The sequence below is a fragment of the Ammospiza caudacuta genome, chromosome 2, assembly GCF_027887145.1.
Source record: "Ammospiza caudacuta isolate bAmmCau1 chromosome 2, bAmmCau1.pri, whole genome shotgun sequence".
In the NCBI taxonomy this organism is placed as follows: Eukaryota; Metazoa; Chordata; class Aves; order Passeriformes; family Passerellidae; genus Ammospiza; species Ammospiza caudacuta.
The window spans coordinates 93,744,737-93,887,436 of NC_080594.1; the positions used below are offsets into that span (position 1 = coordinate 93,744,737).

Here is a 142,700-nt window from a genome sequence, read left to right on the forward strand (position 1 = left end):
AGGGTTTGGTGTGTTTATTTTCTTGCCAACCATTTTTCTTAGATCATGCTTATTACACAAATACGTGGTCAGAGAGGGGATCATAAGCCGTGAAAAGAAGACATAATAAACGGATCTAAGGGTCAAAAAAGAGAGCCTGATACCTGCAGTCAGCTTCTAACAGCTTTCACATAAGTTTATATATGCTATGGGGAAGGGAAATAATAATCTGACCACTTTTTAAATGAATTTGATTAAAATTTATCATATGGTTCTGAAAGGATGAGAAGATGCATCTTAGATTCAGGAACATCTTTCCTTTGCTTCCTGTCCTGTGTTTCTCAGGCTCATTCTGAAGATTCAGGCTGGATTGAATAGTGAAGATTGAGAATAGTAAAACAAGTATGGAAATGATCAGTTACTGCTCCAACAAATCAGCGTGCCTTGGTATTGGCAATTTTTTTTTTTTTTAATGCTGTCAGCCTAAAGGCTTCTTAAGAATCCAAGGTAAATGTAATTAGTGTCAAAAACAGTGTGCTCTTTTGGGTATGGGCACAGTCCCAGTCCTCCCAGAGCAGCCTTTGAAAGTGTTTTAAATTGATAGACACTGGATAGCAGCTCTGTACAAGCAGAGGATTTAAGTGGGGTTTATAGTTTCAGTGCCTGAAAATTGAAGCTTGTTCTGAGAACACTCAGGCTGTTTCCGGAGGGGAGGTACATATTAGCTCTTGGCTCTCTTGCCCTTTGCAGCATGCAGAGCATCTCAAAAATAAAAAGCACAGAAACCATTACAGAGCTTCAGAAAAAGGCTTCTACCCAAATGCTGGTTTACTGTTATTACTCCCCTTTGCGGAGTTAAGTTGCTGATGCTCAGCATTACTCTTGCCAAGGGAGAAGGCCAATCGCATCATTTTGGCTTTAGCATACACATATTTATACAGACTAGTTAATGTTCCTCTCACATCCAGTCACAGCATTGGCTTAAACCTGCAGCTGTAGCAATCCAGGTGAAGCTGCCCACCTTTGCAAGGGACCAGGTAGGTGCTCCCTCTGCTCCAGGGGCAGAGGGCTGCAGCCTCTGCAACAGGGGGAAAAGCAGATGGTGGTGATAAAACCCTAAACAGTTCCTGTTGCTGACGTGGCAGCTCTCTGTCCCTGCCCTGACTACCCACCAGCCTTTCTCTTGGAAACTGGTTAAACCAGTTGATTGCAGTGGTGGGGAGTAGTGGAAATCTTGCAGGAAGAGGATTTTCAGAAAATGCAGAAAAGCTAAGGATAGGTTTATAACATTCTGGGAAAGATGGGAATTGGAGTGACAAAATCTTGAAATAGAAAAATTACACACTTTTACTATAAAAAATGTGAGAGTAATACCATGATCTCCAAGAGTCATTATTTCTTAAAGTACCTGTTTTGTGGTGCTGCTGTAAGTTTCTACGTTGGCCATTTGTGTCTGCACAAGTACTGATCTTGTCATGAAGCAGAAATTTATGCTGCTAAATATGGAATTTTATTGATCATTTTTCCAGAAGTTTGAGATTGATCAATAAAATTTATATCCTTGGTTTTGCAGTCTCCTTCCGTCTTCCAAGAAAAAGTGATGCCAAATATACTAGGTGTGTCTAAAAAGCATGAAGCAGAAATCTGACTTCTTTCATATGGATGTCAGAATGATCACTAAAATGTCTTCTGGTGTTCTGAGCAAACTACTTTTTTTTTTAATAATAGCAATGTTTTTTAGTGATATCAAATAGTGGTCAAAACTTATTTATTCAATTGATTAGTGGAGTTAATAATGAACAAAAATGTGAAACCTAAATAATTTTTCGCCCATTAATTCATTAACAGCTTTGCTAAGAATATTTAGCTAGACACACCATGTTTAAAAATTATTCCTACTTACATGGTCAAAGTTTCCATCCCTGTTGCTTTAGCTTCATAGCTTTGGAGGTGTGACATGCACACTGACACAGTTTACAATTAAATTCCATTGATTATATTAAGGTAAACAATCGTGGGGCTGCTCTGCTAACAGTCTCTCAGAGTCAGAATAGGCTTAGATTGGATATTAGAAATAAATTCTTTACTGTGAGGGTGGTGAGGCCCTGGAACAGTTGCCCAGAAAAGCTGTGGATGTCCCATCCCTTCAAGTATTCAAAGCCAGGTTGGATGGGGCTCTCAGTAACCTGGTCTAGTACAGGACATCCCTGCCTGTGGCAGGGGGGTTGGAACTACATGATTTTTAAGGTCCCTTACCACACAAACCATTTTATGAATCTACCATCTGCAGTTGCGTGAAGTTGGAAGAAAGCAAAAGCTCGAGCAAATACCACAGTCAGAAGTTACTTACAAAATACTTTTTCATTTCCAGAAAAAGAACTTGATGTAAAGATGCTGATATTTGTGATTGGAGACAGGCAGTCAAATTCTTTGACCAAGCAGCTGCCTCATCATCTGTCCTCAATAACCCTTCCTTTCTCACTTCTTCCCCAGGCCTACAATAATGGCCAATAATGCTTGTTCAATGTCAGCAAAGCTGATCATGCATTTAGCTCTGAATAGGTAAAGGCTCTGTGCTGTCACTTTAGAGTGACAGAATCATTTAGGTTGAAGAAGACCTCAAAGATCAAAGCATCCAGTTGTTAACCTGGCACTGCTGAGTCCATGTCACTGAAGTGTCACTGCCAACTGCAGTACAGTAAGTTTGTACTGCATCATTTCAACAGTGATGGAAAATGTAAAGTAGTCTGGAAACAGAATATCAAAAGCATATGCCTACTTAAAACTGGTCTTTTAAGTAGGCATATGCATTTTACTCTGGTCTCAAAGGGAGAGATGAGAGTAAAAAAAACCAGCATTAATTTTGTGATTAATATGCTGGTCTGGAGACATGGAGTCCAAATTCCCTGCTTTGCCACATGCTTCCTTTGTGAATTTAATTTCAGCGTCTCTGTCTCTATTTCCTGACTTGCCTGCTGGGGATAATAGCACTTCTGTACCTGATGCCAAGTGCATTAGCAGCAGAATGTTAAACTTTGTGATGGGTTTGTAAGCTGAAATAAGTAGGCAGAATACCATATTTTCTTGAAACTGCATAGGAAGAAAATCGTCATTGGCTGCATTACACTGGAATGGAAGGAATGATCTCCTTACGAGTCTGTGGTGTGTGTTTTGTGAATCCTATTAAATTACTTGCTTGAGTATTCTGGACTGAATTTTACAAGTTAATTAGAATGCCAGCATGGTCTAATACTATGTAATGGATAATTAATAACAATTAAGAATTGTTATTTCTGTTGTAAAGAAAGACAAAACGAAAATTTAAATCAGCCCCGAGGCGCAAATTTGCTGCAAAGTGCAGACAGCCTGGGGAGGGAAACTGTGAAACTGAATTCCTGGCTTTTCTTGGTACTTAGTGTTTCCAAAAGCTGCTAGTACTTAGTGTTTGGCATTTGAACATGTTTGGGGAAGGCTCTCCCACTCTCTATGAGAATGCCTTTGCTACTTTGAGATTATATTGCTAGCAGACCAGGCTTTAGGGATTTCATATTTAAAAGCCCTGGAAAACTGTACATGATGCAATTCACTCGCTGTTAAATCCATTAAAGTGCCCTCCAAAGGAAGCGCCACACCGGCTGCGCTTGTTGGCTGGCACTGCCTGTTAATAATTTCCAGAATTTACTGGTTTGCAGTTTGCGGCCCTGCTAGTTGCACACCTGCCCAGCCACCTCCCTGCCCTGTCAGGCTGGGCTGGTCAGAGGTGCTGACCAGGGACAGCCACCTCACACAGCTCCCCAGCAGGATCAGCAATGAGAGAGACCCTAAAATCCTTGCACACAAGCTGAGGTTAATTAAAGACATTCATGAAGCTGCCTACAAGTAATGGCAGACTGCCCAAAGCAGATTAGAAAAAAACAAAAGGGTTGTATTACCTTCAGCTGGCACAGAATGAGTACTTACTTCTTTAGGTGATATAAGGAAGCTTTGCTGATAGACTCATGAAAATGGGTGGGTGTTTTGGGGTTGGGTTTGGTTATTTTGTGGGTTTTGTTTTGTTTTTTTTTAATTGAGGAGGGGTGGTGTGATTGGTTTTTCAACATAATCACGCCATGGTTGAGGTTGGCAGGTAGCTCTGGGGGTCACTTGTCCAACCTCTCTGTTCAAGCATGGCTACCTACAACCAGGTTCCCAGGATCACATCTGGATGTCTGTGGAGTACCTTCAAGGGTGGAGAATCCACAGCCTCCACAGACAACCTCTGCCAGTGTTCACTCACTCTCACAGCAAAAATTTCCCTGATGTTCAGAGGGAACCTCCTATATTTCAGTCTGTTCCCCCTGCCTCTGTTCCTGTTGCTGGATTCCACTGAAAAGATAATGGCTTTGTCCTCCTTTCACCCTCTCTTTTCAGATATTTTTATGAATTGGTAAGATGTCTCTGAGCCTTCTCTTCTTTGGGCTGAGCAGTCCTAGCTCTCTGTCTCTCCTCACAGGAGAGGTACTCTAGTCTCTAAAAAATATTAGTGACCATTTGATGGGCTTTTTCCATGTCTCTCTTGTACTGGGAAGCCCAAAACTGGGCTCAGCCCCCCAGGTGTGGCTTGAGCAGTGCAGAGTAAAGGAGAAGGATCACATCCCCCTCTTCTGGCATATCATCCCTTCCCTTTTCAGCCATATACACTATTTTCCTCTTTATTGCAGAAATGTATTCTCTGTGATGCTAAAGTCTTGCTGTGTTTGATTCCTCATCTTGGCAAGCAAAAATGAACCCTGCCAAGGAAAAAAATAACAAACAAACAAAAGTACTACAGACAGTCTGTGTTTCTACAGCTGTGGTCCTCTCTAGAACCATGCTTCTGGCACTGCCATCAAATACCTTTTGTGCATCATAATCCCCAAAAATTACATTCTTTTCCTGGTTCTGATGGATACCAAAGTGGAGGTGCTCCATGTTTGAATTGTTCTTTCTGATCTGTGCTCACTCATCCCTGTCTATGCTGATTTTCACTGGCTTAACACATTCCTTTGGGCTGTCTTCTTGGAGCCATATAGATAGTTCCTTAATCCTGGCAGGCAAATATTTGCATTTTTCATTCCAACCCGCCACTTCCTTGTTCTGATATTAAGGACAGCAATAGGTGGTGATACAGACAGCTCAATAATATCACCTTTTCTGTTATACTCCTTTCATTTATCCACAGTCTGCCTTTGAACTTCCCCTGATTTGGAATGAGGTCGCTTCTCTCCGAGTGAAGTGGAAGGTTTGGCACTGTTGGAGGTAACTTTCTTACATTTACTTTATACATTTCTGAGCCTTAGCGAGGTGCTAGCCTTTCCCCACACCGTTGCTTATTAACGCTGTTGCATTCTTAAATAATGTTGATCTAAACCGGACTCTGGCTCCAGCAAAACTCACCTAAGTATATTTGGCACTCCAAGGTGTGGCAAGAGCTTTCTTGCTACAAATTATCCTGCACTACCCAACCACGTGTAGGAAACAGTGAAAATACTTGGAATTGTTTTGACAGCAATTTTCGGTTCTGGGAAAAAAAAAAAAAAAAAAAAAAAAAAAAAGAAAAAACAAAGAAAAAAAGCCGAAAAACACGAAACCAGCACCAGCCGCTCCGAGGAGGCACCTATTTCACATAACTGCGGGGCGCTCCGGCCCCAGCATCTCCCGCAGGGCGGACAGAGGAGGCGAACGATGCCTCCCGCGGGTCCAACGGGAAACACATGGGAGGGACAGGGGGATCCCAGCTCTGGGCAGTGACTCCGGTCCGCTTCTCGGGGAGGGCAGGGAGATCCCATGTCCCGGCGGTGCCTGCCCTCTCTCCCGGCCGGGAGCGGTGTGATCCCATGTCCCGGCGGTGCCTGCCCTCTTTCCCGGCCAGGAGCGGTGGGACCCAATTTCCCGGCGGTGCCTGCCCTCTCTCCCGGCCGGGAGCGGTGGGATCCCATGTCCCGGCGGTGCCTGCCCTCTTTCCCGGCCGGGAGCGGTGGGATCCCATGTCCCGGCGGTGCCTGCCCTCTCTCCCGGCCGGGAGCAGTGGGATCCCATGTCCCGGCGGTGCCTGCCCTCTTTCCCGGCCGGGAGCGGTGGGATCCCATGTCCCGGCGGTGGGACCCCATGTCCCGGCGGTGCCTGCCCTCTCTCCCGGCCGGGAGCAGTGGGACCCCATGTCCCGGCGGTGCCTGCCCTCTTTCCCGGCCGGGAGCGGTGGGACCCCATGTCCCGGCGGTGCCTGCCCTCTCTCCCGGCCGGGAGCAGTGGGATCCCATGTCCCGGCGGTGCCTGCCCTCTTTCCCGGCCGGGAGCAGTGGGACCCCATTTCCCGGCGGTGCCTGCCCTCTCTCCCGGCCGGGAGCAGTGGGATCCCATGTCCCGGCGGTGCCTGCCCTCTTTCCCGGCCGGGAGCAGTGGGACCCCATGTCCCGGCGGTGCCTGCCCTCTTTCCCGGCCGGGAGCAGTGGGACCCCATGTCCCGGCGGTGCCTGCCCTCTTCCCCGGCCGGGGCAGCGCGATCCCACCTCCCGCCGGTGCCCTTCCCTCTCTCCCCGCGCGGGGGCGCAGCGGGCGGGGCGCGGCGCGGGCGGAGCGCGCCCCCTGGCGGCGGGCGGGGCCGGCGGGGCCCCCAGCGCCATTACCGCGGCCGGCGAGGCCCCGCCCGCCGCCGGTGGGGAGCGCTTGGCGGGAGCGGCGGCAGCGGCGGCCGCCGGGATGCTGGGGGTGGCGGCGGCGGCGGCGGGGATCAACTGTAACAGGTAGGAGAGGCGCAGGGGCCGCCCGCGCCGTCCCGTCCCGCCTCCCGCGGCTGGCGGCTGCCGAGGGCGGCGCTTTGTCTCGACCGGGCCGCTGTCACCGGCTGCTGCCCGGGAAAGGCGCGTTCCCGCTGCTGCCCGGGCGCCGGCGGGGTCGGGCTGAGGTCCCGCCCAGGGGACGGGGGGCCCGCAGCCGTGCAGGGTGTCCCTGCCGCTCCCTCTGTGAAGTGTGCGTTCCACGGGCAAACTTTGCCCGTCCCGGCAGCCGCAGCGAGGGGCAGTGCAGGAATTCCCTTCTCTCCGCAATCCCTCCTCGGCGTTCGGCGCTCGCTCGGAGCGCTGGGGCGGGCCCTGTGCCCTCGTTGCACGATCGGGAAAAACACCCAGACCTGCGGCTCGCACGTCCCAGCAGCGGCGTGAGCGCCTCTGATGCCCAGTGCGTTAAAAGGCGCCCTGCCCGGGTGGTGGCTCTGTTAAAAGCATCACACTAAATAACCTCGGGTGTGGATGTGGTGAGATTCGTGATGTTTTGTGCATATCACACAATTAGCGAGTAGTCTGTCTTGGGGACGGGTTAATGGGGTGGACTACGGAAAGCAAAGGCTGTTCTGCTCATTGCTCAGCGTTTCAAAGCCTCGTCCTGTGCAGTTATTTCTTGGGAAGATATGGCCCTAATTAAAGCACTTGGCAAAGTGTTGTGCTAATAGGTCAAAACCTAGAGCTGAGGGAAGGACAAAGACTGATTTTGTGACTGCCTTGGACTGCAGGTATAGGACGGCTGCTGGCACACAAACTTTAGCCTGTCTAAGGACTGCCTTATCTTTCCCGCGCCCGACTTCTCCTGCAGGCTCCTCCAGCTCTCTGCCATACCTTTGGAGAAAAACCGTGTCAGTTGCAAAGTCAGGCTGAGTTTGGGCTACACAGGTGCCATCCTGAGCGAGGTGAGCCAGCTCTGCTCCCAGGGTCAGTGCTCTGATGTCCTGGGCAGGATCTCACCAGCCTTGACCAGCTCTCGCTCCAGCTGCAGTGCAGCCACATGCTTAGAAAAACATGATAATGTGATTCAGGTGTCCATATGTACTGTGGGTGACTGTTTTTTCTTCAGATGTTCCAACAGCCACTTGCTTTTCATAGTGGGTGGTAGAATCCAGGCCAGGATTCTTTCTGCATTCCTGAAAGTGGCCAGTTGTCAGTATTTGTGCTGCCAGCGTCAGTCTGTGCTGTGTCTTTCGGCCCCACACAGGTGCTGGGGCTGAGCCGCCTCTCTGGCCAGGTAAACAGAGCAATTGCATATTTGGCATCTGTTCTGCTGAAGTTGTCAGGGAGCGGGCCAGCTGCCCTGCTGGTACACGCTTCCGAGGATATGAGCTAAGCTACACCCCTGGCACGGTGTGAGATTTTGGGACAAAGTCAGACTAGAGCCCTCGCCTGCAGAAACTTGCAGAGGTGGAGTAGCAGGGAGGTTACCTGCAGCAGCATGAGCCTGGCCAGCACTCCCTGGGAAACACTGGTGGCAGCAGAGCCATCCATGGTACAGCTGGTGGCTCAAGCATCCTTTCACAGCAGCAGGAGCAATCATGCTGCCTCCTGGCCAAGCAAATGCTCCCGTGGCTGAGAGTCAGCCTGGAGTGCTGCTGCTGCTGGTGTGCCCTACATAAAAACTGTTTGCCCAGTAAAGGCTGGACGTGGGGCCCCTTGGCTAAACTGGCTGGCTTCCTCTGTTCCTCTCACTGTTCGTTTGGGGTGAATGGGTGTATGGAGGACAAGGGGCTGTGCTGTGGTCAGGGAAGTGGAGGTGCTGTGTGCTTCACTGTCACAGAGGCTTGGCTCGAGGGAGCAGAGGGAGGTGCTGGCCTGGACAGCAGGGCTGCTCATCTGGCAGGGTGGCACAGTGTCAAGAGGCTGTGGAGTCAGCTCCTTCAGAGGGGGCTTTCTATAGACAATTCCAGTCCACTGAAATCAAAACAAAGGGATGGGGCTCTTGGAAAATGTATTTAGATTTTGTAAAATACAAGGAGGGAAAATTAAAAATGAGTGTGTTTTCTTGTTCTGATTCTTTGGATTTAGAAAACCCACTAAAAATGTGAATATTTCATTCAAACCTACTTTTTGACAAAATGTAAAGTGATCTGAAAGGCCTCCACAAGCTGAAATTCCCAAAGGGTTTTGTATCTTGACGTTTGGGTCTGATTTAGAGAGTTTAAGTGATCTGAGTTTTGGTGAAGAAAACAAAAAAGGAAACATTGATCTGAGGTCTCTCTAGATTTAGTGCACGGAAAAGCAGCAGACATCTGGTCAGCAGGTATGTGCAAAGAGATACTCTTCTTTTTAATTTTTTTTTCCCTCTCCCTTTGTTTTATGGAGGCATTTTGAACTTGAGCCACTCCTGTGGCTTTTGTTTTGCAACTAGAGGAACTTGGAGGCTGGTGCTGTCACTTGCACAGTGCTTACTGAGGCACAGCTTTCTCACTCAGAATCACGCTGGGAGACCAGACTCTGTCCTGGAAGAGAGGGATTTGGGTAAGGAGGGATGTGCAGAGGGTCGATGCTGGGTGGGCTGCTCAGCATTGCTTGGTGTGCTGCCTGGGGCTGATAGCTCCTTGTGGCAATGCCTGCTTGCTTTATAAATGTCCTCTGAGCTTTGTGGGCTGCTTTTCCAGCTGGTTGTGCTGAACTCATCTTGATGTGTTATCATTGGAATAAGTTTCATATGTGGTTCAGAGGAAAACATTGGCTTCTCCATTCAGAGCCATTATTATCTTAAGCTTTTGTAGTTTCCTAGAACAAACAGAGTTTTTCTTTGTAGCAAGAAATACAGGCCAGTATGCAGCAAAATACTGGAAAAAGCCAGGTCCTCTTTACTCCAAGCATAACTCCACTTGAAAAACTAGTACAGACTCATTGGATTTACAGTTCTTATTCCACTGTAGATTGTGAAGCTGAAAAACGGGGGCACTTCATGGTGTTACTGGCTCTGATAGGGGATTCTAAATAAGAAGCTAAATGTGGTGCTGTAGTTTAGTCTCAGTTGTAGTGTGCAGGTCTTTTTCTTAGAACTTGTTTCATACAATTACTGCAGGGGAACCATTAATGGTCTGCAATATACAGAGGGTGGTTTGCACAGTTAACAAATTCTTTTTCAAGTTGCAGTGAAATATTTATTATTGGAGCACTTAAGGCAATGTTTTCAGCTCCTGCAATTGTGGCTTCATGCTGTGTGTCAGGTTACACATCCTGATTTGTCTGTGCTTTGTTCTCCTCCAAAGCCCAGTTCAAAAGTTTTTCACTCTGTAGCATAATGCAATCTCTTATTACTTTTCAATACAGGGAAGCTTTAATTATTAGCTGTGCTAAAAGCAGCTTGATAGTCAGTGGGGAAATTACTCGTGTCAGGTTTTCCCATGATGGCAAGTGCTGATGACAAGGAAAATGAAACTGACAGTCACATTTTGATAGCCAAAGCCTCCCCTTGTCTAAGCTATGCCTGGTGAGAAGCAAGCAGCCGTGTACGTGGTCTGCTGTGCTTGTTGTGTTGGGATGTGCTACAGAGCACGTCACCCCTAACAGCCTGTGCACAAGTGCTGCTCTTGGGGCAGAAAGGGTGAAAGGCCCTCATTCAGTCTGGCAATTAGGGAAAATGTAGCAGGGGACTGTGCCCTGGGGTTAATATTTTTCTTCCAATTAGGATGCTTCTTTGCAATCATTTCAGCATTTTCCTTCCTGTGGTGTGTAAGTCTTTATGAAAATGCTGACTTCTGTTTTTTAAGCAGATAGAAGCAGGGGGGAAAAAATCAGAATACTGTAATTTCCTTGTAATTACTATGGTTTTGTGTACCATAGCAGCTCTTTATGTCAAACAGTTTGCTGAATTTGTCTCAGCATCTGGAGGCTGTCAGCAATATGCAGGATGCCAGAAGCTGATAGTGTGGCCAGTGACAAAATATGGACAAAGTGGACCTCCTCTACAGCCTGAAACCATGTTCCTCTGCCAAAATGGCATAGTCTGGAGCACCCTATAGTGCATGAAAAATAGCATTACAACATGGTTGGCACCCAGGAGGAGGTTTTATGCTCTGCATTTTTCATATTGATTGCTTTTTTTTATATGTTAAATAAGAAGTTCTTGAATTCCAGCTTGGATGTCCTTTCTTTCATCGCTTTTTGATTTATTAAAAACCTCACCAGCCACTTCTGTAGAATTCAGTGAGAAGGTGGGTCCTTAATCATGTGGATTTAGGCAAACCCTAGTCGTATTAAATAGTTTGAAGAACTGAGAACACACTGGTGGGTGTTGTCTGAGTGAAACATAAACTGGTGTGAAGAGTAGAGTTAAAACCAGGGGAGGGATATTTCTTGCATCATGGGTGGGGAATTGATGTGGATCATCTGGGGAGCTAAGGCATTGTAATGACTTTAAGGACATTTCCTGGGTGGCCAGAACAGCATGGAGTAGCTGCTGTGCTCAAAATTAAAAGGGTTTTCTGTATTAATATGTTGTTTCATTATAGTTGGGGGCACTGGGGAAGACCACAGCAAAGCAGTGCAGTAATGCCTGGAAATATTTGGGAGGCAGCGACATGGCAAACTGGCTTTAGTCCAGAGCCCACACTGACATTCAGCAGCTGTGGGATTGATGTGGGGAGAGGGAACCGCGCAGAGAATTAGTTTCAAATCCACCCTGGGAGGGAAAAAAGGGACCTTGATACTTTGCAAGGACTCTCTTATGGAGGCATGGCCATCCCCACTGGGGCTGGGTGCTGCCTGGCCAGGGCAAGGAACTGGCTGCCAGCCTCCTGCCTCGCAGAACAGAGCATCCCCGAGCCCTCCTTTGGTGTCTCCTGGCACACTGCACCTCTCATTTGGGAATGCAGAACCCTCTTGGCAGGCAGGGGAGCAGGGCGCCACCAGCACTGCTGGGGAAGGCCCCTGCGGAGTCAAGGCTGAATTGGCACAGCAGCCTCTGCTTGCAGAACCCTCTGGCTTTCCTGAGGAAATGCTTGCACATAGGCACATATTGCTGAGCTTTGCATGTGTGCTCTTCTGAACTGTGTTAGTAGCAGGACAGACTTGTGTTTCATGGCAGAGAAACGGACATGTGTGCTGTATTAAGTAACTTATTTTTGCTGGGGTCTGCTGTAAGTGGGCTGAGATTCACTTGGCAATGGCTGAATCCCAGACCCATCTCTGGCCAGTGTTATGCTTCAGGACAGATCATCTATGGGCCATGCCAGGGCAGCTGCTCTTCCCATGGGCAGTGATGGTTACAGAGATGTTTAATTAAGCATGTGCTTGTGCTACAGCCGCCTGGGGTGACCCACACATTCCTGTCCCCCAACATTTCTAGTGCCAGCACCATGGACCTGAGCCAGCTGAAAACCTGTGGTGAGGGAGATTGGTAGATACATAGATTTAAAACTGAGTTTGTCTCAGTCTGTATCAATCCTTGATCTTGTGGGTGGTAGTGATGTCCATAGGAAAGAACTTGGGAAAGGTGGCAATACCCATTTTGGCAGAGAGCAGTGTGAAAAGTGGAGTTCTGTGACAAGGTGTTGGGGATTTGAAGAAGGAGGGAGCAGTGTTTGGTGGTGGGCTGGGTCTGGGGACTGCTTGTGGCTGCCCTGGGTGCGGTGTCAGGGTTGGGACTCCATGGACTCCATGCTCTCTTGCACTGGAAGAAGGATCACCCACCTGCCTGCAGGTGTTGTGGAAGGATTGTCTGGGCAATTTTGCTTTCTGCTGTGGGAAGTACACTTGGGTTTGTTCTCTCTGCAGCTCGCTGTCCCCTCCTACTGCTCTGTCTGAAGGGAAACCACCCCAGCAGTGGTTTTGTCACAGTTCTCACTGAATTGGTTTGCGGAAATTCACCTTCAAAGGACTCAGAGGAAGGAAATCTCGTGTCCTACCCTCCTGACATGTAGTTTATGGTTAGAAAGGGTACAGAGAACAGTGACACATCTTGATGCCTGTTTAAATCTTCCTGATGTTTGTTGCTATGATGAGACTTCATGATCTGGAGATGCCCATGGGCTTTCTTCACCCATTGCTTTCAGGTCCCAGAGGAACTGGAAGCTGTTTGTACCCGCTTGTACTGTCAGAAAAAAAATGGAACAAGATCTGCTGTGAGCTCTGGCAGGCTGAGCTCTCCATGCAGACACAGAGAGCTGCTGGCTTTTTCTCAGCCCCTGTGTCCCAGGCTGGGGGAGAGGGGCTTGTTGGGAGGTGTCGATCAGCTTCACTGGAACTGAAAAAAGGACAGGCACTTCTCTAATGAGACATTTCTGTAGTACTTTAAACAACCCAGAAAACATTTTTTTTCTCCTTTCTGTGCTTCCTTTTGTGAGTCTATGCAGTTGCAAGAGAGAGGCAATATTCTGATTATATGAAAAAAGATTTGAAATGGAGCATTTTAAAGCTGCTGCTGTTAAGAAAAAGCTGACTTTTGAGTCTTTGTTCCTTCATTCACATTTTTTTTCCTTTTTGTTGGCCAATCTCAGGAAATGAGAACATTCTTTTGGCTTTCTGTGCCTGAGTCACATCTTATATATATATATCTATCTATATATAAAAATACGTTAAAACATCTGGAGATGTTTGTTTCAGAGAGGTACTTGTTTTGTATTAGAGTGTCTGAACTCTTAAGTGTTTATACACAGTTGGATGTTTCCAGAATTTCCCATACTTCTCTGGTTACAAGGACATGTATATTGCTCTCAGAAAAGCAAAGGGAAATGTGCTGATAACCTAGGGAATATACAAATAAGTAAAAGTAAAGCCTTTCAAGAAAGTGAGAATTTCCTTTTTTTCTTTCCAAAATTAAACTATCAAAGCTATTGTTTAGCTTGAGTTGCATCCAAATATGTAGTTGTTTAATGTTTGCTAAGTATGTATTTAAAAAAGAAGGGTGTGAGGAGGAAATCAGAACATATCAGTATCTTTTTCCTTATTCTTTTTTCCTTAAAGAAAGGGGGAAAGGAAGTATTTAAAAGTTTACTACACCCATCTCTGCTACTGAGTGGGCTGACACTCCCTGGGCTCTGGCAGTGCTCTGAGTGCACGGTGGGGTCTCCCTGCCTCCCTCTGTCCTCCCACCGGGGTCACACGGAGATCGTGAGACCGCTCTGAAAGGAAAAACAAAAATGCATTTAGTTTAAACCAAAGGCCAAATATTTAACTTTAGCGGGGGAGGTGGTGGGATTTAGGAGAACAAGTACAATTTCCACCCTTGGTTGTTTAATATAGCTGCACTGAAAATGATGGGAAGCTGGGATGGTGGGTGCTGCTGGTGTCCTGTGCAGGGAGGGATGCAGGGATGGCAGTGGGGTGTGAGGATTCCCCTAAGGGGCTCCATCTGCCATGACCACATAATCTCCAGGTGCTCACAGCAGCTTCTCCTCCCACAGCTTCCACTGAAATGCCCTTGAGTTTATGGCTTGGATACAAAACGGCTCACTGATCAAATATTTTGATTGCATCCCGGCCTTCCTATTAGTTTCTTTGATCTTTTCTTATTAATGGATTATAGCAGACTTTCAAAGGTCTTGTTTGTTGAAATAGTTGTATAAATATGATCCTCAGGGTAGGTGTTGCTTAGGAAAGTGCTTATCTCCCAGAAAAAAATCTACCTCCTTTTGCCCTATTAGTGGGCTCATTTGCTATTGTGCATCAAAGTGTGATTTCTGTAATCATATCCGAAAATGAATTGTATCAAACAATTAACAATAAACTACTATTCTAAGGCCAGTAGGTCTTATTCTTTTTGCTGATTCCCTGCTCATTCTAACACTGAAGAACTGTTTCAGGTTCACATTAAAAAAAAAATAAATACAAGAAACTCACAGAGGCAGGACAGTCTGGGGTGGGGTGGAACTAAAGGGTTCGCAGCCCTGGGATGAATCCCCCTGTGCTGAATTCTCTCACAGTTAAAACTTCTCTCTTTTCAAAGTGAGAAGGCTCCCTTCTCCATGGGCATCCTGGTCAAGCGATGCCCCTTCTGAAATGGTTCATACAGCCTCCCTTAATGCCATGCTGGAAGCTAGATGTCTTCAGGCACTGGCACAGGGCAGTCTGGTCACCATATGGGGTTTAGCTTTGGGTGGTGGAGAGATGAGTTGTGCCACAGCTTTGCAGTGAGATGAAGTGAGGGAGGAGGGCTGGGATATTGCTGGTGGCTACTCATGGTGTAAGCCTGAAGGTCAAAATTTCCAAACTTTGTCTAAGACTGAAAGCCACATTTTCCTTATTGTCACATGCAGGATGGGAATTATCGAACTTCACTCCAGCAGGACCTGGAGAGGATCTGAGGGTTTCCAAAGGTGGTGGGGTGTTCCATTTGTCAGGATTCTCAAGGAAAGGTGGGATTCTCCTTGGTGTCAGCTCATACCCGAGGCAAATCTCACCCTGCAGCTGCTGCTCTTCAGACCCATCCTGTCGAGGTGAAGATGTCCCTGCCCAAGGCAGACCTGTCTTCCAAACCATTCTCTTATCCCCTCCACAACTTGCATTAAAATCTGCTGCTGGACCAGGCCTTCATTTTGAAAAGTACAGGGCAAATGAAGCATTGTTTCCAGTGTCATGTATTAATGAAGCTGCTTCATTTTGATGTGCGTGAAGCTCTCTGTGCTTGTGATTGCTGATGCGCTGCAAGGGGGAAATAATTTGGACTTCTTGTGTCAAATTGCATCTGAGTCACAAATGTGAAAATCAATATTTTTATCATTACCATGCAGAGGTGGGCAAACAGTACAGTTAAGAGGATCCTTGACATTACCCTTGGGAGAATTACTAGCGGATGATAAAATGGCAAAGGATCCAGGAACAGTAATATTGCATTACTGCTCAGGTTTCATGAGAAATCTTTCTGCTCACCTTGGGCTATTTACTAATTTATGAATAGCTTTGTCAGCTTGTACTTGAAAGAGACATTGAAGAAGTTTAATGTCATTGTGTGATACTGGTGTCTTTTCAGGGTGGTTTCAGGCAGGACAGATTCCCAAGGAAGGCAGGATTACATAATGAGTATTTTGTGTCATCTGAGATAAAAGTGGTCTAATAAGTTTTACCTGATGGATTTTGGTAATGTTTAGCTGTGTAGCGGCTTGATTTCAAGAATGGATTTTCTGCTAAGTCCAATAGCACACAGTTAAAAACATGCAGCAGTGTTATGTCCATACATGTGCAAAAACAAGCACCAGAGTTCAGGGATGGGATATGGGGTGGGATGGGGCAGATGCTGGGATCTCAGTCGCTCTGTGCCCAGCAGAGCAGCTGTAGCCATCCCAGCCATCACTAGGGTGGCTGAGGTGGTGTAATGTGGCCTGGGAGGTTTTCTGTGGGAAGAAGGGCTCTGTTCTCCCAGAGGAGGAACTGCACCACTGAAAGCTGTCTTCTAGTGTCCAACCTGTGTAGGCAAGAAGGGTGTTGATGGTACAAATGTCAAGCAGAGGATTTTTCTCTTATATATGGAGTGATGTTCCTTCCTTGGTTTGCATTGCCAGGTATTTGCCAGGCTGGTTGTCCCTGCCACAGAGGGAGGGGAATATAGTGAAAAGCTGCTGAGTCCAGATTTTTTAACCTGTCATTAATCCTTTGTCATGAAAGCAAATGCAAAATGAGCAGAGCCTCAGTTCCAAGTCAAAAGGTTTTTTAAACTTGGAAAAAATCATAGAACAGGTCTGTGTTCGTGGTTTAAATAGTAACGTTCTTGGAGTTGATCTTGGAGATGCAAGGAAGGCAGGGTCTACCTGAATTAATTGTGAAGAAATCCATAGTTAAAAAAATGCTTTTTTTAATAACACAGAGGTCTTGTGGTATCAAGTTCATGTTGATTTAAAGTTTAATAAGGCAAAAACATCGGTGCTGTCAGTTTCATCTTTTAGTGCTGAATTGGTGGTCAAGTGGAGGTGTTGCAAGGGCATTAACAGAATTTCATTAACTGAAAATTTTTTGCTGTGCTATTTTCCTAATGGTATTAAGAGAAGTCAGGGAGGACAAGGAGATCATATTTGTTTCATGTATTCTTATCTTAAATTGAACAATAAAAATGTTTAGAAAGGACATTTGCTTTTCAGAAATTAATAGACAGTGAAATGTATTTAAGTAAAAATAGTCAATTTATTTAGTCTGAAGACAATACAGTCCTCTTGCTCATGCAGAGCCCTTAAGTTAAATTCCTATGTTAGCTCAGGTCAAGTTATGAGTTTAAATTTTAATTTCCTTGAAGCCAAGAACTCAAGTGCAAAACACATGTCCTCAGTTAGCAGGACCTGGGTTCACCCTCACAGTTAGTGGCTTATGTGAGGGTTGAGTGCATGTGTGTTCTGTATTCTCTTTATAAGCTTTTTTTGTAACATACATCTATCTGGCACATAAAATATTTAAACCAACAACACAGGTAAGAAGAGTAGCAGGAGAAAATACAGATTTTTTTTTTAAGTGATTCTGTCATAAATTTTACCTTAACTATGTTCATTGTGTACAAGCAGGTGTTGCAATAGGGTGTTGTTTCCAAATTACTATTAGCAGTTGCCTGGTCAGGCATATAAACAAATACAGAGTGTCACTTCTGAAGTCTTTCTTTCCAAAGGCAAGAAATGCACCATCAGGAATTAAGATTTTAAAACCTTGGCAGATGATGGTGTGGCACCAAAAACACTTTGGCAAGGGGTGCTTTGGTGCCTGTCACCTCCACAAATGGTGTTTTGACATTTTTGTCCTGGATGCTGGGAAGTTGCAGCTGGCCCTCGATAGGATGCTGCGTACCGGAGCTGATGGTGTGGCGTGGCACAGCTCAGCCAGGGAGGAGTCCCAAATGGTTGCTCAATGGGTGGTAAAGGTTACTGACTTGCCTGCCATGTCCATCCTCATGGGCTTCCTGTGCCAGCATGCAAAGTTTGCTCCATGTAAGTAACAAAGGACTTGAGGAAAGCAAGTAGCAGCATCGGGAAGCATCCAAACACAAGGCAGTAGTTGGCAGCCTGCATAGTAACATGGGTGTGGGAGCATTCCTGGCCAACTATCTTTTCTCAGCACCAGAAAAGTCTTTTTTCTTATGTATCTTATAATTTTTTATTGCCCTATATTACCTTATGTTGCCCTGGTTTTTTGAGATTTTCTAAGCCTTCTGATGTTGACATTCTTGTAGTGAACTTTCTCACACACTTTCTGTAAATAACTCATTGTTTTTCATTCCTTTATGGAGGAGGAGAGAGTTGATGGACTGTTGGTTTAACCTGTGTCATTGCAGAGGTGTTACTGTCACCTTCCAATCCACTGTCACTTTTGTAAAACTATAAATATTGGAGTCAGAGAATAAAACTTCCCTTTTTTCCTTCACCTTGAGAGAGGTGGTGTGCTTGTGTTCTTTCGTGTCCGTCAGCGACAACCTTATACCTACACTATCTTATATTTTTATTACCTTATACCTACATACTATAATGTTTGATTTCCTAATAGCTCAGCTGTATCCTGTTTCTTTGCTTCTGTAAATAACACATTTGCTGTGCTAAAAAATGTGTGCTTTTAGAGAGGACACACATCTTCAGTGCTTCATCAACCCACACTGCAGCAGTGGCTTTCTCTTCATCACAGAGGCATACTGCTGTGCTGTGAACCAGTTGCACTCATAACTTATGTGCAGGGGGAGAAGAGAGGAAACTGCTGAAGTCACAGATTGTTGGCTTATTCAGTAGTTATGAAGAGCCAAGCTGAGCTCAGTTCTAGCTAGCTGGCCAGGGTGCTACTGCTTGCTTCACTAGAGCTCTGCATAGTTACTGCCTGCATGACCCCTTACAATCCAGTTCCTTTCAAATCTGCAGGGGTCTGTTATTAACTGCAACAGAAATAGATTAATGAAGCTTTGTAACAATTCCTCAAGACTGTATGCATATAAATGGAGAATTCTATACCAGTTTGATTACCTTCAGCACATAGTTAGGGATGAAGAAATGACTGTATGTGTGACCTCTCACTGTTGAATGTTTCTGATAACGTGCAAATTCTAGAGGTTAGAGTGTTAAACTAATACAGTTAGACAGCAAGTCTTAACCAGTTTTCCTCAAAGCCATTTGAAATTCCACTGCCCTGTTTATTGGAGCTTGATTTAGTCTTAAGGGTCCATAAGTTGAACATCAATGGCCAAATAAGACAAAGTACCTGCTAATTCTTGGAAACTGGTTCTGTCAGCTTTGAAACCTTGCTGCTTTGTCTGAGGTATAGTGACAAAACCATCACTGCTCTGAATTCGCTCTGTATTGATGGTGCAGTAAGGTCAGCCTTGTAAGAGGAGGATATCTTCCTAATCTCTGACTTCTCATATTTAAAGAAGAGCAGCTGGTTATTACACAGATGGGTCCAGCATCTTATGTGACACCACCGTGCCTGGCCAGTGTCACATCCCTGTGCCTACGGATAAATGTCTTCAGCTGAAGTTGTCATACGCTGGATTTGATACCTATTTTGTATACTTTATACTTGTTTTTATAAATACTAACTAAGGCTGTTTCAGCTTTTTTAAATACAAATGACCTGAATTTAATTTAAAAATTATCATTGTAACATATATATATATAAACGATGTAGTTTTACTTACAGCATTTTTCAACAGATCTCTGTGATGCCTTTTTTCCACTGCAGTTGGGTTTGCATGGTTTGGCAACTGGCCATGCAAATGTAAATGTGTGAAAGAAAGCAAAAATTCACCAAGCAGAGCGAGCCACTGTCACCACAGGTCTGCTTGCTCACAGGGTCAGAGCCCAGATGAATTTGGTTTCTGTCTTATGCAGTGGAGTGTTACAAAGTTGTGTATTAACCCAGTGTACTGCTAACTGGTATCATTTAATTTACATTTTTAGCCCAGTAGTCACTTGGTAGTGGCCTGCATGTTGTTCTTTGGTGCACACAACGTGGTTATGGATGGGGAAGCAAGGAGGAGGTTCCTGTTCACTGGGGCTTTTGTGTCCTCAGTCACACTCCTCTGAGGTGTGAATTTTACAGCGAGTTGTGTTCATGAAAGGGAGCTGAGCTCTGGGTTGGCAGTGGAGTTGCAAGTGGGTAGGGGTTGGAGTGGGGTTGGTGGCCATGGAACTGTGGACTGTGGGACACCTGGTGACCTGCCTGAGAGCCAGGCTCTGCTGAGGTGAGGTCAGGGCATCTCTTGGTCCACTCCCATGGTGTGGTGGTGTTCTGCACTAGTTAAATTTTGACAAAGTGAGAACACCATTCAAGAAAGAGAGAGCAGGGGAGAAGTGCTGTGCCTTGTAACAGTGGTTAGTGAATGATACATGTGAATAAAAGAGCAGCAGGGAAGTTGACATTTATGCACCAGCTTGTTAGGAGGATTTTAATAACTTATGATGCATCCCACGAGCTCTGAATCACCTGCAGGCAGTTCAGTACTGAAGAGGTTAAAAAAGGAAAGTGAATATAACACAGTGTCTAAGTCACTGTGGTTTCTAAGGTGTTTTCTGAGAATTTATACTGCTTGCTCAATGTTTCTTGCCTTAGTTGGCATTGTGCAAGTGTTTTTCAGTGACATTAAGAATAGCACATTGGGGTTTAATGGTAAAACAGTATTTCTGTTAATTTAGTATCACCCCCTTCTTCCCTATGAACTAGATTTGATTTTGGACAACTCTAATGATTTATCCATGAAGTTGCTGAAATAATAGTCTGTGTGAGTGTTGTTTTTTGGTTTTTTTTTTTTGCATTTCTAATTAATTTATGCTGGTGATTTCTGCTGAGTGCTGAGCGCCTGGTTGGATTGCTCAGAGCTGCCTTTTATTATCTCCTTTATAAACACTTGTGGAAAAGCCAATTTCTGAAGAGGATAGTTGCAGGGCAATGTTAGAGCAGATTTGCTGCCCTTGCAGTAGCAAGTAAATGTGATATTAGACAGATGATTGGACTACTTTTGCTTTCACACCGCAGCATTCCCATTGTAGCATCCCAAAAGTCAAGGGGGTGGGAGAGGATAGGGAGTGCTTTAAGTGCAGTGATTGCTAAAAGCCGTTAAAAAGAGAAGAATAACTCTGCTACAATGGGATTTTTAGAAGGGGCTAGCATTTTTAGATATGTTTTATTCCATTTAACAGTACTGGCAGATTTCATTTGGGCTATAAAGAACTCTGGTTCCTATCCCACTTTCTGAAAGATAAAAATCTTGGTAGTTTTCAGGAAGCCTGATACAGTGAAGTGCAGCTTAGGATTGGGCTTACACTTCTGTAGGATGGCACTTGGTGGGACAGCCATGCTCAGACACAGGCACAAATGATGTCTGTGTTTAACTGGGCAGAGCACTCAGCACAGAATTTATGCCAGCTGTTGGAAGAGCAAAGGTAACTTCATGGTGGTATGTTTTACAGCAGGACAGGTTACCTGCCACAATTGTTTTTTAAAACATCTCGTCAGGGTAAGAAAGTTTCTGTGGACTGGTACTCAGCATCATCCTGCTGCAGCTGTGAAACAGGCTCTCTTTAAACTGTCTCTGAACTTTGATTTCAAGGAGATGGCAACTTGCTGAAGGTCAGAGAGCAAGCCAGGAATGGTATACAGATTTTGTTGTTGTTTGTTTGTTTGTTTGGGAGAAAGAAAGCTTAAAAACAAACACACACAACCAGCAAACAAAACAAAACAAAGGAAGCCTTTGCTTTCCCAAACGTTTTGCTCTTAAGAGCATCAGCAATGAGGTACTCTTGAACTGGCATTTCATCTCCTACCTTAGAGGGTAAAACAGCCCCTTTTGTTCCTTAGTATCTGGTTTATGAATCTTTTGTTTTTATACTCTCACTTCCAGCTTGATTGGACTGATTGTTCTGTATTTAGGAAGATTCCTTTGAGCAGTCAAAGCATACATTAATGATTGGCTTGAAGATAAAGCAGCCTCCTCCCTGGGTAGAGGGTAATGCTCTGAGCCCAGAAGCAGGGAGTTGTCCTCCAGCTCCTGTCTGGAAGGTGATGGCAGCACAGCACAGTCCCCTCAGTAGCATTCATCCCTCCCTTTGGGTAGGTATGGGCCATTGGCAGGGTTAGCCTATCTTAATTCCTTAAAATTTAATAAAACCATGCATTTCTATTGTACTTTATCCACATACAAATAACATTTTATTAAGATTTCCCTAGCTGAAAGGAATTCAGTGAGAAATCCTGTGGCTGTTCTGACAACAAGAAAACTTTATCTTCATTTCTCTTTCTTCTTTTTTGCCTCTTCCACTATATAATTGCTGTTCCATGGTTCCTGGCACTGGTGATTAAAACTGAGGGCTGATTTAAATTTTAAATTTACATTTAATAGCTTTTGACATTTATAGGTTGCAAGTCACGGACACAGGAGAAACAAAATTTAAAGGAATTTCGGACCACTTCGAGCTTTTTTTTTTGAGAAAATCTGATTTAATTTCAAGTCTGAGGTACAGAATAGTTCAGGATTATTTAAATCTGGGTAATTAAAAAGCTGTTTTTCTGTAATGAACCCAGGAAGAGAAGCCTGGGTTACAAGTCCTATTTTGGGAACACTGAGCATCTGAAGCTGTTCTCATTCATGTCAGCAGAAGTTCAGAAACATTTCTCCAACCATTTTTTTGAAGGTGCTCCCCTGAGTCTCACTTTCATTTCACATATTGTATTTCATATAATACTGGTGTGTGTCATCTTCTCTGGCTTTATTACTGTCTTGAATTAATTTACTGGAATTCCTGTGCTTTCCTCTAAGCATCTACTCTTAACCACTAATAAATCTGGAACATATTCAGACTTGGTGGGACGTTGGATTTTACAGGATGAAACTTCGTTGTTTCCCTTTATAGGCTGTGGCTTCCAGAATACCAATTATGGTAATTGCCTTCCCCTCCCTCCCGCCGTCCATCATCTGCAGTCCTCTCTTACTGCATCAGCTTTTTCTACCCAAACTGTCTCTGCCTGTTGCTGCCTTTGTCTCCACTTCCTGCTGTGGGAAGAAGATTCCCTGCAAATCCCATCTGAACTGCTTCATCTGCAATGACTGCAAGAAGTTTTAAGTGACTTGAAATGGCACAGAAGAACAGCCAGAGGCCAAGTCTGAAAGATAAGATTTGAAATTAGAATACATGCCTGACATCACATATTTTACTGAATTCTTGTTTTCACCCTTTTTTTTTTTTTTTGGGTTTTCTCTTTTTGTCTCATTTTAAGTAGTTAGCATGGGTAATGTCTTCACATTTTTGTAACTGCCCCCCCTCCTTCTTTAAAGCTCAAAAATCAGTAATAAATGTGTCCCATAAATCCCAGAATCATGGAATTCTTAAGGTTGGAACGGGATCTCTGGAGATCATTTTGTCCAACCCCCCCTACCAAGGCAGGGTCAGCAAGAGCAGTGACACAGGAATGTGCCCAGGTGGGTTTTGAATGTCTCCTGAGAGGGAGATCCCACAGCCTCCTTGGGCAGCCTGTTCCAGTGCTCTGCCACCCTGAGTGTAAAGAGATTCTTCCTCATGTCGAGGTGGGAATTCTTGTGTTTTAAATCTCTAGCTGTTGCAGGCACCAGCATTAGCTGGTGGGTTTCTTTGGCCCCAGTCTGGCCCACTGTGTCTTCCTGGGCTGCATGTTCACAGTCATGGAGGAACTAAAAATGACAGAAAACTTCTGCTTTGCTCCTGGTTGTCCCTGCTCGCATTTCACAGCATGGCAGGGATGGGGTTGTCTCTGGCGTGGGGCAGGGAGCAGGGCACACGGGAGATGCTGTGGGGATCTGAGGAGCTGGACTCCTATGGCTGATCTCCTGGCTGCTCACTGTGGTTGTCTTTGGCTGTTTTGTTTTCTTTTGTTTTTAATTAAAACTTCCTCTACATATCCCCCTCCCCCCCGAGTCTGAAGGAACCCAGATTGTTTTTCCATATGTGCATTCAGATGAAAATGCTTTTCTTCCTCTTTTTCTTTCTGTCAAAAGAACTGTTGGATTTTTTTGGAGTAAAGATTTTTTTCCCCTCAGGCTTATTCTTTATGTTGGACCAATGCCTCATTTTTCAGTAGCAGATCAGAGCTACCAAAAAAGGAGTTTGATAGACAAGCAAACTTCTTAAAATTTAATTTGGTACTTTCTTGATACACCAACATTAGTAATTGTTTGTTACTGGCCTTACCATTATCTAAAAGTGGTAGTAAAATAAAGATGGTTTAAGCTGGCATTTTTTGCTGTCCTGAATGAATTCTGTTATGGGCTGTGTTCAGAATAGCTTGGCATCCTTGCAGATCTGTAGTACTTAGAAAGCAGAAAAGTCAATTTTGCAAGTAACTTCTTTCTTTTCAAATATCTAGTGCACAGCATTCACTTCTACTTTTTGTCAGACACAACATCTGGGGATTTCCATTTCTTCTGTTAAGTATATGCTCAAATTAGGGTGGTGAGGGTTATTCTGAAAGATGTGCATCAGGCTTTTTTGAGCTCTATGGCAGCACTATTTTCAAATAATTTCATAAGTTTTGAGTGCCTGTGGAAGTTCCTGGTTAAAGCAATGTCTGTATAGTACTTATATTTTCCTTATCTATTGCTATCATTGATATTAGCATGTAACTTACCATAAGGGAATTAATTAAGGGAAAAAATAAACATATAATTGTAATACTGGTTCTGTTACTGCTCTTGTTCTTCTAAGCTTGCTGTATTTTCCACACAAATAAAAATGACCTTTACCTTACCACACACCTGATGTTGTTTATCTTTTTACTTATTTATATGCTGAGTATTTGATGTGCTTCATTACTTGATGACTTGCTATTTTTATAGCAGTTAGAAATAAATAGAAATTGAAATGGGAATGTCAGAGTGCCAAAAACCTGCTGCAGGTTAGTACTGACTTCAGACCTGGTTTTTTTTCTGGTTGTTAAGGGTAACCCATGAGAGTAATTATTTATCTGAATATGATTGTTTATATGCTTAACACATATGTGACCCATATTTAGATTGCCTTTAGAATCTCTGTGAATGCTCCTTCCTTGCATTCTTTCATGAAGGGTGTGTGTCCACAGAGGCTTTGAAAATTACTTTTAAGGGAAAACAGTTCTTGAGAAATGGCACACACTCTTGCTTGCAAGAAGCCTTGTGCTGTTTTTCTTTTGGTTATGTTTCCTTTTGTTTTCTTTTTCCTTCCTGAGACTGATGCTACCTGAAAGTTGCCCTGGAGTATCTGATGGTGGTACTGGCATAAGAGCCTGTGTGATGGGCCAATAGCAGTGAGCAGATGATAGTTGCTGAGACCAGCTCTAACCCCTGCAGTCTGTTTGTCTGATGTTGGAACTGTATGCACATAATTTATAAATAAATAAAGGTACCTGTACTGGGGATACGAGCTATTTTTTTTTTTTCTGATAGAAGTACACAATCAAAATAATTTGGAGACCATAGCTCTAGCAGACTGAAAATAAGTTTTCTTTTTTTCCCCTTATTTGCCACCAGATTATGGCCCTGCTAAATTCAGCCCTCTGCAAATACAGCCTCCTCCCAGCTTTCAGACACTGATGAGATGAATCCCCCACGTAATTTGGCAGAATACATCACCACCTCCCCAAGAGAAGACATAAATTAAGGGGTCTGACTGAAAGGGAAGCCTGTTTGCAGCCTGCCTCACCAGTGCAGTTAATTGAAATGCATCCACGTGATCCCTTCCCTTTGATTTGAATGGGAGCTGGCTGGTTTCCCAGTGCAGGCAAAAGAGCTGTTTTCTTCTCCTGAAGTGAAATGCCTCTTTTTGATGCCCCATTTACCAAGGACAGTTAAGTGAAGTAAAGGAGAAGGGGCACAGGCAGCCTGTGGGGTGACTGAGGCCAAGGGCAGCAAGTGTGGTGCCATAATTGTCAGGGCTGGCAGGGTGCAGCAAATGTGCAGATGAGGTGATCAGAGCGGTGTTCCCACTGATCCACCCCACTGTGCCTCCGGGCCTGGATTCCTTCCGTCCTGCCACTCCTTTTCTCTTAGAGAAATGCTTCCCTGCCCTTGCCAAAAATGAAAACACAGGCGCCTGCCAAGGTGCTTTGGAGAATGGCCTCTGGTGGACTGCAGGAGCATGATCTTGCTCCCCATGACAGATGAACAATCTTCAGGTGAATCTTCAGTATCACCCTGTGAATGTGAATTCATCCTAATGGCCACCACAGGAGCACCCAAGTTGGCCACTGGTGGGAGGGAAGCGATTCCCTCTCTTCAGACTGCCTAGTGTAAAAAACTCAGGAAAAGGAGTGGGACAGACAGACAGATGGACATCCCCTGTCTTGCTGTGTCCCCAGACAGCACTTTCATATCTGGCTCTTAAATGCCAGAGACCCTCAGCCCAGCCAGCAAACAGGCTGCAAACCCAAAGCTGAGATGGCATTCTGCTGCTAGTGAGGGTTTTGCTTGAGAGCCTTGAAATGCTTCCCTTTTGTTCAAGTTAAACTGCTCCATTTATTTTCATTTTTAACTAAGCATCCTTTCTGCTAGAGTGTCTCTCCAGACTTCATGTGATCTGAGGCATGGATGCAAGTCCAGAGCAGGATTTGGTCCCCTGTGCTGCACCATCTCCTGCTCCCGACTCTTTGATAAATGGTGTTGCCTCTGCCCCAGCTCCAGAGCTGCCAGCTGAGTTCAACACCACCTTGTCTTACAGGAGTGCTTGAGGATAAATAGTGTAAGGACCCTGAGATGTTTAAACACTACAGAGTCAGGCCTGTACATAGCAGAGGGAAGTAGGCAATGGAGGACTTATAGGTAAAGCAGTTAGTCATCTGGGGAATGGCAGACTGCCTTGACACCCCCTTCTCCTTCCTAAAAAAAGCAAAATCAGGTAAAGCTGCAAGAGGAATACAGTTCTGAAATTAACAGAATGTCTAATATTCCATGGGTGGAATTGCAAGCAAAAGAGGTGTTGATGTTAAAAAAATTATTTATAATTTATTATATTTATTTTATTTATTTATTTATTATATTTATTATATTTATTTATAATTTATTATTTATTCAGTACTAAGCAGTAGGGTGATTGAATGTGATTTATAATAAAAGTATTCTTGTTTCCCCTTTATGATTGGTTTTGTTACAGCAAGCAGAATGGAGTAGTACCTTACTTTATCTTGCAGATAAGACTTCTCTGCTTTGCTGTAAAGTGCCCCTATTTTTTAGGGAAAAAAAAAAAGATTCTGGTGTCAGCTTGGAAGGTTATTGCATAGCTACTGTGACATAAAGCAGAATTTATAGTAAGAGCTTTAAAATATGTACAATATGTGCATTGACTTCCTACAAACTGGCATTCTTCACAGTTCCTGGTAGAAGTTACGCCCAAGCTTATGTTTGTATGGTCAAAACCAAGATGTTTATGGTGAATAATTACAGATCAGTTGTTTTGGTTTTATCTTCTGAATGATATCTTTTTGCTCTTTACAACAGGGAGCACACACTTGTGCCTCTGTGTTGCTGCACATTTCTGCTGTGCTGCTGGAAAAGCACCCATATGGAAAGTCCCTGGATGAGCCATTTGTGAGGGAAGAGGAGAGTGCTGGGGAAGGAGGGGAGGGTGTGCAGGGACTGGCAATCCCTCTGGGTGACAGAAGGGGAACTGGATGATAAACAAGGGTGATTTCTGGAGATCCATGACCTCACTACTCTTGACCTGAAGGGGTGGAGTAGTTCTTGAGGTTTACTGCAGTGATACACAAGACAGACATGTGGACTAGGAAGGGCTGTCTGAATAAAAATACTTCAGGCTTTTATGACTTCAGAAATAAATGCTGCATACATTTCTAGTTGCTTATAGCATTCTTCTGTAATAAAAAACTTGAAGGCAGTTTCATGTTGGAACACAAATTTCTTCAAACTGGGATCCAGCTAATTATGCAATGGAAGTCCAATAATCCAAACACGTATTCATAGGTGGGGTTTTTGAGCTGGAGAGCCTGCAGACTCTTTCTGAGTCTATAAAGTACTTTGGAGTCTTGTGAGAGATTGTGCTGAGAACACTTGAAATTCTTAAAGATGACTCACTGTATTCCCCTCCAAACAATTAAGTTGTTTCAGTGAGCTCATCTTCACTGGTCTGGTATGTAACAACTTGTTTTTCCTTCTGCTGATGCCTACATTTATTCCTCCAATAGCGTTCTTAAATGTGCAGCTTCATGATGAACTTTTTCTGGTGCTACAGTTGATCAGTAATCCAGAAGTTCATAACTGCATGGAGGATTGCCACAGATCACATAATTCTGTGCAGCTTCTTGGTCTGAGCATTGAACAAACCACACCTGAATGAAATCCAGTCTTTGCAGTGCATTTTTCCTCAGGTTAGGGCAGGCATTTATGCCCCAACTCTCTGCTCTGCCCTGTGGTCCAGCCCTGGCCAGGTGGGCAAGTCCAGACAGACATCACCTCGGCTGATCCTTCATCCAGAGAATCCTGAGTTGGCCATGAGATTCAAGGACAAAGCTAATGTCTGTGGGTGCTGTGGATGCAGGGCTTCCTTTAAAGCCAAGCCACCGCCTGCATTTTGTGAAGGTTGGGGAGTGGGGCAAGCCCTTGCAGTGCCCTGGTGAGACAATGCCGAGCACAAGTCACTTGGTATCGCTGGGAGGAGAGGGGGAAAGGAGTCCTTTGTACTCCCGACTTCCGATGGGTGCAGCAGTGAGTAGCAGAAGGGAGGTGCGACAGAGGGAAGCAGGGTGGCCGGCAGCGGCCAGCTGGCCCCGGGTTGGTGGCAGCGCGCCTGGGAGGGGAGATCCCTGGGCCCCTGCCAGCGGTGTGGGAGGAAAGCAGCTACCGATGGTGTTAGTCAGTGTGACTGCTGAGTGCTGTTCAAAGGGCTGGAGGCTCTAACAAGGACCGACTGGGCGTTATCTCATTTCCTCTTTCGCATAACCCCAGGGAAAAGGGAGAGCGTTAATGAAACCCTGGAGGTGAATGGAGCCAGATCAGGCTGAAATGTGTAAAGAATTTCTCACAAGAGATTTGTCTCTTTGGTCCTTTCATACCATTCCATAGGCATAACCTTCATGGTTGCAAGTTGTTTATTTTCCCTTGGCTGCCACTGTTCCTGTTTAATCCTTAAAGATAATAATATGCATTAGTAATGGTGAGGAAGAATGCTTTTCGTGACATTAATGTCAAACATAGTGTGATACAATTTCTCTAATATTTTGGCTTAATACTGTGCACATTGTGCCAGCAGTAGTACTGGATGATTCAGAGACTGCTGTCAGGCCTATTAGGGATGCTTTTTCAGAGCTCATGTAAGAGGCCCCAGAAGATTGCCCACAGTTTTTATATTTGAAAATGATGACAAAAACAGGCTGCTGGAGAACTAAAGCTCAGTCAGTCTAACTTTGAACCCTAGCAAGTCATGAGTGCAACTAACAGTCAATATATAAGCACTTACTGAATAATAGAGCATTAAAAGAGCCACATGGATTTCTAAGAACAGATTGTTTCAAAGCAGCCAATTTTCCAGGTCTGGCAGATGAGCATGCCTTAAAAACAGAAAAGAGGAAATAGATGTATCTGCTGATGCTGTCTCACACAAAATTTCATAAGCAAACTTGAGAAAGAGGCTTTAGAATTCAAGTGATGGTGATTGACTTTGTTGGAGCTTAAGCCTTGCAAATTCTCTTCTGTGTATCCACTTGTCTTTTCTTGCCTCTCTTGTTGTGGACCATTCACGTGAGTGCTGCTGATATCTCCTCCTGTTTCTTCATCATGCCCTTTTAAGGTATATTAGTGTGGACTCAGGGCTTGGTTTCAAGAAAGCATATTTAGAAATAACAGTCTAGGTGAAATTGCTGGAAGGGAGGTGTGCAAGTGTATGAAAAGAAGCATTTGGACAGGAATTGATGTTTTGACAGAGCCACCAACAGGATCCCCCAAACAGAACCTGCCTGATTGCACCTTTCAGTAATTCTCTCTTTTATCACTTGCATTTAGTACTTGATCAGTGACTTGGATGCTGCAGCTGAAAGCTGGCTTATGAAGTTTGTGAATGTCCTTGACTTGGATAAACCTTTAGGGATACAGGAGATGAATTAAAAATGATCTTGGCAGTCAGAAAAGAGGCTCCACAATCAAGAATTGAAATTTCATGAAAATAAATGAAAAGAGTGGTGATCACGAAAGAGAATTCAAATGACCATGGGCTGGGCCATTTGAAGGATTATTTAAAAGCCTTATCATGTTTTATGATGTGCCTGCAGAGAAAAACATCTTATTTTGGAAATGCTATGCATTAAATAGAAAGGAAGGTTGACCTAGATTATTTTGAAGAGACTCTGTATTTAATACTGAAAAAGCCTGAGAGTTGTTGTCCTGCCAGAGGAGGATAACAGAGAGGCCTTGTTAAAGCAACAAAGCACTTGAAGAAGATTGGAAATGTGCTGACTAGTGAGTGCATGCTTCTTTACTGAAGCCTAGGAACAGGGTTGTATCCATGGATAGCAAATCCTTTTTGATTTTTTAGTGCATCTGTAGTCTCTGTAAGTGAAATAGAAGAGATATGATAGCCCTACCCTGAATTAAAATCACTTTTTTCTCTGAAGCAGTATTCCCTCCTCCAGTGTGCTGTTGTGTCAGAAAGGAGACAGGCACAGTGACGTAGGTAGTTGAAATCAGGGATCCTGAAATGGGGCTCATGCCCTGATGTACCCTTGATGACTGTGTCAGTTTGGCCCATGGCTGTGCTGTCCATGCAACAGGGTGTGTGCATCTCCCTGCACATCAGGACGCAGCTGCAAGGAACCATCCAGTTGTGCTGGGCATTATGGAGCCATCCTGTTTGTCTTGCCCTGCCATGGGCACTGTGGAGGAGGAGGCTGGGCAGAATGGCAGGGATGTTATCTTACTTCTAACAGCAGTACTCTTGTGGAAAGGCCAAACCTTTCTCCTGTTATTCATAAGCATTTTAGAGGAGGGGAAGCTTTTAACAGCTCCTGGCATCAAATACTTCCTCTGATCAGCTGCTGCAACCCCATTCCTGTAGTGCCAGGCGAGCCATCTGCTCATGGCCAGCACTTGGGTCCCTGCAGCCTGCCCCTGCTCCAGTCAGCTCTGCCACTGTCATGGCCCCAGGAGAGGACACTTGGTGAGGAGAGTGAGTGTAGTGGAGGAGCTGGTGTTTCCCATCCCTTCCTAGCTGAGCAATGTAGTTCATCCTAGGGCATTGCTCCAGGCCTGGCTCAGGTGTAGCAGTAACCCTTTTGAAAAAGTTGTCTTCAAGTACTCAGTGAGTTCAGGAGAAGACAAATGGCTGTCTGTCCTCTCATTGTTTGAGAGCAGACTGTATTAATTGGTGCCATTTCATAGTATCATAAAATTTAGGGGGGAGGGACATTAGAGGCCATCTAGTCCAGTGTCCCTGCAATGAGCAGGGACATCTAATCTATCACGTTGCTCAGAGCCCCATCCAGTCTGACCTCGAATCTTTCCAGGGTCGGGGCAGCTACCAGCTCTATGGGCAGCCTGTTCCAGCATTTCACCACCATCATAGTGAAAAATGTCTTATTTGAACGGCTGAAATTGTGACTTTTTACCTGAGCTTGAGTCAGTCTGGCTGGGAGGTCTGGCTCTGATGGACGTAGATTTGCTGTTAGCTTTTGGTGGCCTGGGCTCTGCTTTGAACGGCAGCTGTGATGGCACTGACAGGAAGGACTGCAAGGGGAACCCCAGGGGCGTTTGGGGCTTTTTTCCTCAGTTTTTTTGAACAGGCCTCCCCCGGTGTGGGGAGAGAAGGGCGCTGCGGGCAGGGGACCCTTCGCGGGCCGGGGACGTGCGGAGAGGCCCGGGCGGCTGGGCCCGAGCGCGGCTCTCGGGCTCCGCCTGCCGGTGCGAGCGCGGCCGGGCTGGGCCGCCCCACGGCGGGTCCCGGGCACGGCCCGAGGGGAGGGAGGGGGCGGCTGCAGCCGGGGGCTCGGGGATCATGATGAGGGAACATCTCACTTCTGCTGAGCTGGAGGGATTCTTCCTGCATCTTGTGCTGTGTATGGCACGCGCTGGTCCTTTGCCTTACAGCAGCTGCATTCACTAACCCACCCCCCGCCAAACCCGGTCTTTTCCCGTTTTCGTGGCTGGGAGAGAGCTCTTGAGAGAGGAAGACATGGGCTGCTCCTTGCAGCTGGGGTGAAGGTGAGGGAGGAAGGAGTGTATGGGGAAGGGGAAGGAAGAGCGTCGTAAGTTGAAAAAAGGAACTTGGTGGTGAGCTCCAAGGTCAGTTCAGCCGTCTCTTTTATACACCCTCGGCAAACTGGAACAGCTGAGGCATGAGTACATATTTCCTTCTGCTTGTTTTGCCCCGGAGATGGTGATTTCAGGGGGTGGTGAGACAGACAGCTGCAGGGTGTGACTGTCTGGCTTCTCTACCAGCTCCTGGCACCTCAGAGGTCTCCTTGCAGAGGGTGGTTCTTGTTGCCTGGAGCAGAGAGAACGCTGACTTGTCCAGAAGCTGCAGTATTGAGCATCCCAGAGCAGCTCTGGGGATTTGGCACTACCTGTGCTCTGCAGTTCTAGTTCATGTTGGCCTGCTAGAGGGGCAAAGAAAAATACTCTGAATCTGTGGAAATGTGGATATGAACCAGTGGTTCCCTTCCCTAGTTAACTTTTGCTTGTAGACTAACTTTTTGGTCGAACTCTATGCTTAGTGCAGGTCCAGCCCCCTCTCTGTTACCTCAGGAGCTCATGATCACTGCAGAGCCACATCTGCTGACCTGTTTTGCAGGAAGCCCTGGTGCCAGCAGCAGCTGATGGGCTTGGCTGAACCGTGTGACTTTGTCCAGAGCTGTTTGTGTGACTCTGCCCTGCACTTCCCATCAGGCCTGGTCTGGGCAAGCACCAGCCTGCAGTGATGTGTCAGTGCCTATGAGCATAGTCTCTCTGGGGCTGGTCTTGTTCTGATCTCATTGGTCATAATTTTGTTCACAAGTTTTCTTTTAGCATGGCTCTTCTGGAAAACAAGTTGGTGATAAAAGAGAGCCAAATATTGTGATGTGAACAAAACTGAAAAACATGGCTTAGCCAGGCCAGCTGGTTAATGAATTGCTCAAACATGCTTTAAAACGTTAATTGAAGAGTTAATGCTTATTTTCCTAGTTCCCTTTTAGTGGATGCTTATTCACATTAACCATGAAATGTTGTAGCTTGTGCAGTTATGGTGAATCAACAAACTGGCCTTGCTTTATATAAAAGCGGAACTGCTGGCATATGATCAATATATTCAATAATATGAATTGCAGTGGCAACCAAGGCCTCTCATTCTGTATAACTTTTTTTTTGTGATTTATTTCATGCTCAAGAGTAAATGTGTTACCTTAACGTTTGCCACATTATTTTGAGAGGCAAAGCTGTAGTGCATTCTTTCGCCTGGGAGGGTAACTGTCCAGTGATAAGTTTATTGAAATTTTACTGCTGCTTTTGTACTTGAAAGGTCTTTGCAGGAAGAGATAAGAAGTTCAAATGAGGAAGCACTATGTGACAGTATGGGAAACAGCAGCTTGGAAAGATAACTTACATTGTTAATTTGTTCACAGAAAAGGGTTAGCGATAATGTTAAGTGGCCTAAAGACAGAAATAGGAGCAAGAAACAGGATGTAGAGACATGATGAAGGGAAAGCAAAATTGGCTCTTCTGGTATGGCATAGCATTATTTTGTGTGTATGGTGAAAACAGGTGGTAAGGAAACTTTCCTGCCTGACCATTTGGGAGGGTGCACTGGCAATCAGGGGGACCAAAGCCTGAAGCCCTACTGCTGTACTGAGATGGGGACACTACACTGCTGCCTGCAGACATCAGGTGTGGCCTAATTTCTTTGTCACTGATGGTGAGCAAGGTTTCAGGCTTTTTTTACAGATCTTCGTAGCAGCTGATGGGGTAACATTGTTGATTTTAAAGGTATTCCTGCCTGAGGCCTTGAGGTGTCCCAGGGATTCAGATTGCTTTAGAAAAACTGAGTTTGAGTCTCTGTCCACACAAGAGAGACACATCTCAACTCTTGTTTTTCTGGGCAGGTTCACCACCCTAACCTGCTCTGTGAGATGGTGGTTTTGTCCCCAGTTAGTCCTTGTCTTGTGCTGAGGTTGTCAGAGGTGGCAGTAGCCTTACAGTGTGTGACACTGTCTGCTTTCATCTCAGAAAAGAAGAAAATCAGTGAGTATTCCTCTTTCTTAGCAGGTGGGAAGGTGGGGAGATGGAGATGTGATCTTCCCACTCCACATGGCACTGACAGATGCTTGTGATAGGTTGAAGTGGCCCTGCTTGACTCTTTGCTGCTCATCAGTGATTCCAAGGATTGCTGTTCCCATAAAAGGACCTGGAATGCTGTCCTGCTGTTCTTATGGTTTTGTACTTCTGTACCATACACTGATGGTATAATGAAAGCTTTAGCCTTTCCTATGAGGTGGAAGGTTTGCTTCCTTCTCTGTCCTTAGTGGTTATGAGATGGAGAATTGGCATGACACAATTTGTGGAGCTGAACTGTGAATTTTAGTAGATTTAGTCTCTCTTCTTTACAGCATCAAGTTTTTACAGGGCCAAAGAAGGAAGTGGTTTACTGAGTCACTTAAATTATTCTTCTTTTAAATTTTATCACAACTACCAGTAATAACCACAGGGAAAGCATGCAAACAGTGGGCATTTGATGTGCAGCTTTATATGGGAAAGGCTGCTCATTGTGAACGTGCTGCCAGCGAGGCGACAGGCTGACAGTAAGTGTGCACCTGGTCAGTGGGGCTGAGGGTCTGGCTGAGGCATCTGCTGGAGTGCACATTGTGCTGCCTTCTGAGCCAACAGCCTGGCTAGGAGCTGTGTGGGCTTTTAGTCACTCACAGGGAAATTACTGGGAGCAGGAGCCATGCATGGGAATGGTGATAAATAGAGTTAGGAAGAGGACAAATAATAGTTCTGCTTGCTGGGTTTTATTACTACTTAAACCAAGCAGCATGGTAACATAGCTTTTAGCAAAGTCCTTTGTTGTTCTGGAAATGCTGAGATATTCTGGTATTTCCAGTAGTTTTTTATCGTTTGCTCAGTGGGAGTGTTTTTAGGGATGCTGTTTTGTCCCCACCCAGAGCAGAGGATTCACGGTCAGTTTGAAGATACACCACTGCTGACAAGTCTTCTGCTGGCTGAGGAAGAGGACACTGTGACAGAGTAATTGAGCCCAAAACCATAATTCCAGTGGAAAGAAAAGATTTGTGCCACCTGTTACAGAAATTGTGTCGCTTCTGGTGTGGTTGTTTCAGAAGTCAGTAACTTTGCCAGCGAAACAGAGCTTTTGCGGTAGGGCAGCTGTGCATTATTGGTTTAAGGCTTTTGCTCTGATTTAAGACTCTTAAGTATGTTTTTCATGTGCTTTAAAATATTATGAAAAGTCCATATGAGATCATATTTTTAGGTTTTATCTGAATCTCAAAGCAATTTTTACAGCATTAAGGGAAGGGGGGGGATGGCTTTTCCATTTTACATCATCATACTGAATGTCCAGGTTGAATTACTTTCATTTCTTTTGCACTGTTTTTGTTTGTTTGTTTGTTTTTGTTTCATTTTGGTTTTGGTTTTTGTTTTATTTTTTCCAGTATGGATTTTTCTGCTTGGATATGAATTACAAGTTTTAATAATTTAGAAACCAAAATGTAAATACTTAAAACTTAGAAATTTTTTGAGTTGCTAAAAATTGCACCTTGCCTGTGATTTTTAAGTGTTTTTACATGTGTTCAGCTTCATTCTTTGTAGACACCTGATCTACTTTCTGTATTTTGCTTTAGAGAATATATTAGTTCTTATATACAAGAAACCATCATACTACAGGTTTCTGAGCATTTGAAGATGATACTCTCTAGGCACCCACCATTTTCTACCTTTCTTGGAAAAGCTGGTCAGAGTATAGAACCACTTGTCAGTATGTCTGACCTGTGTTGTCTCAAGTGTTTTCTGAGTGTCCTCACTGCCTCCTCCCCTTTCCTCTGTAATGTGTTTTCCATGCCTTGGTTTTTTGGGCAATAGAGATTGTGTGAGGTGACTGAGGGATTTTTTTACAGGTGTAGAGTCAGGATTATTGCTGCTTCTGGGCTGCTAAATTCACCAACCCTCACCATACAAGCAGCAGCATTCAAAGGCTCTGGTGCTCACTTGGGAGCTCAGGGTTGAATTGTCCTCCTAAAACAGAAACCCTTGGAGCTGTAAAGTAGTGTCACCTGCTGCTTTCATTGTATTTGTTGTGTTTGTTTGTGTGCCAGGAGGTGCTGGTACCTTCAAGCATGTAGTCAGGGTTACCAGCTTTCCAGCCTTCTCAAGGGAATTGTACTGTACTCTCTTTGGCATTTCATTTCAGTAAAAGGAGACAAAACCTTGATGAGAAGCTTTTCTTTCTCTATGTTTAATGGAGCATTAGTAATTTGAAAAGTATTTGTAAGATGGATCCAGGAGAGTAATTGCTGATAGTCAACTGAGTTTATAGGCTGCTGTAGTTTTGTTTGCATTTATTTAACCCCGATGAGTGATGTTTGGAGAAAAATTAGGATTTCCTAATAGTCCCATTCCTTCTCTGAAAGGGCAAAGTCAGTTTGGGACCTGTTTTGAGATGTCCCAGTAGCTCTCCACCCAAACCAGGGCTCAGCAATTGCCCATCTGATATGTCTCAGTCAGCTTTTCTGCACCCTGGAAGGGCTTGCTGGCTTTCAGAACACAACCTGACTGCCAGAGCTGGTAATTCCTTGGGGTATCAGGACAGCTGCTCTCTGGGCAATTTCCTGTTTCCTTCATTTGCCACCTGTTTTCTAGGTCTCTTCTTTCTTTTAATTTTTTTTTTTTTTAAACATGGAGAAATCTTCAGTCTTTTGAAGCATCTACTGGGAAACTTTTAACTACCCAATAAGCCAGCTGGCACCTGGGGCCTTTTGCCCTCATTTCCAGAGGCAATTTATCTTATCATGATAGAATAAAGTAAACCTTCTGGACATATATCTACAGTAGCAGAGTGCAATCAGAAATAAACTTTTTCAAAGATAAGACTTTTCAGCTTAGGATCTTCATGCATCATAACCAAGGTGCTTAAATGTAAAAGGTAGGTTTCTGACTGGCTTTGAAAATCTCTGTTGGGAAGGGGTTTTCAATTCCAAGACAGTAACAATTACTCAGAAGGCTAGGTCCTGGATCTAGAAATGCAGGGTGGGAGTTGCTTGTGGTTTTTTGCTCTACGTGCTCTGGACTGTGAAAATAAATCTAAACTGTGATTTTATTGGCTTTAAACTATCTCTCCCCTCATCATTTTGGTGTAGGTTTTTTTTCCCCTTTCTCTTTTACGATGTTACCCTGTCATATACCGGGTCCATATGAGTAATTTTACCCATCTTAGGGCATCACCTGTTTGCCAGCTTGTTTGTCACTCTTTTTTTTTAAGAGGCCTATGTACAAATGGCAGGACAAAACTGATTCATGCCGTGTCACGCTTTCTTCTTTGCACACCTACTCATGCATGGATCATCTGCTGATTAACAACATAAATTTCTGGCTATGATGCTAACCTGCATCTTCACCCGCTGGTCTCTCATTCATCTCTGCTCTCAGCTTGGCCCCGGTCTGAATTACTAAAGTAAATGTGGGTTGATCCGTACCTCCCTCTGGCTGTACAAAGAAATACTGGCACGAGAAACGAGGCAGTATTTTCCCAGTAGAGGGAGGTATTGTAAAACTCAGCCAAAGTAGGTTTCTGCTTGCTGGAGAAGGGTTTTTGCAGGGTTTTTTTTTCCTGCTTAATTTAAGAGTTCATGGAGCAGCATGTGCAGAGAGCTTGGAGAAGGAAAGTAAAATACCTTGCTCCATGTTCAGGCAGACAGAAGATTTTCCCATGTTTGCTTTTTTAAAATTATTATCAGAATAGAATATGTGGAATGAGAACAGGGATCTCTGCCACGCTTCACCAAAACCTTGTGGGCTGCCAGCCATGGAGGTGGAGATGCCTTTGGTACTGCCAGGATCAGACAGGACCCCTTTTCTCACCACAGTAACCCTGCCTTCACTTTGCCCCATCAAATCCCAGAGGACTCCAGTGGGTGGAGTGCATCACTGCTCTGAGCACACCATAGAATCGTTGAATGGTTTGGGTTTGGGTTGGAAGGGACCTTAAAGAGCATCTACTTTGAACCTCCCCATCTTGCAATGGGCCAGTACACCTTGCACTAGACCAGGCTGCAACCATCATGTGGGCTTTTACTTTACATTGTATGGCAGGGACATGCGGTAGTAGATGAGGTTTAACAAAAACCAGTAACTACTGTTAAATTGCAGCAATCTCACTTGGTCAGCTGGAGCATGGACATAAATCCAAAACTCTGCTTTGTAGTGTGGACATACATTGATCGAGTGCCTCAGTGCTTAGCCTAATCCACAGATTAAATTTGCATGCTTCAGGATTGATTTATCACTAAGTGGAACATGGGAAGAAACATCAAAACGGATGTTGGAGTGACATCAGACCAGAAGGAAGGAAACATGTAATTAATTTAGCTCCTTGAATCAACAGTTTAGGCTCCTGTGAAGCTTTGAAATTCTAGTTTCAAGGTGTGTGTCCTTAGCATTTGTGCTTGGTATTCTCTCTGTGCATTTCCTTTTATCACTGCCTGTCCCAGCAGGGACTCACAGTGTGGTACACTATTCCTTGGCACCCAAACCCATCTGTGGGGACTCATTCTGCAGGTCCAGAAAGCTGTGAAGCTTTGTTGGCATCAGCGCATCATTTGGGTGCTTTGGAGATTCTTGCAAAACTGCCAGAAGGGTTATTGCCACCTTCCTTCATTTTCTGCAGCAAGTCCTTCGCTGATGTATAAGCCTTTTCCTTCACTTCAATATGTGCTTTCTTCCAGATCTTGTGAGAAACAGTAGAAAACAGTCATTCCTGTACACATTCCTCTGGAAACTGATTCCAGTGATAAACAGGATGGAGGAATGTGCTTATTTGAACACACAGCCACCTTGTAACTGTGAGCACACTACAGGCATTCCTGTGGTATTAGAATACTCTTCTGATTATTGTTTTGACTGACTGTGCTGCCATGAAAACAATTTTTTCTATCGATTTGAAAATCTTCAACTAAATTTAATTGAGATTTGGTAGGTTTTTCAAAGGTTGAAAAAAAAAAACCAAAAAAAGAACATGCCACTGGAGGGAATAACAGATGACACACATTGACTTTTCTGTGTGGAATAAGAGACCTAAAACTTCATCTTTTTTGGTTTCTATAGCTAGTGTATATTCTCTGTAAATATAGGCTTATGAAGAAATGTCCTGAATTTGCAGCACTTGACATTTATTGTTATTTCTGAATTCAATTACATGTTTTACAGCATCATGAATTGATGTTCATATCCCTTTGAATGTAGTATAAAGTAGCCAGGCATAACCTGTCTATCTTAAAAGATTTTTAAACTGGAAAATTCTGCTGAATACCTAGAGTCACCAGAACAGCAGTACTTCTACAGAAATTTAAGGGAGAGCACTGGAGGCCTGGAGTATCAAGATAGTACTCTGTAGGACTGCTGTGAAAACTCAGCCATGAGCCTTGTCCCACATAATAAAAAGTTATTTACTGCTTGTGATGAATGAAGGACTGCATACTTTGTGCTGGTTAGACATGGGGGAATATTTTCCTCTGCTGAAAGACAGGTACCACAATGGTTATCTGTCACATCACATCATTCACAGTAGCAATGTTGGCTTTCTCTGGGGGCAGGAGGATGGTCAATAGCATCAGAGAAGAATCACCCACTGGAAAATGAAGAGAAAACCTTCAAAGTACAGGATATACAAGAAGGCTGTGCATTACTGGTAATGAGAAAAGCTGTGGTAACTTGGCTGGTCCTCAAAAATTCTGATGGAATGTGAAAGGTCCAAGTGGCCCCATCCCATGTGAGAAGAATGTAATCTCTCAAAAAAGGAATTATAAACAGCAGATAGGGGCTAGAAGGTAAAAAGGGGTGTGGGGAACAGGAGGCACTCTCTGGGAAAGCTCTTCTTGGAGAGCCACGTCTGTCCAAGTTCCTTTGTGGAAGCATTTAAGTTAGTCAAGAAATAACATTTGTGTTCTGCAATGTCTCTGCAAAAAACACCCTTATAACTTGTATTTGATACTCAGAACCTAAAGTTTGACTGCTTGGGTAAATTCAGATTTGAAACCTCGTTTCTTGTGAGGATTCATGGGCAATCCCACAGTGCTACTAGTCCAGTTTGTGTTTCTTCTTGTAGAAAGCTTTTAGCTTGTTCAGAAGCTCTCCAAGGAAGTTTTTTCTTTATCAGCATAGATTCATGTTGGAGTTTGCTGAAGAGGCCTGTGAAATGAGCTATGGAGCTGAGTCACTAGTTTTACTTTAAAAACCTAACTATCTTGCCCTCCTTTATATTTAGTTGGATTTGATCTTTCTAACAACTGATTTTTGTGTCTGGACTTGCTATATTCCTTTAATTTGCATGCTCTGTCTTGATGCAGCTCTGGTTTCCAAGGACATTTGAGTAAAAGTTGTTGCCCTAGCCCAGCAGCTTCTCGTGCAGATAAATAAAAGTTTAATGAAGTGATGTGTTTCAGATTAATGCAATGTACAGCAAAGTGGGTGAAGAATTGTCCTTTTGGTTTTTATTGGCTTGAGTCATGTTTAATACAAAAGCATTAAGTATATGCTGAACAGAGGCTAATGTAGTGAATAAGAATCTGTGAACAAATTTATAGGTGGAAGTTTAATTTCAGTAGTTTACAAAGAGCTTTTTCACAGAAAAAAATGTACTCATCACTTTTTAGATTTTTTTATCTAGAATTGATCATTGGACAAAAATAAGTCATATGTACACAGATATTTAAAGCAGAATATAAACTGTTGGTAATGTATAAAAGTTGCTGTGCCATGAACATCTGTCATCTGCCATCCTGAACCTCCACTCATAACAGCATTAACTTTTCATTGGATTGCTGATTGACTGACTGCAGGGAATTGGTATTTAATTATGTTTAAGCTTATCCTACTGAGTACTGAGAAACAACTATAAATACTTCATTTGAAACTGGAATGCAGCATGTTTAGGCAAATATTGTGATCGTTCTTGCTTTTATTTTCCGAGGATGGGAGCTCAGATGTGTACAGCTCGTTGATAGTTCAGTGTGCACAACCCTCTAACATCACGTAAATCACTGAGTTTTTGCAACCATTTTCTATTTGGCATGTTACATGATTCCTTTTCCAAACAATTTTGTTATTTTTCCATTGTGTGATGTTTAATATTATGCACTGATCACATTCCAGACTGAAGCATATTGATAGTTTTATATAAAATTACTGAGTTTGTGTTCAGTCTGGCAATCTCGACAAAATTGGTGTCATATGATATACCCACTATTACCTATGTTACACTTTTTTCCTCTAGAGAAATTTAAAAATACTCTTACATATATTCTGCTACAAAATAAACACTTTATTAATGAACTCTATAATTCATACCAGATAGAACTCGTTTCCTATTATAGTCAAAACAGTCCTTGCAAATTGTTAGGTTTCTTGGCTTTTATTAAATGCAAATTCATTTTAAAAACACACCTTCCCAATTCACCATGTAGAATGTAAAATCTCTGAATTAAGTTTTTGTTTATTTGTGTCAAGAACAATGTCAAAGAAATAGTAAACATTTTTCAAGAAGTGGTAAGCTTTTTTGATGCCTCCTGAAATTAAGTGCTTTATTTACTACTAAAAATTTACTAATTGAAATGAGACACAGAGCTTGCAAAATTGCCTGCTAACCGCCTTCCTGCCTTGCAGGAAACTTCAAGCGCTTCCATTCCTGTTTTACAATTACACAGGACACTCCATCACTACCAAATGTGACAAACTGGTAGAGTAGTTTGTGTTTGATAGCTGAGAGTAGGAAGAAAATTACTTTGTGGTTTTCTTCTGATTTTCAAGGTAGAAAAAAGAAAAGTGCACAGTGCTGTTGCATTTCCAAGAGAGCATTTTAATGCTAGTTACCAAAGTTACTTTGCGGCACACTTTGCTGCATTAACCTCCCTGTCAGAGCTTGCCAAAGTGCTTGAGTAACTCTGAATTTTCATAGCTCTAATGACTTTCCTTTTGTCATAAATTAGAACAGGAAAGAGTAAACAGCTCATTGCAGTCCTGGAGATGTGTAGCTTTTTGCGGCTGGGAGGGCCGCCTGCTTTGCCCAGCACAGGTCGTGCCTGTCGGGGCGGTGAGAGTTTGAGGAAAGGTGGAGAGAAGGGGGTGAGCTTGTCGCACACATCCCTTAGGTGTGATCGAGTGATAAAGGAAATGTGGTGCCCTTTGGGAGGGTGTGTACCTATGAGAAACAGGAAGCAGCTCGGCGGGTGCCTGCCCTGCCTGCCTGCCTGCCTGCAGAGGTTGGTGGCTTGGCGGGCGCAGGTGTGCCGGCCGGCAGACAGACAGACAGACAGACAGACAGACACAGCGCCCAGCCGCTGCTTTCCAGGCATCTTGGCAGGCGCGCTCCTCGGCACCCACAGCTGCGAGAGGCGGGGGAAAGAAACCCAACCCAAAGCCAAAACACCCCCCTCACCTTTAAAAAAAACCAACCCTCCTCCAGGTAGGGGAATATGACGGCCTTGCAGCTGAAAGAGTTGTCACATTCAGGTCTGTACAGGAGGAGACGGGATCGTCCCGACAGTGTCCTGCCCGGGTCACAGGAAGAGAGCCTGAGGTGAGTGCGAATGGATGGGACTGCCGGGGCACCGAGCCCTTCTCTGCTGCCCGCTCGCTTCGGTGGGTGTAACAAACAAAATGCAACCACAGCTCTGGAAAGGCCCTGCAAAACACATACATTGAGAAGCAGCCCCGAGGCACGACAGAAAAACCCCTGAAGGACCCCTTGCGCGCTTTGGAGATGGTGTGACAGCCTGCCCTAATCTGGGAAGGGCAGATGTTAGCCGTGTTTACTTTGGGATCCCCTCTGACGGCCAGCACTCACAAGTAAATAAACATTTTGGAGCCAGCCAACTTTGCTCCGTCTGCTTTGAAGCTGGTTCTGGGTCACCCATGTTCTGTGGATTGCGCTGCCTCTTGGGTCTTGGCACAGTCCCTGTGCCAGGCTGGGGCTGTGGAGCTGGGGTGGCTGCTGGGCTCTGGGGTTCTTCATGGGGTTTTCTTTCTTGCAGAAAGGGCTTCAGACAAAAGAATGCAGCTGGGCCACTTAGCCTGACCTTACTCAGCGAGGGTGACCAAAAGCCATTTAATGTCTGGGGTTATCTTCCTGCTGCTGTGAACCTTTTGAAAAAAATTAACAGTGAATTGCAAAAAGCCTCTGTTTGGCGCAGAAAGATTAAAGATCTGTTTGTAACTTGAGTAAGTGCAGATACCCCGCAAAAAAAGGTAAAAATGCTAAGATGTTTTTCTAAGTGTGCTCAGCATGAAAGCAATCCATTCCCACTTCAAGCTCCTCAGCAAAGGAACCTTGTATATCTGCTAACTAAAGCCTCAGTGAGAGGAAGTGCTTCCTATCTCCTAATGCCTGTCTCGTATTTTTAGATTATTTTTCCTTGGTAATGGTTGTGCATCAGGTTGGAGTGCTGTGTAAGTTGAAAGGCTGTTACTGTGTTTCTTTCAACTGCATTAGTGATTTCAGAAGAATGGTTATTCAGATCTGGGGGATTTACTCTTTGTTACAACTAAGGACTGTAATTGTGGCAAAATGTATGATTGTAACTTACAGAGATTATCTGCCATGAGAAGTCAGAAATGTCATATCACTTCTAGGAATGTGTTAACTTGCAGGTTTGGTATATGTATTTGATATCTCTTTGTAGTATTAATTCTGAATTGATTTCTGAGATGGATGTCTAATAGTATTAGCAGTATATATGTTATATTCATATGACTGCAGTTGGAAGAATAGCCAGACTTAGAAGAGTAAGAGGTAAGTGCAGAGATTCCTGACATTTTTACATTCAGCTTATTTTGTACAAAACTAGTAATGAGGAAAAATAGATCTATTTGGGGAAGAGAAAGCCTCTTTTTAAAGCATCCACATAACAATGAGTACTAGCTCTATATGGTTGTGTTGCTGTTATTACTGTGCATATCTAAGATAGGAATGAGACCATTTTGGGGCTGGATAGGGAGAAGGGGTGTGTTTACTGCACCAGTACAAGTGTGGGTGTTTTAATCTCCTGAGTCTCTTCTGGTTAGAGATGAGAAATACATGAAACAGGGATTAGTCTTGGGAAATAAAATCCACATGGGAGGAAATAACAATTCAGGGGCTTGTGAATCAGCAGAGGGCAGAGTGTTGGAGGTGCAAGAGCACATGGTCAGGTGATGCTTTTGGAGCAGGGGGACAACCCATGTCTAACCAGAGCTTATCTTATGTTTGCTAATAGCTTAAGCTGGTCCTTATTCAAACTAAACCTTGCTCCTTCCTAACCCATATTGTGATAGTGTGTTGCAAGGCAGGCTTATTTGTCATTTTTACTGCATTCTCCATGACAAAAGGCTATGGCATTATAAATACAAAATTATGACATATCAACAGGGCAAAGAGCAATTGGAAGCAAAGAGGAAAAGCTCATTAGTTTTCTAAAAATGGAAAGCTCTAGTTTTTTCCACATAATCTCCCAGTGCCACTTAGACGCCTGTCCTTAGCAAATACTTTCAGAGTATGTACAGTCCACAAGAAAGACAAGAGGTTTCTTTTATGTCTGCTAAATATATCTTGCCATCCACGGCTTTTCAATGCCTCCCATAGTATCTCTCTCCAGTTCTTTGTTCTAGTGCCTTTGTATTTTGTTTTACATACATATTAATCCAGATGTGTTAAATAATATCAGCCCTCAAGCAACAGTTCACTGAAACCTGCTTTCTCAGTTCAAGTAGTGTTCTTCTAATCCTGGGCCAAAATGTACTCAAGATGCCTGTGTCCCCAGGTCCCCCTTGGAGAACTTCTGTCTTTAAAACCTTCAATTTCAGCTGCTGGGTCCAGCCATCACAGCAGGAGCCAGATGTGCTTGGTAGGACAGGGACCTGTGTACCTGCAAACTGCAGCTGAGACATAGCCAAGTGTTGGCATTACAAAGCAGCTCAGCAGGGCTTGGTGCCAAAATTCTGCCTTTTTCTTTCCTGGGAATGTCAGTGTGATTTGTACTTAAAATGTGTGAGATTACTAATAATTAGGGAAACAATGTACTGCAAAACAATGGTGAAACAATGTACTGAAACTCCTAAATGTGCACCAGAAACATATGTTTGTCATGTAATGTATCACATACATTTAATTTGTCCTGACAGCACAGCACAGCACATTGGTGGGGATGGGAAATTTAACTTCTCTTTCTGTCTCACCCATGTATCACTTAACAAACCTCATAAGCTCTGTGGCAGCCTTTTAATCTGTTGCTACAGATGCAACTTGTGCTTTACTGACTTTTTAGGAAGCTGCAGCCTGTCTGTGCCATGTAAAAGATGGTCTGGATAGCTCATTCTTTTCTTGAACTTGCTCAGTACAAGAATGTGCTTGGTTTAGACCTCCAGTGAGGCTGGCGTGCTGAATGCTGACCTCTCTTTGCCTGTTTGAGCAGACTCACCAGCTCATAAACCTAAATTATACAGGATGCTCCCCGGGTGCAGAGTTCAAAATGCAGGAGGATGCCAGGCACCTTCATCTCTCTTCTGTGTGCAACAGATGCAGCCACCCTTGAACTAAATGCAACCTGAAAAATCTGCTTTTCAGAAGAGACTGTTCTGAAGACTTGTTCTTTTCCAGCTATATTGATTTAGTGGGAAAACTGACATCTTCTGTAGGTCTCGACTTGCTTTGTCTTTAGAAACAGCACCTAAAAAATTCTGACTGTATGCTGAGCTATTCTTTCTTGCTTTTCTCAGCAAACAGGATGCAAAGGAAATTGTACACATATATTTATGATTAATCATTAGGAGTCATTTAGCAATAGCAGTATGCTTGCTATTTTTGCTCTTTCCCCTTCTCATCCCTTGGGTCTTTGTAAAAATAGAATGATTCCTCTAAAAGAATTGATACTATTAATTCTCAAGGCTCAGTACAAGGTAGTTGCAAAAGCAGAGGCAATTATCTTTGAGGTTTTTTTCTTGGCAATTACACTTAAAATTAATTTGATCACTGTTAGCTGCTATCTGTAGCTCTCTTTTCCAAATTCATATGCATTCAAATGCCATTAAAAATGTAAACAGCTTTTAAAGAGGTTAGTTTCAAGTTTTTTACCAAGTAGTAAATTTCAGCATTTACAATAAATAATCATTGATGAGCTTCCATCAGTGGCTGTCAGTCACTCGTAGCTCACTGCTCTGTGCTGTGCAGAAAGCACTCTAGGTGTTTTCCATATTAATAGTTTTAATTTATATTTGCATTCCTTTTGCTCTCTGCTGCTGAAGTGATGGGTACATGCATGTGAGTAGGTGCAGACAATCTTCTGCTGGATCTGTTCAGGCTCCTGCCTGCCTCTGCACATTGACTCCAGGCTGGAAGGCATGTGGATGTGCCCCAAAATTTCAAGCACAAAGACTTCCTTGCAGATGAAACAGGAGGCATAAGCACACTGTTATGTCCCACTGAGCCTTTGGGGGATAGGCTCTGCACAGCAAGGCTTTTAGGTGAGTGTAAAAAGAACCAAATGAATAAAATTCCCCCCATTGGCAACATGGTAGGGCTTTCTCCCTTTGTTTATGAGATGCAGCATTTGGGAATTGTGCAAGGTCACAAATCTCCTTAATCTGCCATCAAAAGCATGTGTAGCAGCCAGACAAGGTGTACAGCTACTTGCAGCCATACATCAGCTCTGAAGACCTGCTCTTCTTTGGAAGAAAGAGTGAAAATGATGGTTGGGAACTGTCTGGGAAACCAGGGATCTGTTGAGCTTTCAGATGCTTTAGGGTACTGAGAGCCAGTTAAGGTGAAAATAAAGACCTGTCTGCACCTGGGAGCTTACTTAAATTTGATGTCTCCTGGTAATGCTTCTTTATAGCATCACCAATGTCAACATTTATATGGCTGCTTTCTGTGGGAGTTGTTTAACTTGTTCACCCTGTCAGTGTCAACAGGTGAAGCAGATAACTTGGTAAAAAAAGTGATTAATTTGTTAAAGCAGGAAAAACTTTAAAAGAAGTGCTAAGACAAAAAAATTGTGCTTCTCCCTAATAGCTCTGTGAGAATAGTGGAGAGCTGGGTGCTACAAATACTCATTTTAATCAGTGCTTGGAAGCTCTGAACTAAAAAAACTTCAGCTTGTCAGCTAGCTGATCTAACTGAAGAAGGGATTTGTCCATGTAAATGTAACGCTGAGTTGGTACCATTAATTAGAGTAACTTACAGCCAGCAAAAATATGCTTCATGGTTAGATTTAAATATTGGGATACCTAGAATTTGCATTGTACCTTAGTTTGAAGCATCCACATGACTAGAGGCTTTTCTGTTGATTTGTGCTGTGCTTTTCATTGCTCTAGGGGTTAAAATAACTCCTGAGGAACACACCCTTTTCTGCTTGCCTTCTCTCTCACCCCTTGTCTCCTACATTGCATAACCACTGAGTGATTTTGTTTGACTTGCTCACCCGACTATCACCTCTCGTGAGTCCAAATGACTGGAGATAGCTGCTTGTGTAACATCAACCAAAGCACTAATTGCTTTTCCTCTTAAATATATGATTTTAGTAATGTAAGTTTAGTAATTTTAGTAACATGTAAACTTCAATTAGGGTTTTAATTATAGCAATTCGGATTTTCACTGCTCTTATTAACTGGATTAGCTGAGTAAAGGTAAATTGTACATTTCTTTTCTTTTGCTATTGTTTTTGTGTGTCCTCATGATACCTAATCAGAGGTGTTCTCTAAAAAAAATGTTCTGTGATTGGTTATTATTCTTCATTGTAATTAAGTTATCCTTTGAATGCTTCAGTCTGTCACACTGAAGTGAGTTTAAACACAGAAGAGAAAAACTAAATTATGCCAATGTTACTATTTAATAAAAAATTACTAACTTACAGGTGTTTGGGAGAAAAGTTTAAAAGGTTGTAAGTTTGGATGCCCTTTCTGTATATTTTTTATTTGGTTTTCCTGAGGTCTCTGAGCTGTTGTGGCAAACCTGAAGCTAGCTGATACAGTGTCCTGGAGAGAACCATGAGCCTTTTACATGATGCTCTCCAGGCATGGGAACAGCTTGCCAAGTATTCTGCTTCTGAGGATGGCCAAAGGCCGATGCCTGTGGAGGGAGGTGGAAGGAGAAGAGTGAGCCTTTTATGGGATTGCCCGTGGTACTAACCCCAGCTTGCCACCAGCTGTGGCTCAGGACTTCCTACAGAGTTTGTGGCACTCAGTGTTTTTTCCTTCAATTAACTCCTCTGGACTTGCCTTGCACCCAGCATTCTTGGGGCACTTATTAAGTCACTCAGTGCTCTGAATTGTCATGTGTATTATCTGATGGTGTAGCACACACAGTTATGTGCTATTTTTTTCTTTGCTTGATTTGTCATAGCAGCTTTAGGTTGCCATTGTCCGGCTCTGTAGAAATTCTTATTTTAGGTAGTTGCTGGTAGAATTCTGAAATGATGTTTTTATATATAATACTCTGTGAGCAGTGTTTTTTGATGATTGCTCAATTTTGCCAGCAGATTCTAAGTCATCCTGTGATGTGTCTTTGTAGATGAACCTTTCTGATCTTTTGGAGCTTTTTGTCCAGGAAGAGAAATTTGGGTTCTGCCTTTTGTAACATATTTCCTTGTAGCTTTTCTGCTGTTTCTGGCTGCCCTAATAGCCATAATAATACTAGAAAAAATGAACTAAAAACTTTTTACTATTAGCCTCAAAGGAAGTAACATACTGACAGACACAAATAGCAATACCTGGCAGCATTTCTCAGCTTGTGTTTTTTTAAATTAAAGATTCAAAATATTCCAGCTGTTCCAGCAAGGAATGAGTGGACAGAGGTAGAGTAAATATGAAATGATGTTTGTCTTTTCTAGCATGTGAAATCCATGCATACCACACTCTTCATAGATCATAAAGTTCTTGATCCCAAGGTGAGTCTACCTTTTGAACTCTGTTTCTATGCAGCTATTGGTCTACCACTCAGTCATGCCTCAAAACTGCCCTGGCTGGTCCCCTTGTTCCAGTATGGGAAGTTTGCATTGAAAGCTATTTGTCCTGCACAATATTTGGCTTTTCAGTTTTTCTTTTGTACATTTCTTCTCACTGACTTCAGAAACTGAAGTGAAGCATACCCTGTATTTCTGATACATTGCAAAGTTGGTCCTCATACATATACTTTTTTAAAGGACATTGTAGAAGTGCAGGATAACTCCATGAGCTACCAAGTTGCAGGTTATGAATTTTGCCTGAACTGTAAAGTAGTTGTGTGGCTTTAAACTCAAATTCTTTCTAAAGCTACTCCTCAGATTACACCAGGGTATGTAGCAAAGCAGGAGGCTTGGCAGGGCTCGAGCCCCTCTGATTGAAAGCTCAAACCCCTGTCATCTTCCCTCCTTCCTTTGCTTCTCTTCTGTCAAGCAAAAAAACCTGCTGTTCTTTTGGATGATCCCAGCAGAATATTCTTGTGAGGGGTAACTTCTGTATCTTCTTCCCTCAAAAGTGATACAATAGATACTGTAACTGTCCACTGCTGCTTCACTCGAGTTGTTGAGAAAGAAACCATTACTTTTAAAAAACCTGGCAAAAAGGTTTAAAAGAAACCTTGCCAAACCTTCTGCTAGAAAAATGCATGGAAGTCTTCCTTAGCACAAACTGCTACTGAAATTCATTCATGTTTACTTGACAGGTGTGCTACCAGCATGGAATATGGAATAGCTAATAAATGTAAAGTACAAGATTAAGACCTTTAGTTTGCATTACCCTAAATGTTAAGACTGTTGTAATAAAGTCCAAATGCTATTTTGTGTTAGTGTTATTTGTTGACACATTACTCATTATTGAGTGTTAGGAACATAAACTGCTTCTGGTTGTTCTCTTGGCAGTTGAATATTAGGGCTATTATTATTTCATGCTACGTTATTAACTGCAGATGGCTTAGCTGTCTGCCATCCTCTGCAGGTTTTAAAGCCTGGTGATGCTGTAGTGAATGTAGGAAGAGAAAAATGTGAAACTGAAACCTGGAGTGACTAATAATTACAATTTGGTATGTGTATGAGAGAAGAGGAACAGCTGAGATGTTTTCTGTAACACATTGTACTTCTGCTCAAAATTAATTAATTCAGGCAATGAAAAACTTTGCACTTCATCATATAGAAGCTCAAACTAATGAAGGTGAGAAGAGATTATGTTGCTGAAAGTGTAGATTAATAGTAATAAAGTAATAATAAAAGATGTGTGTGATGTGCAGGTTACTAAAGCTGAAGGTCAGTCCTCAGCATGGTGTCTCCAGTGGAGATGTGACTATAATAAGGATGTTGCTGTGGGTGGGAAGCCTGGTTTTGCAGTTCTCTCTGCCCTACAAGGAACTGCAGGGATGTACTGGAAGTCTCTCCTGATTGCTGGGGTGTTACATTGAGTCACAGTATTAATTATAGCTCCTGGATGAACTGCTCAGGTCATAGTGTTCAGCTTGTCAAAACATTGGTTCCACATAGTGCAGGCAGATGACTCAGGCAGAATCAAAGGCTGGCATTTGCCATTATGCTGAGGATTCAGTGGAGGATTTTTGGTCGATGTCAGTGACAGATGACATGAACTGAATATTGGTGCTAGGAAACAATTACCCTAAAGAGAAATATGTTACTGCATCATTTTACAATCATAGAATCATTTAGGCTGTAACAACCTCTTAACGTTATCAAGTCCAACCAATAGCCCATCACTGCCAAATCCACCTCTAAACTATGTCCCCAAGTGCCACATCTACATGTCTTTTAAATAGTTTCAGTGATGTTGACTCTGCTCCACTTCTCTGGGCAGCTTGTTCCAAATGCTTGACACCCCTTTGCATGAAAAAACAAAAAAAAATTAGTGTCCAATATAAACCTCCCTTGATGCAACTTGAGGTTGTTTCTTGTCCTGTCAATTTTTTGGAGCTTGGTGGACTTGATCTTCTCTTTTCAGGTTTGAAAAGATGGTTCTTTTCACAGCAAGTGTCTCAGGGACATTTGATGTGCAGCCACTAGTATAGAGTGGCTGACTGTTTTTATTATTCTTAAATTGGAAATGAGAATGTAAGTGTTGTATGAAATGCATCAGTGGAAATACAGCCTCAAATTCTATAGATTTTGAGGAATTTGGATACAGAATTTGGATGCCATAATGTAGTAGGCACGCAGTTGACTATGCAGGGTGGAAATTTCAAGCATAACCAATAATATGCTGTGTCTCATGCAACACAAAATTATTGGAATTCGTGGGCTTTTCATATATGATACTGTTTGTTTTGTTTTTCCTGTCTGCACAGGATTGAAAGAAACAGTAGTGGGGGAGGAAGAGATGAATGTTTTAAAGAGTACCAAATATCTGTATAGAGAAGTCATTGCTTGGTTTACACAGAGCATGGCTTCATTTGGTAATAGACATAACCAGCAGGAAGAAAACACAATGCTTTGCTGAAATATTACTTATAACAGGGAAATGCTGTAGTTGCACATTGCTCTCCCTTTCTACAAATTCTGTCAGAGGCTGATATTTCACTGTGCCTGAATGACTGATAAACATTGTGTGGGAAGCTGCTGCTTACCTGTCTATTCCAGTTATATTTACTTCCTTATGGAGAGATGGAATGTGAACCTTCTCTGTTTGTGGAGACCAAAGCATTTTTTGGACATGTTTATACTAGAATAAATATATACTGGAGGATATGAAACAACTAGAATTGCCTTTTTGTTTGCCCTGTTTGAACTCCCACCACATAAGCTTAATTATGCATTTTGAGGTGAAGACTAAATAATGAAACTTTCAGGAACACTCAGAATTCACCCGATTTTTACTGCAGTGGTTTCACGAGGGTTTTCCATATTTTTTAACACAAAAAGTAGTTAGAGCAGTGCTGAGCACATGTGAAAATCCTACCTGTAAAATGTGCATTTGAATGATATAAAAGATTCATACCTTTTTTCAAAATGCCTTAGGAGACCAGCTTAACATGGAAAGTATTTTATTGCTTAAGAGATAAACAATTGCAGCAACCAGAACCCAAGAGTGTTTTTAATTTCAATAAAAAACCCCCACAAAAGGTCAACTAGTGCTTTAAAATGTTGGTGCAGAAATCAGAGCAGGGCACTGCAAGCCCACGCGTCTTTTGCAGCCAAACTTCTGTTCTCGGTTGTTCTGTTTTTGCGTGTGAGAGTCACCGCATAGCATCTGTCAATGCATCACTGAAATGAGAGCGCTCGTACCTGCGGGGGAAGGGGTGGGACGCGCTGTGCTGACTCATCCCGCCTGTGCCCGTGTCCCGGCGGGCCGGCGTGCAGCGATATGTCACGATATGTCACGGTGGCACAGAGAGGTGGCCGGGCAGCAGCTGCCTTTGCCAAGCACCTTGTTTGGAGCCGTGGCTGCTCCGCGCACGGCTATTTGTGGCACGGAGCGGAATGCTCCGCGGGCTCGGCTGGCCAGCGAGCCGTCTCTGTAAGAGTCCCTGTGTGCCCCTGGCAGCATGGGCAGCCAGGCCGCAAGGCTGTGCAGGGAGAGCAGCGTGGAGTGAGGCGGCAGTCATCCTTCAGCAAGGATCAGGCACTGCGCCTGGTTTTGCTGTTGTTTACCAAAGCCCTTCTGGTAACCGCAGTGGAACACTTCTCCCTCCCTCTTCCACCGTTTCCTTCAGCACCTTCCCCACCGCCAGTTTTGGCTTCTGATAGGATCCTCAGTGTGCCCAGAGGAGACTGTCTATTTCTTTCATACCTACCTTTTCTAGTTAAACATTCGACTTCTTTTCTCCCTAACACTGCCTTACAACAGGCTGCTTGCTATGTTTTGTCCCATATCCCAAGGAATGCCCTTGGGAAGCTGCTGCTGCAAAACAACCTCTTACATACTTCTCACTCCCCATGGGCAGCTTCACCTCAGAGTAACCTAGAATTCCCTAATGAAAATGCAGTGTATTTTTAAAATGTATTTCAGATCTTGGCAGCATGCCTCCTACAAAATGTCAGAAAAGAGAAGGATGGCCAGCTGCTCCGGATTTGTGGGTTACCAGACCTCCACAGTAGAAGCTGTGTTTTGCTTCAGTAGCATAAAGGACCATTTTAAACTCCTATCAAGCTTGTTCTTGTTTAATGGAAAAAATCAGGAGTCATTCCTCCAGCAGCAATGGTAATATGACTGGAGAACCAGGCAGCTTCTACTTATTGCACATATGGAATCCTATTACTTTGAAGGACTTCTTCCTGACAAAACCTAGGAAGACAAAACCAGGCTTTTTGGATGGACATCTTACTGCACTGACTTGCGGTACTACTTGCTTTGCTACAGCCATGCAGAAGACTGCACAGTAGCAAGCTGAAGAAGCAATTAAATGTTCTCTTGTTGACCAAAGAGGCAGCAGAAGTGACTTCCAACCACATTGGTCACCTGTGGATTTCAGGTTATTGCAAAATTGTAGTAGTCCACTAGGAGAAAGTGTCTACAGGGCACTTTTGATTTGCAGCAGCCTCTTCCCAGGAGAATTGTCTGTGATCTGGGACAAAATATAGGAAAAGAGTTGGGAAATTGTTGAGAAAATAGTGATAAGAGGAAGAGATAGGCTGACTTGCTGTTTATTATCTTAGTGGCTTTGGGCACCTTTACTAATCCTGGGTAAATCAGCATTTTTAGTCCACTGCAGTCAGTCTCACTGAAGATTTTTATACCCACAGAAGCTCAGCACTGACCTGTGCAAAAAGTGTTGGGAAGCAAGAGGAAGAAGAAGAACTGGCATCACTATACCTCTGCATGTTTCTTGGCAGACACTGCACATTTTCATCACTCATGTTTCAGAGAATGCAGAAATCTTTTATTCCAGGAGTGCAGTGGTGCTCTGGCAAGATTTTTGTGGCCTTGGGCTACAACCTGATAATTGCTTCATCTGCAGCTTGCCCCATAACAGATAAAAATAGGGTTTGAGCTGCAGCCAGGCTGTGTCAGTGGTGAGGGTGCAGCCTCCTTAGCCTGTTAGAGCTTGACTCCTGGTAGCTCTGGCATAGGGTGAATAATCATACCTACAGACAGGCAGATGAGGAGGGTCATGCAGCCTGGGTTCCACCTATGCAGGGAAATAGCTTGCCTAGGGGGTTGCTCCTTGTTGAGGGGAAGTGAAGGAAAGACACTGACCGAACCCATTCTACAAATTTGTCAGCAGAAGCAGCAGCATAGGACTGTGTTGGCTGAGCTGCAGGAAGGTGGCTGCTGGCAAGCTCAGGCCTGCATGGACAGTGGCGTGTGGGCTGCTGTATGCTTGCTGAACAAGCTGTCCTAGCTGGTGGTGAGAGATATGGCCAAAAACCATCACCAGCCAGACCCTCTGTGGCAGGTCCTAGGGAAGGTGCAGGTATATTAAGAAATTGTAGCCTTGACTGGACATTCTGTCATATCCTGTGACAGTACAAGAGGAAATGGCCTCAAGTTGTGCCAGGGAAGGTTTAGATTGGAGATCAGGACAAATTTCTTCACGGAAATGTTGTCAAACACTGGAACCGGAAGTGTCCCAAGGAAGTGTTAGCATTACCATCCCTAAAGGTATTTAAAAGATGTGTAGATGTGGCACTTGGGGACATGATTTAATGGTGAATGTGGCAATATTAGATTAATGGTTGTACTCAGTGGTCTTGAGGTCTTTTTCAATCTTAATGATTCTATTATTCTCTGATCTTAGTTCTAGTTTCTCTGTTTGTTCCTGTTACTCATCTCCTTCTTGTCATCCTCTGCTTCCTCATGCCCCCTCACTGACTGGCAGATTCTTCAGCTACCACTGTGCTGTGTGTCACGAGCACAAAGTGCATGCAGTTCTGCAGTTCAACTGATTGCTAACAAGGCTGAGACAGTTCAACACAAAAGTTAGTTGCTCCAGAGGGCTTCCCAAAAGCCTTCCTTTTCTGCAGTTAGGAAGTGCTGGAAGCTGAGTATCCCAGATCTGCCACAAGTACTATGCTTCAAAGAGAGAGAGCTTGAAGGAGTCTGAATTATTAGCTGCAAATCTTACTTCAGTTAGTGTTCTTACCTTGGATTGTTGTTCTAAATGAAGCACATCACTGGAAATAAAGGTTTGGTTTTCCTCCATAAGTGTCCATTATGGCATGCCTGTCAGTTTTGTTAACGGCCTGAGAAACACAACAGAAATGAAACCATCTGCCTGTACCTACCCCTTGTCTGAAGTACTGACAGGAGGAAAGACAGTAAATAGATAAATTCAACACATATGACTTAGAAGACACAAGTGGAGCATTAAAGGTCATTTTTACAATGTAATTAACACACTATGGGCATTAAAGCAATATTTACCTGGAGACAGGAGTCTTCTGTTCCTGCTTTCCACTGTTCCTGGTTTTCCCATGGCAAAATATTGTTGGATTCTGCCTCCATGCCCCCTCAGCAGAAAGAAGCTGCAGCCAAGTTTGGTGGTGATTTTATTTGCTCACATGGCTTACTCACACCAGAGCTCTCCTGGGCAGCTTCTGTCGGCAGCCAGCAGCAAAGAGCATTTCCAGCATCCGAGTTTACACGAGGGCCTGGCAGGGGTGTTCTCCTCTGTGCGCAGCCAGCCTCAGTAAATCTTGGCGTGACAGGCTCGCAGCCCTGCTGCTGAACTTTTAACTTGAAGCTCTAGCAGGGTGCTGAGTAGCTGCAGCTACATGACACGAGCTGTGAAAGTAAATCACTGCGCTGGGAACAAGGGGAAGTCCAGCATATTGTTTTGCAGACTTTGCCTACAGCTTCTTTGCAGTGTAAGGATAGAATATATACACCTGGGAAAGCAGTCAGAGCAAGATGGACTTCCAGCACAGAGCTCAGCCCTTCCCCATCCCAGAGGATGAAGAGGTTGCGTACAAGGTCGCTCCCAATGCTCACAACTCTGCGAGAAATGAAGGCGAGAAACCGGTGTCAAAACTGCAACGTAGGCACAGTGAAACAAAACTCTACAAAGAGTTTTGTGACTTTTATGCAAAATTGTAAGTTTGTTCTGTTCAGCTTTGGGGTGTAACTGCAGTGGCATTACTGGTTTATTGTACATAATGTATTTTATTATCTGGGGCTCAGGCTGTGCAAGCTGTTCTCTCATCCAACCTTTGCCACTGTTCTGCTTGAAACATTGCCAGTTGTAACTGCCAACTAAAATTTGAATTGTTAATTTGAATTTCATCATTAATTGCATCAGAAACTTTTACCAGCAGTAAAAATGGTGTTGGAATTTTTAAAGTAGTCTCTCTGCCTTCAGGTTGTTTGCCACTTATTCTGGGCAAATGGATAAACTGCTTCATTAATGCAGGAGTATTACATACTTCACTAGTTTTACATATATGATGTGCTTCAAAGTGAAGCACTTTTCCCTGAAGAGGTAAACTGTTTTTATTTGGTCCTGAACTTTGTATCATGTTTTTTCTTGGATTACACTTTACATACAGCAGTGCTTAGCATCCTTAATGCTAGAGCGCTGTTGAAGTGGTGATGAAAGATCCCAGTTTCTCTTGTGATTATTCTTAATTTAGATTGATAAGGAGGATGGGGAAATGGTCTGAGGTTTTGCCCCACAGAAAGCATACACAGTCCATGAAGACCATTGGTGAGCTTTATAGTTGATCACAGTTTATGTGTATAGCCACTGCAGTTTGTCCATAGGTCTGTCTGTTATGTATGGGTTAGACCATCCTGCATCTGATCTTCACATGAAATTTGCTCACTCATTTCACTGTGAGGACAGTGGATATTTGGATTGCAGTTGCCGTTTTCCTCATCTGCGAAGATCAAAAGAGAGAGAAAAAAATGTGCCAGCTAATAATAACATGTCAGATGTGACCTTGTGTAGGGCTCTTCTGTGGGACAGAGTAACAAATAGATAAAACACATTCCATTTTGAACCACGTGCTAGGTGTTTGCTTGCTCCCTTGGATGGTGTGCAAGGAATGAATTCAATTCCTGTTGAACATGGTGGGAGCCCAGAGTATCCCCTTGAAGGGATAAGAAGGAAGGCTTGGCATCTTGCAGAGGACTTTGGGCTTTGCACTTACAGGCACAGCATGATAGCTGTATCAAAATGTGTGCATGCATGCACATGTGTTTCAAATAATGTCACTTGTCTAATAACCTTCCAGATAAATTTTGACTCAGTGGTTTTGTAAGCTGACATCACATTGTAATGAAACTAGACCATTGCCCTATATTTGCTCTCTGCTACCACATTTTACTAGCGCAGTGGGATGATCCTGAAAGGCAGAGCTTTGAGAGTCTATATACGAGTGGCAAAATGTTTGCAAAGGAAACATTTTTCTGGCTTTAATTAACTGAAGCACAGCTGTACTGTCTTCTGCAGATGTGGACAGCTACCACGCTGCCATTTTTTTGGTCCTGTGCCTTTGAGAAACAACAAAGGTTGCTGTTTCAATATTTCTTTGCATCCCTGGCATGCGTTTGCCAGCTTTGTTGGCCTGTGTGTTGGTCTCTGTGGGGCAGCCAGAGCATTCCCACCCTACCCCTTGGCCCTGGAGTGGGCTGGCAATGATGAGCTGAACTCCCTGAGATAAACCTTAACAAACCAATCAAAAATCCCATGACTTCAAACCAAATTTGTGAAATTACTTCAAGCTATGCAGAGCTCGTATAAAGGATAGTTATTTAACTACTCTGTTTCTCAGTAATATCTGCCAGACCAGATCCTGCACTTTGTCACATTGTTTATTTAGAGCTCTGAACTAATGCCATTATATATGTGTATTTTAAAATTTATGTATGTATATATTAGAATTAGTTTACAATAAATTGTTTATGTTTTCCTGTGTGATGCCAGTCCTCCATCATTAATATTTGCCCTTGTTTTCAGTAATATTAATGTATATCATAATTTTAATAGTACTTTGAATTGCCTTTTTTCATCATAAGAAATCTGTAACTGTGTCTGCAGTGACAATGTTTCTGTTTGTGGTTTTCAGTTAGTTAGAGTGTATCACAGGGATTTTGTTTCTAAAGAGTTAGAGAGCAGGGAGAAGTGATAGCTTTATTTCGAGGAGATGCCACAAGCCATGAAGTTCATTGAAAAACTTATGTTGAGCAGCTTAGCATTAGAGTGATGCAGTTTGGCCTGGTGAGGGGGGGTGGAGACCCACAACCAGTGTTGCTGTCTATTTGGGCTAATTTTCTTTTTTTTTTTTTTTTTTTTTTGTTTCTTTTGAATGACAGCAACATGGCGAACGCTCTTGCCAACGCCATCTGCGAGCGCTGCAGGGGGGGCTTTGCCCCTGCCGAGAAAATTGTCAACAGCAACGGTGAGCTGTACCACGAGCAGTGCTTCGTCTGCGCCCAGTGCTTCCAGCAGTTCCCCGAGGGGCTCTTCTATGAGGTAAGCAGGGCAGAGGAGCCCTCCCATCCCCCCTCTTGAGCCTTCATTCCCATGGCAGAAGTAGCTACAGGCAGGTGGATAGCTTAGAAAGTCCCATGGGACGATCTGGGCTCTGAAAGTGTCTGCCCAGGAAAGGGAGAAAAAAAACCAGGAGCATTTCTGTGCTAATTTGGAGGACATCAATGTATATAAAGTTCTTTAAATGTGCACCTCAGGGTTATCAGCGCTGAGAAAAAAATTCCTGGAGATCTTTTTCTCAGCGCAAATTTTTTCCATGAAACTTGTGAATCTGATGTATCATACCAGAAATACATAGGAAACATACTTCTTAGAGAAAGTTATATAGAGGGAAATCCCCTCATCCTGTGGTCCATAGGAAGTTTGTCACTGAGTTGAGTGAGTCCAGCTTGGCATTGGAAAAGGGATGATCTGTATGTGAGCATGCTTTGATCCAAACCAGACAGGGCCAGTGTAAGATCAACTCTTAAGTTTAACAGTCTAGAGCATTCAAAATTATCAGTTCTTAACACACTTTCAGGGGTTTAAGACCTGATCACAATAATATTTCTCCAGGTTTATTTTCCTCAGCTTAGGAGGGTATTTTGGAACAGGTTTCATTTTCTTTTACATTTCTCCATTGTGTGAATTCAGAATGTGGCTCAGCACAAAGTGGTAGTGAAAGCTCTAGACTGGTTCATAAAATACAAAGTGATTAGTATAGGGAACCATAGATGGTGTCAGTCAGGGAATTACTGTCAGAGAGATAAGGCTCTGCTCGAGGAGCTTACAATCCATTTTAGGGTAGCAGTTACAGGATTTGTGTCATATGATGATCTGAAAAGGAAAATGAGCAGAGTGTAAAAAGAACAATTCTGTGCTCTCACATACAGGTGTCATCCTTTGGCAAGAGCACAATAGTTTATCTTCCATAGAAGCATTTCTGATTTTACAGAGCTGTGTTATATGGTGATGAGGAGAGGCTGAGGGAGGAGTGTGGATTGCAAAAGAGACTGGCTAAGGGGATTCCTGGGGATTTGCTTTTTCTCACCTTGTTTGAGGATCAAAAGGCTCTAGGGATAGTGTTACACAAATTGTAGTAAATTAGCCTCTAGTGTTCTATAAGACATCAAAAGCTGAGCTGCAAGGCAGAATTAATTAAATAGAAACAAAAGAACACCCCTCTAGATACTTAACAAGTTGCATTACAGTTGTTAATATATACTGAGCTGACTCGGGAAAGAGTTCATCCTGACACGTTAAAACCTGAGGCAAATGTAAAGCGATAGGAATGTTTCAAAACTAAAATATTTGTATTTATGTTCATAAAATTGTCTTAAACCAATAAAATGTATTTTCTCTTAATAATTAATACTTTTTTCATTCTTTTTGTGACTCAAAAAACAGTAAGTGATTCTAGGGACCTCTTTCAGAAAGTGGAATGGTCCTTAAAGATAAAAGTTTGGGAAATCATGCTCTAGGCAGCCTGTATCTTCTGGAGGAGACTACAGCAGAAAAAAAGTCTGACTTTTGGACATAGTTCAGGAGTGTTGCAATCTCTCTGTGTTGCTCATGGGTGGCCATACCTGAATCTCTGTGGTAGAAGAGGCAAGTATCCTAGTGGTGCTTAGGTACACTGGATGTAGGCGTTTTGCTTCCTACTGCTACCTTGTTAACATTCATATTCAGGATGACTGGTCTTTGAGCACTCTCTTACTGAAACATGCTGCTCTCAAGACAGTAAGTCAGAAGTGAGTGCCAGTAGATTGTCCCAGGAATTAAAATAACACTGTGTGCTAAACATGTTTTGGCTAATGTTGCTAGGGGGTTTTTTTCAGGCTAGGTACCCTGAGAAATGTTGCATGGAAAGTGGAACGTTTCAGTTATGGATAGATACTTTTTGCCACAATTATTACACAGGTAAAATAACATTGGATAGGCTGAGGGTGTTGGGCCTGTTCAGACTCAAGAAGAGACGACTGAGAGGGAACCTCATCAATGTATATAATTATCTGAAGGGAATATGTCAGAGGAGGAAGACATGCTCTGCTTGGTGGTGCCAAGCAATAGGACAAGAGGCAACAGGCAGAAGTTGATGCACAGGAAGTTCCACCTGATCAGGGGAAGAACTTCTTTACTGTGCATTGGTACAAGTTGCCCAGAGAGGTTGTGAAGTCTCCCTCGCTCAAGATACTTAAGAATCATCTGGGTGCAGTTCTGTGCAGTGTGTTCTAGGATGACCTTGCTTGAAGAGGGAGGTTGGAGCAGATGATCCCACCTCCAACGTGACCCATTCTGTGAGAGGCAGGAAAGCCCTGAGCAGGTAGAAGGTGGGCTTAGCTTGGTGAGTGCTCAGGAGTGCCTGACAGTGCTCAGAGAACTTGAGATAATCTGTATCACTGTCAAGAAAAACTCTGACTGGAGAAGAAGTGCAGAAAGCACATCTTCCTCAGACTGGCTTAATGCACTTTTTGAGAGGATGGCTGTGTTTGAAGGTGTGGCCAGGTAATGTGTTTTTCTGAGCAGGTTCTGTGGGTAAACACAGGCATTGTTGGTTGCCCAGCATGAGCTTGTGTTTACTCTGTGCCTGGTTTAGCTAAGCTAGTATTTCTTGGAAATGATTTCCAGCTCTTAGCAATTAGGAAGGCAAATATTGTTCCCCTGCCTATTGCAAGCCTTGCAGGGTTCCCCCAGTTAGTCATTAAGCTGCTTATCACACTTGCTGTCAAACACTGCCATGATAAGCCTTCACACTGTGTTCCACGGGTGGGGGTGGAGCTGGTCAGGTCTCCTGTGCTGCAGGGCTGATCTCGGGGCTGCCTTGCAAGCCCCCCCATCAGCACAGCTCGCTGTGTGCAGCACTGGAGCCAAGTCACTCACAGGCACAAGTGGTGCCCATCCCCTGGTTAGAGTCTGCACAGCATAGCAGGGGTTTTGTGGATGGCCTCTTGTATTAGAAATGATAGTTTGGATTCCTGAGACCTGCATGCCTAACGTTGCACAGAAACTGTGGGTATGGTGTATTTGATTTGTGCTTCAGTTTGCTCAGTAACATCATTTTAGCAAGGTTTTTTTATGCACTCAATCTAAACAAAAATTAACACAAGTAGATTCCAGTAGAGTTCTCTGTTCTTTGCTGTTGGGTGTGAAGTGGTAGCAATTCTGGTCTGCTTCTACTCCACCACCTGGAAGATGTGTATTCCCTAGAGCTGCTATTGTAGAATTTCTCTACAGGTAGCAGTGCACAGTCCTCTACTAATGGCAGAACAGATGTTCATGTTTGTTTCCATTCTCGAGTATTTTCTTAAAATGGTTTTTACCAAAAGCTGCCTTAGAGAAACAATCTCTAAAGTCTCAGTTTTTGTGCATGACTTTCCACTTAAGTTAGCTAAAAACATGCAGGTAAGCTGGAGGTTATTTCACAGTGAGATGTTTTATGCAGGGCCATTCACCTCATGGACCTTCAGCACACAACAGTGAAACACTTACTTCTAAACTATGTACTGTAAGGTTTGTTACAGAAGCTGAAGGCTTTCTGTGATAATAACTGCTGGGTCATTCACAAAGGGCAGCACAAAGGAGCAGAGGTTGAAAATAGAAACAAGACTGAATGGAAACCAACCTACCTGACAAAAACAAAGAGCAAAGAGGGGAAGAAAACCTGTTTGGTCTGTTCAGATCAACATGTGGTGGCTTTGAAATCCAAGCAAACCTAAGCATCCCCCGGTGGACCACCTGTTTCAACAGATCAGGAAGCTTTCAATTTTTTTTTCTGTTTGGAAAGGATTTTATCATGCAGGAAGCAAGCACAATTCACAATGAATGAGTAATTTCCATTACTCCTTGAGAAAGTAATAGCCCTGTATCTCTCAAATATTATTTTTTTTTAATTAAAAAGTAATCTGTTTTAGAGTATTACACTGGAATAACACTTGATAAATTTCTGACAGAGACTTCTGAAAAGGTCTGTACTGGATTAATGTATTTCTGTTCCTAATAGGTGCAATTCAGGTTTGGCACAGGAATTTTCTAACCATAAATATCTAGTGAAATGTTTTATTAGATCCCCATCCTCCCAGCTGCAAAAGTATTTATTATATTTATATTATATTAGAATCTTGCCATTTCATATTATACAACAGGTGATCTTGAACCACATTTCTCTGTTTTCTGTCTATGCACAAATACTTACTTTATGGGTAGTATTTTACGCTACTCACTTAGTTTTGTCTTAGGCCCAGTGAAAAGAAAGGAGCAAGGTTTCCTGCTGTCCTCCTTGTTCCACTGTTTAAACTGAGACATTCAAATCCAAACATTTTATAGCATACCTGATATGTCTACCTGGTTTTGACATGCTCATTGGCATTTGTGTCTAATAATAATGGTGCCTGAAGGTATCTAAACATTTCCCTTCATTTCAGCACATATTTGCCTACATGTTTTTACATATTCATTGGCTAAGCTACTAATGCAGTGCTGTTGAATCTTTTTATTCCATATGGATTTTTTTTCAATGGGAGCTTGAACTGTAGCTGAACTTACATAAGCTGTGATAAAATTCAAATCCCTTAAAATAAATTTAACTTGATCGATGTAGTGAACTTTACTCTTTAATATTTGGACTTGAGTATTTTAAGGATCTTTCCCAACCTAAATGATTTTATGATTCTATGAAATAAACATCATGAAGGAAAACGCTTATTTTCCTTCATGTTTTGGCTGAACTGCTTCATAAATTGCAAAGATTTCTGCCCCTGTGTGTTCTTCCTACCCCAACCTCCACCCTCTGGTATGCTGGGTCATTCTGGCAGGAAATGTAGAATGAGGAAGACATCAAATAGGTTTGAGGAAAATGCTTCTCCCCTCCTGCTGGCCAATACTGTTTGTTAGCTAATTTTCTGCTCAGAATGTGTTTGGTTGCTTCAGTTTCAGTAGTCTGTCAGAATTCAGATGTCTCTTGTGATGTAAATGGGTGACGGAAAACGCCTTACACTCTCAGCAGTACTGGAGAAATGGTGTGCTATTAACACTACATGCTAACTAGTAGGTGAATTAAGGTGGGTGGGTGTAATGCCTAGCACATGTAGCTCATGGTCTGGTTGCTTTTGCTCAGCCCCTCTTGTTTTACTACCTAATTGTATCTGGAAACACAATAGACTGTTACTGCATTTTATGTTAAGTGCCAGTTCCTCATCCCTCTTTCTATTTTCAGTTTGAAGGGAGGAAGTACTGTGAACATGATTTTCAAATGCTTTTTGCCCCTTGCTGCCATCAATGTGGTAAGTTTTAAGGTGAAATACTTCACACTGATCACAAATGGGAGTGTCACTGGGGGAAGCTGTGCTGCCCTTGTATCTGTTTCCTGGGAGGTGCTTGTGTTCAGCTGAGCATCTGTACTTCAGGAATGAGCTGGACTTCAGGCAAACTGGCGAGTTGCTTTTTCTAAAGGTCATAAACCAGTAGGATTTAAAATATTTTTTTAATAAATAATTTTTAAATAAAGTTATTTTAGTAAATAATTTAGCTGTTGAGCCAATGATCCAATGCACAGACCATTCATAAATTGCATATACAATTGCATATGCAATTATATATAATACTCGTGATTATTTATATCTGTACATCTCTAGGTGCTGACATTTGTCCCTTCTCATGTAGCTGAAACCATGCAACAAGACTTTGTCATCTGCTTTGACTTTTGTAGCCCAGCTGTGCTGTCCTACTTCACAGAACCTGAGACAATATTCATCATCTAGTGTTATAATCAAGTGATGGTCAGCTGGACCCTGCTGATTTTTTTGAAACATACCTTTCAGGCTTCAGTGTCTAATGTCAATCCTACATGATACTGAGAGCTGCTTTTTATTTGCCACTGTTGATGTAGATTCTTGTGCATCTGCTGCATTGTAATCACTTGCATGTTTTCTTTTTCCCCTGTGTGTGGCACATTTTGGTGGGCCATAGCTGGGAAGTTATTATTTGGCTATTTCCTAAACTGCTCTAGAAGCCCTTGTGTTTCTTTGGCACCTTTGGCAAGGTGCTAAAGCTTTAATTTATCTCAGTGAGGCCTTTCCTTTTGTGGAGGGAGGTGTTGATGCTAAGGGAGGTGTTGACCAAGGGAGAGGGAAGCAGATGCTATGGAACTGTGAATTTAAGGCTGCATATGTGAACAAGCAGAAGAAGAGGAAGAAATGAGTTGGTGGCAATTTGTGAGGAGCTATGCTATCTCCAGGATTTCTCCTGCACAGTTGGCACAGCTCCACCTTCTCCTATCCTCTCTCCTAGTATTGCCAGCTCCCTTAAAACATCATCAAGGTCCTGCCCAGAGCTGGGCTTTTCCACTGCTTGTACTTAATAAACACAGACAAAGTCATTGGGGCTGTTGTCAGAGATGGGGCCTTGAGCATTCCTGGCATGTCTGGAGTCCATTGGATTTGTTCTTGCAAAGCCATGACTTCATGGGGATGCTACAGAGTAGCATGCTGGATGTTGTCATCCACACCTTTACCTGCCTGAGCACTCCCCTTTGGCAGCCATTGGAGCTGTAACCAAAGCCAGAGCTCAGCCTCTGAGAGCACTGGGAAGCTGAGCTCCCAACACATTTTGCACTGCTCAGAACCCCTGTTACACTGTCCATCAGCATAGAGAACAATCAGTGTGTGACTGTACTGCACATGACATCACATGTCAATCACATGTGGTGGACATCACTCCACTGCCTGTGCAGTACAGTCATACTGCATGCACAACACTACTTCTCACATTTTTTTAATGCCTTATGGGGCAGGACTCCTTGTGGTAGGTCAGAAGTTGCGTGTGTTGGATTGACTGTTCTGCAGCTTCACTGCACCTTTGCATTTGGACTCCATGGGAGTTTTTTTGCAGGATATTCACAGCCACCCAAGTTCAGTTCTGTTGTGCTTTGAGTATAGAATACCTTCAAGTCCTAGTGGAGTAGAAACCTCTGCTATGTACGTGACAAATTAACATTGTCATACTCTTAAAGAAGGGAAGGAGAAAAATGATTAGGACACAAGAAAGCACTTACTGTATTAAGTACTCCATCAATTTCCTCATAGCTTGAGAACAGATAAGTAAAACCAGTGAAGGGACCAAAATAGGATTATTGCAGGGAGAAGGTGGAGTGTGCATGTTGAAGGACTTGTACATAAATAGCAGAAGGTCCTCTACCAGCAAAAATGTTTTCTTTTAACCCATAACAAAAAACAAAAAACAAACCCAGATTTCCAGGGTTTGGAATCAGAACTGTGATATTGAAAGCAATGTGTCCTACCAGATTTTGGGGTAAGGAAAGGAATGATGATTGTAGTCATTAGTGATACATTTGTGAGTTACTTTTAAGTTTGTCTAGTATGGTGTTTTACATGCCGGTGTTGTGTTTCTTACAGGTGAGTTCATTATTGGTCGTGTTATTAAAGCCATGAACAATAGCTGGCATCCAGAGTGCTTCTGCTGTGATATCTGCCAGGCAGTATTGGCTGATATTGGATTTGTCAAGAATGCTGGCAGGTAAATCTCCACCCTTCCTTCTGTTAACTGGTCATCAATTAAATGAACTAATAGTGGGACTGAGAGGTTTTGGTTCCTGAGGCTTTCCAGCTCGAATGGAGCATCTGAAGTATTTTTTGTGATATGGTCTAATCGGGCATCACAAAACCACAAGATCTTAAAAATACTGACATTTTGCCTGCTTCAACAGCAAGTTTCACGGCAAACATTTTCTTTACCCAGTGACCTTTTGGGATCATTGTTATCTGTAATAAGAGAGTAAACTTTCAGATAAAGAACCATTGTATTTTTTTTATAAAAATGTTTACTTTCTTTTTCCAACTTGGTTCTTCAATTTTGGTCTAGTTTGGCACCATATTTAATAACAATTGCTTAATGTTCAGTTGGACCCTTCACATAGCAGGATATTTTTGCCATCTATGATCAAAAGAATGTTTTACATGTGTATTATATGGCCATTGGCTTCTTATGTATAATACAATATACAGAATTATCTACAGAAGGAGAACCTGTGTGCTCATACAGCTTCTAATCTAAATTTTTAAGATTTTGAAAATAAAACATTAATCAACAAGAATCTATAAGAAACCTTGTTTTCTGTGTTTCAATACAGTTTTAACTCAGCTGAAGAAATGATACCCCTGTGGTGACAGAAAATTAAATGATCACCTGGAACTTGGGCAATCATTTTGGTGCTTTGAACTTGGTTTGTCTTAGCAAGGAAGTTGTTTTAACAAGACTCAAAAAAGAGCTGATAGAATTGAGGTTCTGAGAGATTTTTGGTTTATATTTTGCACTGTAGTACCTGGTAGCAATGCTTACCTCTCTTTTTTTATGCCATTTCAGACATCTCTGCCGTCCTTGCCATAACAAGGAAAAAGCCAGAGGCCTGGGAAAGTACATTTGCCAGAAGTGTCATGCTATTATTGATGAACAGCCTCTCATATTCAAAAATGATCCTTATCACCCTGATCATTTCAACTGTGCAAACTGCGGGTAACCTGAGTTCTGCAAGGGGAAACAGGAAAATGCTGGCCTTATTTGCTTTAAATTAAAGTGGAAACTTGTCCTGTACAACTGACAAGAGGGGGTGGGGTTTGGATGTCTTGTGGCCAGATGTGTATTACTGCTTTTGGCTTGTGGTGTTCAGACAACAGCTGACCTACTGGGGAATAAAGAAAGATTGGACCCTGCAGGACAAGGCAGTACCTTACAAAATACCAAGTACTGGCACAGTTATCATGTCTATAGTAGTGAAATGATAGCTTACCATTCTGCTAAGAAGTGGCTCTTTTTTGTTGCTTGAATTACTATCTTGCCTATGTTTTTTTCTTTTTTTAGTTCAACGGCATCCAAACTTTGTTCTCTCTTTTTAAAGCCTGTCTGTTTTAGAAGCCTTCTCCCATCTCATTTTATCATCTTCTGCAAGTGCAGCTCATGAAATTGCACCTTTCTACATCCTGCACTTATGCAGAGATGAGCATTGGAGCATGGAGCATTGTAGGACATAGCATGGATTCTTAGTTTATTTCTGCTGCAAAGGAAGCTACTATCTCAGTGCCACAGCAAAGGCTGATTTGAATAACAGTATGTAGTGTTACATCAGTGGCAACCAGTTGAGAATCTTTGTGATTACAGTCCCTTTTAAGGTTTAGCTTAAGGTTCTCAGTATCTAGCCATGCAAATTACTAAAAAGTAGAGTTTATAAGATTCTGCAACAGGAAGTGAACAAGTCTAGCTCATGTGGGTCTGTAGTTCTCTTTCCCTGAAGTTTGATACAAGGAAAATGTAACTAGATATAGAGGACTGCATAGCTGCATTTTACTTTCAGTTGCAGTTATGCAAATCTAAAATAAACTGGTGATAAGTGCCAGAATATAAACCAAACATGTTCAGCTTTCACACACAGATTTGTGCTGCTTAAGCAGAATGACACAAGGGCAGTAGCTGTTTCCAGAGGGACTCACTGCACCTTGCTTTGCAGCCTGTTCTCAGCTTACTGAGATCAGAGCTGAACTGTGTTGAATTGTGTTATATTTGATGCTGCTGCGTTACTGTAGTAAAAATATAATTGCTAAAGCAAATGCTGATTTTTTTTTTCACTTTTCACTTGAGAGTAGAAACTCTCAAGAGTTGACATTTTTGAGTGCCTTTATTCATGCTCTCAATTCATCAACTTCTGAACAGGAAGGAACTTACTGCTGATGCTCGTGAGCTGAAAGGAGAACTCTACTGCTTACCCTGCCATGACAAAATGGGTGTCCCCATCTGTGGGGCTTGTAGGAGACCAATTGAAGGCCGTGTGGTGAATGCTATGGGCAAACAATGGCACGTGGAGGTAAACATAAGATGCTAAATGATCTCTCTTACAAATGTAAACTGTAGCATATTTATCTGTGATTTTTCTGTTCAATTTCAATGAAAGGATTCTCAGAGTTTGCAGCAATGATTATAAATGCCTTCTCCAAATCCCTCTTCCACCTTACTGTGGCTGGTCTTCCACTGTGAAATAGGAATTACTTGTCTATCACCTTAAAGAGAGCTTTGACTGTGGAACTAAAATCAGTAATTCAAAGGAAGCCCAGCAAGGTCCTTACAAAATAAAATTTCAGAGCTCAAAGCAGTACATGTGGAGAAGCAGTCAAATCTGTGCCAACCATGTTACTAAGCATCATAATACCCCTAGGTACATATTTCTCTAACAGTTCATGTGAGAGTTCATATTTCAAGACCACATACAAGATTTAGTTCCACATCTTGCATTTTAATTAGATAAATTGTTTATTTCTTCTGTTGTTTTGAAAAAATCTCCTCTAGGAAATGCTTTCTTCACAAGGGTATAATGATAATGCCAATTATTTAACAACTCTTAATTCTGTTCATTGATAAAAATTGAGACTCTATTGCTTGAAATTGTTTTGTAACTTTTAGATTGAAGACATTAAAAGAATTAATATTTTAATGGCCTAAACGTAGAAACAAAAGTTTTAACTCTGCTTTTCAAGATGGCTTAGTAGACTTCAGCCATGTTCAAGTAGTGGACATGGTTATTTTGCTTTCCAGAAAAAATAACGTTACTTCCAAAAGATAAAAAAATGTATTGTAATTTTCTTTGTAGCATTTTGTTTGTGCAAAATGTGAAAAACCATTCCTGGGTCATCGTCATTATGAGAGAAAAGGCTTGGCATATTGTGAAACCCACTACAATCAGGTAAGGTTGCATATTTTTTAAATGGCATTAATTGGTAAACTCACAAATAGGTTTTATTAGATACAGATGGAAAGACATGGACATTCTTCTGTTTTGTTAAAAGCACCTCTGGATGTAATGGCAATTAGCATGCTCTGTTGCATTTAATTATAGAGGTTTCCCTATTCATCTGTGGAGCATAAAAAAAGAAAACTGCAGGTATTTCACAAAGGCTGGCCAGGACAATCAGCATCAAGTTGTTCTTCGAGCTTAGTGGTACTTAAATAGAGCTGTTACAGAGCTTTGACGTGTCTGTGGATCAGAGCAGCTAATGACAAGTAATCTCTCCTAAGAAAATAAAGATTATTTTTTAATCTTTATTAAAAACGCAACTCACTAACTGCGTTTGGAGGCCCCAGTGAGTGCTGTGGGTTTCCCTGCAGCTGCTGCTCTAAGACACTGTGTGTCGATGTGTGCTCCTGCTCAGTCATTAGGCTAATAAAGACTTCCAAGACTAAATTTGTCAGAAGACACCCTCTAGTGACCACTTGCATTTATGTAGAAGTTACATGTGGCAGCACCACTCCTCTCCAGACACCCTTGGATGGGGAGCCACCCCACCATACACGGACATATTTTTCTTTGGAAGCCATCTGTGTCATGTCACATTCACCTCCCTTGCCTTCATAAATACCTGAGAGGGTTACACCTGGGAGTTGTATGGCATCTGCTAATTACAGATGGACTCTTAATTGGTCATTAGTGATGAAGGGCAGATGATTGGTGCTGGCACACTTGCAGACTGTAAATGCTGTGACGTTCACAGTAATAGTGTTGCAGCTGGGATGGGCCAAGTCTGTGCACCAGAAAGAGCTGTATGTAGAGTGGATGTCTTTTCTGAGGTTAACTACTACAGTAAAAAAACATACATACATGAAGTTTTTGGCACTTCTTATTATATTGTGGACAAAGGTTAAGCCTGGAAAAAGAATTTTTTTTTTTGTCTGAAATTTTCCTTTTTTTTTAATAAAGATAAAATGTTCTTACAGTTACAGCAATGCATTATTTTAGTCATGCATGTTAGTCCAAATGTTACATTTTCTGGTTAGTAACCATATGTACATGACACCATTTTCTGGTTAGTAACCATGTGTACATGACACCAACTGCTGTATTTCAAATCTTCAGGATTAGAGAAATCTTGAAACAAAACAAAATCATACTTACAGAGAATCAAAGGCAGATAAATGTTTTCATCTTTAATATTATCATGACTTTTTGTGATGAGATGATGCAAAATGTCCTTGGAAAACCAAACCAGACTTGCCAGCATTCTCTTTATTTCACTGGAACAAACAGGAAAGCGATTGTGCCCATCAGCTGAAACAGAGTTGTTTTATTAGTTTGATAAGTTACCTTCAATAAAATCATTATATTAAAAATTTATTACTTCTCTTTCCTGTTCAGCTGTTTGGTGATGTTTGTTTCCATTGCAACCGTGTGATTGAAGGAGATGGTAAGCACTTCTCTGTTTCCTTAAGGTTCCTTTTTGATGGAAGTTCTCTTTAGAAGTGAAAGTAAGGGGGAAGCAGCCCAGTTTTCATTAAAACAAAAACAGATGATCTCTTGACCAGAAATTAATTTAGAGCTGATTAGTCAGAGACCAAACGGTAGGAAAGCCTAACATCATTTCATGATGGTAGAAGACCACCCCATGGCCAAAGAGAACTGTGAAACCCCTTAGTGACAGTAGAGGCCAGGGATGCTGGAAGATGCTCAGAAGTCACTTCCTGCCACACCACCTTCAAAAAAGAACACATGCAAGGGTAAGCAGGAGCATACAGGCATCTCCACAAATGAATTTGTGACTCATGAGCCAGATTTGAAAAATATTTAGATACTAAAAGACATAGGTGGGCACTGTTAGGAATTTTTTTTTAAATGCCTTGTTCCCATTATGTCAGTTTGAATCCTGGAGATATTTACCTATCTATTTCAAGCACCTGTCTTTTGAAAATCTAGGCTTATGATAATGTCACAAAACCAGGAATGATCATACTTGGAAATATATGTCCTGTAAGGAAGAACTGCAAGTAATGTGTTTGGTTTGTTATTGTTTCATTGGGGTTTTTGGGAGAAGGAGGTGGGTTTGAGGGTTTTTGTGGGTTTTTTTTGATAACTAGCTCTGATAAAATACCAAAAGCAAATTATTCTACCTGAAATAATGTGGCATTATATGCCTATTTATCCTGTTCAAAGTGAATACTATGTTAGCTTCATTTAAGCCAAAGGCATTAGCAAAGCAGGAGCAAGCTTCTAACATTCAAAAAGACACATAAACTAGTTTATAGTGATGTAACTATAAGGTAAGACATGCATCCTGTAGATGTGCTTTCCCTGGATTGCACTATGCCTGCAGAATGACAACCCAAAATGCTTTAGAGGAAAGAGTCCTCATTTTCAGGAAAATTCTACAGGAAGGAGCAGAAATTGAACTTTTCTGATAACTACATCTCTGTATGATTCTAACCTTTCACCATATATTCCGATACCCATAATTTAAGTTTTGGTCTCTGAGCTGAAAATATACAGTGTACATTAATTTCTTTATTTTCTGTGCATGTCTTAAATTACATTTCTTCTCTCATTTCTGAATACAAATTTTAAGTCAGCTGTCACAAATTTGGTATCCAGCATTGTTTTCTGTTGGTGAAACAAATATCTGTAGCAGCAGTTTTTCAGGAGGGTGTCTATGACTGCATTACTGAGGTTGCTTGGGAGCAAAGACTTTGACCTGTCTAGTATTATTCTGGAAAATAGTGGAATAACTGTGTATCTGTGGACATGCTTGCCCCATAGTGCAGAAAAAACTCTCTGCATGACAATGCTTTGGTTCTCCTTGTTGTTGACAAAATACTTTGAGAAAAACATTGAGAGATTGAGTGAGAAAAACATTATAAGAAAAATATTGCCCTGCATTCCCTAAATTAGGAAAATTTTGGAAGGCGAAACTAGAAAGCTGTACTGAGAGAAAGAACAGGAACTGGATTTACCCACAGAACAAATAGGAAATAGTTACTTTCTCTTCAACACAAAGAATAAAGAGAGTCCATTTTTTTTTCACCTTGATAGGGCTGATTTACCAGCAGTGTCTAGCTGCTGCCCTTACACTATTTACTTCAGCTGGGCAAGTGCAACTGTTGATTGCAGGGCAGTCTGAACTGGATCTGAGAAATGAAACTGTATGAAAACATAAACACAATTGTGCTGGATTGCTCTTCAGCTGGAAGCATTTCCTGATTAAGTTGGAACCTGGCCTCACAGAACCATTGGAGATCAGCTGGGTATGAGATGAAGTGGAAGCAAAAAATAGGAGGCAGAAATAGGTTAAGCTGGTCTTGCCTCAGGGACAGCTGTATCAATGCTTCACAGTCCTGCACATTACTCTCTAAAATGTGCCTCGCCAGTCTGGCCACGTTATGATGATCCTTAATACAAGAATCAATGAGTGTTCCTTACACCTCATGAATATGTAAACTTAAAATTTTTGTAATCACTTTTTTTTTATTGTTAAGGCTAATGATTTCTTTTTTCCCATCTCTCTAGTTGTGTCTGCTCTGAATAAGGCATGGTGTGTGAACTGTTTCGCTTGTTCAACTTGCAACACTAAGTTAACCCTCAAGTAAGTTTATGGATAAGTGTGATGTCTTCAACACATATCACTGGTTCTCTTCAAAGTGTAGATGTTGCTATAGTGTAGCTGTTCCTGTATGAAAAACATGTAAGCAGCATCGAGGAAATAAGTGTCTCTTCCTCTTGCTCCACTCAGTACTTTCCATCTCTTTCCACTGTCTCTTCAGGTCTTCCTTCAGTTAGTCTTCCTAACTCTTCTCCTTTTCCATCCTTTATTTTTTCTTGTTTAACTCTAAAGGGATAAGTTTGTTGAAATTGATCTAAAACCTGTCTGCAAACACTGTTATGAGAAAATGCCAGATGAATTTAAGCGACGACTTGCCAAACGGGAACGTGATGCAAAGGATAAAGAGAAGCAGAAAAAGAAAAAGCCAATCTGTTTGTAAACTTCCTTTCCTTCTCACCGCCACCTCTGCTCCTTTCTTCTGTGGTTAGTCCTGAGGATGTTTTTTTTTTGCACTTTTGCATGAAGTTATGGCAGTCAAAACCAAAACATCTTTCACGCAGCTGCAACTTGAAATACTAACCTGTTATTCCATTATCTTATGTTTAGTCTACAATTAGATTTGAAAGGCTTTCTAAATTACACTGTTAATAAATATGAGCTTTTGGGTAAAATCTGCACAACTTGCTCAACAGGGTATTGTAATCACTGTCTGCAGTGTACAGAACTTATAACTTAGTGTATTTGTAAAAATTTATTTGTATAAATTTGTGATTACAAAAATTGGGGAGCTAATTTTTTGCTTGTGCACATTTAATAGGAGATTTTTTTAAATTTTTTTTTTACTATCTCATCTGTTAAAACTTTGTCTGTTTCTTTTGCTTTGTTATTTTAGGAATAAATTTGTTGAGTTTGATATGAAGCCGGTGTGCAAAAAATGTTACGAGAAGTTTCCTCTAGAGCTGAAGAAAAGACTGAAGAAATTAGCTGAAACTTTGGGAAGGAAGTAAAGACTTCATCTGCTCTCCTCTTCCTTTGTGAAAATCTTACAGATAAATACTTGTGGGGTAGGGAGGAGTTGCTGCTTTGAGGCTGCAGTCAGACAACGGATGCTGATGCATGCCTTCTATCAATCCAAAATATATTAAGATTCTCTGTTCTCTCTACATGATGCTTACTTGTTGACAAACAGACCATACTTCCAAAATAAATACCAGCTCACCTGAAAGGTTTTTGACCAATAATGCCATTGTACTGATGCAGGTGGCCCGTTCTATACACTAATTCTCTGTGGAACTCTTCAGAGAGAGAAAATTTGCTTGTGAACACCACCTGTGAAAACAAACTTGGCAAATGTACCCAACTTTAGGGACGTGTATTGTCATTTATGTTAGTGAAAATATTAACCTTCATATTAAGCATGCAGACAAAACTCACCCAAGCCCAAGTGATTTGGGCAGGAAACCAGGACGCTTTGCCTCATGGAAAAGTTCACACTTGAAGTTCAGGCTGAGTCAGCTCATTAAGGAGCCTTGTTTCAGATGGTTTGAAAACTATCACATTTCTAAATACAGCCACTGTACAAATGACATACATGAAATGATAAACATGATAGATTATGCTTACATGAAGAATGTTTCTACATCAGGCTTAGCATGAGATACTTATATAAAAAATGTATTCCTATTGCAAGAAATGAGCATACTCAGAACTACTTGAATTTTGCTATATTCACTTAAAATAACACATTAACTTCTATATATGCTTTTGCATTCTATTTACTTTTTGTGCCTTATTCTGCTGGACCATACATAACATTGTACCATTAAATATATATAGTTTTATATTTTATTTCATATTTTTATGCAGAAACTATTATAGAAGGTATTTTCAAAAGATAACATACTTTGCCTTAATTATACAGGATGCAAGAAGAACTTTATTTGAAATGTGAACATCTGCATTTAAAATCTAGCTTCTAGACTTCATTGATTTTCAGAACAATACTGAAAATGCATATTTCAATTAACTGGCAATATTACTTTTACACCTCTGTGTGTAAATATGCAAGGTTTGATCCTGCTAGGATCTACTTTAGCCATCTTCAAGGACTGAGATTACAAATAATAAAAATACTTTATAACATACATTTAATTGTTTTATACTGTTGAGTTCTGTCCATGCAATTTTTTTTTATTTTTCCCTTTGTTTTAGAAAATACAGCTACTTAGGTCTTCTTGATGGTACGAAGTATGCAAACTTTTTTTTTATTTTTATACATTAGTGACTTAAACAGATTTCATGTAATTATGTAACAGGAAGTAAAATTTTCTCTCCTCTTTATGAAAAATTAGTTACTTTAAAACATCTGCTTTCCTGTGTCATCAATAAAGGCCATGTTATTAAACCTTGTATTGCTTCTCTGAAATAAATGCTTGGGATGGGTGTGAAAGCAGTAAAGCCCTCTTGGATCCCTGAGCTTTTACCTGTGACTGTAAATACCTGTAAATACCTCCTTATTAACTTGATTTAAAGGAGACATATGCCTTTCCTAAAGGCATGTGTCTGTATGTAGTTCCAAGGTTCATAAAAGAAACCACAGTTTGTTTCATAAGGAATAGCTTGATTATTCTGGGTATTTTCTCAATTGGCACAGTCACTAGGTTTTCCTAAAGAAAGTAACTTGTCTGAGTGTAAAACATATACCCTCCTGTTAACTTTGTCTCTCCTGTTTTCACTGTAATGAAACTGTCACCCCAAACTTCCAGTTTATTGCTAGATAGGGTATTTTCTGGCTGTTTTATGCTACATAATTATTGAATGCCATAACATTCATAAATGTAGTCAGTCCCCGACCCTGTTTAAGACTATACAAGTTTAAAATGTCCTCAAAAATTGTTTACTTAACTAGCACAGTAGCCCTGTTGGAATTTTGGACTGTGCCATGGATTCAGTAGACCACACACACTCTTGCTTCCTCCTCAAGTTCTGACTTCTAGGTTTTCATGTTACACTGCCTGTACATCTCCTCCTTCAGCCTGTGTGTGCCCAGCCTTACTGCTCAGAGCTGGGAAGGGTCACTAGCCCCAAAGCTGAATGACAAGATCTGGCTCATATCCACACTGCTCAGGGTTACATCCATCTGCAGCACAGTGGCCTCAGATTTCCCTGCCCTCTGGTGGCCCTTGGGCCTGGCACAGGCTGGGTTTTTCCATTTCCAAGTTCCCGATGGTGAACGCTGTGCTGCAGTTCACCAAGGCAGCCCCTTCTGTTTCATGAACTCTAGTGTGTGTGTCAGACCCCAGGATGCAGCACTCAAAGCATCTGAGGGTACTTGAGGGTTCAAAGCCTGATGAAGTGTGGAAAAATGTTGGATGGAAGGGACCCCTAGAGATCAGCTAGCCCAGCCAACTGCTCAGAGTGGGTCTAACTTCAGAGTTGCATCATACAGAAGGTCTTGCTTGGCCAAACTGAGAAGATCACCATGCAAGATTTCACAGGGCTTTGTGGATAGTATGTTCCAGTGCTTCATCACTCTCATGGTGAAAATATTATTACTGGAGTCCTATCTCAAGTGGAGTGTTCCCCAAATCCATATGCTCTATTGGGAACTTTGCCACAAACTGTCATTGGTATAATACCCCTGCACATGGTCATGAAGAGGATTAGTTAAAAGCAGTGCAAGGCAGAGCCAGGGAGCAAGCTAGCAATTAGGCAGCCTGGACAATTACACGTCTGGTGCTGAAGCTCACTTCCTGGCCCAAAGTATTATAAATATTTGAGTAGCTGCACATACTTTCCTGAAAGATGTTTGCTAGTACTGTTTTTCTACCCATGACCCCCTGTAAGGTCTGTCAAGGAATCTGTGAGCCATGTGATTTGGGAATGGATGCCTCAGGAGCTTTGTCCCTTTCTGCTGCATGGATCAATTCAATTCTGCATGGGCAAGAGAGGTTCCTTTAGACAGCCTGGCCAGGCTGACAGTAGGGAGCACTCCAGAAATCCCAGTGGATGTCGCTGTGGGGGGAAGAGCTGAGCCTAAAGCCTTTTGTCCTGTGCCCAGTTCAGTGAGCACACACAGCCACGTTGCAGGGACAGCTCTCTGCAGTACTGTCCCACACAGGGGACAGGATCACCAGGGACAGCACAGGGAGTGTCACTTCTGCAGCACCGGGTGAGACAGTGACCAGAGCCAAAGCATGGACTGGTCTATATGAAGGCAATTTCCCATGCCTCCCCATCAGCTGAGTGCAGGAATATTCTCCAGTGAGTCAGGAAACTCTGATGTTCTCCTCTGCACCATTACCAACACTGCCATTACTTAGCCTGGCAGGTGCAGATAATAAATTGTTCAATAATCCCAGCTGCAGGCACACCATTCAGAGTACAGAAAAAAAATATTTTTTGTGGAATTAAATCCAATGTCCAAATAAATCACCATTATAGAAGAAATAATAAAAGAAAGGATTAATGCTTTCAGTCAGGGTCTTACATGGATGTTGCTGGTCTTAGAGAAAAAGTTGGCTATGTTTCCTTATTTTCTCTGCAAAGAGGGTAAGAGCTGTGAGGCTGTCAGTATATTTAAGGTGTAGCAGGAATCCTGTGACTGTCAGTGGGTTGTTTGAGATTGAGAACTGGAGAAATTTTTAATTACACTTCTTCAGAGACATGGCCCAGTGGCCTCATTTTGACCAAAGCATCTGAACTGGCAGGAAAGATGGCTAATTCCAGTGAGTAGAATCTGAGGCTTCCTGCTGGGAATTTCACCACAGGGCTCATCCTCGAGCCACCAAACCTGTAAAACTGCAGCTTGCAAATCTGTCCTGCCTTGAGGATTGCTGGTCTATCTTTCAGTCCATGTTCCCAGCTGTGTTTTAGAGCTTAATTGTTTAATTATACTAGCCACAGTCCTTGGAAAAAAAGGTTTCTCACCACAGCTGCTACAATATTTGGAGACTCATTTTCTAGAACACTGGATCTCAGTAAGAAGGGCCTTATGCTTACAGATTAAATTTATAGTTGCTCTGAAGTATAGAATCATAGAATATTACAGGTTAGAAGGGACCTTAAAGATCTGGTCTTTAATGGGGGATACTTACCACTAGGCCAGATTGAAACTGCCTGGGATGGGCACCCACAACCTCTCTGGGCAGCCTGTGCCAGTGCTTCACCGCCATCACAGTGAATAATTTCTTCCTTGTAGATAACCTAAACTGCCCTTCTTTTAATTGTACCCATTACTCCTTGTCCTATCACTACAGTTCCAGACAAAGTCCATCTCCTGCTTCCCTGCAGGTTCCTCAGATTCTGGAAGGTTGCTATGAGGCTTTCGTGGAACCTTCTCTTCTTCAAGCTGCACAGCCCCACCTTCCTCACCCTTCCTGAAGGGGAGATGCTCCAGTCCCCCCAACTTCGCGTCTCTCCTCTGGACTTGCTCCGACATTTCCACGTCCTCAAGTCATTCTTATGGTGAGGGCGCCAGAACTGTTACTTAGCTTTAGGGGAAAATTTGTTACCTAAATATATATATATATATATGTGTGTGTGTGTGTATATATATACATATATAGAGTATATTATTTAGGTGATAAATACATAATCACCATATATATTTTTATATATCACTGAGGTGAGTTTGTTGTAGTTTCAGGTGAGAAATTGCTAACATTTGGTTTCTCACAGTTTTCCACGACAGCTTTTCTCCCCCTGCCCCCGCGCCCCCTGTGCGCATGCTCAGCGCCGGCCGGCCCCGCCCCCGGCCGTTGATATGGGGGCGGGAGGCGGCACGCGCCGGGGCTGCGCGCGCTGCGCGGCTGAGCGGGAACTTGCGTAACGCGCGGCGGCCGCGTCGCTCCTGCGCTTCCTCCCTCCGCCTCCCCTCCGCGGCCGCCGGGCCGGGGCCGCCGCTGCCGCCGCGCCGGCCGGGAAGGCGCGTTCCACCGCGACAGAGGCCGGGCGCGGTCCCCGCCGCCGCCGCGGCGCCATGATGAGGCGAACGAAGCCCGAGGTGGAGCGCTACGTCGCCTCCTTGCAGGCCGCGGCGCCGTCCCCCAGAGAGGTGAGCGCGGCCTCGCGTTGCCCGTCCCCGCCGGGCCCGGGCGGCGCTGCGGCCGCTCCGTGCGGCCGGTGCGGGGCCCCTTGCCGCCCCGCGTGGGGCGCTGCAGGCCCTGCCGCGCGTCCTGAGGGGCCGCGGGGAGGCCTCGCTGCCGTCGGGCCGGGGGCGGCTGCGCTCGCTGCCCCTGCGCCGCCGGGCTGGGGCGGCTGCTCTCCGCGGGCTCCCGGCGCCGAGCCCGGCGCCTCGGTTTGGGGGCTTGGTCTGCTTGGCCCGTCCGTCCTTGGCGGTAAGAGGAAAAAGGATCCCTCTCTGCAGGGATGTCTTTCTGGAGGTAGTTAAACCCCACCTGGACGCGCCGATATCCCGTGCCCTAGGTGACTGAGCCGTGGCAGGGTGTTGGACTAGATGATCTCCGCAGGTCTCTTCCATCCCTGACTATTCTGATGTTCTGTGAGTTAAGGTGTCTTTGGGAGTATTTCTGAGCGCAGAATTTCTTAGGGTCTCTGTAAATCGAGTGAGATGGGGGGAGCTGAGGAAGGGCCCAGGTGTTTGGCGTGCTGAAGGTGCTTTCCCTAACTGAGAGCAGTGGTTTAATAGAGCTGTGCACCTGTAATTTACAACTGGTAAGCCCTAGTGTAGTTTTAGGGTCCATGAGTACAGACTACTTCAGTTTTGTAAGAGTTAAGTTCCTGTGTTTCCCGAGTTTCGTTTCTCAGACCAAGATTCCCGGGTTTCGTTTTTTCAGAAGAATCTAACCAAGGAAGACGTGAAGCACTTTCAGTTTTCTTTTATGTCTTGTGTCATTAATATTCTTGTATTTGCAGTAGTATTCGGAGAGGAGGAACTGGGAAAAAATAATTTTTCTGTTATATTTTAGTAACTGGCCAGAAGGATGAGGACCTCTGCATAACTTGTTACCATTTTTCATTGTATCTGGAAAGGATCTCAGTGAGCAGTCTGATGCGATTCGTGGGAGCTATTTAATCCTGAAAAATCCTGTTCTACTGCTCTTGAATTGATTTTTTTAAAAGTTAGAATATTCAGCACTGTGTTGTGTAGTGTGAATACATCATGTTCACTACTATGCAGTAGGGCCTTTGTGCGGGCCTTGTGTGCATCGTCATTATTTGTATCTGTTTCCCAACAGCAACAAAGTTGTTCTGTGGCTTAATTGCTCTGGGTGCTGTTTAGAGCAGCCAGTGTCAAGGGCATTGCTCTCAGAACATAGGTGCTCTTTAATTGCTTTGGTGTTCCTACTGAGCTCAATAACAAAATAAACCCTCTCCTGTTGTGCTAAGACCAGCTGGTCCATATTTACTTCTTTAGTTTTTTTTTTTTTAATAAGCAATGCTTACAACTAATTCTATAAGCACAGTCACAGGTGGAAATGTTACTGATTTTCATGTTGTGTTGATTTTAGGAGGGGGGTGCTTATAAGGCTGCAAAACATTTATATTGAGGTTTCCTTCATCCATGTTTAAAAGGAGATGCCAAATGCAGCTCCATTCTGACTTTGTGTTTCTCTTCAGTGTTTCCCTTTTATAGCAGGCTTCAAAAATACAGTCTGGAAACTTGAGGTGTGCTAGGAGGCCTGCTTTCATTTGTAACTGCTTAAAATTTTGCATTAATTACAGTGGTGAGGGAGGGAGACTTATAATTCAAGTGAATTCAAAATATACACACTTGTTTGGAATCACATTTCTAACTAGCTCCAGCATTTCTTTGTTTAAAAGCAAAATTGTTTTTGAACTGATATTGAGAATTCAAGCTTTAAATTTGTCTGATTTGTTTGTAACTCAGTTCTTTAACTCGCTCCTTTCACTTTTCCTCCTGATCATGCTTCTGCCACTTTGGCTTCTTTTGTACCACCTTGTAACAGGAAGATTGTTTCACCTCTTGCTCCTAGGGTGTATATGTTAAAGTTATTTTAGTCAGAAATCAACTGGTGCATAAATGCCTTTCTTACCCAAGTGAGATTGACTTAAGCAAAAGTTGCTGTTTCCTCAAGTATACTTACACAGTAGTGTCTAATTACAGTGCACTACAGTAGGGCTAAATGGCAGATCTCTCTTGATTTGTGGAATATTTTTTTCCTTGCTACATTACACAGCAATAAACTAAATGTAGATAACACTGTTCTTCCACTCTCTTTAATGTGTCATGTATGAAGTACCATGTATATAAAGGCTTGTTGTTTTCTTCTCTTGTAGTCTCTATCTTCCTAGTATATTTTGCTTTGTATTGCAAAAACTTTTATTCTTTTCATTCTTTACCTACATCTTTCAGAAACAAACCCTTATATATGATGGGTGGATTTGAGCTGATAATGAATCATCAAATTCAGTCCCTTGAGTATTAGGCATTGCTGAAAAGAGAGGTCACTCATTAGGGATTTACTTTTGAAGTACTGAATGTCTAAAGTGTGTTTGTCATGCTTTTTCTCCTTCAGAAATCGATGAAAGGATTCCTCTTTGCTAAGCTGTATTTTGAAATTAAAGAGTATGAACTTGCTAAAAGGTAACATGCATTGATGGATATTTGTTTTTTTCTTCTCTAAATGTAAAAGAAAAGCTTTGTTTTTATGAAGTAGACCAGAGAAACCAAGATGAGTATCATGCTGCTTTAAGCTAGCAGTGTGGACATTGAATGTTATTTAGATTTTTCAAATAATAGAACAATAACTTAAAAGAAGATAAGCTAAATGGTACTGAAAAAAACTTACCTGGCTGAATTGGCTGATTTTTTGGTCATTGTATCAAGTAGTTCTTACCATTTCTACAAGTTCCTGCTTTTGCTATTTCAATCAACAGAAATACTGGCTGGTGAGGAAATAGCCTTTGTACAGGTGTAAACCATATTGCTGCTTACTTAAAGGTCCTGACAAAGTGTCTGGAACAAAACATGTCTGTGCTTCTGTGGTTTGCTAAAGCATTTAGAACAAAATATGTCTGTGTGTCCTGTGTGGCAGATAAAGTTGCTGTTAGAGCTTGGATGGGAGGGGGAGTGTTAGTGAAAAGTACTTGTTGAGTAACAGACTCTTTTTCCCCTTCATAGATATATCTCTACATACCTCAATGTACAAGAGAGAGATCCCAAAGCACACAGATTTCTTGGACAAATTTATGAAGCTGAGGATAACATAGAAAAAGCTTTTGGGTGTTACAAGGTAAGTACTATGTTGAGCTACAACCCTTGATGTTCTGATTTATTCCTTTATAAAAGGACTTCTAGAACCCTTCTGTGGCTGAACAGTCTCAAACCCATAGAAGAAAACATGCTCCTGGGGAAACTGTGTCATACACATTTAACTATGGAAAGCACATGAACCACTGTGGAGAGGATTCTTCACTTGATATTGCTTGCTTCTGTAGTATATTTTGGAAGTTGCTTCTTTGTTTTTTCTGGACTTGATCTTTAACCTGCTGTTAAATTCTGCCCAAGTCATGCATAGACTCTTGGACTACTGTCACAGAATCCTGTCATACAAACTGTGATGACAGCTGGAGTTTAGCTGCTGCTAGAAGACTAGAGGCTTAGTGTGTTTGTGGTTTTTTGTTTGGTTTTGAAGAGGGCAGGAGCAGAAGGGATGGTCAAATCTAATTTTGATTAGGCAAGCATATTAATGTCAAATTTCCAGTTGAGTTTCCTTTGTTCTGGTTCCAGAGAGACTCAGAAGTCTGGCAAATACAACTCTGTGTATGAAGTGCTATCACACTCCTTAAACTGTGTCTTAGTTTTTTTTAAAGTTTTTACACCTGGCTAGACTAGAGGTTGTTATAGTCCTGCTGTTTGTGTATAGCAGTAGCTGGTGATAGATACAGAGGAAATGGTTTGCATTATTTCTTTTATGCTTTCCTCAATTTTAGCAGTTCTACTGGGGTGCTGTAAACTAGTGGGAGCATGTAGAAAGGCTTTTCTTATATGCTCTGTATTTATAGGTTTAACTCATTTGAATAGCTGGGTATGTTTGTGGGGGTGTAACTCTTACCTGTTGTACATGGACCATAAGTTAAAGTTGCCTTTTTCTATTTTTACTCCTGTGTCTGCATGGGGAAAAATAGCGTTCTGTGGAGTTGAACCCAACACAGAAAGATCTTGTACTGAAGATTGCAGAGTTACTATGCAATAATGACATCACTGATGGAAGAGCAAAATATTGGGTTGACAGAGCTGCTAAGCTCTTTCCTGGGAGCCCTGCTATTTACAGGTTGAAGGTAAGTTCAAAATTACTTGGTTCAAAGGCCTGAACAAGCTTTCAGTACCTGTGTGGAGTGCCTTTTGCGTGTTGCCTCAAGCAAAAGTCTTGCTAAATTATTTTAGTATCTTTAATATTAAAGCAACTATTAGATATTATGCTCCTAGTCTGACATTTTTGTCCAGTTTTAAAGGAAGCTGCAGCTGCATGCTTTCATACCCTTTCTAATGTTTCAAGTTGAATTTTCTTCCAGAATGCTGAGAAATTATTTATCACAGTCAAGGAATTGAAGATTAGATAGGTGTCATTTGTTCTTTCCATTGTGTCTCTGGCAGGAAGGTAGCTGATCTGTGAACTCAGACTTTGTTGCTTTACACTGCTTTTTTTTGTTTTGTTTTTAAATCTGTAGTGTCATAATTTCTGTGGTGTGTGAAAAATGCTGCCATTCTCAAATACCATGTAAATACTTTATGCCATGCAATGTCACTTTTGCACTGGTATGTTAATTTTGTGTTGCTTTTTAATTTTGTGTAATTTTGGGCAGCAGCCACATTGAAGTCTCAAGGTGTTTGGGTTTTTTTAAAGCAAGGTAGTCTATGGCATGGTCTGCTATCACTGAACCAAATGTTTTGAGAAGCACTTCTCTCTTGGTAAGAGGCAAATTCTTCTGAGGACTTTTCTTCTGTGATCGTCATGTACATTTTTAAATATTTGAGTAGTTAATCAAACTTCATGTAATACCTGAAAGCCATTAAGAGTACTCTACCTAGAGCAATGTAGTCTGTGTAGTGAAGAATGATACTTAGTACTGTAGTTGCTCAAGAGACTGATGTGGCAAATGAAATACTAATATGTTGCCTTCATATTTCAACAGGAGCAGTTACTGGACTGTAAAGGTGAAGATGGGTGGAATCAGCTTTTTGACCTGATTCAAGCAGAACTTTATGCAAGACCAGATGATGTCTACATAAACATCAGACTAGTGGCGCTCTATCGTTCAAATAACAGATTAAAGGATGCTGTGCTCCACTGTCAGGAGGCAGAGAAGAGAATACCTTTGCAGTCAAGCTTGGAATGGTGTTCCTGTGTTGTAGAGACATTTGAGGTGTTTAATCATATTTTGATCCTGTGGTAGTCTTCCATATCTTTTTACCTGGTCTATTTCTCTTAGTATCCTTATTCTGGCAGCTGTTTCTCAAGGGATTTAACTCCTTCAAATGCAAGTCTGCTGAAACCAGTGGAACTACAAAATACTTCTTGTGTGGTTTTTTTTAATTGGAATTTTCTCCCTAAAATTAAACTTTATAGAGCTATTGAGTTTCTAACGTCAAAAGCTCAGTTAGACACAGCAGTTCCATTAGGGATAATATTGCTCAAGCAAGTAGTTCCCTGGAACTTTGCTGCTGAAGAATATGTTAAGTCTCACCTGTGAAACTGGATTGTGCAATAAATGCTACTAGTGTGTTTTGGAGAAGTACTGCCCTTGTCTTCATGGAAGGATGACTGTTCCTTATCCTGTGATGAACTTTCTTCTTTAGGAATATCTGGAATCTTTACAAGACTCGGAGTATGATAAAAATAACTGGAGAACTATCAAGAAAGATCATCTGCTGGCCTATTCCAGCTTTGTCAAACTGACACTTTCTTCTAGAGATGTTCAGGAATGCAGAGAGGCACTTGAAAGGTACTGTTTAAACTTTTCTGTAGTAAGAAGTCCTCTTAAGAATTGTTTGGGGTCACATAACATCTGCTAAGCTTCTGTTTCACAGCTTATCTTGTTTTTGGATGGGAGAGGAGATTCTCTGTACTGACCAGCAGGAGTGTTTCTTACTGGGTGTGAACCCCAAACTATCTTTGACAGATGCTTGAATGGTCAGCACACAGCCATGGAGAAGACTCATTTATATCCTGGGTCTTGGTACCTTTTCCTCTGATTGGAAAAGTTGTTCTGTACTTCAGCAGTTGACTAATCCAGATTTCCCAAACAATTGGAAAAAAACACTGGCCCAAAAAAACTCCAATCCAAAGCAACAGAAGTCAAACTGAAAAGCCAAAGCTACCTCTTGTGTGTGTCAACTTTTTCCTAGTCATTCTATTATTAAGTAACACAGCACACTGGAGTAATTAGGAACTTTGTGTATATAGTGTAATGGGGAGGGAGGAAACCACCTGAAGCAAGAATAGTCTCCTTCAGAGGAAACTGGTGATGTTACAGCTGGCTTAAAGGCTTACCATCCATGGTGCACCTAGAATAGTACAAAATAGTGTTTGTAGTCAATAATTTGTGTGTTTGTTTCTTGCCATTATCTTTTGTTTGTTACTGGTTTTTACTAATTTGTTGTTCCTCAGTACTATAATGGCTGTTATATTGCAGTCTGTAAAAATATTCCTGAGTCTGTTGATCTTGCATGAGTATTTGAAGCAGTATAGAATGGATGAGCAATATTTAATACCCATGCATATTTTATTTTATTTTTTTCCTCTAACATTGACCATGTGGGGTTTTCTGCTTCTGACTTATTAGAGAGTTTTGAGATGTTCACATCTGAAGCATTTCCAGATCATAGCAATGCTGACAGCCATTATAGTCTTGTCCAGTAATTGAAAAAAATTTTTAACTGTTTTCTGGAAGTCCTCTCCTGAGTGGGGCTTGTATAGTAATCTAAAGGCACTAGAATTTCTGTAGTACCTTCCTTTTTTGAACAGCCTAATAAACAGTATTTTGGACCTTTTTGATAATAAAAAGAAATGGCAGAATCAATAATACCTCCTGTATGTCTCTAAATCTGCAGTAGTGAACAAGTTTATCCACGTGGTTCAGGACAATAGTTTTAAAAGTAGCTGTGCAAAAATGTGACGAAAAAGACTAGGTATCTAGGTAGTGCTTAAACTTGAGAGCTTTGGGAGTGTGAGGTGATGATACTTCCTAGTAACTTGGGTTTAAGCAATAGAAACAGTGCTTAGCATTGACTCATGAAGTTACTTAATTCACAGTTAAATAGCATGAACCCCAATCAGCTGCTGTAGCTTTTACCAGGACTCTGTTTAGAATTAGTCTTCTCTGCATTTTAGTTTTGATCGTGCACTTCAGTCAGTGAAACCATATGTGAGTGCGGCTGACGAGTTGTCTCGTACCTACGTGGAAATGAGAGGACAGCTGTACATGCATGCTGGAGCTTTGCTGCTGAAAATGGCCCAGGACAACGAGACACAGTGGAGAGCTATGTGTGAACTAGCAGCATTGTGTTATCTCCTGAGTTTTCAGGTAAATGATTTTTCAGTCTAAGCCTTCACTTGATGCTTTTCTTGACATTTTCTAGTTGTTCATATGTTGAATTCCTGTATTCCTGAGATGAACTAGTGTTTGTGTATCTAAAGGAGAACTGTCCTCACTCACCAAACCCTCCTCTGTCACAATTGTTTAAAATTTTCAAATGACACAAACAGGCTAAAAGTTACCTTCAATTGTTCCCCTTGCCAGAGTAACCTGATTCTTAAGTATTAGTGCATTTATTTCCTGTAGTGTATTTCCTTTTTCATAATACAAGTACACATGATGAGTGTTAAATTTTAAAAATTTAAACTTTTAAATTAAAAAAAAAATCAAGATTCTTTGCTTTATGAATTCTTTGCCTTGACTGTCCTTTTTATACCATTGCTTGCATTGCAGGTATTACTTGCTCTTGTGTACATTTAATGTTACTTTCAAGAGCTATACTTGCACATCTGTGTACTTTAGGTGGGTTCTCTGCTCTCTTTGCCCATCCCACACAAAACCATAACCCAATATATGTACCTTCAGAATGAATAATGCCTGTTTTCTTATAGCTTTCTAATGCTAAAAATAAGCTTATTTCTTAATTTCTAAGGTTCATTTAAATGTCCTGCTCTTACTGTGGTAAAACCTGTAACAATTTTCTCCTTACTTCACCAGGTTCCTAAACCAAAGTCAAAACTCATAAAGGGGGATCAAACTGGACAAGATATGCTAGAAATGTTGGCCTGTGATCGAAAAAGCCAGTCTGGTAATAAAAAAATAGCTGCTTAGTTCCATTTTAGTGCTGCAAATCTACTGTAAAGTCTAAGATTTGTTAAAGAACACATTTGTGTATCTTGTAACGTTGTCACTCCAGTGTATAGTAAAGCCTTATAGATTCCGACTACATATGTAAAACAAAACACTACTTTGGTTCTGACACCTAAAGTTAATTTTCTCCTCTTAAGCTGCTGGTAGAGTGTGTTCTCCTTGTTTCAATAGTGGTTGGGGTTTTTCCTCCTTTTTGATTTTCTAGTATGCTAAGGTAGAATTTAACTTTTATCATCTGTTAAATCTACTGGAAATGGCTTCTGCTTGCTCATGCTGTTTTGCAAGTATTGTTAGCCCCAAGAGGGAAAGAAAAGATTAGCTTGTTTCCCTGATCTTTTTATCCTTTCACTTGTTCATCAGCTTAGGTCTTTTTCCTGCCAAGTATAGACAATGTTTCAGTCTACAAAATTCTTAGAGATGAAAACACATGAAGCTGCCAGACATGAGGTTCATTTACTTCAGAATGGATTTTGTTCTGCTTGTATCACATCTGTAAGGTCACTTGCAATGCCCTTAGAAGATTCATGGTGGGAGGGCTCTGTTTTCCTAAAGAACTGCATTTAAAAATTCTTTGGGGTTGTTGTCACTAAAAGCTTGGAAAGCCTATGTGCTGAAACACTGACCTAATTACAGGGAGAACATACCTGAACAGTCTGTAGGTTTCATAAGGGGAAATCCTGATTCCCATCCAGCTTTCAGTAGCAAAGAGCAGTCCAGCATAGCAAATAGTGCTTTCCTTGTGTTCACTGTTTTATTTATGTGAAGTGGTATTTTTGTGTTCTAGGTCATATGCTGCTGAATTTAAGTCATGGCAAGCAAGACTTCTTTAAAGAGATTGTGGAATCATTTGCAAACAAGAATGGCTCATTTGCATTGTTTGATAGCCTGTTTGAGAGTGGAGCCTCTAGAGAGAGGTCTTTTATTGGCACAGATGATATTGGAAATGTCAGTACACAAGCACCAGTGCAAATAGAACTTCACAAATACGATATTGGTAAGAACTGTTACTTTCTGAAACTCAGCCCAGCTCTGCGTAGCATAACCTCTTCTGCAGATACTTGTGGAAGAGGTACTGGTACACAAATACTTGTACTGTAACAAAAGACAAATACCTGGAATGGCTGTCCAAAGTTGCCTTAATGTCATAGAAAAGACTTATACTGTATTGCAGTGTAAAGTAGTGCTTCTTCAGTACTTCCTTAAGGATTTTTGGAGAAGTAAATAGGTTTGCTAAAATCAGTTATCTGTTGGACAGAATAAGCTGAGAATGGAATAGATGAGGGTCATCCCCTCAGAAGCTTCAGCAGTTGATGGCTTTGAGCACTTAGATGAACTTGGTATGTTTGTCTGTACTGAAGTTTGTAACTCTTTGTAAGTGAAACCTGGAATCTTGATGCTCATTGGTCTTAAAGTATCTTTGGCCCTTGTGACGGAGTGCAATGTGAAATCCAGCTTTGATCAGATAGTGGTACTGAGGGCTTGCAGGAAGCTGACATTTGCATCCAACCTTGTTTTCTGCGCAGGTGCCATTCGATTGCACAATGGCAGTCTCCAGCACCTCGTGTGGCTTGGCTTGCAGTGGAACTCCATGTCAGTCTTACCCCCCATGCGCAAATGGTTAAAACAGCTCTTCCACTTGCCCCAAGAAACATCAAGACTTGAGACAGATGCTCCTGAATCTATTTGCCTGTTAGACCTTGAAGTAAGTGAACTTTCAAGTTCTTTAAGGTACTGTGCAAATTAAGTTTTTTGTAATTAATAACTCTAATTTATTTTTTAAAAACAGGTATTCCTACTTGGGGTGATATTCACTAGCAACTTACAACTGCAAGAGAAGTTTAATTCTCACTACGGTGCACATCAGCCTCAATTTTTACCATTGCCAATATGCAAACAACTCTATACTGAAAAGCAAAAATCCTGGTGGGATGCTGTTCGTACTCTTCTTCAGAGAAAATCAGTGTAAGGCTTTTTCAGTTTGGAAATGTTTGATCAAGCCTTTAGGGAGCATCTGCTACAGCAATTTGGATTGTCCCTATAGATTCTTGTAAAATTAATTTTTTTTACATATTTTTTACATTGAATCTTTCCTGTAGTAGGGACTTGATATGCTTGAAAGATTTCTGTACCTAGAGGCAAATTAGGACTAAAGCTGCAGGCTGTATTCATGAAGTGAATGGTATATGTGAACAGATGACAATCACAAAATACTAATCAAGGAATGTTTCTTGTATTCAGACCAGGAACAGCAGCAAAACTGAGGCTTATTGTGCAGCATGGCATAAGTACTCTGCGAACACTGGACAAGCATGGCCTTCAACCTGCCTTAATCATACACTGGGCAAAAAGCTTGCAGAAAACAGTAAGCTGAGATTAGTTTTGAATACATGGAAGCAAAAGTGTTTTTCTTATTTTATCAATTATGAACAGACTGAGGGGCTGGGATGAATGTGTATTATTAAGAATATCTGAATATTTTATCAGACAAACTTATTGTTCTTGTCACTTTGTGAAATACTCTTGTCCTAAACTGTTGTGTTATTTTCTACGTGTATGTTACTTAACGTAGCTTTTCTGCTTCATGTCAGAAAAGGACTTTGGAACTCTTAAAGAAAATAAGAGAAGGATATGTAGGAGTAGCATTTTGACTTGCATTTGTTGAAATAACATCTGCATCTATTTTCTTTTCTTCACCAGGGAATTAACCTTAACTCCTTCTATGACCAGAAGGAATATATTGGACGAAGTGTCTACTACTGGAAGAAAGTTCTGCCAATGCTGGAAACTATCAAAAAGAAGAGGAGTATTTCTGAACCTACTGATCCTCTCTTCAAACACTTCCATAGTGTAGATGTTCAGGTACAGATCAATTGAGACAAGGCTGAAGAGAATGGTCTGTGTCAGTAATGAACAAAGTTGTGGAATTTTTGTCTACATTGTAGTATTCTATGTTATTACTACTGTGAAGCTCTCAAAGGTGAGATTGGGTAATAGTGTTTTATAAAGGGGGAAAATTCTCTCCTTGTAGCTTTGGTCTTGCCTTTGAAATGGTATTTATGATTTGAAGGCACTGAACACCCTCAGTACCAACTTGCTTGAAAAAGAATTCTCCTGGTGTTACAGGAAAAAAGGTTATGTCGTTCCATTGTTAAGTATAAGTTTTCCTTCACTTTATTTGTAGGTCTTTCAGGTTGCAGCGTATGAAGAAGAGGCACAGATAGCATTTGCTATGTTGGATGCAGTTGATGGCAAAACTGATGATGCTTTAATAGCATTTGAAGCTATTGAGAATGTGGTGTCATACTGGAATCTTGCCATGGTAAGTTTGTAAATAGCATTACCCAGAAGTGCTTCTATTTATTCAGTTTTCTTCTGACTGATACTCCTCACTCTTGCATCCTGTTCTTCAGATTTTCCAAAGAAAAGCAGAAGAAATTGAAAATGATGTCATGCTGCCAGAAGAACATGAAGAACATAAAACTTACCTTCTTAAAGCCAAGTATTATCTAATGAAAATTATTGCAGAAAGCTCCTCAGATATGTCAGTTGCAGAGAAAGTAAGTAATTTTTGCTTTAAAAACTTCTTCCAATGAATGCAGTAGCTTAGGTCCATTTTGAAAAATGAAATCCTTTGCATTCAAGGTACTTATTTTTGGTCCAGGCTTTCAGGCAAGTTAAATCCTGGGTAACTTCTCTAACCGACCAGATTGTGTGGTATCTTGGCTACCCTGTGGATGAAAGCTTTAATGTCAATCAAAGCTTTTGCCACTGTCTTTTAGTTTGATAGTCTGAAAAAAAAAAATTATTTTTGTGTGAGTTGTTTACTTATGTGAATCCTAGCAAGGTAAGAGCTTTGCTGAAAAAAACTCCAGTGTTTACATAATAAGACTTGTGAATTGCTCAGCCAGAATTCTAAATGTAGTTTGTCTTGTTCTGAGGAAGAATTGCAATCATGACTCGTGTTTGAATAAACTCTCTAGTTACCAGTGTCTCTTGAGACTGTGAGAGAAGTGTTAGATACGGTGATCCAGGAACTTGGTGAGAACTGTGAAGAGGGAAGTCTTGCCTTCAGAAACGGTCTGTCACGAACTGTAGATTCAGCAGTGAAACATTCCACTCCATCACCAACCAAGTTCTCTTTTTCACCAACTAAGACCTACAAGGTATGTTAGCCAGTTATTATTTCAGGGAATTGTTATCTTGTAAGAAAAACTCAGATGAATCAATAAACATTTTTTTTCCTAGTTCTCTCCAAAAACTCCCCCTCAGTGGGCAGAAGACCATAAATCTATACTTCAAATGATTTGTCAGCAAGTGGAAGCTTTAAAGGTAAAAATTCTGTCACCATTTTCAGTAATGAACTGTTAGTTTTTTAGTTATGGTAAGGATCTAGTGATAAGTGCATGGGCTTACTTACAGTTCCTAGAATTACTTTCCGTAAATAGCTTCATAAAATTAGTACCAGAGTAAATCCTTTTGCTTAAAAGCTCCTCTCTGGGACGTGGGCAGGAGTGCTGAGGCAGCCCGTCTAAGGGACTCTTTCTCTATGTAGAAAGAATTCTGCTTTTATCAGCTTGGTTCTCATTCACTTGGTTCTGGTTTTTTTAACTGGCTTGTTCTGGCTTTAGAACACAATGGAAGTACTTTGTACTCCATGCACATGTCTCGCATGATCTGGCAGGTACTACTTTTTTTTTTTTTTTAATTAGTCCCATACCATGGATTGAACATGCTTTTTAATAGTAAAAGGGAGGTGATCATGCCTTATATTTTCTTTGACAAATACCTGTGCAATCAATACTTACACTCTTGCTTGGCACCCTATCTCAACAGAATGATTTGCAAGAAATGAAACTTAATAATTCCAACACAAATGCATCTCATCGGTGGCCTGCTGAAAACTATGGAACTGATGCAATACCAGACAGTTATCAGAGAGCACAAAATCTTCATGAAGCCCCTTTAACAGGCAAGTTGCTGCAGAATTTTTATCTAAATGCTTAGCTATATCAAGATTTTTGAAAACAACGCTAAAATGTCTTAATGATTCACTGTTAAAATCTGATTGCTAGCAAGAGTATGTAGAAAACAACAACAAGAAAAGATAAGTGTTGACTGTTTTCCTGGTGTTCCTTTGTAGTTGCTACCACTGGCCCATCTGTGTTCTACAGCCAGTCACCTGCCTATAACTCTCAGTATCTTCTGGGAACTGCTGCAACCAATGTAACACCGGCAAAGGTGAGAATAATTTTTTTTCCTTAAAATGCTTCCAATGATCTGAAAACGACTGACTGGTTTTGATTCTGTACATTGTTGGATGTAATTGCAGTTCCTTATGCAGAATTTGGTCAACTTAAACTGCTAGGGATAAAATTATAATTTGTCTCCCTGCTTAACTTCTGGGATATGGAGTTTGGGTGGAAAAGCTAGAAAAATATTTTATATGTGTGTACATTTCTCGTACTGGTATGTATGATAGCGCTTAACTATTCCCCCCTTAATTGTGTGGCAAAAGAGAATGGGGTTTTCAAAACTTTTTTTCATGTAAAAGCCACTCATATTGTGCCCCTTTTTCAATGTTTGTTCTCAAATGCCCATCAAGTTTCAAGCTAAGGTAAAACTGGTTTAGGTTTAAACTTGAAAGCATGCCTTTCTTTTAAGAGTGCACGTTACACGGGCTTCAGCACAGTAATATTTTGTCCTCTTTGTTACCCTAATAAGCAGAGCACTTGTTGTCTGCTTTTTCTTTAGCCTCCTGTCTATGGCATGAACCGACTTGCGCCTCAGCCACATATATATTCCTATCAGCCACCACCCATGCATACACCACCTCTGCAAAACACTTCTGGTTGTATGTTTTCCCAAGAAATGTATGGCCCACCTCTGCGTTTTGATTCTCCTGGCACTACACTCATTTCTCCTCGTACAGCTGATGACTATTACAACTACAGTGTTCCACAGGCAAGCACCAATCCAACACTGCCTAAACCAGGCTATTTCACAAACCGTTCAGCCACGCCACCCACCTTAAAGCCTGCAGAACCAAAAGCAATGCCTAAATTTGGACAGCCAGGAACAGCAGAAGGATCAAAACCACCCATGTCAACACCAGCACAGCCAAGTCAGCCGACAACTTTTAAGTTTAAACCTAACTTCAAGTCTAATGATGGAGACTTCACTTTTTCTTCTCCCCCTCAAGTTGCTCCACAGCCCCTTAATGCACCTTTTAATAGTAGAGAAAGCCTCTTGGATCTTCTAACATCTGACAAACCTTTACAGGATGATAGATACGTTGATCAAAAGCCAGTTAGTGATCCCACAAACAGTTCAAGAAATATTTTCAATTTTAGCAATAAACATATTCCAGTCATGTCTCTCCGAGATAACACAGGACAAAATGTACACAAAAATGTGGGTTTTGAGAAGAGTGATACATTTAGTGCTCAAGAACCAAGTAAGCCTGTATTTATGGCTTCAAATTCAGATTTGGCCAATAGAAGTCATGAAACAGAAGGAGGAAGCACCCATGGTGGAGATGAGGATGATGATGGTCCTCATTTTGATCCTGTAGTACCACTTCCTGATAAGATTGAAGTAAAGACAGGTGAGGAAGATGAAGAAGAATTCTTTTGCAACAGAGCCAAGCTCTTTCGTTTTGATGCAGAATCTAAAGAATGGAAAGAAAGGGGTATTGGAAATGTGAAAATACTGAAACATAAAGTATCTGGCAAATTTCGTCTCTTAATGAGACGGGACCAAGTGCTGAAAATCTGTGCAAATCACTACATAAATACTGATATGAAATTAACTCCAAATGCTGCATCAGATAAGTCATTTGTATGGCATGCTTTAGACTATGCAGATGAATTGCCAAAACCAGAACAGCTTGCAATTAGATTTAAAACACCTGAAGAAGCAATGCTTTTCAAAAAAAAGTTTGAGGAGGCACAGAATATTTTAAAATCCTTGGGATCAAATGCTGACACGTCTGTGGCTCAGAGCAGTGGAACTGCAAAAGAAACAGCAAATCAAGACATCAAGGAGCCCAACAGAACCACTTCTGGGACCATGAACTTGGGCTTTCAGTTTCTAAAAGATGGAACAAGCAGTGAACCTGACAGCAAAGGCACCCTTACAGCTACATCCACTGCATCTAGCACTACCATTTCATTTGGGAAGGATGCTCAGCAAGCCTGTTCTTCTGGTGGGTTTGGGCAGCATCTCTTAAAGAAGGACCAATGGGTGTGTAAAGTGTGTTTAGTTCCAAATGAAGCAACTGTAAAGAACTGTGTAGCATGTGAAAGTCCAAATCCAGGTATGTGGGAAACACATGGCACTCCAATGACTGGCTCTGCAAGTTTGAAACCAAGTGGTAACACAGTGCAGGACAAGTTTGGATCTCCTTTTGCTAAAAAGGAAGGTCAGTGGGACTGCTCTGTATGCTCAACCCGAAATGAAGCAGAAGATGTGAACTGCTCTTCCTGTCAGAGTCCAAAACCTCAAAATCAACCAAATACATCCATACCTTCTGTTCTGGCATCTGCTGGTCTGGAGCTTGGTTCCATTGCTGATACAAGTAAGCCACAGAAAAATGGGTTTGAAGGGCTTTTTACTAAAAAGGAAGGTCAGTGGGATTGTAGTACTTGTCTTGTGAGGAACGAAGGTTCTTCGCTAACCTGCGTAGCCTGTGAAACGCCGAATCCATCTGCTAAGCCAGCTGGCGATGCTTTGCCAACTCCTGCTTTTGGCTTGAAAAGTAAATTGCCTGAACTTGGTGGAGGACAGTTGGCAACAGGCTTTAAGTTTGGTCTTGAGCAAGGCAAGACACCACCATTTACATTTCAGATTTCTTCTGATACTGAAGCTAAGCCTGCAAAGGAAGGATTTAGCTTTTCAATGCAAATGCCTGCAGGTGGATTTAAATTTGGGATACAGGAGTCTAGTAAATTTGGGATACAGGAGTCTAGTAAAAATACCACTAAGAAAGATGAGCCATCCAAAGAGCATACAACTGGTTTCTTAAAAAGCGTTGATGAAAAAGACAAAAAGGAATTGCCCTCAGACAGTGGAATTGGATTCCAATTTCAAGAAACAGCAGACAAGGAGAAAATTGACTTTGTTTTTGGGCAAAATAGCAGCACTTCTACTTTTGCTGAGCTTGCAAAAAGTACTCCTAGGGAAGGTTTTCAATTTGGCAAAAAGGACCCTAACTTCAAAGGCTTTTCAGGTGCAGGTGAAAAGTTGTTTTCTTCACAAAATTCTAAAACAGATCAGAAAGCAAACACCTCTGCTGACCTTAGTGAGAAGGATGATGATGTGTATAGGACAGAGGAGAGCGATGATATCCATTTTGAACCTATAGTTCAGATGCCTGAAAAAGTAGAACCTTTTACAGGAGAGGAAGATGAGAAAGTGTTATACTCCCAGAGAGTAAAGCTGTTCAGGTTTGATCCAGAAACAAGCCAGTGGAAGGAACGTGGGGTGGGCATTCTGAAGATTCTTAAAAACGAAGTTAACGGCAAAGTAAGAATATTGATGCGGCGTGAGCAAGTACTGAAGGTGTGTGCAAATCACTGGATAACGACAACAATGAACTTGAAACAGCTGTCTGGCTCAGATAAAGCATGGATGTGGATGGCCAATGACTTTTCTGATGGTGATGCAAAGCTGGAGCATCTGGCAGCAAAATTCAAGACACCAGAGCAGGCTGAGGAGTTCAAACAGAAGTTTGAAGAATGTCAGAGGCTACTACTAGATATACCACTGCAGACACCCCATAAACTTGTTGATACAGGTAGGACAGCTCAGCTTATACAGAAAGCAGAAGAAATGAAGTGTGGCTTAAAAGATCTCAAAACTTTTCTGACAGATGACAAAACCAAACTGTCAGAAGAGGAAAGTGGAAACCCTGCTTGTACCACCAGTACTTCTGATTTGGTTATAAAGCCACATGCTGAAAGTACAGGCCCTACTCTGGAGTGGGATAACTATGACTTGCGTGAAGAAGCATTGGATGATAGTGTAAGCAGTTCTGTATATGCATCACCTCTTGCAAGTAGCCCTGTAAGGAAAAATCTGTTTAGATTTGGAGAGTCTACCACTGGTTTTAGTTTCAGCTTTAAATCTGCTTTGAGCCCATCCAAATCTCCTGCCAAACAGAATCAGAGTAGAACATCAGTAGGCACAGATGAAGATTCTGATGTTACTCAAGAAGAGGAAAGAGATGGACAATACTTTGAACCTGTGGTACCTCTGCCTGATCTTGTGGAAGTGACCAGTGGTGAGGAAAATGAGCAAGTTGTCTTCAGCCATAGAGCCAAACTCTACAGATACGACAAAGATGCAAATCAGTGGAAAGAGAGAGGGATTGGGGATATCAAGATATTGCAGAACTATGACAACAAACAAGTTCGTATAGTAATGAGAAGGGACCAGGTACTAAAACTCTGTGCCAATCACAGGATAACACCAGAGATGAATTTGCAACAAATGAAAGGATCTGATAGAGCCTGGGTATGGACTGCATGTGACTTTGCAGATGGGGAAAGAAAAGTGGAACTTCTGGCTGTGCGATTCAAGCTGCAAGATGTTGCAGACTCATTTAAGCAAATTTTTGATGAAGCAAAGCATGCCCAAGAGAGAGAGACACTGATAACACCTCTTTCTTCTCGTGCCAATACACCAAAGGAATTTCCATGTGGTAAAAATGCTGTAGCTGTGCTAGAAGAAACAACCAGAGAAAGAACTGATGTCAGCCATGGTGATGATACTTCTGATACAACTGTAGAGGCTGCAGAGGTGGCAAGTACTTCTGAAACACCAACAAAAACAGTGGTTTCTCCTCCAAAGTTTGTATTTGGATCTGAATCTGTCAAGAGCATTTTCAGTAATGAAAAATCAAAGACATTCACATTTGGAAATACTTCAGCCACTGGTTCTCTCTTTGGCTTCAGTTTTAATCCCCCAAGAAAGAGTGAAGGCCATATTCCAGCATCTCAGGACACAGCACAGAAAGAGCCAGAAGGCTCTGAACCACCAAAAATCTCAAATGCTACTCAGAAGCCTGTAGACAGCAAGGTAGACAACTTGCCAGCTTCATCACAAGATGGACCGTCCAACTTCTCATTTAGAATTCTGGAAAAAGGTGAGTAGGAGTTTTACTAGTAATTCAAGTATGCAACTTACTAAGCAGTCAGCTCTGTGCTATTCATTATTGTTTATTCTCTTGAGAATAGGTAGTGTCTTTCAGTTTTGATGCAGGTATCCACATGTTCTCCAGTGGTTCAACTAAAGAAGGGAATTTCAAGTCATATTTTCAAATAAAAATGAAAATAACTTTATGATGCAGGATGGAAATTTGTGTACTGAGAACAGAATTTTCAGGTAGAGCTTAAACTCTGAAGTGCTGCATCTGAATCTTGGATTTAAATGCCCAAAGAATTTGTGGATTTGCTTTTGGGACTTAAATAGATAGTTGATGTTGTATGTACCTGCGTCTTTACTCTGAGTGGCCAAGTGTGAGAACAGCGGATGTATGCTTCAGCTAAAAATTGCATTATCCCCATAATTAAGTAGATGGGTATTCTGAAACTTGTCTATACTTTGTTTCAAGTGTTAAATACCAGCCTCTGTAATTTTGGTTGTGTAGCTTAACATCAAATGTCAGCCTGCTTCCTGAGCCTGAAAAAGAGATTGTGATGGCATACTCAGTTGTATGGTTTCTGTTATAGTCTGAAAAAGATGCACAGGCAGAAGCTGTGGCTGTGACAGGAGCACTGTAATGGGCTGAAGTGTCTTTGTGAAAAGGATGGGATGTCTCAGAATTATGAACATGTCCTGTCTCTTTATTAGCTTAAGTGTAGTGAAGTGACATGGCAGAAGCTGATAGCTGCAGTTCATTAACATGAGTTGGATAAGCTTGTGTAGAAACAGATGAAATTTCCTGCTGTGAAATATGACTATGGAATACTTGCAGAACATACAGAAGTCTGTTCTATCCTTTTAAAATTATATACCAACAATTTATTTTTTTAGGGTTTAATTTTAGCCTCTTTAAATCTAATCCAATGGCCTTTTGGACAAGCACATCCTCCATGCAACCTGATAGTAAAGGTATTTGCATACTGCACTGAATGTGTGATAAAAACACTCTAGCAGGCATGGACAATAACCCAGCTGGGTCAAAGCAGCTGGCTCAGTAATCCTTATAATTAACATGCATGCTGAAGGAGAGTACTTAAAATTGTGTGTCTGACTACTCTATTTGTCCTGTCAAAGAATGTTTCTAGCCCTTTGTATGTTTACATGAGCCAGCACAATGGATGGCCCTGTTTAAGCTTCTGGCTTCTGTTTGTCCTGTTTTTTGAGGATATATGCCCTGCACTTCTTCCATCACAGTTTTACTATGTGTGCACACTAGATCTCTTAAATTCCATTTTTCTAGAGAAATTACATTTTTGTTTTCAGAGAATGCCTTGTGGTGCCTGATGTGGTTTACTCTATGTCAATGACATAGCCTGAAGATCTTGAGACAGCTTATCCAGTCAAGAGCTTGAATGTATTTAGCCTCTGTGGAAGTGTTCTCTTCAGTTTCCCAACTGTCAGTGTTAACTGCTGAGCTTTTAGAAAGAAAGAATGCACAGAAGTGAGAGCCACCTTCATATATAATCTATAGTCCACCTTAGTTGTTAGAAAACTTCTGCCAATTTGTAACCAATTTGTTTACATTCAGATCCTGTAGACAAAACTGCTACAGCTTATAGTTTGATTAGATTTGACTGCTAGTGTGCTGCTTGCAAGTATGCTTGCTGTAAGAATGCTCAACTTACACAGTTTTAAAAGTATTTTAATTTTAAATAACAAACTTTTGGTCTGCATAAGACAGTCTTCCAGTATTAGTGTCTTGCATTGTTTCAAAGTGTCAAAATGTCATTTGATAAGCTGTTCTTACTTGAGCACTGAATTCCTGTTCTGTATACATAACCTAAAGTCACTTGCTCTGTATTTTCAACCATCCCTGTGGATGGAGTTTGTGAACAATTAATTTCTATTTTCATAAGTGTCCATAATGTGGAGTGATTAATCATTCTGTGCCAATGCACACATGCAAGAACTTTTCCTACCTCGGATTGATCATGGTTTTATATGGGGGCATATGGCAGGGGGAATGTATTTAAAGAAACAAAATAAGCCTTTCTGGTACTTTAGACTGTTCTTCACTTCTACTTTTCTAATAATTAGGTTGTGATTATATTTTTAGTGGTTTGTTCACAGTTGATAATTGTCTTCAGTGTAACTTTTTGTTCTTTGAGCTCTGACTTAATCGCAAAGGATTTTGAGAAGTCCTTCCTAAATTAGGTTTTCAAGCCTATCCAGTAAAAATATGATGTGAATTTTTCTTAGGGGGAACTTCTTTTGGAGAATGGTTTCTGAGTTGTGCTGGAACAACATTTAAAAGAAGTTTAACCTTGGTAGTTCTGCACCTCCATGCATTTACGTTTTTCGGAGATCAGGTTATAAACTTCTTCTAAGTTCTTATTTTAGTTTTGGCTGGGATAAAGTTAATTTTTTCTCAGTAGCTAGCATAGTGCTGGGTTTTGGATTCAGTGTGAGAACAATGCTGATTACACACTGATGTTGTGGTTGCTGCTAAGCAGTGCTTACCCTAAGTCAAGGACTTTTTTTTTGTCTCATGCTGTGTCATTGAGGAGGTACACAAACAAAAGCTGGGAGGGAGCTTTGCTGGAACTCAAAGTGGCCAAACGGATATTCCTCACCATAGAACATCATGCCCAGTTTATAAACTGGTGGAGTTGTCTGGAAGAGGGGTCAGTAGGAGTGTGGGAATGGAGTCTGGCATTGGTCAGCAGGTGGTGAGCAGCTGTATTGTGCCTCATTTGTTTTTCCTTAAGCTCTACTTTTTCATTTTAGTATTATTATTTATTTTATGTCACTTCTGTTTCAGTTTTTAAACTGTTCTTATCTCCACCTGCAAATTTTACATGTGATTCTCCTCCCCATTCCACCAGGTTACAGGATGTGCAGCAGCAGCTCTGTGGCACTTAATTGCCAACTGGGCTTAAAGACACCAGTGCTTTACAAGTCTGAGTCATGTCAGTTGCAGGCTACTGTACCTGTTAGCATGCTTTAGGGTTTAAACTGGTGCTTTCTTCTTCTGTTCAGAAGATATTAATTGATCAATGCATGAGGGGAAATATCAGCATTGTGACTAGCTAGAGATATTTAATGTCAGTTCAAACAAAAGCAAGAATACAGTACAGCCTTGAAAAGAACTGTTGTGCATGATATTGTTCTGAATTCTGTTTCTTCCATATCCTAGTCTGGGTGAAAAAATCTACACAATTGTTAGGAAGTTCTGTTATCCTAAAATCAGGTCTTTTGAGAATACATTGTATGTATGTGTGGCATTTGTTTCATGGCTGCCTATGAAGATATATTTAAAGTGTTTGCAACAGCAGTCTTTGTTGTTGAAGTCTTTTATCATTTTGAGTAGATGTTTGGAACACTAGAATATATTCCAGTGTTTGATAGATCAGTTTCACTGAGAACTTCACCTTTTGACTAATCTGAAGTGACCTTAAATATGTTTCTTTTACTCAGGTATTTTGCCCAAAGGGTACTGAAAGAGACTGCATGATAACTCCTTAAATGCTGTCAAACCTGATGAGCAATGAGTGTGGTAAAACACTGGAACAGTGTATTTGTTGCCATGGCTTCTAGCTGGATTTCTACTGCTCCAATTAAAGAAAGCACATGTTTTTACCATCCATCTATCTGAGTTGAAAGAAGTGTTTTGTTATATTCAAAGATATATTTTTGAAAATTTTCTGATTCTAAGGAAAGCTGCTGCTTGTTGTAGGACTAAATGCTCCACACTTAAACCTCAGGTGAATTTGATGCAAACTTAGTCCAATTAAGACACTTGCTTAACTAACCAGAAAGAATAAAACACATAGCAGGATAGCTGCATATCTTCATAACACACTACTAGATGTAATTCTAATCCTTAAATCAGCTAGGGTGACTGAGATTTTTGGATTCTGAGAAGATGTATGAAAACATGTATGTCTCGCAGTCCTGAGATGAACTTAGAAATTAGCTGTTCAGGAATTTTATCCTACACGTACTTTCTGCAGGCTCAGAGAACTTAGTGACATCTAAAAATATGAGTAGAAAGAATTAGTGTAGGAGAGTGTGCTAGTGATGGGTTTGAGTTACTTTGTAGCTCTGGTGTATAAATGCCTGAAATTATCAACTTGTAAACAAAGGTGGGGCAAAGACTGAAGTGGTAATAATCTGAAAAAATATATGAATTTGAATCAGTACTTGGGATTTAGCTGTTACTTTACTTTATGCTGCTCTTAATCTACTGGATGATTAAATAAAAAGTAATGAAAGCTGCTTTTAGTAAGCAGACTTATTTTAGTGTGTTAGTTGTCTCAGAGGATCAAAGGACTTGTCTGTAAATGTCTCCTATGTCCTTTTGTCCTCTTGCAATGATAAGTTAAACTGTATAATCAGAAAAAATCAAGAACTGGGTACTACGTTTCTACTGGGTACTGGTTTCTAGCTGGATATTTAGGTTTTCTGTGATTACACTGTGCCACAGACTTACAAAAAATTTTTTAATGAAAAGCATAGCAAGCTTTTCATAGCAGCCTTCAGATATTGACTAAAATCTAGAGAACAAATAATAGGCTGTTAGCAAATAGGCTGAGGTACTAAAGCAATCATTTTGTTCTTAGAAACAGCTGTTGTGGCTATTGATGTGCTTCTGGGGTAATTCTTAAAAATAATTCACAGATTTATTTCTTAGCCCTTTATCCCCAACTTCCCCTTCTCAAAACAACACAACCTAAACAAGCAGAACCTCAACCAAACCATACCTGATGTTTAAATTGCTATATCCTCTCTTTGCTTCCATTCTCTCATAATAAATATTTGTTTCCAAAGCTGTCTTGCAGCCATATATTTTATCTGCAGTTTGATCTAGGCTTTACTTTCACCTTTAACCTTTGCACTGATCATGCACTGTTCTCAACACTGGTGGAAGGAATAACTTAATGTTGAAGGCAAGAAGACAAAAAGTTAAATAATACAACTGATGGTGATATTTCTATGCAGCAAAAGCTAGTTAAATAGGCTGAAAGCAATGGGTTTTTTTGTTTGATAGTGGAACTAAGAATTACTTTACTTTTGTAACAATCAAAGTTTCAGCAAAAGCTGTTGTGGTAAATTTATTATTAGCTAATAAAAGGCTCAGCTATCCCATAAGTAATCTGAAATGTGTTCTATTCAGTTGCTTGGACAGGTTGTTGTTCACAACTTCACTTTTTTTCAGGCCTGAAGTTTTCTTATTTACCTCTGTTTGTCACCTCTGTCACTCTTCTCTGTAGCTAGCTCTTATTTGACATGAGGACTTAATTAAACAATCTGTTTAATAATATAAAGATGCAGCCCTGTTTTGTTTTAATGCTTGAATTCCAAAAGCAATAGAACAGTGTGTAAGTTTTGCTGTTCTGTCCTTGAGTCCTCTAAGTTTGTTTCCTGTCTATCAGCAGAAAGTATGTAGGCCCTTAGAATTAATTAGGTTCCGTAATAAGGTGGGGTTAATGTTATTTCCTGTTCTGAAATTATTCTGTTTTAATTGTTTGTTCAATTTCTGTAAAAAAGCTGAGAAGACCACAGTGTCAGAGGATGATGTTCCATCTGATGAGGTTGTAATAGTTTATGAGTTAACACCTACCCCTGAACAGAGAGCTCTTGCTGACTTCCTCAAGCTCCCTTCAACATTCTTCTGTTACAAGAATAAGCCTGGATATGCAAGTGACGAGGATGATGGTAAGGAATGCCAAAATTTCTATTTGTACTGCCTTTTTGTGGGGAAAGGGTGTGTGCAGTTTGGTGTAAGAAGGATCTCAAACTGTTGGATGGTGACCAAGGTGAGCAGCCTTGAGTGCCAGACTCAGAGGAGTGGCTGAGGTCATTTGGTTTGTTCAGCTGGGAGAAGACAAGGCTGAGGGGTGACCTCGGCACAGTCCCAAACTTCCTCAAGGGATCAGCAGAGGAGGAGGTGCTGATCTCCTCTTTCTGCTGCTCAGCTATAGGACACAAGGAAATGGAATGAAGCTCTCGGGAAATTCAGATTAGGAAAAGGTTTTCCTTTGAGAGGGTGGTCAGGCCCTGGAACAGGCTCCTGAGGACAGCAGTTAGAGCAGCATGCCCATCAGAGGCCAAGCAACATCTGGGTGCTGCACTTAGTCATATGGGTTGGTTTTAGGTAGTCCTGCAAGGAGCAGTGAGCTGCAGTTGGTGATCCTTATGGGTCCCTTCCAACTTGAGATAGTTAGCACTGTTAGAACCATTAGACACTGAAATATTTTTGTGTGGGCCAGTGAGAAGTAATCATGTCAGTGTCCTCCTTATGGCCAAAGATGCTCAAGTCTCCAAAATAGAATAGTACAGTGGAGGCCCAGGAGTGACTAAAGGGTATTTGTTTGATGTATTATGGGTGTTCACATCATTACCAAGGTATTTGGTTAGGTAAGAGGTATTTGAGCAAGAGACCTACATTAGTAAGTATTTTGAGACATATAAAAAAGCATTTTTTATTAAAAACAATCTAAGGTTTCTTAAGTGTTATACTAATAAGTTACTTTTCTTCTAAATCAAATTCCTAATACTATTAGTTAACTTACTTTATGTCAAACCGTACTGCATGTAATTAAGATTAATTTTATTCAGCAGCAAATATTTTAAATGGAAATTCTGAAACATTGTATTCAACAGAAAATGGGAGAAGGCAAGCCTCCTCCCACAAGTACCTGATCTTGCAAGTTTTTTTGTAAAAAATCTTCAGTCTTCTTTCCCAAATCTGTTTAGTGATAGTCTTAATAAAATCACTCAGTAAGAAATGTTTTCCAAAAGCAAAACCTGTGCCACTTATCTGTAGCTATCTAGGCTTAGAAGAAGTGTTAATAGCACTCTAGAGCACATGTAAGCAAAACTAGAAGTGACAGCTGACTTGATTTGTGTAGCTCTTAAAGTATAAGCAAAAATGACATATGCCTGCTAGCCTTGTGAGTTGGAAGGGCATAGCAGACCTGGAGTGTGCCTGAGAGCTTACTCTTTTTTCCTGTGTTTAAGATGAAGACTATGAAACAGCTGTTAAGAAACTTAATGGAAGACTCTATCCCAGTGATTCAGAAGAGAAAAAGAAAGGGCAAGGTCCTGTGAAAGGTATGTCTTAAGAAATTTTCATTGTTGTACTTCATGTACTGAGACATAAAATCTGAATCTGAAGGACACATGGGCAGAGGTTAATTTTTTATTTCCTGGGATGGTTTCTAGAAGCAGAGGTGCTGGGTGCAGAAAGCCTGCATCTCAACATACAGAGTTAAGCTCAGTATATTAAACTACTGGTTAGCAGTAAAGGGGTACCTGAAAGAGAAATGTACAATCCAGGTGATCTCTAAATAAGAATATCAAAGTCTCTTCCTATCTTGAGTTCCTTCTGAATATGAAAAACTTGAAAACTTCAGCTTGGCATGATACTGCTCAAGAGAAAGTTTTCTACATCTTTGAATACTTGCTACTTCTGCAGTTACTCAATTGAAGCTTTTGAGTTAATGTTGTTCAATCTAAAAAATGTTGTTTGGTCTCTATACTAAAAGTACAGGTGTAGACAACTTGCTTATGTGTGTCTGACTGTCTCTCAGACTTCAGTGTTACATAACTTGAAGGTAGGTACTTCTAGAAGTAAAGGCTGGGGTTTCTTTGAGGATGTGTTAGAAGGAATTAATCCATCTGAAATATTAGGAGATACTGAAGGAAGTTAGTAGTAGTGGCAGCTGCATGATGAAATTCTTCATCATTGCATGGAAATTCCCTGATAGCAGTAAAAACCCACAGATTAAGTATTTTCAATTCTAGTCACCCCAGGTTAGGTTAGTTAGTCTTTCCTTCCACTATTTAAACAGTAATGCTGCTGTCTGTGAAACTCATGAAGTCTGTCTTCAAGTTGATCTGGCTGTTATGAGTCAGATATTACAATTTATAATGTCAGGGCTAAAAATTATTTCAGTATGTAGCTACCTTCACAGCTATTTTCCATTGATTCTTTACAGTGGGCCTTGCAAAGAAGAGTGAATTTAACAATGAAAGAGAATGTGCTGCTACTTTGGAAAGGAAACCAGCTCCTGAGGAGAAAGATGGAACAAAAGCTCTGCAGGTTCCTTCTGCATCTGTTTGTGGTGTCAGTACTGATACTGAGGGTGACACTCTGGAAAACTTCAAGTCAGAAGCTAAAATTCAAGAAATGAAAGTAAGAGCTAAAACTTTACTGAATTTCTTGTTACTAAACTTGTACAATTACTTCATGTATGTGTGAGACAGTACAGTTCTACAACTAAAACATCCAGTGGGGAAAAATTGAGTTTTTTCTAGCAGTGCCTCAAGTGTATGCCAACACAGCAGATTTGATTTCAGGAAATAATAGTATTGTTTGGAAAACAGACTACTTCAAAGATACTTTAGTCTCTTGTCAAGTTAACATCCTTATGTGTTAACAGTAATGAAAAACTTCAGAAAGATTGCAGCAATTTTTCTTGGTGTTCTTTATTTTTCTGTAAGGACTGTTCTTAGACTCATGGGGAGGAGGTTTCAATCCCAAGGTCTCCTAACTTATTTACCTATTACATTACTTGTTTGATTAATTGCAGGAGAATGAAGTTGCAAACTCAAGTGACTTAGTCTCTACCAGTAAGGAAGAAATACCCATTCCCTCAAAAGATGAAGTGACAGAACTTGCCCAGTCAGGTACCAGCAGTGAAGAATCACATTCCACCACAGAAACTGTGCAAGTATCCCAGACCTTATCACGAGCTGAAGACAAACCTGTAGATTTGTCAACTAAAAAGAGTGATTCAGATGGTTCAGAGTCAACACAAGGTAAGGTCAGGGGTATATGCTGAGGTTTTTTTGTAGGAAGCTATGCTTTTCTGTGGATCAGTTTACCAAGCATAGTTGCTGTCATGGGGAGTAGTACCAATACTGAATTAGAAACATAGGTACTAGTCTGGTAAAAATGTGTACTTATCAAATTTTGAGTTGAATTTTGCTACAACAAAACAATGCTAGTGTCTATTGTGTAATTTAAATATGATGGACTTTCATTAGCTTACTGTTAAATACCACATGAGCTCTGTGGATTGGCATTTAAGTAGTATGCTGAAACTTGGAGTCTTGGGCCCATTTTTCAAACCACAATAGATGGTCATTATGACAAGTGTCATTCAAACTTTAAATTTATTGGGAGGAAGGAAAAAATGCTGTAGTCAGTTCTCCAGTTTATTCTTGTGACTACATAAATGCATTTTCTTTAAGAAGGTAGAGAAAAATCTTTGACTTTCTCCTTTTTATTTGATAGAAAACAGAATCATCTCATTTGGTTTTGGCAATACCACAGGCCTGTCATTTGCAGATCTGGCATCCAAAAGTTCTGAAGACTTTGCTTTTGGCTCAAAAGGTGAGTTCAGCTAGTTTGAGACAAACCTCAGCTGGACTTTTGCTTCATACAATATACCTTTTGTGTACAAAATGTCTGCTGATCATTAGAAACAATGATTTTTTGCAAGTTTTTGTCAGAAAGAAAAAAAAACTACATTAATTTTAAAATGTCATTCTCTTAATTGTAGATAAAAACTTCAAATGGGCAAATACAGGAGCAACTGTGTTTGGAGATACAACTCGTAAAGCAGATGAAGATGAAGGTGGTAGTGATGATGAGGTAGTACATAGTGATGATATCCACTTTGAGCCAATTGTGTCCTTACCAGAGGTAAGATGATTTCTGGAATATAAAACAACAATTAAGATAACTATCTCTGCTAACATAGCAAGCTTTAAAATGTTTTGCTTAACTAGCTTTGCTTTCAATGTTGCTGTGCCTTGTTCTGCATGTTTTACACTATGTTGAAGCACCTGTTGTTTTAAATCCTAGTACAGCATAGCCCTGGGGAGGTGTCTGGTGCCTCAGTTAAAATCTTCAAGTGATTTCATTGTAACTTGACTGAGAGTTGATGAGGATGCAGATTTGTACACATACCTCATAAAAGCTAAGCCATTTGTATAGCATAGCTGAAAATCAGCAAGGGGGAACTGAATAACTGCTAGTGCTTATACAACTCAGCTGTGGCTTTGTATCAGTGACCTGTAGATTCAGTTCTGTGAAAGCTATGCCAACTAAGAATCTTTAAGCTAGGCAAGAAATTCCTAGAATCACTAAGAAAAAAGATCTACAATTAATGTCACCTGAAGGCTAAGGGAACTAACTTTTTTAGTTTGAAAATAAATAGTTTTTCAAGAAGTAGGAGAAACTTCAACTTTGAAGGTAAAAACAAATGAAGACATGAATAACTGTGTGAACTTACTGAGACTTCACACAGTTACTCATGTCTTGATTTGGTTTTTAGCCTGGTAACTATTTCAGACTCTTTTGATGATACCTTCATATTCTCTGACCTTTCTATAAATAATAAAATTTAACTATAGATTAGTACAATTATTGAGCAAGGCAAATAGAGTACAAAGGAACTATATGTGGTGTCCTTCAGTTTGAACAGCTGGTCTGATCTATTTTGTAACATGCCTTCAACTTCCTTCTTGAAAATTTGGTGTGCCTTTTCTCATTTGTGTGTCACATTATGACTTCTATCATGCTTCTCTGCTTCCCTTTTTTGGTTTCACAAACAGTCTTTTGTCACACATTTCTTAAGCTCTCTCAAGTGTTCATATCTTTGGAGAATTGCTAAATAAAGTGGAGAGTAGAGGCTAGTAACTGCATATATAAAGTGAGGTGGAGATACGTCTGTCAGGCTGAAGTTTTGTATATTTGGTGTTTATTCTGTTCAAATGCAAATATCAAATTCTTTAACAATGTGCTAAAGATAACTCTGGAAATTGTAACAGTACTTGGTCTTCACTTCTCAGTGTGCACATCATTCAGCAAACCTGAAACTTGGGAAACTTGCCAGGACACTTGATAAAGTCATGGGTTTTTGTTAAAAGAAAAGAAACACTTAAACCATAAAGAAAACCCCAACCAAGCAAACCACTCCCAAAGCAAAACCAACAGACACCCACCACAACTACATGTAGCATGGTGAAGGAGGATTGCAGTGCTGTAATTGCTCTCAAACAGTGGAATTTGTTGGGCACTTAATTTCTGAAAATGTTTTACCCGTTTTGGTGTGATGAATGGGGTGTTGGTGAAAAGAACACACTGAATAATTTTCCACTGTAATATGTCAGAATCTTCAGAAGTGTATGTAATAATTATTTAATATCTTTGTAGCAAATGGCAGGTTCTCAGTCTACTGTGCTGTTTTTTAGGTGGAGGTAAAATCTGGAGAAGAAGATGAAGAAATTCTCTTCAAGGAGAGGGCAAAACTTTACAGATGGGACAGGGATGTTACTCAGTGGAAGGAGCGTGGTGTTGGAGAGATCAAAATTCTCTTCCATACACAGAAGAAATACTACAGAGTCCTAATGAGAAGAGACCAAGTTCTTAAAGTTTGTGCCAACCATGTTATCACCAAAGAAATGAACTTAGTGCCCTCTGATACATCAAACAATGCTTTCATTTGGACAGCCACAGATTATGCTGGTGAGTTTTTTCACGTGGTCTTTGTTTTTTTCTAGGTTGTCTATAGTTTCTGTGTTTTGTTTTTCCCTGTAGACTATTACAAGATGAAACTAAACAGGCCTTCTTGGATTTATTTTCAGATGGTGAAGTAAAAGTAGAACAATTTGCAGTCAGATTTAAAAGCCAAGAAATGGCCAATTCTTTCAAGAAGATGTTTGAAGAATGCCAGCGAAGCTTATCGGAACTACAGAAGGGGCACTTGTCCCTGGCAGCAGGACTGTCAAAGGACACCAACCCTGTTGTGTACTTTGAAGTTTCTGCTGATGATGAACCTTTAGGGCACATAACCATGGAGCTGTTTGCAAATATTGTACCTCGAACTGCTGAAAACTTCAGAGCCCTGTGCACAGGAGAGAAAGGATTTGGATTCAAGAACTCCCGCTTTCACAGAATAGTCACAGACTTTGTGTGTCAGGTAAGGATAAAAGGAAGACTTCACTGAGAGAATGAGATGCATCTTGACTAACAATGGCACTTCAAAAAATGACTTATACAGAATAGCACATTCTTGTTGGCAGCATGGATCCACTGTGCAGGATAGTCTCATCTGTCCTTTCCCTACAAGGAGATAAGAAATGGTGCAAGCAGCACATGATACCCTAAGATGCTTTTCACCTGTGCCTACCAGTGGCCTCATGTTTCAGTGTTTGCTAGTACTGTCATGTCAGGGTGAAAGAAAAAAAAGAGGGAGGTGGAGTCCTCTTACAATGGACAAGGGGCCTGTTGCTGAACAGGAACACCAAGGAAAGTAGGTGTTCCCAGAACTACCATTCATCCTTCTCTGTCCAGAGAAGAATTTCTGTATGCTCACCTGTTAAGAGCACTTACTTTCCAGGCTTATCTTGGACTTTGAAGTACACTTTATATTTCAGATAACATGCATTTTAAAACTGACATTTCAAGTATCACAGATGTTAGATTTCAATCTAAAACAAGTCTTCTAGATCCAATGACCATGTAGTGGCTTGTTTACTAAAACATCAAGTTTTGTACAGAGAGCATTATCCTGCAGTATATCTGTAACCCCTGGTGGACAGTGTTGGTTTTAAACCTCTGTGTGCATTCAGTAGCACTGGCAAGTTCTTCATAAATGCTGAAGGCTTGGGAGATTGATAATAGCTCAGATGACCTTTCTTAAAATTCTCATCAATAGTTCATTTGGTTACTTGGAACAGGCAAAATGAACCAACATCAGTACATGCTATGCTAATCTGCATGTCACTACATCCCTGAAGATGAGGCATGTAGATGACTTTCTGCAAGCCCAGATGTGTACAGTAGTACAGGAAAATAATACACAAAAGTAATAATAAGGACATCAGCCTGTTGGAGTGAGTCCAGAGGAAAGCCAAGCCTTTTAAGAAGGATGGAGCGCTGGTCCTATGAGGAAAGGCTCCGAGAATTAAATTTGTTCAGCCTGGAAAAGAGAAAGCTTAAGGGTAATTTAATGGTGTCATTCCAGAGCGTGAAGAGAGCCTACAAAGAAGCAAAGAAGATGGAGGGAAACATTTTACAAGAGCATGTAGTCACAGGACATGGGGGAAATGGTTTCTAGGTAAAAGAGAGCAGGTTTAGACTAGATGTTGGGAGAAAGTTGTTTGTTGTGAGGGTGGTGGGACACTGGAACAAGTTGCCCAGAGTTGTTGTAGATGCCCTATCCCTGTCAGTGTTCCAGGCCAGGCTGGATGAAGCTCTGAGCAGTGTGGTCCTAGTTCTAGGTGTCCCTGCCCATGGCAGGGGAGTTCTAGATGATCTTCAAGGTCCTTTCCAATGTAAACCATTCTGTGATAGTATATGAATGGCTTGTCACCAGAATAAAATATTAGTCTGTCTTTTGATTAGCTATCTACATGGGTCTGAAGTATGCACTTAATGGTTCTTTTGTTAAACCTTTGTGCCTTTCTGATAAACTCATTTAGGATTTAAGCTTATTTCAGGGTATGCTGCATTCTAGAACGGAGCAGACATTATTTTAAAACAGTTAACTGTACCATGTGTGCCTTGACAAAGTGAACTTCCCTCACATTAGATGTGCTAGAAGATTAAATGTGATTAAATGTGTTTGCTCTGCTTTGCCTGAACTTTCTTGAGGTACAGTGAGAAGCTCTTCAATGGGAACTAAGGCTGTGCAGTTTGCACTGTCACCTTCATGTGTATACTCAAATTTATCAGGAGTTTGCTGCCTTCCAGAAAGATAAGACACACACCATGCTGCTCAACCAGTTGCATGGCAAAGCTGTATGGAATTATTGGTCACTGCTTTGTTAACCTTTGTCAGGTGATGAATTCTGTGCCTGCAGGGACTAAGCAAGGATCTTCAGGGAGATAATGCAGGTCCAGGCAACTTCCAGGGCCAAGTGATGCAGGCAGCAGGAATGACAGGCCTAGAGGAATGTCACTGTGGGGAGCAGGATCTTCTGTGTTCAGAATAAACAAGGGATCCACCTTCTACTACTGCTTCCCTTACCACGAACAAACCTGCTGAAGCTGGGAAGCCCTACATCTAAGGAGATACTGATACTTGTAAAAATGAGTTCTTCCAAAACAAAGTCTTTACTGTTGAAAGGAAGTATAACTTTTGGGCTGTGTTTTGGAACTTGTCAGTTAATGCTGTCTGGTTGTTTGTTTTTTTTTAGGGAGGAGATATAACTAACCATGATGGAACAGGTGGACGGTCGATTTATGGAACAGCATTTGAAGATGAGAATTTCATAGTGAAACACACTGGTCCTGGATTGTTGTCAATGGCAAATAAGGGCAGGGATACAAATAATTCTCAGTTCTTCATAACACTTAAAAAAGCAGAACACTTGGACTTCAAGCATGTGGTATTTGGGTTTGTGAAAGATGGAATGGATGTTGTGAAAAAGATCGAATCCTTTGGTTCTCCTAAAGGGCTAGTAAATGGAAGAATTGTCATTACAGACTGTGGGCAAATATAGAATTATTTCTTTGACTATACAGATGTTTTTGCAGTATAAATCAGTACTTAGATGTTATTGACTAATTATTTCAACTTCTTAAAATGGACACTTCTGATGTATAAATGTAAAATTACAGGCTATAGTTGAATTTTTTATGTGTTCTAATTGATTTTTTTGCATGGTAAATAAAGTTCAGGCACTGGCATATTTCAGGTGTATTTGTGTTATCCTGACATATTTGTATTAAGTGTCAAATTTTAAAAATTAAATCCTAGTCTTGTTAAAATAAATGTCTTGTCTTCACTTTGGTTTGTTTAAAAGAAGATGACTTGCATAACTTGGTTCTTGCTCTCATGAAGCTCTTTTGAATGTGCAGATGATAGATGCAGATTGCTGGACAGTACACTGAAGGCCTTTGAAAGTTGATAGGTATTGCAGCATGCAGAAAGCAGGCTGCGCCAGGTAGATGTTGATTTGTTCTGTCTGCATAGTTTTTAAATGATTGATCAGTGTTGTGCAAGAGCAATATGCCAACTTTTTTTTACTTAAACTATTTCTAAGGCACTTGGCTTAATGAAAAACATCTAGTTAACACTGGGATTTTACCTGACATACATTAAGTATAACCTTCTGACTCTGTTCAGTGTTTATTAGCTGTGGCCAACTTCTCTGACCTTGCTGCAGGCTCCAGCTTGTGTACTCCAGCGTGCTCGTATCTTTTACCACTTTGCCTGTCAAGAGTGAGTATGCATGGGTAAATGCAGGGTGTATTTAAACTTACAGTCCATACCTCTCCTATGGGCAATACCCATTAAGATTTGCTTTCTTTGGGGGGTTATTTATTTATTTTTAAAGGATGGCAGTAATATGTCTTCAGGTGTCCTGGGGGACTGTACCCCTCTCTACACCCACTCAGGTGCCTGGAGCTGGGGCTGGTTCGGCCTCTTCTCCCAGGCAACCAGCGACAAGACAACAGGTCACAGACTTACCGAGGGCACGTTTTGGGAGGGCAGCAGGAGCGATTTCTTCCCAGAAAGGCTGATTGGCTTTGGAATGAGGGACCCAGGGCTGTGTCCTGGAGCTGTTTAAGAGGGTGGCACTGAATGGTCTAGTTGCCAGGGTACTATTCGGTCGTGGGTCGGACGCGCAGTACAAGGGTGAGGAGGAGCGCTGTGTTTGTTGACGATGATGATGATGACGATGCTGTGTGCCCGCCCCGCCAGGCCCATGGCGACGGCTCCCCCTGCCCGGCTGTGCCCGCCCGGGCCGGCCCCGCCCGCGGCCCCGAGTGCGCCTGCGCGGCTCGTGGCGGTTGGTTCGAGCGCGGCGGTGCCGCCATGGCGGGCCCGGGGCCCGGCCGCTCCGCCCCGGCGCTGCAGCGGCGCTGCCCGCAGGGGCCCGCGGGGGTGAGACGGGGCTGGGGCGGGCGGCCCGCGGGGAGGAGGAGGCGGCACAGAAAAGCCATTTCTTCCTCGCCGCGTCCCTGGAGTGTTCGGAGAGATGGAGGGTGGGGGGCCTGTCCGCTGCCTCGGGGTCCATTGTGAGCGCCGTGCTGCCGCTACCCGGGCAGTGCGGGACCAAAGTGGGGTTTGAACAGAGCTGAGGACCTTACGGGCTCCTGCTGCTCCTGTCCCTGACCCCGCGCCGAGGTGCTGAAGAGTCGTCTGTGTCTGAGCAGGACGTTTCGCTGGAAATTGCAATTCTAGATTCTATGCGGTACCAAGGCACAGTTTAGCTATGCAGGTTTTGCTTAAGAGCTGGTCCCTGCCAGCTGAGTGTGAAAATGTGTGAATCCTCTTAGGAGTATATTAACCTTGTATGAAATATAAATAGTAAGAAAAATGAGTTATCTTTTTTTTTTATTTTTTGCCCTAGTAATGGACAGCCTTACTTAGAATGCATTAGATGTGTTGTGATTTTTCTGTTGTTGTTTTTTGGGTTTTCTTTGTTTACCTTAGTGATTAGCTCTGTTGTGAGAGAGTGGGAAATTGTTCCATATCTAGTCAATCAGGAATCAAACCCATGGTTTATTAGAGACTGCTGCAGTGACCAGACGGTAATTTTGGTGGGTATCAGTCCCTTGCCAAGGTATGGCAGTGTTATTTTACACCAGAGAAGGCTGGATTCTTTGCACTCAAATGAATGAAGGAACTGTATTGTGGTTCCTTTCTTTTTATTACTTGTGCTGACAAGTCAAAACTGGTCTGCCTAAGAATTCAGCAGCAAAGACCCTTCACCCATGGTGGTGTTTCAAAAGCCTTTGATATTTAGTAGAAGGAATGCATGCTGGCCAGGCACCTTTATTTTGCCTGAATTTTGCTTATCTTTCAGTGAAACAAATTTTTGCTGTTGTTTTTGTGCATCTGTATTCCCTGGGTCAAATGCTTCCAGTGTGTCTGGGGATAAAAGGCCTTAAGTGCTCAGACTCATCCTGCAAGGGGAAGTAATATAGTGGAGTAATACCCACAAGCAACCAAAGACTGGGGAGATTGAAATTGAGTTAGGTACGTAGTTGGATTGGGATACTGAGTTAGTCCTGGGAACCATCAATGAATACAAAACCCAGCCTTTTTTTTCTTAGTATCATGCCAGTTTAGGATCAGGAGCCATCTCAAATGTGATGTGAAGATTTTGATCTAAAATCAGGCTGTATGTGCCCTTAGTTCCTGCTGAAGGATTTGCAACTTGAATAGCATTTGATCTAGATTCTCTGGGGAATTTTTCTTGGGGAATATTTGAACTACAGAACTCTACCTTAAAGAAAAGTAATTTTAAAAACTTATTTTTACAAGACTCTTGCTGAGACCTTAATGCTTGCAAGGAAGAAATGTTACATGTGTTTGTGTGTTTTGTTATTTATTAAAAAGTGGTTATTCAAGGGTAGGAAAATACAGCAGTTGGTCACTTGATCTAGAACATAGCAGAGAGATGCAGTGAAACATGTAAGAACATGAGAGCTGCCTTGAGTCTGATATTTTGTAATATACATTTAATTGATTTGGGTTGTGGCATAAAATATCTGTCATTCACTTTTTTAGTATGTACTTATAAATTAGTAAGAAAAAGAAGAGCAGGAAACTTTGGCCTAAAAAGCCTAGATATGAAGGTAGATGGCACTCTTTCCATTATTACCTAATTCTACTTTCATGCCTTTATTTTATAGTGCTTTATAGTTTCTCAAACATTTTAACATAGAACACTAAAAGTATTTTGTTATTAGACTGTAGAGAATATATTTGCTTCTTTATGTTAATATGAGGACCATTTACATTTATGTATTTAGAAAACCCCCCCTGCCTTTTCAAAGCCAATAATTTATAGTAAGAATGCAATGGTTTTGTGCTTTCTTATAGGATTGCCTCTCAGGAGCATTGCATACTAAATGTAAAAGCAGAAGCTCCCTAGTTTACAAAGGTAATACGAAGCAATGGTGCTTTGATATCTTTTACAGGGAAAACATATACTAAAGCTGCATTGTTCCCAAATTTATTTAGTTTTGTATTTTCTCATTTTAAATAGATAGGTAATCTTGATCAGGGCATTGTGATACCTGGGAGCCAACCTGGGAATTATGACAAGTAAAGAGTGCAAAGGATGTTTTGGAGCAATGGTTCACAGCCTGTTTGTCTTTAAGTCCTGCTTGAGTTAGTTGTAGCAGTTTACTTCATAATGCATGTGTTTAGCTTTAATTTAAAGATACATAAATGTTTAATATCTAGAACGCATTTGGTCTCTTTCAGAAACTGGAGCATGGAGACAGCTGGTTATTTGTCAGATTTCAGTGACAGAAAAATTTCTATAGGCAGACAAGCTCTAAAATTTCAGAAAGACAAATTGTGTGAAAGCTAAATAATTCTTACTATGCCTTAAGCTGTTGTAATTAAGTTCATAATTCATTGGGCTGCATCAATGGTGGTTTTGGTTCTTAAACCTACATGGCAAGTCCTTCTAATAAGTCCTTATTGATTTCTTAATGTCAGCTTCTCAAATGTGAAATACAATTGTTGCAATTTTATATATTTCAGGTGTCACTGACAGCTCACTGAAAAATATAACTATTTCTTTATCAAATTGTTCCTTAGAGTCAGAATTTACTGTAGCTGGAAGAGAGAAGAGCATCAGACCTAGTGATTTCCAGAAAAGTTCAAAAAACTGTGATTGGTAGGAGGTGTTTTTATTTCTCCTTTATTTTTATTCCTCATAAAAGCAGGGATAAAACAGATGTATTTGGACAGTGTAAAAGTTGCTTTAAGCTTCTTGTTTTCTTGCTAAGTAAAGAACTGTTTGTAGTTAATTTATGTGATCCATGAGGATGCTGATTTTGATGAGGAATATTGTTTCACTTTCTAATCTAATTGGTGTATGTTGGAATTGCTAAGGGAATACAGGAATGACATTAACTTAACTAGGTGATAAAAAATTAACTAGGAGGAAAGTGAATAGCCCAGACTGATAAACAGATTTATGTTTATTTAGAGATAATTCAATTCCAAATGCCCGGAAATCTCTTTTAAGGGCTATTTTACACCAAATAGGAAAATACAACTTAAAAAGGGGAGTTGTATTTTTAGTTCTCTGGGAATTTGGTGGTTTGTGGTAAGAGGAAGAGTGCTGGTTTTACCTGTTACTTACACGTGCTTACAGCGTGAAAAGCCTAGTTATTGTAACAACTTCTAAGTCAGCAACATGTAATTTCTGTGGTTGAGATTTGTGAGTAACAATGCCTTTCATCCAAATGATTTAATTCTGCTATTTGTTATCAGTAAAATATCAAAGTCTTACATTAAGCAATGTTTGCCTTTTTATACAGACTTGTTTCAGTCTCTGTTATGTATCATGTTAGAAAGGAATTGAGTAATTTAAAGTTAGTGCTCTTTTGTACTTCTAGTTTTGATGATGAGCAAGATTATTTTTGTGGTTCAAGTGGTCTAGACATAGAAGAAGACAGCATTATTTGCTCTGAAACTGATGCAATTCAAAATACCGCTATATACACGGGAGCAGGTAATAAAAAATTAATTTTATACATTCTTACAACTCTCTGTGAAGTATAACACGTAACTTTAAAAACTTCCTAGTAAATGTATTTCTATTCAGTTCAGAAATACACTAGTCACCTAAAATGTATTTTAATGTGGAGATTTTATCTTTCACAAGAGTACTTTCTTTAGAATTATTTTAGGAGGTTCAGGCATACTTGAAGCAATACTAACGTTATTTTCTCATGTGGCATCCAGTAGTTTCTTAAGTCTTGTCCTGTTTACTTAGATGTCACCCTAAGGTCTAATCAGCAGCAGATCACTTACCTGAAGCCCCTACAAAAATAATAGGAGATTTTGGTGACATGATTCAGTCTGTGCACAGATTCTATACAGATATCTCTGGGATTTCTATATTGCAGTGGAGGGCATAGTGTTACTTAAAAAACTGTTGATTCTTGGTCAGTTTGAATAAATCATGGAACAAGAACTTGGATCAAATCTCTGTAATTCTTTAGATTACTTTCATATTCTTTAGATTATTTTCACATTTCACATACATCTCTCTCTGTACTTGTAACTCTGAGTTCCTAGAACACATTTTTGCTGGTTTAGTACAACAATCATATCAATATTTAGCTAGGTCTGATTTTTTAATGTAAAATGCATTTTTATCCTGTCCACAGGCCTCACTTTACCATCTAATTTGGCTGCAAATACTCAAGAAAATATGGACCAAATTAGCAACCATGGTTTGTTAAAGAAAATTGTGCATGGAACTGGTGCTCAGGCATGCAATAGGCAAGGTTTAATACCACCTCACATCAGTCAGATTTATGATGAATTATTTGTCATACATCAGAAGCTCCAGGTAGGAACTGGAATCACCTTCAGATTTTTGTTGAATATTGCTATGAATATTCTCACTTTGGAGAAAGAAATTGGAAATTAATTATATAGTAAGACTTACTTATATATTAAGCTATTATTTTTTACTACTACTTTGTATTAATCACAGTTACTTATATTCTAAATCTGTTTCTCTATCTTCCTCTTCCCCTAGATTAATTCAGTGATTCAGTAATGATGCTTTGACTTGAATTTTGGGTAGACCAGGTAGATGGGTAGGTGGGCAGATTCAGCTTGAGGGAGCTGGAACCCAGTGTTTCTACATCCAAGACTGTCTCCTGACACACTGTATGTGTAGAGGGAAGCACTCACAACCATTGCTTCTCTTGAGAACATCTGAAACTCTTCTCCTGACTCTAGGCATTCCAAAGTGCTGCCTTCGTGGCCTCCTCTAAATCCCACCAGCTTATCTCCAGGTTTAGGCTACTAATAGAAGAACCTCCTATATGGTTTTACTCTGTAATAGTTCCTAAGCTTCTGCTGGATTCCCTGCCATAATTGTCTTTTCCAATATATGAGATAAAAATAATTTTGTATATCTTTTTTTCTTCACTGCTTTTTCAGGGATGCTTCTCACTAGTTGAAGAAACAATATCATTAATCTAGTGTTCAGCACAGACAGTCACATCAGACTCTGTTCTGTCTTACAGTTAATACCATTATCCAAATATTTTGAAAGCAAAAGCCAAAGTTTAATTTTCTGGAGCATTAATGTAGAGTTGAATTTTGCATTTTGGGAGGCTGAGCAATTCCAATGCACATGGAGGTCTTTGGGTTAATGTGGGAGGAAACTGAACAGAGGTGGCTGCCAGGATACTTTGTATTAATAAGCTCTTGTGTAACTATAATTTCACAAAGAGCTAAGCATATTTCTGGGATAAAATTTTAAATTCAGCATAATTTGGGAACACTTCACATGGGTTTTAAAGTAGCTTAACATTTTTTTTCTTGATACAGAGAGAAAGTTCAGCACAGCAGGAGTATGCTCTGCAGCTGCAGAAACGAGAGCGTTGTCTAACAGAACAAGAAACATTGTTTTTTCAACACGAAGCAGCTTTGGCTAAAATAAGAGGTGTTGAGGAAGAAGTTCACACAAAAGTTGCAGCTATAAAAGAGGTGAAATAATATATTTAATGATAGATATTGCTCTATATGCCCTTGAACTAATTTGTAGTTACCTGAAGCCACCACGTTTGCTGTAAATCCTGCTTATTTCTTTGAAGTCCTTGAAGTCCCTAAAGGAAAGATTTAAATTAAAAGTACTGAACAATATTGCTAGAATTTTTGTATGACTTCTGTTTCAGAAGGGTGCATTTACTTGTCTGATGTGTAGTACATTTTCCAGTTACAAGTCAGAAAAATGAGGTAAATTTTTTTGTAAAATAGTGAAAGCTATGTGACCCTTATTAGAGAAAAAATGTGGTCTATCTGTAATTGTAAGTTAAATGAGTATCTTTGCATTAGCTGTAGTTGCAGTGGATTTCCTTGGGAATGCTTTAAGACACATTGAGATCTTCTGATATAGCACCTATTGTGGAGAGTACTAGCAAACAGAGATTCAAAAAGTTTGGAGGAAGACCAGCCTAACTTTGGGGGGGTAGAAAGAAAGAGTAGTGAAGAAGAGTGAATTCATGGAAGGAGAGAAATGAAAGCTAGAATATTTTCAGAAAAATAAAACCTTGCTATTTTACCAAATCTGAGGTACTTAAATTGAAGGTCCAGAGAAGATTAAATATAAAACAAATTTCAGGAGTAAGAGATGAACAGCAGTAGATATGCAGGTTTCGTAATTCATATGTTTGTTTTGTAAACCAGAGCCCCAGTCTCTACAAGGCATAGGGTTAGTTTCTCACTCTGTGTGATTCAGAGTAAGCAAAGCCAGAAACATGAGTTGAAACTCCAAAACACAGTCACAACTTTTTGTAAATATTTGGAAGAGTGAGCTGTAAGTGAAAGCTTTGTCATTAATTTTAGTTCATAAACCCATCCCACATCTGAATTGTTTGAGAAATATACATATATTTAGTTGGTCTGGGCAGAATAGGCAGCAATAGGAGCTATAGGCTGTGCATGTTGCTCTCAGTTTCTGTATAGATCCTTCTTAATAGGCAGTACAGAGATTGTTTTTCTCCCTGCTGACTAAACATGTAAATTTGAACATGAAGAAATTCATATTAGAACGTTTGTCCAACTCTTAACACTTACCTGGAACTTATTGTTTCTTGAATAGTCTCTTTTAAAACATGTTCTTAAATTTGGTATTTCTACAGCAACATGAGGCAGAAGTTAAGCAGCTGACAGAAGCCTTGAGAGAGATAACTAAAGAAAATAGGAGGCTGAAGTCATCATATGACAGCTTGAGGGATGTGAATGACTCTTTAAGAAAGCAGGTAAACTTTATTATTTCCTGTCATAAATAATTCTACAAGCTACAGTCAACAAATATTTGAGCAGCTTGAGTTGGCAAAATTGCTTACCTTTTGTTTCTCTAAGTCAAGAATTGTATGAATGACTGAAAATATATTTCTCACCTGTTTCTAGTACTTGAAATTTAGCCTTTCTGGTCTTTTACACTATACAAAGAAGTAGGATTTATTCTACCGACTCACTAGCTACAGCTAATTGTTAGGAAGGGAAAGTCCATTGAGAATGGATGGAGAGAAAGTATTTTGTTCCATTTTATAATGGAATCCACCCTGTGCAGATTTGTTGTGCCAAATTGCTATGCTGATTCTACTAAATAAAAAGTAGAATGATTATTTCTAACTTCATGTTTGGTCAGTATTTTCAGTTCTTTTTGCAAATTGTAATAAAGGCAGTATTTTCTCAATTTGTAAACTAGAATGGTGTGTTTCATAGTAATGCATAGAGTAGGAATTTGTCTCACTTGACTTTCAAGTCTGATCTAAAATGGTGATACACAAATTAACTAAATTGTTTGAGCATTGTTTATTCATTGACCTAATTAATGTTCTGATCATCTGAATACAGTAAAAATCTACAATAGAGTCTTATTCTTTCCCTTTAGAGGGTCAGACCTAACTCTCAGGATGTTGATAGTTCTGATGCAACCCATCTGTCTTGTTATTTCCTCTCACTATAAAATCTTTGCATTTCTGTGCAAACTGAGGGCTTCTGTGATGATCATGCTGTTAATTGTTGTATGGAGAAAGTATGGGTTTTGTTTATTTAAATAGAGGTTGTAATTTTCCTGATCTTTTCTCACCAAGCAAACTGGTTTTTTAGCATGGTCAGCAACCACCTTCCCCATTAACAAGACTATGATTAACATTCTTGAATTTGTGCATTTTTGTCACTTCTTCATGACAAGTAATCAAATGTGAAGTGCATGTATATCTAAGAGTGCCATTGTAGTGCTTATTCTTCCCCTGCACTCTGAAAGATTGCACTGCAGAGATACTGCTGCTGTCTTATTTATCCTGGAACTTATCCTTATTTATTCTGGAATTTTTCCTTATTTATCTTATCACCACAGAGGTGATAAGAGTCTAACTCCTTGGAACTATTCAAAAGCTGTCTGGACATAGCAGCCAGACATAAGCACTACACTGACACTTCTTCCTGGCCCAGCTTGAGCTGGGGGTTGGACCAGGTGTCTTCCAGAGGTGCTCTCAAATCTCAACCAGTCTATGATTCTGTAATTTGTTGAGGGAAGTGAATGATGATTTTGTTTCTGTCACTTTTCATGATAATAAGAAAAAACTTAAATAATTTAGCTGCTCAGCAAAATTAAGTTACTTCAGTGTGATAATTAAGTCAAGGTGTGAGTTTTGAATTTACAGACAGTTTAATATTTTTTCCTTCTTTCAGTTAAGTGATGTAACTGAGTTGAACAAGAAGTTGGAAGGTCAAGCACGAAAAGCAAAAGCTCGTTTAGAAAACCTACAAGTAAGGTTTGTTCTTACATGTACCTGCTTTTATAATAGGTAGCCAGTGAAATATAATTCATTGTTATATTTTGTTTAGAGGAAGCATGAATTTTCAAAGGTATGGAAATCTAATGATTTGTGTCAAGTGATGAAAGAAGGCAAACCTGTGAAACAGGAAAAAGTGATGGCAAAATCAAGAACTGCTACGGTAAGAATTAAGACGAAGTCTTGAATGTTTTCATTTGGAAGATATTAGACAATGTAACGTTTTCTCTGCATCTGCTAGAAATTGCCAAATGTAGCATTTTATGAGGTACATTATGAAGAGAAACAGATTATACTGGGGGAAAACCCACACTTAACAAAGAGTTAACTTTGTTGCTAAAAATATGTCTTGCATTTCATATTGCTTATGTGTATGTGTATATTTTTCTTTATATGGCAAGTTTTCCTCCTCAGATCATGTTATCTTTCATCTGCCAATTAGAATTATAACCTGCATCCACTGTCACAGGTTTCTTTTGCTGCATCAGAACACATCTTAGACTCATTCTGGTTACTGCTACAGTACAGCAGTATCCTTATGAGTAACACCAGGTAAAAAGTAGTCTTTCAGAAGTATCCAATAAAGAACCTTAATCTTCTAAACCAAAAGCGGTATGCTGCTATTATTTTTTGGAGAAATAATCTTTAGTGGAGGATTGAGATTAAATGCAGTGTTATTCACAGTTCCAAAACAATCACCTTTTTTCCTTAAAAAAACCTTCTTACATCACTTAATGAAAATCTTTCGGTCTCCATGTTGTTCCATTTATGGTATTACTTTGCCAACATCTCCCAGCTGGTTATGCTTTTTTTTCCAGCTAGAGGTAAACTGTGAAATGAGAAAGATATTCACACCACCCTATCTAATTGATCTACAGTGAATGTGCTGTCCACATATAGCAAACAAAGTCTCTCCATATAGGTTTTAGCATACTTTGTTGTACATGAAATACAAATAGTATCAGTGGTTATAGTTCTGAGTGAAGAGGAAAAGAGTTATCTGAAGGTAGATAGAAGAAAAGTTTTGATGTCTTTAGGGAATTGTTCATGCAGTCTGTCTTCAGAGATCTCTGGATTTCTTTTGTAGAGTATTTAATTGCAATGTAGTAGAGCCAAGATGAGAGTTTCATTAAATCTTTGTTCTTTTTTTAAACAATACTAGTTACCCAGTTAAATTATCAACAGTGGATTGCATGAAATGAAACGAAGTAGGTCTAGTATATTGAAATAAGAATTTCCCACACCCTTTAAAGTGAAGGACTTTAAAGACTTGTTTTCTCCTGTATTTCATTTGTCCAGAATTATAAAGTGTAATGATTCTGTATGAATTTTTTTGCAAGCTGTTTTACTACCATTTAATCAAGTACAAAATAAATTATGGGCATATGTTTTTCACACCAAGAAATCATCACTATAGGTATTTGTTTTGCACTGGGGAGTGAAGTGTGAGAGAAAGAGAAAGAAACACTGCAGGGTTCCTTCTGGATCTTTGTAAGAAAGGCTGACAACAAATGGCTTCATTAAATGGCTATTAAAATAAGGCAGAGTAAGAGGAGGAATATGGGGAGTGAGCAAATCTTGTGTCCCTTTAGATGCTGGGAATATTGTGTTTGTGCAACATCAAATGGAGCCCTGGTGGACTTTGCCCAGGGCGTGCTGAGCAGAGCCTGTCCATTGAAAAAAGCCCCTCCTTTCTGGCCACTCAACATATATATCATTTTACATATCTTGCAAGAAAACAACTCTGTTCATGAAGGACGTTCATGGGAGAAGAACTTGTTGCCCTTTTAGACAAGGCCAAGGCCAGGCAGGATCAGCAGTACCAAGAGGGAGCTGCCTGAGTTTACCCTGCAGCCAAGCACAGGATAAACTGTGCAGGTGGTTATCTGTGCAGCACAGCACAGGCTGCACTGCTCGAGTTACCTGTGGTGTGGGTCTCTGACTTCTTGATGTGCAGGGGTCTCCCAGACAGGACTGCCACCCTCCCACCTTTGATCTGCCTACAGTTTACCTTTCCCAGAGATGCTGTAAGGTACAGTTCCATTCATGCTATACAGGCTTCTCAAACCCTAGGTACCAGGGCAGCAGAGCACACATGGCCTGTTCAAGATCACTGTCTGCTTGAATGCATTTTCCACAAGCCCACACTACAGTAACTCTCAGATTTTATCAGGCATAAAATTCTCATCCTTTCTATTATGCATAATATTTCATAGCTAATATACTGTCATGTGTTTCAGTCTGTTACTATTTTAGCTTAGAAAATGCATTAAATTGAAAGCTGAAATATCTGATGATGTGAATATATTACAGCTACCATTGAATTCACAAGTCTATGAGCTCTTAACTTATCTTATGGATTGGATCTCTGACCAGCATCTTAGCAAAATAAAAACACAAGAAGAGAGTCATAAACCTAGGGTTACCCAGAGCTCAAAGAACTTCTGTACTCAGGAAAAGTGTATGAAGGTAAAGGGGTTTGGACTGTTTGGGTTTTTTGCTTGTCTTAATGTTTTCAGATTTCACTGTGTTTTAAATGATTCTGAGAGTATAACAGGTCATCATGTAATTAAAACAAAATAATTGTTAGTAAGTCAGTATTCTCACTGCAGCAGTGAGATATAATAGATAATTTTTCATTTGTAAAGCATACAGATAATTTTTAATAAAAAGTGATATCCTGTCTCAACCTAAGAGCTTCAGCATTTTATTTCAAGTGACTTCTGTGAGGTGATAGCTTGTCTTTGTGTTTTATGTGTGATGCATTGTTTTACGGAGATCAACAGGTCAAATTTAAAATAATTTTATGCCTATTTAAATACTAAAATTTCAATTTATCACCAATAAAAGGTGATATTATGCTGTATTTCAACACCTCTATTGTTTTTTCTTGTGATACCAAGATTTAGAAATCAGTGAGGTGTTCAGCAAATTAATTTTGTTGTATTTATTTATTATATAAAAGATTTGTAGTCACTGTGATTTGATTTATATGAGATTAAGCTCACATGTATCTCCACTCCCACATGTAAACCTATGTAAAATTTAACACCTGTGTATGCATATAATTCTGGTGGCTGTACTGGATCTGCCCAGAAACATTTGCATATGTAATCTGATAAACTCCAAGAGAAAGGAGGTTTGTTTGTTTTTAGAGAATAGTTCATATACTGCATGTAATTCTGGTTTTGTATATTTTTGCAGCTTTTGCCTATAGCTGCTGAGCAGCTCCAGTGGATGCCATATGTGAATCCTAAACTGCACGTGTCTGTGATTAAATTTATTTACTGGTCTATAAGACAGTTAGACACTGATACACAGGTAAAACAAGTAGTCATCATGTAGTATATTTAAAAAAAATCATGGAAGATATTAATGGATTTTACATATTAAATACATAGGAAAATTGGATATTTTCAGGTAGCATATAGAAAAGAAACTGTTGTCTTTGTAAAACATAAATTCATAGTGTTGACCACAGAAAGTGGCAAATGAAAAATAAATTCACCTACAAGTTAAATTTAAATTTTGCACTGTGTATTTAAATGTAGTTTCCCTATGTATGTGATTTCTTTTGTGATGTCTAAGCACATCTGAAGTTCTGGTTTTGCATATGTATTAACAAAGCTTGCACTAGAGAAGGCAATTATTTCATAGTGTGTCATTTATGGGAATGAGATTTGTTGAACATGATGGAAGTGAGTGGCAAAGCAGTGAAGAAATTTTGATTTTTCTGTCTTCTGCTTGGTGTCTAACCAGAAGACATTCCTTGTTCTTTTTGACCAGTCTGCCATAAGAAAATATTTAGCAATATAATAAAGAAAAAGACAGTTGTACTGTAAAGACCCAGCAGAGTGCTGTCAATGTTCAAATGCTAGAAACTTTGTAAATATCCTCAGTTTAAACTCAATACAATAGTAAGATGTTTGGTTTAGTTCTAATAAGTGACTATATTTTAAACAAGCATATTGTGAGGTTTGATTCTGTGGAAATATTTCTATAGAGTTTATGATGAAAATCTAGTAGATGTTACCTCTACAGTGTTTTTCAGCTTCGTATTTAGACCTTGATTCTTTACATGCTTTTAAAGGATATAACTTCAGGCAAGCTTACAAAATTGATTTGACTGAAACAGCTTTTTCTGGAACCAGAGGCAACTTAAATAACATCAGAGTATCCAGGACCCTCACTGATTAGTCTCTTGCTGAAGTGTGTGTTGATAAGGCACCATGTTAATATTGTTCAACAGCTTTTGAAACAAAGCAGTATCTCCTGTACTGATTATATTCCTGTACATGGTCAAAGCATTTGCAATTTAGTGTTTAATTGCATGGAGAACATATGTATGTCAAGTTGTAATGTTTGCACTAACCACATGCACTGTTTGAAGCAGCACACAGCAATGAGATCAACTATGAGGAGACTTGGTGAAGATATCTTCAAAGGCATAGTGAGTAAGGGAAACCCACAGAGTTCTTCTGAACAGCCTACAGAAAGTAAATCAAAGTCAGCAGCTTTCTTCAAGAGTTTCTGTATGCCTCTGAGGTTTCTGTCGACTTTGATTGTGCTTAAAACAGTGAAACAAGGTAGGTCAAGATTTTTTTAAATTTATCTATTTCAGTCAGATGCCTGGACTAAAAGCATTTTAATGATACTGTGGAGTCTATTATGCTTTATTAGTGAAAAGTGATTTTACTTGGGTATTGTGAAGCAAAATATAATAGTATAAATCTTGCTGTTATTCATTTTATGTTAGAATTTGTGTTTTTGTCAGTATGATGACTTGACAAGTCAGCATTTCTGAAGAGGGGGGAGAAGATAAAGGTTTCAAAGTAGACACTGTGAGATTACACTAATCAGATTGTGTCTGAACAGCGTGAGAAAAGATGTTAAAAATACAACTCAAAGAATAAGAACTCTTCTCTCAACTGATTTTTTAACTGCTGCCTTCAGTTTTAATGTCTTATCTTTCTTCAGGAGAAAAAGGGAACAAGGTGTTGCAGATCCTTTTTTATGGAAGTCAGACAGAAAAGTAAATATCATTAAGAGCAGGTGTAAGGTGTGATTGCTGTTTACCTGCAGCAGCTCAGCAGTACTGTGTGTCTGCATAACTGGGGCTTTCTGCAAGAATAAATTTTACAAGGATAGCATAAGAACAAACATCTCTATCACCCTTTTCCAACTCTTTGTGGTATCAACCACTTATTTTCCCTTTTCAAAGACAATCTAAAAGCATGGATCATTTTGATAGCAAGTAATTTTTTAGTGGAGTTACAACTGAGCAATCTAACCTAACCTCAGAGAAGGTTCTGCTTTTGACAGGAAGGTTGGACTAGATGCCAACTTGAATTATTCCTGTTTCCACTTTTGCTATCATTTTTCCTCAGAATGGTTTGTATTTTAAAATATCTTTACAAGTAGCACGTTTCTTTTGTCAGTAACATGAAGAGATTGATACAGGTTACAGAGATACTAATTTTCAAGGTACTCCTGAAATACCATGCAAAAAAGTCAAAATCAGATGCCTGCTTTGGCATCTGATTTTTTTAGTCTCTTCCATGAAATATGTTAGGTTTTGGGGCAATTCTTAGACAGCAGAGATCCACATCACAAAATTGCTACTATCTGTGGTCCCTGATTGACACAAAACAGGAATGCCAAATATTTTAAATGCATAGATAATGAATAGAGTTTTTATTCATAGAAGTTGTGCTTCTGGTTTAGATGTTTAAGCAGATTAGTGTGTTTTTATGCTTAATGACCTGTGCAATATTTATATTGTGAGTATTTATAGTTAATACTCACAGGAATAAAACATTGTGGAAGACCATCCTGACATCATTTATGAGCTAACACAGTGTTCCAGCTGTTGGAGGGAACTATTTCAGTCAACATATTTTGGTGAAGCATGATAATTAGTCTCAAATTGATACTCACATTCTAGGAATGTTTGATAAAAACAATGCAAGAAGAATTGAAATAAAAATGTAGTCATTGCAGAGACTGATTTTCCCTAAGCAGATGAACACTCCTGATTAGAATGAATCAGTTTAGCTTTTCATGGTTGCTTTGTACTGCTGGCTACTGTAGCACAGAAAATATGATCTGTTGTTAAACATATGTCAGATATCACCGTGTATGAATTACATGAATTTTGATCACTCTGACCACATGGCACTAATGATGTGATAAAATAGCAGATTTGGTTGGAACATATGTCCTCATTCCTTCAAAATGTCAGTATCCAGCAGATGGCACCGTAGTTAAACTTATGCAGTAGGATAACTTGTTTCCTTCTGCTTAATTTTCTGTGCTCCAGATGATCAATGCAATACCAAAATTCTGAGGAAGATTTGACAGCAGGAAGTTAAGAAAATAGATTGGTTCACTTAATCTACATCCTTTGTATAATTTCTCAAAATGGATGAGAATTTAAAATGTTTATACTGAAATATACAGCTTTTTAGAGAAGGAATGGGATTAGTTGCTCTCATGAAAATAATTGCTCTCACTCAGACAAATCAGCCACTGACTCCCTTAATAGAGGTTTCCCAGATGTTGAAACCAACATTGTCTCAAACTAACTGTGCAAGTTTGTATATTTTTTCCTCTTTAACAAAATATTTGCAGGACTTTACATTTGTAAGTATATTTTTCTTAAATATATGAATTGTAGATAATCTTTTTCTCCACTCACAATGGATTGTTAAGGAATAAAAGTAGGCAGAGGGCATCTTCAAATAAAAAGTAAATTTAGTATTTTCAGCTGTTTAACTTTTAAATGTGTATCTGCCATGGTAGCTGTCAGATAGTTGTTCACATGGCTTAATTAGACAAGGATTATAGAAGTTTTATTGCCTGTATTTGGTATTTTCAGTGGATTACCTGGCTCAGGCATTTGAGTCCCTTCGTGCAGACTTGAAGACAGATGAAGGGAAGGCCTTATTTTTGGAATACCAATGTGTGCCTGTTGTATTAAGTCACCTAAAAGTATCCAGTACAAGTCTGCTTTCCAGGGCTCTTGATGGATTACTTCAGATGACCATGGAATCTGGTAAATGTGGGTAATTACAAAAAAAAATATCATTATGAAAACAGGAGAGGAAAGCATACAAACAATGGACAAGCATATAAAAATACAGTGTAAAAGCTGTATAGTCTAATGTACTATTAGCAATTCTTTGTACATTCAGTAAAGACATAAAATGTATTTCTGAATTGTCCGTCTTTTTCTGAGCCATCTTGTGTTTTCCTCTCCCTCTCAGCCACTGTTTTGTATTTCATCTTGGTTACTTTCTTATTTCTTGCTGTGAAATTTTGTAGCTATATTTGGTTGGGTTTCAGTTTATTCCACTGTATTACCTTGCTGATATTTTTCTTTGAAGTCTGGCTGTGCCAGGGAACCCAAATCATGAAAACCTGCCAGAAGGTGGAGATAAAAAATAGGTTCTATTTTAATTCTCTTCCTAGTTTGGATGACCAGCTCACCCCCAATCATTTTTCAATTTCTAGGGTTTGGAAATGGTATTTCTAGATGAGATGTTTATGTTTTGCTGAATTTTACTTTGTGCTTTGGCCCTAGAAAAGCATTAGTAATCTTATTTGCCACAGCATTTCTCCAGGTGATACAGGTAAGGATCAATTGATAACCACCTGGATGAGCATGAAGGTAGTGACACATTCCAATGCCATGTTGAATAAACCTTGTGGGTTTTTTTTAAGATAAAATCACTCACTGCCTTTAAGAACAGAATTGTATGTTTGTTGTTTTGGAAGTATTTTTTATTATACATTGTACTAGTGAAATACAAAGTATGTTTGACTTGGGATGGAATGTTGAGTAAAAAGCAGTTTTGTAGCAACCTAAGTTCAAAAATATTTAACTAGAGTTCTGTTCTTCCTTTTTCTGACCAGGTAATGAATGCAATTTTACACTATTCTTCCTAGTAGTCATAACTGTGATTGGGAAGGAATTAATTGAATGCACAAAGGTAACCATCTAAGCAGGATGGACAGTGTTTGGTGTTTCTTTGGGTAATGACTGTGACAGTACATCTTCTGTTACCTTGCAGTGGTCATTCTGATACACTAGGTGCCTGCAGTTTGAAGAATAATGAAGATATATTGCGAGACTCAAATTTTGCTTGCTTGCTTCTCAGAGAAGTTGTGTTTATGTAAAATCAGGGAAGGAAGAGTACTGTGTAATTAAATTGACATTTGATTGAAAATTATTTCTTGGCAACTGGATATAAAGATTATATTATGTAGACGTCTTTTGTAGAATAAATTTCCAATACACAAATTAGGCATGGTCTGCTCTTTTCCAATACATAGTGTTTTGCAAGAAATTTTTAACAATGAGAAATAGTGTTGCTGATGGGAAATTGGGATTTCATTCCTTTGTAAGCTTCCAATTAAAAAGTCATTAAAGACAAACTTTGGGAGGCAGCAGTGACTATTCAGAAGAGAGCTCTCTGTGTTAGAGTAAAACAGAAATTCATGCTCAGTGTTAAAGCTGTATTCATGTGCAGCTCTAAATATGAAGACATAGGTAGTGGCTCTTTACTAAAATATGGAGTCATATTACCCAAAAAGACAGCATCCAGTCAACAGGAGGCAAAGTCTAGACTTCTATTTTTTTATGAAATATGTACCATCCTAGGCATTCTCTCAATTTGTTGCAGTAATTTTCTGGCTCTATGGGAGTGTTACAATACTCTTGCTCAAAAATAATACCTTTAGAGATTAAGCTATTGGAAATTAAATTGAAAAAAAGGCCACTGGAAATTTTTCTAGCATATGATTTTCTATAGCTTTGTTTTTTAAGGTTATTTTTTATGGGATGTTTTTACAGATTCGAATCTCAGTTGTCCAGGCTGAAAAATGTGAATCAGATATGAAATAACTACTGTGTTGCAGTACTACTCCCTGTAACTGCATGTACCTTTTTTTTTTATAATAAGCAATGAATGCTAATGTTTCTGTGCAGTCCAAGCTTAGCTGAGGTCTTTAGGTAGGTTCTTTCCCCTGTAAGAAATTCTTTTTCTCATGTTCCAGAAATGAAGCCTAGGTTTCCCTCATATACTGAGGATAATTACTTAAGCTGCATGTGAGGAATCCCAGAAACATAGAATGTGCTGAGCTGGAAGGGACCCATCAGGAGCATCAAGTTCAATGCCTGGCCTTGTGCAGGACACCCCAAGAGTCACATCCTGTTCTCCAGACTGTTGTGCAAAGCTTCTTGAATTCAGACAGCCTTTGTGCTGTGATCACTTCCCTGAGGAGCCTCTTCCAGTGTTCAACCACCCTTTCCATGGATATCCAACCTAAGCCTCCCCTGACTCAGCTTCATGTCATGTCCTCAGTTTCTCACACTGCTCATGAGAGTGACGAGATCGGTGTCTGCCCCTCCTCTTCCCTCTATGGGGATATTGCTGACTGCAAAGGGGACTCCCCTGAGTCCCCCCGAGGCTGAACAGACCAAGTGACCTCAGCAGCTCCTCATACAGCTTCCTCTCTTTGTCATCCTCGTGGCCTTGCTTTGGACACTCTCTCATACTTTAATGACTTCTGTATATTTTATTCCCAAAACTGCCCCCTGCACTTGAGGTGAGGCCTCCCCAGCTCAGAGCAGAGCAGGACAATCCCCTCCCTTGCCCAGCTGGCCATGCTGTGCCTGATGCCCCCGGGACAGGACTGGCCCTCCTGGCTGCCAGGGCACTGCTGGCTCATGTTCACTTTTCTGCTGACCAGGACCCCCAGGTCCCTTTCCTCAGTGCTGCTCTCCAACCTCTCATTCCCCAGTCTGTCTGTACATCCAGGGTTGCCCCATCTTAAGTGCAGAATCTGACACTTCACAGTGTTAAACTTCACATGGTTGGTGATTGCCCAGCTCTCTAACTTGTTGAGGTCTCTCTGAAGGTACCTACTAGTCTAAGACAGGTATTTCTCTTGATGGAAGCTAGAATGAGAGTCTCCAGTACTGCTTAAGCAGATTTGGGATTGTTTTGCATGTTCTTAACATTTTGGATCAGTATCATTATTTGGCTTCACAGTATGTCTGGTACAGTGGGTTCAAAATTCAGTTTTCCCTTGCAAGTTCACACAACACTGATGGTGCTTCACTTACTGAAAATATGATGTGAAATGCAACAGCTGAGGCATTAGTATCATCTTTTTTCTCTCTCTGTACAAGACCTTAATGGCAAATTAAAATTAATAGTCTCACTGCTGTGGATGTTACTGGCAGACAGCCTTTCATACAGTCCATCTCCAGGAGTTTAGCATAACAAGCTGTGAGAGTCCTGACACCAACATTTCAATGGGAAACGATAGAGGACTGAAAGGTGACATACCTCAGTACTTTTTTCTCTTTCTACATCTCCTCCGTACAGGGGTAGATAACACCTGGAGTGTACCTATCCAGCTGAGCCACTTGTGGAATTCTGTGAAGAAATGTTTAAGACTTTTGGTACCCTTAGGAAGCTAATTTCTATGTGCTTCTTGAAACTTGCATCAAGTTTAGCTTATTTTCTTGACATCTGTGAGTTTCCATGCCATTGTAGAATTCTAAAAAACTAATCCCACTATCTAATCCCCTAATATAGTGGGATAGCCCTGGCTGAACACCAGGTGCCCACCAAACCACTCTGAAACTCCCCTCCTCAGCAAAACAGGGAAAAGAAAATAAGATTGAAGAAATAAATTTTGGGTCAAGATAAAGGCAGTTTATTAAAGCAAAAGCAAAGTCCGCACATGGAACCAAGGAAACCAAAAGATCCCATCAGTAGATAGTGTCTGACCACTTCCTGGGAAGTGGGGCTTCAGCATGCATAGAGTTTGCTCCAGAAGACATGTCATAAATAATGAATGCCCCCTTCCCCTCTCATGCCTTCCTCCTCCTCTCTTCCCTTGGCTTGTGTTGCTGAGCTGATGCCATATGGTATGGGAGTCACTTTGGCTCAGCTGCTCTGCCTGTGTCCCCTCCCAGGACCTTGCCCAACCCGTCCAGGTGGGGGGGAATTTACAGAGACAGTGTTGGCACTGTGCTGGCACTGCTTAGCAGTAGCCAAGGACTGGTGTGTTACCAGCACCTTTCTAGCTCCCCATACAAAGCACAGCACTTTGAGGGCTGCTGTGAAGAAAATTAGCTCTTGTCTCAACCAGACCAGTACACCCAATCATTAACATATTTGGAATTGTAACAGTGTGAGTGATATACAGAATATATATATGTGTGTGGTATAAATATATATATATGCTGATCTTGTTTGCCTCACCTCTTTTACACAAATCTTAGGGCCTAAGGAAGAGAAAAATGTTCTACTGATCATTGTTCTTGTCATATACAAACTCATTCATAGCTGGACCAAAGGCTGACTTTTAAAAATCAGGGGAGAAAAAAGTTGAGCCTAGTATGTTCCTCAGGGTATAAGAGTGAGAGGAGCTGCTGAAGATGTTATGCAGTAATTCAGACAGTTTACTTTGTGTCAAAAGAGCTTCAGTTTCAGTTTACTTTTATACTCTCGTAGTGTCGGGGTTTTTTCCATATTCCAGTACTTCTGTGGATTCTGTTCATTACTTTTACTGTTTGTAGATTTGAGGAACAAAATTTTGCAGCTGTGTTTTGTAAGCTGGTCCTTACCTAACCACTTGCATTTTGTTAGCAAACTGCTTATTTTTACCTTTTCTAGAAAGTTAATAAGCAACTGAAATGAAATGTAGGCGATTCTTATGATAAACAATATAATTCTAAAGAATTTATATTTCATGTTGTTTATATGATGGAGAATTTTTTTTTTCAGATGAACTCAGTGGCCTAAGTTGCAGTGTGGTTAGTTTAGTCAGCTCCCTTTAGGGGAAGTAATAGGTTGCTTCTGAATTCTAAATGTGGGAGTGAACAGCTTGTTTTGAATGTGATAGTAGAAAATCAACTCTACAAAGATATTTTATCTCTTTCCTCTTATTACATTCTGCTAATGTTTTTGTTTAAAACTGTACATAATGGTGTATAAATTGGTTTAGCTATATTTTTACTGTAGCTACCTCATTGGTTCCTTTCTTGTTCCATGGTCAGACAGGAGGACTGTCAGTTCAGTTACATCCTTTTCAATTTCTTTTTTGTGCTCTGTACCCATTGCCAGTATTTCGATCCATATTTGTTTTCTGGAGGATGCCAACCTTTCCCTTGCTACAAAGATTGACTGATGAAAGCAGAGTCAAGGGATCAAGTCCTGCAGTGTTATTTTAGTCATGGTGCTCTTTTCCTTGAATCTGAGGCTTCAGATGAGTGCCATAACATTCAGCTTGATCCTTCTTTTGGTCTATGAATCTAATGAGTGGTCTATAAAGGCATCTTCCTTGCTTTTCATTAAGGAAAAGGATAAGACATCTATTCCTGCTCATTTAATAAGGAAGAAAGATTTCAGTACCACAGCTTTTGAAGGTTTCCTTACTTTAGTTAAGGAAAACAAGCTACCAGGCCATGGTGTTCAGTTTTTAGTCCCATCTCTAAGCTATGACCCTTGTGAAGACAGATCTAAAACCAAAATCTTCTCTGTTAGAATTGTCATAGAAAGTAGGTTTAATATCTTGTTAAATGCTGAATGGCTTGTGATTGATTTCCACAAATGCAGAGTGCTCTGACTGCCTTTGAAATTTTGAGAGCAAAACATTAACTTCTACATGCCAAAGTTTCAGTTTAGTCAAATGGCATATAATTGCTTAACAAAGCTCTTACCATTTCCCATTAAAATTACTATGAAAATTAATGTTTGATAATTAAAGTAATTGTTACTTCTAATTATCCAGATTGTTATAGTATGAAACAGTGGCTTCCAGGGCATCTTCGTACCCCAAAGTTCCCTCCCTAAGAATACAAATATCTTTCCTCAGCAGACCTTGTTTCTAGAACAGTACTTGCAGCACACTTTTCAAGAGAATTCCTGGATACCAGACTTGAAACATTTTCTGGAAACAATATAGTAATAAGTAGCATGACCTCATCAAGAAAATTTGTTCTGTGGGTGTTGAAGAACATCACATCATTGGTATTAAATCACTTTGTAGCTGAATACTTGTCATATGCAATCTTGTTCAATAATGTTCTTCCTGTCTTCTCACACATCTTACTGTGTTTATTTTAAACTTGTAAATCAGTTTAAAGGGTTTCAAATGATGTAGTGAGTTTATATTCCCCTATCAAAAATACCATTGTTAACTGCAGTCTGGTTCATGCCTGATTTGGAAACTGTTGACAGAGAGCTCCCTGCCTCGGTTTCACATTGTGCACTTTTATACAAAGACATCATGTGTCTTAAATTCCTCCTGCAGTGGTATCTGACTGTATCAGGTAGATTAGTACATTCCCCTTTTCCAACTTTAGGTTCATTCAATGAAATCAAAACTTACCTTCTGACTGGACATTACAAAACACTGGCATTTGCTTTAAATAAAACTTAAATGTACTTTGTCTTCAGGCTTGTTTCTGTTTTGCAGAGAGTATATTTTATATGTGTGTACTTATTCACAAATCAAAATGAGAGCACCTTCAAAAAAAAAGTCTCAAAATGATGCTCTCAAGTTTACTGTAAGTTATGGCACATTCTGGTAGGGCTTACGTGTGATTTCTTAGCCATATTGACATAACTGAAGAATTTTAATAACTGCAAAAATGAGCTGTATTTACATATTCACTGAACCTTGCTTATAGTTTTAATTTTTTTTGGGAAGAAAATATTATGGTCATGGATAACCAAGTCTGTAGTCTCAGTCCAGATGTAGTCTCATAGGGAAGTTAATGAAGCCAGTGAAGATAGAAGGATTTTCTCCATAGTAAGAAGCTGTGTTTATTTAAATGTAAACTGGAGTCTTCTTACATTGACCATCTATAGGACACTTTTTTCCTTTTTTGCTGGAATGCTTCTGTAACTGATGCTGGGAATTCTACAACATGCACTGTTCTATGGGTACTTCTAAAAAGCTAATGGTCAGAATTTGCCAAGAAAACTCAAACCTACCCCTTTATGTTTCCTTTTGAGTCTTAGCATTTTGAGACTTTACAGACTACATGCAGTGTGGCATGGAGTAAAAAATGCTCATATGCCTAAACAGATTAAAATTCAACATTTTCCAGCATATTATCTTTACTGGTAACTTTGCAGGATTGCAGCTTTTCAAGTGAGTTTTTTCTGCAGCACTGGAAGGATAGAAATGTCAAGTTGGTGAATATTGTACTAAGATAGGATTCCCCTGACCTGTGTGAAAAGCAGATGTGAAATTGTCCTGAGGACTTGTGTTTTGAAGCTATAGTGATACAAATGATTTACAGCTTATGTGGCATGAACACTGAAATACAAATCATTTGAAAGGAAATCCTTCCTCTATTATCCTATCTTACCTTTGTAATTTTTATTTATTCTTCTGAAAACAGTGGATAATTGTGTTGGATTAATAAATGTTTTAGTTCAATATTTTAACCACAGATAAGGATCTCTAACTCTGTTAAATGCAGACTAGATAATGCTAGGACCCACCTATATGTGCTGAAAGCGAGCAAGTACACCAAAATTTTGCACACATTTTTGTTAATTCAATTAAAATTTATATTTAATACTTTGATTTTGATGAAATTCATTTAGTATGAAGTACCCATCTCTAATAACAAATAACATCTGTGTCATTATTTTCTCCCTCTTCTAGTACAAATCATGTAATAGTTAGCCATTCTGAATTTTGGACCCCTGTCTCATCTACTCCAAAACAATAAATAGAAGAAGCCATTAAATATAAAGTTATGTAGAGCCAAGTAGCCATTTCAGAAGTAAAGGTTCACTGTCCATTTTGGATAATAACGTGGTTCTTAAGCAGTGTATCAATTTGAAGGTAGATGTGAATGTTAACTTTTGAAAATTATTTTATGTTAAAAAGAGTTGTTTATATCAGTATTTGGATATACACATCCCCTTTCCAGTCAATTTAAGTTATGAAATCTTTAGAACACTGAAGTTTATTCAAGTAAGATCTTGTTTGCTCTTATTTACTAAACTTGCATATTTTTAATAAAAACTTTACAATTTTATCTTTTTCCATAAAATTATTTAAGTAGGAAGAATATTTTTATACATGTTTTGTTTTGTATTTGACTGTTAGAACTATTGTACTTTTTAGCCAGCTTTTTTTGGAACAATGTCATAATTGATATAATTCCATAATGAAAGGCTTTCCTTGGAAATGGAAATTTAAAATTGTATAATTTGAGTAATGTCTGTGCATTGTCAGAGTTCAGACTTTATATACCCTCTCACTTTAATGTTACAGAACTACAGGTGATGCTTTTATGCTAAGGTTTTCTTAGCATTTGTGTTTGGAACAAAGCTCCTTCAGGTGTGTGCTGAGAGAGATGTGATTCTTTCTGTGATTCTGGTATTTCATTGAGCCTTTTCTGGCTTCTTGAACAAAGAAACCCATAGTAGTGTACAACTGCAATTTAAAATGCTACCTAGGTTATTTGTAAAATGTTTTTTTCTCTCTGTCAGGCCTTATCAGATTCAGTCTTTATTGGTAAGGCTGTGTTGATTGCTCAAATACAAGCTGAGTTCAATCAGCACAGCAAAAGCTTTCATCCTCTGATGATCAAATCCATCCTTTGATCCACTGATCATCAGTGATTTTCCAGGAAAATTGTATGTTGATTTTTAGTATATCAACTTTATGCTTCTGCTATTCTAGCAAGTAAGATAATTCTGATTTCCATGTATTTTATACCTGCTGCATTCTAAGTAGGAAGTTCCAGCATGGAATTTTATTAGACTATTCCTACCTTTATACCATAGTCATTAACTAGTACACTAGATAAGCACAATTGAAAAAATCAGTGTTTAAAACTGGAGTTCATTTTTAGTGAATTCCTTACAGAGCACACCTTCCAGCCATTCTACTAACCCCCATTTTCTGCAATAGAATATCACGTGTTGCTTTCTCAAATGGCATTGACATTTAGATTAGTTATAACTGCTGTAAGCATTTATTTACCAGACAAAAATACCTGACTATTCTGCCTCAACAACTGGAATTCCTATACACATACTTCAGAAAAACCTATTGTACATTTTATTTTCTTTTTTATTTCTCAGCTTTAGTTCCTGAAAGGCACATATATTCAGTTTTCCGTTTTTTGGTCCAAATCCAATAAATACATTGCATTGACTGTTCTCTCTTTGCAAAGTGTTGCTTCCTGACTTGTTTTTTACCAATCGGGGGGTTTTTTACTTGTATTTTTACCCCCCAAACAGTGCCCTCTTCCACACATTGAGCAGCCACTTTTTCAGGAGAATGCTGTGAGAAACAGGGTTTTAGTGAAGTCCAGGTAAACCATATCCACGGTCTTTTCCTCGTCCACCAAGCAGGTTACTTGGCTGTGGATGGAGATGAGGTTGGTCAAGCAGGACCTGCCTTTCATAAACCCATGTTTGTGCTGGCTGGGCCTGATCCCTGCACATGCCATGTGGGGACACTCAGAATGAGCTGCTCCATGACCTGCCCTGGCACCAAGGTTGGGCTGACAGGCCTCTGAATTGTCCTTCTGGCCCTTCTGGTAGATGAGTGTCACAGTTGCCAGGCTCCAGGTATCCAGGCCTTTCCCCATGAACCAGAACTGCTGGTAAATGATGGAATGTGGCTTGGTGAGCATTTCCCACTGACTTCCTCAATACCCTTTGGTGGATCCCATCTGGTCCCAGAGGCTTGTCTGTGTGTCTGAGTGGTGTATCAGGTCACTGACCATTTCCCCTTGGATTATGGGAGCCTCCTTCTGCTCCCTGTCCCTGCCTTCCAGCTCAGGAGGCTGGATACCAGGAAAAAAACTGGTGTTGTTATTAAAGACTGAGGCAGTGAAGGCATTGGGTAGTCTTCTCCTCATCCTTTGCTATGTTTCCACCTCACTGCCAGTAAAGGGTGGTGATACTCTTGGTGGGGAGACCCTGCTGCATCACTCACTTGCATTGCTAAGATGCATTCTCCTTTCTTCCAGCAGATCCTCTTGCAATTAGAAAATGAGGCAAAACTGGCATCGGTAATTTGTTGAAACATGAACTTAGAGTTGTCATTTTATTTCCTGAAGTGACATAGCTTTAGGTATGAAAACAGAATTTTCTGGGTAACTATAGCTGGTGCGATTTTATGCTGTGTGACTGATTACTTTGAGGGTAAATTTCATATGAATCCTGTCAACAATGATAAATTGCTTATTGTTCGTTGCAGTCTACCAATCAGGCCAAGTTAATGCAACTACAGCACGCTCTAATGTTTTAAGGATACCACTGGAGGCTTTTGCAGATTATTTTAAATTGTGACAAAGTCCTGTCAGGATAAATTCCAATTATATTTTTCTAAAATAGTTAAAAGCAAAATCTATGCAGAATCTAAGCCACCAAAATATTTAAAAATGTGAAGCTTATTATTTTTAGTTAATCAGCTAGAGATGCATTTAAATTACATATTTATTTTGTTCATATTCTGATTACTTAGAATATAATCTTCAAAAGCTTATCTGAATTGAATATATAAACAGTGTTCAGAAAGTCCATTTAAACATGTACTTTTTTCAGTTGGGTTTCACGTGATTAACTTTGCAAATATTTAGACATTAATATCATGTTAGCTTTTCTGTTTTATAGGAAAAATCTTCTGTCTTAAAAGTAATGTTGTCTTTTTACGTTAATTTGTAAAATTCAAAGTCAGAACATTCTTACAGCATATATTTGTGTGTGTGTATTTTTTTTTAAATGTAATATATTTAAGGAACCAGTAAGGGCAGGTCAGCAAAGAAATATTCAGGTCAGCTAAATATGGTATTTGTTTACCCTGCAGAAAAGGAATTAAAAGCATTTTATGGCTATTTAAGCATATTTTTAGGAATAAATTGTAGGATTGCCCTGTTCATCCAAGCAGTCTTTGTTACCTTCAAATCTCTCATGAATCAGAGGTCAGATGAGTCAGAAGTCATGCTAAATGAGTTTTTTAAAGCCATTTGTTGTCTTAATAGGCAATAGAAAAAAGAACGGCCTTTCTTCTCAGTTTGTTTCTTGAACGTCAACATTCTCATAAAGAAAAGAATAAATATATGTATTTGTTCTTTTCTTCTCTTTTTGAAAAGTGTCTTTGGTAAGTAAGAGATACTGTTTCAGATTTTTGTTGTTAAAACACATTTCATCAGCGGTGCAGTGCAGGTTGATAGGACCAACCATTTCTCTTTCTTGGGAATAGGCAGTCATTTGGGGCAACTGTTGCAAATTTTAGAAGAATCTCTATAAATTTGTAGCTCCATAGAATTACTATAAAGTTACAGACTATATAATTTGTAGTCCTAGATTTTCATTGCTTTAGAGAAGGTTATCTCTTCCTGCTATTGTACAGAAACTTTACTTCAAACACTCTTCAGTGATGTTTTGTCAAGAAGCACTCTTAAGATGGTGATTGTGTTCATTGGGCTTTGCTTATTTGCTGTTTCTGTTCATAGTTTTGTCACCTCTTCTCAAGGATTTTAACAAGCTAGACTCACTAGGGCATTACAGCATCATACCAGAAGTGAAATTTTAGTTAATCTTTTTTCCAGGTTTAAGGCTCTGCTGTATGTACTTAACAGCCCCAGAGTTCTGCCACAGAGAGCAGTGGCTCAATGAAGAGCACCGAGTGTATGTCAGTCACGTATCACTAAATGTAGCACACGTGGTGAACTCATCTAAGGATTTTCTGTTTGCTCTAATTGACAGATAACCCTGAGGTTTTTTCTATGACAATTTCTGAAAAATTATATCTTCTGCAGAGAAAGTATAGAAATACTGAAAAAAATATTAAAAGTGTTATGCCTTGAAGACCATAAGCTAAAATAAAATTAAAAACAGTATATTTACTTGTCTTTTTTTCACTGATTGCTGCTTTCTTTTCTACTTTACTTTCATTCTGGTTTAATATTTATTATTATTACAGTTTAGAGACAGTGAATTGTAACTGGAAGTAGTACTAAAACAGAGAAGACAATGTGTATTGTCCTCTCTGTTTTAGTACTACTTCCAGTTACAAAAGCCATAGGTGTATTAAACATGGTAGGAAGAATGCAAAAAACACAGAAATAGATGTAAACAAAATTAATTTATAGTGATTTATTTCCTTGATAATGTGTATGTCTTTGACTAATTGTTGTTTTGCATTGCTTTGGGTAAAGAACTGAGGATACTTCAGCTATGCAAACCACAAAACATCTGCCTGCCTTTTCCAAACTTTACAGAACGTCAGTTGTTGCTTTTTATTGCTGCAAGGTTGGCCTCTTGCTACCAAGCTCTGTTATTATCCTGCATCTGTGTGTTTTCCATCCACACATTCCATTATGTATGTTGTGGATTCCGTCTGATGAATCCAGCATTTTAAAGCAAAGGAGCAAAATCACCTCTGCTGAAAAGAGAGAAAAGGTTACGTATAGCTGTAGTTTCTCTGATCTGTGATAGAGGCATTTGCTGCTTCTCAGTCTCTTTGTTTGAGGGTATAAACCAGGAAAGGCCCACAAGTCTCTAGAGTTCCCTGTGTATCAGAGGTGGCACTTGGTCATTTGTTGGAATAGGAATAACTGTCCTTTTATCCTTACCAAATATCCAACACAGCCTTACCAAATATCCTTGCTGAATATTCAGCATAAATGCACAGTGCAGAAAATTAGTTATCTAGGCTCTTGGGCTGACTTTAAATGCCAAGTTGATTTGTTTTTAAAGCCCTATTTCAAACAGTTTTCCATAGCATTTCTTCAGATTTTTTTATCAGGAAACCTTCTGAAATAAATTAAAACCTTGAATTCACTCCAAGGCTACTTGTTACATTTAATAAATGGTATGTCCTTGAACAAGGAAGGGGAAAATTTTGACCAAAATGTACATCCAGCCCTCTTTGTACTGATAAAAACATCTTGAGATCCTATTTATAAATTACAGTATTCAGGTTATGAATTTTTCTTAATGTCTTGTTTGTTGGTTTGTGCTGTCATTTGCATATTGCAGTTTCTTATTAAGTGGAACACATTAAATATTTTAACATTATGCAATTAAAATATTTTCTTCACGTGTGTTCTCATAATGCAAATACTCTGTGGTATATGAAAGTCTGTTAATTTTAAGGAAAAACAAATTGTTACTTCTTCTCTTTAAGTTTTTGCTATAAATTAATCTATAATATAATAACCAAGAATGAAATAACCAGATAACAGATTTAACCTTATTATGAAGTTACTAGATTTTGGGAGACAAGGTAGAGGGAAATGCTTTTCAGTGAGACATAAAAACTCATCTGCTATTTTAAGGGAGGGGTTTTTGGTTTTAATTGTTGTACAGATCTTACTTTTACCTCTTAATTACTGTGTTTACTCTCTTGAAACTGAGTACAGGGACAATATGCTGATGATGAAAGATTATCAGGTCTCACACAATCTCTTATATGTACTATCCCTACCTATGTGAACTGCAGCACTTTAAAGTATTTCTTTCTGAGTCATTTTGCTCAGCCTAATGTTCCCCTCCCATGGTCTGAAGGAAAGAACCGTGATAAATGAGCATTACATAAACATTTTCAATGTAAGATTTTTTTATTTGAGTTTAAAATTATTCTGTTTCCTGTTTTCCTCTGTTCTCAAGAGAATAGACACTGCTTTAGTTCAAGGATCAATAGTGTCAGAACTCTTAGGAAGATGCATTTTTTCAGTTTCTAGTTTTACCTGAGTTTTGCATCACATGTTCAACAGAAACTGAAATATTTGGATGTTGTAATTATTGCACAGCAAGAAGCATTTAAGGCCTTCTAAAGGTATCAATAGCAGTTACACTTTTCTCTGCACTGAACTCTGTGATACGGTTTTAAAATAATTTTCTTTTCCAGGTTCCTTACAGCCTTTCCTTGAAGCCTGCAGCAATGAATCCTTCTTCCAGACTTGCTCTGTATTGCTTCGAAGTTCTAAGCTAGATATTGCAGTTTTGGAAAAGCTCTGTGTTATACTGCAAAAACTCTCCAGAATAAAGTAATCCTTTATTACCATTATTCTGTTAGCTATTATTAGGTTAATGAACTTGGTGACCTTTTTTCTTTTCCAAAAACTCATCTCTGTTTCTCTGTTTATTCCCTCCACCATATACAATGCTGGACTTGTGATTGTAGCAGTTAAATTTAGACTGTTCCTGCCATAGAGGTTTAAGATAAGCTTCTCAATTAGTTCAATTAGTGCATAAATCTAGTTCAATTTGCAGAGTACAAACTAGAAAAAAGCCTCACAATATAGACTTAAAGAGGAGTTATTCCTTACATCTGCAGGTGACAAAAATGCTTA

General features: G+C 40.5%; 3 protein-coding genes and 1 long non-coding RNA gene across 11 annotated transcripts in view; 3 read left to right on the forward strand and 1 right to left on the reverse strand.

The window, feature by feature from the left end:
* The first annotated feature begins 6,633 nt into the window (after positions 1-6,633).
* On the forward strand, positions 6,634-74,943 carry LIMS1 (LIM zinc finger domain containing 1). Of its 5 annotated transcripts, none has more exons than XM_058800451.1 (11): positions 6,634-6,740; positions 58,018-58,177; positions 63,387-63,453; positions 65,584-65,704; positions 66,551-66,700; positions 67,892-68,042; positions 68,823-68,915; positions 70,362-70,410; positions 72,501-72,576; positions 72,826-73,017; positions 73,427-74,943. In XM_058800451.1, exons 1-10 carry the CDS (start codon positions 6,697-6,699, stop codon positions 72,971-72,973), a joined length of 1,059 nt encoding a protein of 352 aa, XP_058656434.1. In that variant the 5' UTR covers positions 6,634-6,696; the 3' UTR covers positions 72,974-73,017; positions 73,427-74,943. The 5 variants fall into 5 exon arrangements, with proteins under 5 accessions (XP_058656434.1, XP_058656435.1, XP_058656433.1 ...); XM_058800452.1 differs by lacking the exon at positions 6,634-6,740 and adding an exon at positions 34,312-34,397; XM_058800448.1 differs by lacking the exon at positions 6,634-6,740 and adding an exon at positions 55,559-55,796.
* Positions 51,903-55,281, reverse strand: LOC131571927 (uncharacterized). The gene is made up of 3 exons (XR_009275994.1): positions 55,129-55,281; positions 54,848-54,947; positions 51,903-52,049 (listed from the first exon to the last, which is right to left on the reverse strand). It is a non-coding gene; the product is annotated as an uncharacterized LOC131571927 (long non-coding RNA).
* A 3,431-nt stretch (positions 74,944-78,374) lies between the features above and the next one.
* Positions 78,375-111,806, forward strand: RGPD4 (RANBP2 like and GRIP domain containing 4). 4 transcript variants are annotated; one of them, XM_058825356.1, is made up of 29 exons: positions 78,438-78,589; positions 81,036-81,103; positions 81,641-81,752; positions 82,648-82,800; positions 83,656-83,886; positions 84,320-84,465; positions 85,854-86,046; positions 86,716-86,806; positions 87,653-87,862; positions 88,392-88,570; positions 88,655-88,830; positions 89,107-89,230; positions 89,566-89,727; positions 90,050-90,187; positions 90,279-90,425; positions 90,849-91,031; positions 91,114-91,197; positions 91,702-91,837; positions 92,009-92,106; positions 92,620-97,012; positions 102,562-102,729; positions 104,035-104,127; positions 105,015-105,211; positions 105,609-105,837; positions 106,316-106,414; positions 106,584-106,726; positions 108,280-108,553; positions 108,673-109,007; positions 111,229-111,806. In XM_058825356.1, the coding sequence occupies exons 1-29, from the start codon at positions 78,515-78,517 to the stop codon at positions 111,532-111,534; spliced, it is 8,943 nt and encodes a 2,980-aa protein (XP_058681339.1). In that variant the 5' UTR covers positions 78,438-78,514; the 3' UTR covers positions 111,535-111,806. The 4 variants fall into 4 exon arrangements, with proteins under 4 accessions (XP_058681342.1, XP_058681340.1, XP_058681339.1 ...); XM_058825359.1 differs by lacking the exons at positions 102,562-102,729; positions 104,035-104,127; positions 105,015-105,211; ... (4 more) ...; positions 108,673-109,007; positions 111,229-111,806 and adding an exon at positions 100,489-101,075 and having other exon boundaries at positions 78,375-78,589; XM_058825357.1 differs by lacking the exons at positions 102,562-102,729; positions 104,035-104,127; positions 105,015-105,211; ... (4 more) ...; positions 108,673-109,007; positions 111,229-111,806 and adding an exon at positions 97,903-98,354 and having other exon boundaries at positions 78,375-78,589.
* Positions 111,807-114,879: 3,073 nt separating this feature from the next.
* Positions 114,880-142,700, forward strand: part of CCDC138 (coiled-coil domain containing 138) — a 29,139-nt gene continuing 1,318 nt past the window's right edge. Inside the window, exons 1-13 of the mRNA XM_058799885.1 lie at positions 114,880-114,930; positions 115,599-115,677; positions 116,405-116,520; positions 117,182-117,366; positions 118,362-118,520; positions 119,675-119,794; positions 121,236-121,313; positions 121,392-121,502; positions 123,653-123,808; positions 124,544-124,660; positions 125,733-125,925; positions 128,217-128,393; positions 142,256-142,394. Coding sequence (XP_058655868.1) covers positions 117,226-117,366; positions 118,362-118,520; positions 119,675-119,794; positions 121,236-121,313; positions 121,392-121,502; positions 123,653-123,808; positions 124,544-124,660; positions 125,733-125,925; positions 128,217-128,393; positions 142,256-142,394 — 1,391 coding nt within the window. The 5' untranslated portion in view covers positions 114,880-114,930; positions 115,599-115,677; positions 116,405-116,520; positions 117,182-117,225. The remainder of the gene's footprint in view (positions 114,931-115,598; positions 115,678-116,404; positions 116,521-117,181; positions 117,367-118,361; positions 118,521-119,674; positions 119,795-121,235; positions 121,314-121,391; positions 121,503-123,652; positions 123,809-124,543; positions 124,661-125,732; positions 125,926-128,216; positions 128,394-142,255; positions 142,395-142,700) is intronic.

What these genes read in the sequence shown, in the direction of transcription:
- LIMS1 (XM_058800448.1), top strand. Translation starts at nt 55,615, where the DNA reads ATGGACTTCCAGCACAGAGCTCAGCCCTTCCCCATCCCAGAGGATGAA. An exon ending in TTCAACTGTGCAAACTGCGG is followed by an intron (nt 66,701 to 67,891) that starts GTAACCTGAGTT and finishes ACTTCTGAACAG; the next exon opens with GAAGGAACTTACTGCTGATG. An exon ending in AACACTAAGTTAACCCTCAA is followed by an intron (nt 72,577 to 72,825) that starts GTAAGTTTATGG and finishes TTAACTCTAAAG; the next exon opens with GGATAAGTTTGTTGAAATTG.
- RGPD4 (XM_058825356.1), top strand. Translation starts at nt 78,515, where the DNA reads ATGATGAGGCGAACGAAGCCCGAGGTGGAGCGCTACGTCGCCTCCTTG. An exon ending in CTTCTTCAGAGAAAATCAGT is followed by an intron (nt 88,831 to 89,106) that starts GTAAGGCTTTTT and finishes TCTTGTATTCAG; the next exon opens with ACCAGGAACAGCAGCAAAAC. An exon ending in CATACTGGAATCTTGCCATG is followed by an intron (nt 90,188 to 90,278) that starts GTAAGTTTGTAA and finishes CCTGTTCTTCAG; the next exon opens with ATTTTCCAAAGAAAAGCAGA.